The sequence below is a fragment of the Antennarius striatus genome, chromosome 16 (genome assembly GCF_040054535.1).
Source record: "Antennarius striatus isolate MH-2024 chromosome 16, ASM4005453v1, whole genome shotgun sequence".
Classification (NCBI taxonomy): Eukaryota; Metazoa; Chordata; class Actinopteri; order Lophiiformes; family Antennariidae; genus Antennarius; species Antennarius striatus.
This window is the reverse complement of record NC_090791.1, coordinates 16,679,867-16,824,045: the sequence shown is the minus strand read 5'-3', so window position 1 is coordinate 16,824,045 and position 144,179 is coordinate 16,679,867. Positions and strand designations below refer to the sequence as shown.

General features: G+C 40.9%; 6 protein-coding genes across 8 annotated transcripts; 3 read left to right on the top strand and 3 right to left on the bottom strand.

The window, feature by feature from the left end:
• Positions 1-37,730: 37,730 nt before the first annotated feature.
• Positions 37,731-54,242, top strand: LOC137609702 (homeobox protein Dlx4a-like). Its single transcript, XM_068336912.1, has 3 exons — positions 37,731-38,535; positions 41,185-41,381; positions 52,067-54,242. The coding sequence occupies exons 1-3, from the start codon at positions 38,208-38,210 to the stop codon at positions 52,307-52,309; spliced, it is 768 nt and encodes a 255-aa protein (XP_068193013.1). The 5' UTR covers positions 37,731-38,207; the 3' UTR covers positions 52,310-54,242.
• Positions 54,243-73,572: 19,330 nt separating this feature from the next.
• On the bottom strand, positions 73,573-81,483 carry LOC137610329 (homeobox protein Dlx3b-like). The gene is made up of 3 exons (XM_068337904.1): positions 80,835-81,483; positions 78,017-78,201; positions 73,573-76,298 (listed from the first exon to the last, which is right to left on the bottom strand). The coding sequence occupies exons 1-3, from the start codon at positions 81,160-81,162 to the stop codon at positions 75,867-75,869; spliced, it is 945 nt and encodes a 314-aa protein (XP_068194005.1). The 5' UTR covers positions 81,163-81,483; the 3' UTR covers positions 73,573-75,866.
• A 1,349-nt stretch (positions 81,484-82,832) lies between these two features.
• On the bottom strand, positions 82,833-89,532 carry LOC137609520 (26S proteasome non-ATPase regulatory subunit 11A). Its single transcript, XM_068336595.1, has 13 exons — positions 89,423-89,532; positions 88,699-88,800; positions 87,914-88,110; positions 86,897-86,954; positions 86,489-86,683; positions 86,082-86,226; positions 85,864-85,924; positions 85,215-85,277; positions 84,998-85,123; positions 84,806-84,841; positions 84,668-84,719; positions 84,307-84,450; positions 82,833-83,753 (listed from the first exon to the last, which is right to left on the bottom strand). Exons 1-12 carry the CDS (start codon positions 89,511-89,513, stop codon positions 84,308-84,310), a joined length of 1,269 nt encoding a protein of 422 aa, XP_068192696.1. The 5' UTR covers positions 89,514-89,532; the 3' UTR covers positions 82,833-83,753; position 84,307.
• Positions 89,533-90,343: 811 nt separating this feature from the next.
• rpain (RPA interacting protein) lies at positions 90,344-92,837 on the bottom strand. 2 transcript variants are annotated; one of them, XM_068337318.1, is made up of 7 exons: positions 92,647-92,835; positions 92,347-92,535; positions 91,744-91,816; positions 91,490-91,601; positions 91,312-91,375; positions 90,675-90,815; positions 90,344-90,440 (listed from the first exon to the last, which is right to left on the bottom strand). In XM_068337318.1, the coding sequence occupies exons 1-7, from the start codon at positions 92,716-92,718 to the stop codon at positions 90,411-90,413; spliced, it is 681 nt and encodes a 226-aa protein (XP_068193419.1). In that variant the 5' UTR covers positions 92,719-92,835; the 3' UTR covers positions 90,344-90,410. The 2 variants fall into 2 exon arrangements, with proteins under 2 accessions (XP_068193419.1, XP_068193418.1); XM_068337317.1 differs by lacking the exon at positions 90,344-90,440 and having other exon boundaries at positions 90,462-90,815; positions 92,647-92,837.
• A 4,922-nt stretch (positions 92,838-97,759) lies between these two features.
• LOC137610177 (cyclin-dependent kinase 5 activator 1-like) lies at positions 97,760-98,883 on the top strand. The gene is made up of 2 exons (XM_068337650.1): positions 97,760-98,275; positions 98,392-98,883. The coding sequence occupies exons 1-2, from the start codon at positions 97,760-97,762 to the stop codon at positions 98,881-98,883; spliced, it is 1,008 nt and encodes a 335-aa protein (XP_068193751.1).
• An 8,801-nt stretch (positions 98,884-107,684) lies between these two features.
• On the top strand, positions 107,685-143,904 carry LOC137609590 (vesicle-fusing ATPase). 2 transcript variants are annotated; one of them, XM_068336707.1, is made up of 21 exons: positions 107,685-107,862; positions 128,807-128,892; positions 130,608-130,707; positions 130,887-130,926; positions 131,968-132,134; positions 132,225-132,332; positions 133,669-133,744; positions 134,095-134,250; positions 134,880-135,079; positions 135,154-135,319; positions 136,074-136,148; positions 136,621-136,808; positions 137,721-137,816; positions 137,897-138,053; positions 138,569-138,702; positions 138,828-138,974; positions 140,631-140,765; positions 141,107-141,220; positions 141,310-141,365; positions 141,691-141,742; positions 142,867-143,904. In XM_068336707.1, the coding sequence occupies exons 1-20, from the start codon at positions 107,851-107,853 to the stop codon at positions 141,719-141,721; spliced, it is 2,244 nt and encodes a 747-aa protein (XP_068192808.1). In that variant the 5' UTR covers positions 107,685-107,850; the 3' UTR covers positions 141,722-141,742; positions 142,867-143,904. The 2 variants fall into 2 exon arrangements, with proteins under 2 accessions (XP_068192808.1, XP_068192809.1); XM_068336708.1 differs by lacking the exon at positions 141,691-141,742.
• The last annotated feature ends 275 nt before the right edge of the window (positions 143,905-144,179 follow it).

Sequence of the window (144,179 nt, the reverse complement as noted above, 5' to 3'; positions counted from 1 at the left end):
ACACCAGCTTGCTGCCTCTCCACGGGTAACACCAAATTATTGCAATTATTTTATTCTAGGTAATTGTGTATTTAATTTAGTGACCTGTTGCTGTTACAAATCAGAATCAGAGTGAGAAAGGACATCCATGAACTTAAGTAAACATAACACAAATAAAACTTGGAAACAACACTATCGAAAAAATTTATAAAAATTTTAAAAAATAAAAATGTAATATTTTCTTGTCAGTGGTGTTACCACCTGTTCGGAGTGATTTTAATTTTTTTTTAAATGAGCTGCTTCTACTATCTGCTAACTGCTACTCGCTGTTCATAACTACAATCTAATAACATAAATTATGCTTTTGATTTTCTTCAAGGATTAACTTTGGATCCTATCAGAGCTCTTAGAAACACCTGACAAACACACACACACGCACACGCACGCACACACACATTATAAACAGTCAATGAAAAACGCCCTACTTGAATTTCATCCAAATGTTTCTCCTCACACTCAAACACCCTTCTCTTTTGTTTTTTGCCTAAAATCTGGTGAAATTCCAACACGAGGCGAACGGGGCAGGAGAGGGACGAAGGAAAAACATGTTGGAATTTTCTTCTCCTCTCAGATCGTCAGGGTTTCTCAGCAGCAATTACACAGAAGTGTTACCAGATGCTTCTCGCCATTGTCGGACTAAAAACCACGTATCTGCACAAAGTCAGACTGTCCTTCAGGGTTGGGAAATGCTTTATTTCATTCTTTTTCTAAATTATGTTGGTGCTGTTTTTTAAAATTGCACAATGGATTTTGAACAAAATACCTCGAGGTTGATGAGGCTCACTTTGCACAGCGAAACAGCAACGCTGTGGAAGAAAAACATTAAAATTGCAGTTACATGGTTATTTGCCGACAGCAGCGTTTGGTTTCTGCAATCTTATCTTATCCTTGAGCCTTGACTGTTAGCTCTCTCCAATTACTTTCAGAAAAACCGCACTGACATGCACACACACTCACAGATGCTCTTCACACACTATTCTGCATGTGGTTGGACACATACACACACTGGTTCGTGGATAAGTGGTGCGGCACACACACATAAATCAATGTACAGTAAACAAAATCTGCCACTCACGCACCATCTTACAATGTGCAATTCATCATTTGCAATATGCTGTGTCATTCATGACACAGGAAAACAACAGTGACAGTAAACATTGTTTTCCTCCTTGCATGTAAAGCACAAACTAAATGAAAATGAAATTCCAAATACAACCTTATTTTAAATATACTTCATTGAAAATCCTGCATTCAAGTGTATTATCAGCCAATTGTACTTAAAATGTCAAAGAAAAAGTATTCATTATGCTTAATGGCCCTTTTCAGAGTGTCATAAATATTATAGGATCATTACCACTGATGCATGCTGGAGCTGGTTTAACCACTTTATAAAGTGGAGTTTTATCTGCAAAAAAGCTCCATTGTTAAAGACATTTCTGTCTATAATCAAGTCCTAAACACTCTTTAGTAGTGTCGTGAATATTTATGCCTGCTTTCAATTTATTTTTTGGTTTAATGCAGAAATAGAAAAAGGGGCATTTTGAAACATAAGCATTACCCAAGCAGGTCCCTCAGTTATTAATGTTTATATTTCATGGAAAAACCCTCACATGAATTAAAAACAGGTTTTGATGTGGCTTTCCTGCATGTATATTCATGACACAGCTGATCATAGCTGTTCATCTCCAAAACAATAGGAGCCAGATAAATTAAAAACAACATGTTTTTACTAATTTTTTTGTGTTGTACTTTAAAGGTGTGTGTGTGTGTGTGTGTGATGTACATACATCCATATATCAGAAGTTGATGTGGCCTGTAAGTAATTTCTAGAACACGTATATTGATAGATAGGTCAGTTGATTCACAGAGACCCATAATGAACTGAAGTTGAAGGTCTCCCCACCCTTGACCCAGTACAGTACAGGATACACACTTTTAAAATGGATGGACAAGCAATTGACGTTTCAATATTTCCAAACACCCTGGCTGTAACTCTACAATAGTTTCATCAATAATCATCCAAATCTTGCTAATGCAGTGCAATCTTATTTTCTGCACATTAGTACTTACATTGTACTGACAAGTTGTGTACATTTTGCTGATGACAAGCTTATATCATTAGTTAGATAACACCTAAGTGTACTTTTAATTGTAACTGAGTAGTGATATGGTTTTCTAGGCTGCTATTAATAATTTCACCCTTCTTTCATTATTTTTCAAAAATAATGTTTGTCTATATATGACCTTGTCAGTTTTATTTTACTGAATGTAAACTATGTAAATCTCATTTATCTTGAAAATACTTCACGTTCTTGCTTAGAGATGATGATCTGTTTGTTAAATAAATAGGAGGCCACCAGCTCGCTGGGCATTTGACCACTTAGAGCAGTGGTTCGCAAACTACGGCCAGCGGGCCAGATGTGGCCCGTCTCCACATTTGGCACGGCCCCTGAACAGTACCAGAAAAACACACTGGTTATTATATATTTCATAAATAGTGTTATTTATCTCATTATTTAGCTTCAGGTTAATAAGGCGCACTGGATTATAAGGCTTACTTGTCAGTTTTTGAGAAAATTAGACTTTTAGTGCGGAAAATACTGTAAATGCTGTCAGCTCCCTTGTAGAGTTGAAGTAAAAAAACAGAAACAAAGGTTTCGGTCAGATCCTTGTGGTGACAACTAACAAATTTACTTTTATTCAACTCATCAGTGGTTGGGTTGGTATATTCCAGACGTCCCTCTCCACAACAATGCTTTTCAGCTTATCCAGGCAGATCTCAAGCATTCCCAGGCAAGATATTTAATTCATTCAATGAGTTCTAACTTTCCCGTAGGGTCTCCTCCCAGTTGGGCATTTAAAGAAAAATCGAACCGCATCAACGAGAAGCTTTTTATGAAAGGAAGCAGTGGCTCAACTACGAAATCGCTCCAGACATCTGAAGCTGTTCCTCCTGCGTCTAATACTGAGGCCTGCCATCCCCCCCAGAAGAAGCTCTTCTTAAAAAATGTTATATTGATCCCCTGTGGGGAAATTCTTCACTGTATTGGAACCATTCCTGAGAAGCAGTAAGTAGTTCTGATGGCACACAGGGAGCAGGTTGGGCTTAAGTATTACTCAGGGACACACTAGCATGGAGACTGAAGGGACTGGGGCTCCAGTCATCCACCTTCCGCTGAGTGGATTACACTCTTACCACTTAAGCCACAACTAACCAGAATCTCAGCCACAGCCACCCATTTGTTAACTTGTTTCCACATGTTTGTCATGTCATTCCTCTATTCACACCATAGGAAACGATCAGAACGCAGATCAACAGGTAAAGGGAGATCTTTGTGGAAGGCGTACCATCCGGTTCCCTGGGGAAGCTCTGTGGGAGGTAGTGAAGGAAAATGGGGACTTGGCCCTTTACTTTGAGCCGTTCAGTCCCAATGTGACCAAAATGTCACACGTCGAGCATGCTTCAGTGGGTATGAAGTGAGTTGTTTTTGGTTTTTTTTAGCTCTGTTAAATCTCAAATCTTAATTAAATTAAATAAGCAAAATCATCTCTCGCATGGAAATCTTTAAAATGCTCTGTCCATGTTGGGTTGAGTTTCTCTATTAGAGTAAAAAGTGTTTGTAACATTGGGTATTTAAAGGATCATTTTCCTAAACCTAGTTGGTAGGAATAGTTTTGGCCCTCTAACCAAATCAAACTTTCCATTTCAAAATGGAAATCGCAATGCAAACGTGAAGTCTAATGAGATGCTACATATAATTAGTTTTAAACATGACCATAGAACATGTTCTAATCTAAACCAATGACATGGGGGTTAGTAAAGTGGTTAGTGTTGCAATTTAATTATCGTGCAATTTACAATTATTGGTTTTAAAATACAGTGTGCCCTCGTTCTTTGTGATTAATGCGTTCTAGGAACCAAAAGCGATTAATGAATTACGCAATAGAGCGACAGACTATTCAACTTGTTACTTACGGTAATTTAAATGTTTATGAACCTTCCCTATACTCATATTAAACCTCCTTCTATCTGTACAGTGGTACCTCTACTTACGAATGTCTCTACTTACGAAATTTTTCTACTTACGAAATTTCTCTGCGGGAAAATATTACCTCTACTTACGAAAGAAATTTTGACTTACGTATTGTAAAAACACAGTATTGGCTGATACTTGAATCTCCCACAGGTTCCTGAACACAACATTCTCATAGCTGCTCTGCCATTGGCTATTACCTATTACGTATCTTCCTGGCATCCCACTGGCTAAGAGGGATGCCACTCCATCTTTGTGTGGCGCTAGATCGGTCCTTATGGAGTGTTTTCGGCATTCAGCACTCGACCCGTGAGGTGTTCTGATAGTTTTGCGCAAATATAATAACGTTTTGAGTACGTATTCTCTATGGACCCCAAGAAAGTGACGGAGAAAAGAGGAAAAAAAAAGACGAAGAACAGAGTTTTTTTGTCCGTACAAACAAAGCAAGAGATCATAGAAAGGATGAAAAAGAGATGCGTTTGGTTGATCTCACCAAAGATTATGGCCGTAATGCATCTACAATCACCACGTTATTAAAACAAAAGGAAGATTAAGGAGTTTAAGGCATCGCGTGGGTGGTTGGAGAAGTTCAGAAGGAGGACTGGAATTCACTCTGTTGTTCGGCATCGTGAGATAGGAGCACATGAACCAAAGAGGGCAAAAAAAACAATGGGGACAGCAGTTAAAAGGTAAATGACCGTCATTATTATTCTTTACTCTATTCTTTGTTTTTACGTAATGCACAACTCTCATTTATTGTGTAATAATCTAATCGTAACATGTATTTGTTACATGTTTTGATGCATTTTTATGCTTTAAAAAAACATTTATGTCGGAATTTTTGTGGGCTTGGAATAGATTAAGGCATTTGCATGGAAAACGCGTCTCTACTTACGTAACTTTTTACTTACGTCATTTCTTCCAGAACCAATTAATTTCGTACGTAGAGGTACCACTGTATTACCTTTTCCCACACTCTTATTGACTGTTTAAAGCACTTTGTGTCTCACGTAAGTCAGAGACCCACGGAACTGAGCGCACTTCCGGACGCCATCAGCCAATAGAATGCGCACATGGTATCACGTGACTGCCTACCAAAAAACTGCGATGAGGTGAAATCGCGAGTGTTGATGCGTGAATGCGCGAGGGCGCACTGTACTTCAATTTTAACACAATTATTCAAATGATTTTGTGGGTAAATGGTTTTGTGTCCTTCAGTCAGAGCAAAGGTAGCTGCTGCTCCAGACTTTGTGCTAGGTTACACCACACTAGCATAATGCTGGCCTTTATTGTGGCATAGATTTTAATAATTTTCAACAAGGCAAATGAATTAAAACAAAGACAAAAAAAGCCAAATGTGAATGCAAAAAAAGGAACTTTTTTATTTTTAAGATCTAGAAATTCACTGAATAAAAACGGACCTGCATGATGCACAACGGCATGCATACTGAATGTGAGCCAATGACTGATCTCCCTGAGCAATTTAGCCATAATCCAGCCTGCCCGGCGTACAGGGATAATGTTACAATCATGACAAGTCAAATATTTCTGACAGTCCCACTGGATTAACCTCAGAGCTCATCAGCTCGCAGTTTTCAAATATCAGGAGCCGGGGGTCGTTTTTAACGGGGAAACTGAACACCTTATGTGTGCAAACGGAGGGATTATGGGTATTTTCAGTTGTGAGGGAAGGATCAGTTTTCTGACGTGGTCGCTTTGGTGGTTGGATTCAGAGCAGAAAACACACACGGACGCAAACGCATGCATAGAAATGCTGGAAGCACACACACATCTCATCCACACACACACACACACACACACACACACACACACACACACACACACACACACACACACACACACACAGAAGCTGACTACGCTCTCAGTTTCTTGGCGTCTCTGGGGAGAAGGTAATTGCTGCGGAAGTGGGGCTACTGAGTACCAGCCGTTTGTTTGGTCGATAGAGATCAGCGGTGAAGACGTGTGGAGCCGGCAGTCCAAAGCAGAACACTTCACAACATTTAAAACCTTTTCACCTTTTTCTACTCGGATTCCTTCTTTGTAACTTTATTACCTGCTGACTCGTGTTAGTCACTCATTACTGGACAGTTACTGCTGCTGGCCCGTAAAAGTCTCCAGATAGAGGATCATTCAATGATGTGTCGGGACAAAAATCAAGGTGAACTTTTCCGTGTTTGTCACAAACATCTAACTATTTACTGTGCAAGCTAACCAACTGTAATCACGGTCATTTCTGAAAATTGGTTTCCAGGGTTCCCCTTTTGAAATCCGACAAATAAGTTTATTAGCATTACGAGATAAAGTGTTGATAAGCTAATCCTGAATAAAGTAAATAATGAAATAATAATGTACATCAATTAATCATAAAATTGACAACAACAAAACAAATGATGATGGATGACAACTCACATGGATGGATGACGGGTCCATGTTGGAGATGTATAGTTACTGCAGATGAGAAACACCTTGACGATATGTAATTGTGGAATTTCTGCATGGATACAAACTAATGAATAAAGAAAATATTTTTAATATTATTTAAAGCTAGAGGAAATAATAATTTCAATGAATGTGTAACTTTAAGCAAGCATTGTTTGTTGATTTGAATGAGATTTCATAAATTTTTCTCTCTCCACATGTGGCCACAATATTGTTTCAGGCTAGAAAACTCCAAACTGAAACCCGATGACTGTTGTGATCACCCGACTGTTCAATTAGCAAACCAGTAGGTCGGGTCAGAGTTACCACACCCTGTGACACATCCCAGCATCCACAAGATGAATATACGCTCACACCAAATTTATGGCTCCCAGAGGAGGAAATCGTAATGGTTTGAGGAATCCTCCGGTGTCACCTCGACTCACATTTATCATTTGGAACAAATTGTTTCGTCACTGACTGAAAAAATAAGATGATTGTTGCAGGTAATGTTGACCCTGCAGTCAGCACTGGTTCTCTTGTTTGTTACCACCCAACGGTACCTGCACACATCGTTCTTCATGTGTCCCGCATGAAGGGAGCAGACAGACTGTAAGGGTGACACCGCTTCAAAGTCCAATTTCAGACTCTACAGCCTATACAAAAAACACGTCTTTCTGTTGACGTGAAAATATTTCAAAAATTACATTTTTATGGTTCACAAAAGACAATATTTTACTGAACTACATTAAAAACAAGAAACTTGTAGTTCCACCACATCTAAAACTAGCAGTCGACATTCATGGAGAGTTGAACCTTCTAGGAAAACCTGAAGTTGAATCTCAGACAACTTTACTATAGACTATTTTAACTAATTTGACAAGCTGTTACTAGCCTCAACTCCCATCAGTTACTAACAAAGCAAATGTAAATTTCATATTCACAAGTAAAAATGCCACAAAGAAGAGCTACAGTGGTGACAGTACAGCAAGAATGGTGACAACATGCTGAGACGGTGATTTGTTGCCATGTGATTATTATTACTAATGAATCATCTGATTGTTATTTCTGTATGCTTTTGTCCAGTTATCAATTCAAAATAAGTCTGACTGGTATAGAAAGTCAATGCTGCTTTACTGACATGTTCTTGGATTTTTTTTTTGCCAAAATGAACATTTTGAACTTCATGTATACCTGAGTGACTTCAAAAATGAACCCAACCAACCCCAATCTTTACACCATATACTATGAAAACTTCCGTCACACTGGAGCTCCATTTGTATTTGCTGCAGTAGCAAAGCGTCTCATCGTTGGTGCAGCGACTGGGTGGTTTGAGAGGGCGCAGCGTAAACAACGTTTCAGAGGGATTCCGTTTTCGATCTGATTCTCTCCCCGTTCGGAGGAAGGCTGGACGGAATGGAGGGTTTGCTGAAGCCACAGTGATAACAGAGCGACCGAGAGACACTAACATTTACGCAGAGAAACCACACGCGGACGCACACGCACTGGGGTTACAGCCACGCTCATAAGAACATTTACAACACAGGAAAGCAAAGATGCAAACATGGGGGGGGGGAGACATTAATGCACACACGCACACAGAAACAGATGGTGGCAGTGGGGCAGACCCCCTAGTTTGTCCACATATGGCTGCAATTGACCAGTAGGGTGGGTGGATAAATGGCCGCCGACCAACCAGTGGTATAATTATCTGACCAGCCTCTTTATGTAGCCTTAAATAGCAGCCTTGTTTGCACTAAAAATAAACTGTCATTTCAGCCCGCCACATTTGACCCCTGACACCTGACCTCGGGTCAGAAAGGACAAAAGGTCGGCCATGTTGGATTTGGTACTAAATATAGCTGCCATGTCACACTTGAACCTGATAAAAAAATAAAAATTAAAAAAAAAAGTTTTTTCCTGTTAAAAGATAACAAGTTGGTCATGACCTTAAAATATTAACACGTCATTAGATTTACTTCACTATTCATCCATTTTCATTTGAAACAGAGTGGAGAGAAAATAAGTTAAATCACGTGATGATCAGAGGCAGAGGGACATCCCAGTAGATTAGATGTCAAGATGAAAAGTTATCCCACGGAGGAGGAGGTGCGACGCAATGAGAATAAGATGCTGGTTGAAAGCTGCACTGCTTTTCCATCAAATTAAAATTCTGAAACCAAGAAAAAGGGGGGTGTCTGCAATGAATGACATCAAATGTGCCTCCTTCATACTGAGGGCATATGTTCTACTTTCTTTCTGGTCTGTCCAGTCTTTGAATGGTAGATCACCACCTGTTCACCCTTAAACACCCCCCTCCTCCTCCTCCTCTTCCTCCGACTCACGCTCACAGAAAAGAGTTAATGACCCTGACCTGTGATTATGACAGCCTGAGGCATTCACCTGCAGCTCCGCTCCACACATACGCTCGGCTGCACAGAACCCAGCAGACCCCTGGCCCCCTGCAACAACACACAGGGGCCAGATGTGGCGGCAAAAATCCTGCTCATGCTCACACGATGGAACGGAGGGACAGCCACTCAGACTTTAATTAGAAATAAGCTAACATGTGATTCAGGCTGTCTGTCAGCCATTCATCAACCCTCAAGTTTAATCAGACTCACAGAGGTGTAACAGCCAGCCACAGTTACCTGTGGTAAGCCCTTCCTCCTTAGATACTGTTACTATGAAGATGTAGCCCGGATGCATTTTATGGGAACAATGACAGATTTATTACAAATATTATTTTTTAACAATATTTCCTGATTTTTTTTTAGATATCAGCTTCACTGTGTCATCTGTATGGTTTTGCTGAAAAAAATAGGAAGCAGCAGCAGAGCATAAAAGTGAAACATGGCGACACAATGTAAAGATGAACCTGAATGTTAAACAGGTCAAGTTATGTAAAAAGAGGCTAAAGCATTAACAATTATTAATCAATTTTTAATTAATTCATGAATGAATCAATCAGTTAAATAATTATTCCTCTGGGGTTTGTTTTATGTGACCAGATGTCCTTCCCTTTTATTTTCCTGGTTCCCAGGCTGGTGGGCGGGACATCCTGTGCTATCTTGTACATGATTGGTAGCCAGAAAACGAGTGACAGCGAGTTCACCAGTGAGATTATCTCAAGGTAATCACATGCTGGCACAATCAATCTCACAAACAGCTTTTTTTTTTAAAAATCAGCTGGTTAAACATTTTAAATATTTAAATATAAACAGATGTACCAACATTTCAATAATCACATTTTTTCAATCTAGATTGGAAAAAGAAATTCCACAAATCCGATATGTTTACCAATGTTAAGGAATTGTCAGCGTCATCATTACTTTATTACTTTAAATTAACTATTGTCTCCTCAAATATTTATTTAGTTACAGAGAAATTCAAATAATATGAAATAAAATATAATTATGAAGCAAAACTTTTTCCAACCATTAAACTTACTATAACAAACGCAGCCAGTTAGTTCTTTTATTTTCAATATGCTTACAGTTGTGTTTGTGTCATTCAGTCGTGTGCAAATGTGATCTTTGGTCTCTTTCAGCTTTGTTTTGGTCATGTCATGGTGACCTTGTGTGCCTGCTGTTGGTCTGAGGTCAAGTAGTTTATTGTTTTTTCATTTTTATGTACTGAAAAAAAAAAAAGTTTTCTGTAAACACGTGTGGGCAGAGCGCAGGTTGTGGGATGAAAAATCAGAAGGAAGAAGGAAAACCCCAAGGAGAAAAACCTTTAGCAACACTCTGATGTGATTTAAAGTCTGCATACATAAGAAATGATCAGAGCAACTTTAAGTGGTCACAAATTGCCCAAATCAATATCAGTTAAACTGTGAAAAACTTTCTCGTAATTTCATTTTTGTCCGTATACAAGCTGAGTATTTCTGTTTAACGACAGAAAGGAATCACCACACTGTCTCACTGGATCTTCATCATGACCATCATCAGGTGGGAACATACAATCACATTACAATCAGTGCCTCATTACAGAAGGTTCTGGGTTTGATTCCAGAGTTTTCTTGTTCCCCCCCCCATGTTTACGTGGGTTTTCTCCAGGTTCTTCCTCCCACCTCCAAAAACATGAATCTTAGGTGAATTTTATCACTCCAAATTGTCCGTATGTGTGAGCATGAATGGTTGTTTGTCTTTCTTGTGGCCCCACGATGAACTGGAGTCTAATCCAAGTTGGATTAAGATGGGCTCCAGCACGGATAAGTAGCTAGACTGTCCTGGAGATATGTAGCTGAAAGATCTGTTTAAAAGTTGTTGTTTTTTAAGAAACAAAACTTGTTGCCTCTAGATGTCACCATGGAGCACTACGCTCACTCTCTTTAGAAAATTTGAGAAATAACCCAGAATATACACTTTAGCAGGATCCTCCTCAATATTGAATCTACACTTCCTTAATCGGAGATCAAACCTTAAGTTAAATATGTTCAAATATATGGATAACTCTGTGAGGAAACCTATTCATTTTCACTATTTTCACTTTTTTTCCCCACACCTAATTGTATCTAATGGAGCTCCATTACACTTCTACATACGTGGCCCCTGTAGGCTGAAACCTGCTGACCCATGAGGTCACACACTCTACCTACACATGTGAAATATCAGATTCAGTTATTTTAGGAACTGGGACCAAATTAATGACAATTTTAAAAAAATGTTCTTGAAACCTCTTGAATGACCAACCGATCACATTATCAATATCTGCTTCCATGAAACAATGAAAAATAAAATTACTTTTAGTATATAAATTTCACAATATCAAAATAAATAGATACTTTCATGATTAATCTGGCCGTGCAATCCAGTGTAACCCGCGAGCCGGATTCAGATATGTGGCATAAGACGACTGTCTCATCTTCAAAATGAATGAATGAATGAATGAATGAATGAATGAATGGTTAATTTGAAGTTTTGATGAAGCTAGAGGATAAAGAGAATAATGTCACAACGTAAAGTAATGTGACTACTACTCCAACAAGTTATTTCGTAACTCATTTTTCTTCCCATGCTTTTATCCTTCTCTCCTCTTTCTCTTTCTCCCAAAAGATATCATATCTGACCCCCCCCCCCACCAACACCACCACCCCCACCTACAACAAAACTCAGACGTCTAATGGACTTTTTTTTTTTTTTTAACTTTTTTTTATCACTATCATTTAGTGGGTCACCTCATGGGTGCAATTCCCTGCAGCAGGCAGACAATCAGGTCAACAGGCATCCAGTTTGGGGTCGCGGCTCTGCAAAAGTACAGGACAGATGTCAGCACACACACAGACACACACACACATACATACACACACATACATACACACACAGAGAGAGAGAAAGAGAGAGAGAGACAGACAGAGGAAGCTGGGAAACTAAAGGAAGCTATGGTGACAAACCATTTCCCCTGTTCAGCAATTACCAACCATTCAACTCTCCACTGAGGCTCATTACATCCATGCCTGGAATGACATTTGGAAACGGTTGAAGGGGGCCCGTTCAGCGCCGCGCTTTGTTGTTGTTATTATTATTGTCTGTGCTGAGAGCAGCCCATTAGCACACACTCCGGTCCTCCCTCTGCCTTTCACCACCTGCACTTGTTAAATAAGCCGATCAAACTCTCATCACATATCGGACGCTCGCTAATAATAGATTTGCTGTCCTTGCTAGAAATAATGCAGCCCTGCATAAAGTCATCATTTGTGATATATTGGTAATGGAAGCCCAGAGATGGCAGGTAACAATTCAGGAAAAATAAAGTAGGTGTTTTGATGCATTTGGAAGCCACCGAGCAGTAATATATTCAGTCTGGTTTTAAATCTGTGCTCGAATCTGGAAATAAATCTGTCAAATAATATTGTGTTATAACACCAACTTTAAGTTAGTTCTGTGGTTATCTTTCACAGGATTAAAATAGTTTTGACCCCCAAACCCAAATAATAATGACAACATATCTCTTTAAAAATAGTGTTTTATTCATGTTCTCTGTAATTCTTGAATAAATACATTCTATTCCATTTTTTTTACTATAAGAAATTACCTTTTAAAAAGATGTTACACTCTTCTAGATGTAAAAACTACAAAAAGAATCAACAGATTCAAAGAGCCGCTGATAATTTGATGCAAAGCCTTACAATGAACGCTCCACTGAAAACAGGGCTGAGTATTATGGGCTGCTTGAAGCTGAAACACTTTGTTCCTGACTGAAGTCCAGCTCATGTTTTATTATCCTTCACATTATGATTTAAGACACTGTTTAATTAAAGTGTTTTGTTCATGATGGGGTCTCCTGTGTGGGAAAACACTCCAGATGTGTTTTAGGAAAAAAGTTCCAAACATATTTAGTCAATTTTGCAACAGATGACGACAAATAATGTCAGATGTGAACTTGTTTTGCCTGTAAATGCATGACAATAAATACCATTGTAAAGAAATCATTTTCATTAACAAGAAAAAGAAAAAAAAAGAATTGCAATCCAATACATGTATCTATAGCTTTTCAATTATAGAATAATCATAAATTACATTTATGGTGCATCTTTTTGATCAGACTGCAATCATAGCAACTCACCCAGATGCTGCTGCTCTGAAATGTTCAAATTAGATAATTATATCCTAAATAATCACATGGAGGCTCAGAGGCGGGCTATTTTTCTCTTTTTATTCATTTTGAAGTTAATTAAAAACGATGAGATGATTTAATCTAATTCAACTATTTAATGAAGTTGGTGTAACTCAAACAACGGGCCTGACTACACACTGCTTTATATACAACCAGTTGAGGAGCTAGAGCTGTAACTATGTTCCCATCGAGGCCAAACACAGTATCTGTGTTGTTTAAAATCAACGTTTCCCCGATGAAGACATCATCATGTCCCCTTAAGTCTGTAACAATATGTAAATTTATGAGTTCTAATTTCATTTGTTACGTTTGAGAGAAAAACACACAAAAAAAAGTTCTCCTCAGTTTGACACTTTTACACTTATTTACCCTTAGCCTTTTTAAGTTGTCAAAATTTAAATTAGTAGTGAAAACAAAAATAAATTACTGAAATTAAAAGTATCAAATATTGTTTCAGTACCAAACCTCCCTCACACACATTTACACAGATGATGTCTGTGATTCCTGTATTGTTAATGCAAAAAAAACAGCGTTACTGTCCCACCATATACTGAACACTCAGTAGTATTTCATATCAGCAGTAATATGAGCTAATCATTGTAATTATTATTATATATCATGTTTTTCTTTCTACACCTTAACATTAAATAAAAACTTTGACTTTTTAAAATTGTTTCATGTATAAATTACTCATTCATTATCTACACATGTGTATATTTTATTATTTATTGACTGATTAATGCGTATTCATTTTTAGTGAAAAAAACTCAGTAGCTGTCGAATAAATGCATTTTCTTTTTGTAATGAAATGTGTGATAAAATCTTCAGTACAAATACCTTGTTCTGTATTGTGTGTTGTGTACTCCGGCTCAATGGCATACAGCTACCTACACACACAGCTGCAGTTTGGTGTGGTGACTGTACTGCTGAAATAACTTCTCCGTTGTTGATGATCTGGACGCCTTGCCTCTAATGTGCGTATAACATTGTGTTAATCCATACAACAATAGCGTACTTGAACGCATCACACGTGTAATCAATTCCAACAGCCTCAGCTTTTGCCCACACATTTAATTTCTAAAGACACATCCAGAAATGGGAGGAGGTGTTCACAAGCACTGATCTGTGCATGAGTGTTCATTATGGTTCAAATACTTGATGCATCTTTAACACACCACTGTTCCTGTTTCCTCCTTAGATTATGTCCTCAATGAGGACAGCTGGGTGAAAATAATAAAAGTAGCCACGAACCCCACCACCTGAAAAAAGAAGTTAGAAATAACTTTAGCTGTTTAACTCTTGTTTAGACATGTGAGGAAAGAATTTTTTTAAAATACAATTCTCAAACAGTCCTTAATAAATTGTTTAGTGCAAAAACTTAATATAATACAAACAGTAATAATAAAAAAATAAAAAAACATAATAATAATAATAATACAAATAATAATCATAAACCAGAGTATCTATATAGAAAGAGTTCAAGTTGTAAAAAAAATCAAAAATAGAAATTATATCACTAAATACCAGAAGGCACCACTTCAGTATTTGGTTATAATGATTTGTGAGGAAATATCAAACCGTTTTGGGATTATGGTCTGTAAACAAAGCGTGACAGGCAAGAGGAGCAGACAGACGGAAACCATTCCTACACCCCCTCCTCACTTCAACCGTGGTGGGGGTGATAATTGTGACAAAAATAGCTATACCATCACTTTTCTGTCCATCTGCATCTCAGTTTATCTCACATTCAGCTCATTCTGGATCTGACAAAAATTCGAAAAATATGTTGTGTTAGGAATAAAGTTTTATTGCCCAAGAACCCTAAGATCATCATTGCTCAAGAGTCTTAGAAATCAGATCATCAGCCACCATTTAAAGTTTAACATCTTCTAATGGGATAAAACTTTTTTTTATAGGCTCTTTGTGGTTCAATCCATTATTGTACTTTTTCATCTTGGAATTAAATATACAGTGTTGGTGTAATTTAATCTCCTATCATGAAACACTGGGTAAATAGCAACTGCATGTTTTAAGGTGCAGTTGGGGAAAAAGAATACCGCCATCATCTAACCAGAGTCAGATATGCATAGGCAAGAGGAGTCTATGAATTGACATCAATGAGAAATGGTATTTGGTGTTAACATTATAGTTGTCTCCAGTCACAATATATGGAAACAAGTCAAGCTTTACAAGAGATTCTCATACCTGAGTGAAAAGACTGATTTACAGTGATTCCTTAAACGACAGAGCGTCTAAGACTCTTTTGAAGAACTAGAGGGAGACCGGACCCTCTTTGTACTTGCAGGACCTTTGTTTTGCATTGCGGAGTCGCTGCAGTTTGGTTGCGTTCAAGAACAGCTTTTGGTCTGGGGTTAAAAACATGTGTTCATGAAATTTAATTTTGTTGTGTACTTTAAAACAAGTCAGAGTTCAATTTTCTTTTGCGTGAAAGTTTGACCTAACCAGCCACCATGATTGTACATCCACTAGAGGTCACTGTTAAGCAATAAACACAATTACAGTAACAATAGCAACGCCCAACAGTCATCTCTGATTCAATCACGATTGATCCAAAGTCAAATTCAGCCCCAAAATCAATATAAGCTGACTAGATGTTATCAACCTCCTACAAGTAAGTGATTTACCGGTAATTCATTAAGATGCATCCATGTTTGCAGGATAATTATAGAAACTGTATCTTGTAATTATCAAGAAAGTTAATCCAGATGTGCAGACAAATTTGAAAATGTCGACTCATGTTTTGTGGAAATTCATCCAGAATTTTTGTTTAATCCTGCTGAGAGAGGGGCTAAAAAAGAAATGGACACGTCAACATTTGATCCTAGCCTATATAATCTATACAGTGCGCCCTCGTTCCTTGTGGTTATTGCGTTACAGGAATCACACGCGATTGAGAAATCCGCGATCGTGATCGCAATCTATTTATCTTATTATTTACGGCAATTTAAGCTTTTATGAACCTCCCCGTACTGATATTAAACCACCTTCTATCTGTATTACCTTTCCCCACACTCTGATAGACTGTTTAAAGCACTTTTGTGTTTCACAAAAGTCTGAGACTCACGAAAAGGAGCGCACTTCTGGATGCCGTCAGCCAATAGAATGCGAGTACGGTATCATGTGACTGCCTACTAAAAGTCTGCGATGAGCTGGAGTCGCGAGCATTGATGCGGGAATGCGCGAGGGGGCACTGTACTGCCATTTCTCTTGTGATGGTGGACGATCCAATCAACACAATTTACAGGATGGGTAGGGGGGGGTCACAGGTCATCCAAACATCTAGAGGTGCATCCATCCGTCCGTCCATCTATCCATCCATCCGTCCATCCATCCAGTGTCTCAAACCACTTCTTCCTCTGTCGCGGATTGCGGGTTCCGGGGAGCTGGAGCCTATCCCAGCTGACTGGGGGCGTGAGGCAGGGTACACTCCGGGTGTGACGCTAGTGCACCGCTGAGCCACACGTAAACAAATACTTACACACACACCTACAGTCTCTTTGACATCATCAATCAGGAGAGAACCCACGCTGACACGGGTAGAACATACAAACTCCGCACAGAACGGGACTCAAAGAACCGAGTACCGAGAGCCGCCGGCGCTTCCCACTGGGCCAGACGGTGTTACCTGCAAACCCCTTTAACTGTCAGTCAGCAGCTGTTGAGGAATAAGTTACTCAATGATCTGAAGATGAAACATTCCACCAAATAGTTTAAGGTTTTTGTTTTTTTTACAGTAACGGCCGTCCTGCTGAAGCCTACATCCTGACGCAGAGAAGGGCGTCATTAAAATCAAAGAAAAAGGTATTGCGTGGATCATGATGAAATCCCACTGGTAATTAGAGAGACAATGTGTTTTTGTTAATTGTGTGAACCAACCTTTTACGGGACAGACAAACTCAGTGTAACCTCAGGAGGGAGATAGAGGCTTCCAGGTCTCACAGCCGCTTTTATGGGAGTAATAGTGTCAAAATCCCCCCCCAGCTTTTTCCACTGCCGACACGCTGTGCCAGTATGCGTGTGTGAGGGCAGTGGAACATGGAGACTAGTTTAAAAGCATCTCAGCTTGATTGTCCCCTGAATAATAATAATAATACAATATATTTTCATTTACGTTTGACCTTTGATTTATTTTCATTTACTAGAATGGATTTTTTTTACATCGACGTTCCAGGATATCTAGAGGTCGAGAGCTGCTATCAACGTAACGCAACCTGAGGTGTTTTCTGTCGAGGTAATCTCAGCTTAATATAATAAACAAGAGATGATTTCATTTTCTAAATCATGCTTTTCCTGACATTAAATAAAATGAATCAAAATTATCAATCATACCATCCATTTTCTTTAAGACAAGACGACTGTAATCAAACTGTCTTCTGCTGCTTTTCCACCTTTTGGATTAGACTGGTGCCTGTCCAAGCTGGCTATAATAATAATAATAATAATAATAATAATAATAATAATAATAATAATAATAATAATAATAATAATAATAATAATAATAACAATAATAATAATAATAATAATCTATACTTTATTTATCCCTCTTGGGAAATTGTTTTTACACTCACACTCACACATATATGTGTTAACTGCATACATGGGTTACAGTTTACTGGCCCCTGTACACAGCACACACTGGGGGCCTGTAGGCATGCAGGCCCCCAGTAGACAGAGAGTAGTAGTAGATAGAGAGGACATACAGTGGTACAAGGGAAGTGGAGTGACGGGTCGCGCACGAGGGACGCGCCCCAATGAGCATCTTGTAGGGGGGACGGGGCCTTGCTCAAGGGCGCCTCGGCAGTGGCTGGGAGGTGAGCCGACACCTCCCGTCGTCAGCTCACGCTCCAATGGATGTTCTGGCGGGAGCGGGATTCGAACCCTCGATGACTGGGCGATCCTGTCTTCAAGACGAGGGCTCTACCACTGAGCCACTGCCACAAATCTATTTTTAGCTTACAAGCCAATAAATTTTGCCTTTTTATATTGTACAGAAAAAGGTCTAAATTTACCAATATAATTAGACTTTGGCTATTTATGAATGAATGATAAAATAAAAGTCTTTTATAATTAGACAGGAAATATTGTTTTTTTTTGCAATAGTAAACAAACTAATTCAATTCACAAATGAATGAGATTAACTCTGTCACGAGTGACACTTAATGGTAGATATGGAACTATTTTATTTTAATATATGTTTTTATTCTTATTTATTCTTTATTTATAGTTAATTTCCCTGACGGAACCTCCTTAAGGGATCAATAAAGTTCTACTCTACTCTGTATTGCGCAGTAACATGACATTATGTTCTTTTAATGGTTATCGAGTGATTTTAAGAGTCCAATATTTATGGCAAGTAGATATTAAGTCAAGTCAAATGATGCAAACTTGATTTTTATTTTTCCCGTGTATTTTTTTTTGGAAAATCGACGTATAATTTAGAATGTCTTAACTCGAAAGTGACGTACAGTAAGTATATCTGTGTGGTTATCAAACAGCAGGGTTTGACGAACATTAAATATAAAGCAGATATTTTTGTTAAGCAACATTTTTACGAAGCAAGATTTCAAAAATGAAGTTTGATTAAGTCAAATGAACAAGAGTAAACTGTCCAGAATGCGTAAGTTTGGATTTACAAAACCTAGCGAAACTGCTGTTTTTTGTTTTGTTTTTTCAGAACCATTTGTTCTGACAAATTGCCACAAAAGCCCCATTCCTGCTGCACCAGGTCTGTTCTACGAGACTTTTTTGTGTTTCCATAATGGAAAAGATACCTGATATCTGGTGCTACTGTGTTAGCATCTGTTCAATTTTAGATTCAACCAAATTGAGCAGGTATTAAAAGTATTGTGAAACATTACAGACATTTTGAAGACTATACCATGGCGGCTTCATGCGGCATCCAACTATTCTGGTGGTTCCATCCTATGATGGGAAGTGACATTCAGAAGGTAACCCACACCAAGTAGGTACCACAGTCCTAATATTGCAGTATCCTAACAATAAAGAATTGAGTCACTGCTTGCAGAGGTTTTGTTTTTTTTGGTAAGGAAATGTAAGACAAAAAAAGCCCCTCAGTGACATCATCTACAATATTCAAATGGTGTCGCTTTAAAACAAACTGACATTTCCTCTGTCACTGGGCAGGTGTTGGTAGTAAGTGATATTAGCTAATTTGATGATGTAGATTAAAGGGATATCATATAGTCATAGTCAACTTTATTTTCAAATGTACAGTATATGCACCACATACAGCACAGATGAAATTACAGTCCTCCCTGTGACCCACAGGCAGTAAAAAACACGAAAGAACCGCTCTAGTAGGAGAGAGAGGAGTCACTGTGTGTGCAATGCTGCCATCCTATAATATCCCAATAGGCAACAGAACCCAACAGAGCCCAACAAAACCCAACAGAACCCAACAGAACCCAACAGGACCCTCCAGAGTAAGCATAAGCGACAGTGGCAGGGGAAAAACTCCCTCATTGAGGAAGAAACTCTGTGCAGGACCCAGACTCTTTGGATTTCCTGTCTTCCATAATTGTTCCCCACCTGTCGAGCAGAAGCACAAAGACAGGGGCAGTATCTTACGTGGAAAAAAACCTCCCACGCCCGAACAATACTTATTTCCTGTCTGATCTTCTCTCAATTAGCTTCCATAACAGGGACTGTACAAAAGTTATCAGAGTAGATATGGTGTCTGTTTCAATGCTTAGTCTCTTGTACAGGTCATTGTGAGCTCTCTGTCTGTGGATGTGTAGCAGAGGATTGCTTTGTCATCTGCATACAGAGTGTATCTCAAATATCAGCCTGATCATATAAGCCATGAAGACACCGTCTGCATCAATGACGGTGGCAATTTGCAAAACGTCGAAAAGATCGGCAATATAATTACTTACTGAGTTATGAAGAACCGCGATAAAGAAAACTACAGTGAGTGCAGGAGTGTTATAGACTTAAATAAGAGGTATGTCAGCAGGTGTAGCCATTGTTACTACAAAAACTGTTTTTTAATACTCTGGTGGTGAACGCTTTATGTTTCAATTGACTTAGTTTGATTGCCTGAAATCGCACGCTTCATCAATAAGCACTTTATTTTATGACCAGAGACAATAAACCCAGTTCCATGGTGTATATGCCAATAACCAGGTGTGTTTTGACACCGCTGCTGGAGTCTGATAAGACCCTGGTTTACCCCAGACAGCTGAGACCAGAGGACACACATACCATCAGAGAGTGGTTCAGGGCAGACAAAACAATAAGAGAAAGGACATTTTTATTAACTGCTAGAGGCATCATGCATAAGTTGAGTTGTTCCTAAGTTATTTTTTAAATTTCATTCTATAATCACCATTTGAAGTCATTTAAATGTCATTACTGCTCTAAATACAAAAGAGTTATTCCCTAAGACTGACCAGAAACAATTACAGGACATAAAAACAAAACATTAATCACATAAAAAAATGTAGTACCATAATGCAACTTTTACATCCCTACCTCTGCTGAATGAATTTTACACTTGGGGGGTGTAGAATTTTACACTTGGGGGGTGTAGAGGCTAATCCAAACTTTAATCCACTAAGATTTCAGTATTTGTACTTGATACTATGTACAACACACTGGTAAAGTACCATTTGTTTGTGTTCCACTGTTGAAAGACCAGTGGTTGTACCCTATATTTATTTCATGTGAGGGATGAAGGTGGTGATGGGGGAGGGCAGGAGGCACAAACCAGAAAGTCATATTTAAGGCAGCAGCAGATGGATGGTTGATGATGAAGGTGTGTTGCTATTGGATAGATACGTGCCATTGAAAGTGACTGAAAACAATTAATGGCTCCAGACGTTGATGCAGGAAAATAAGATGGAGCACATGTGAGAGGTGTGAGTAATAAAATGTGATGAGAGATAAAGTGTAGCCTGAGTGCAAAGGTTTAGACTTGCAATAAAATGCTGTTGGCAGCACAGCACACAATCAGACCACAGGAGACTGAACTGTACGCCACGCAGGCAAAAGTGTTTAGTCATGTCAGTAGCACATCCTCCCTTGAACAAAATAATTTTATTTCAATGTGCCGACTCAGCAATATTCAAGTCAGAACAAAACCACAGATTCAAGCTCTATTGTACCCGTCGAAGCCGCATGGCAGGACCTTCATGCCACTACGACGGAAACTTTAGTTTCCGTATTTAGGAAACGATTAGCAGAATCCCTTCCTTGAGTGGTCACCTTATCGTGGTGGAGGGGTTTGTGTGTCCCAATGATCCTAGGAGCTAAGTTGTCTGAGGTTTTCTGCTCCTGGTAGGGTCACCCATGGCAAACAGGTCCTAGGTGAGGGACTGCTCGGAGACCCCAAATGATGATTAAAAACATTGGAACACGTTTTCCCTTGCCCGGATGCGGGTCTCCGGGGCCCCCATCTGGAGCCAGGCCTGGAGGTGGGGCTGGAAGGCGAGCGCCTGGTGGCCGGGCCTGCACCCATTGGGCCCGGTCGGGCGCAGCCCGAAAGGACAACATGGGTCCCTCTTCCCATGGGCTCACCTGTGGGGGGGACCATAGGGGTCGGGTGCATTGTGAGCTGGGTGGTGGCTGAAGGCGGGGACCTTGGCGATCCGATCCTCGGCTACAGAAGCTGGCTCTTGGAACGTGGAATGTCACCTCTCTGGCAGGGAAGGAGCCTGAGCTGGTGTGTGAGGTCGAGAACTTCCGACTAGATATAGTCGGGCTCACCTCCACACACAGCTTGGGCTCTGGTACCGGTCCTCTCGAGAGGGGTTGGACTCTCTTCCACTCTGGAGTTGCCCATGGTGAGAGACGCCGAGCAGGTGTAGTTGAAAAGCTCCTCGGTGGGAGGGCCCCGGGGGTGGATGAGATCCGCCCGGAGTTCCTAAAGGCTCTGGATGTTGTGGGGCTGTCCTGACACGCCTCTGCAACATTGCGTGGACATCGGGGACAGTGCCTCTGGATTGGCAGACTGGGGTGGTGGTCCCCCTTTTTAAGAAGGGGGACAGGAGGGTGTGCTCCAACTATAGGGGGATCACACTCCTCAGCCTCCCTGGCAAGGTCTATTCAGGGGTTCTGGAGAGGAAGGTCCGTCGGGAAGTCGAATCTCGGATTCAGGAGGAGCAGTGTGGTTTTTGTCCTGGCCATGGAACAGTGGACCAGCTCTACACCCTCTGCAGGGTCCTTGAGGGGGCATGGGAGTTCGCCCAACCATTCTTGGTTGGAGAAGGCGTTCGACCGTGTTCCTTGCGGGGTTCTGTGGGGGGTGCTTCGGGTGTATGGGGTACCGGACCCCTTGATAAGGGCTGTTCGGTCCCTGCACGACCGATGTCAGAGTTTGGTCCGCATTGCCGGCAGTAAGTCGGATTAGTTTCCAGTGAGGGTTGGACGCCGCCAAGGCTGCCCTTTGTCACCAATTCTGTTCATAACTTTTATGGACAGAATTTCTAGTCGCAGCCAAGGCGTTGAGGGTGTCCGGTTTGGTGGCCTCAGTATTGCGTCTCTGCTTTTTGCAGATATTGGGTGCTGTTGGCTTCATCAAGCCGTGATCTCCAACTCTCACTGGAGCGGTTCGCAGCCGAGTGTGAAGCGGTTGAGATGAGAATCAGCACCTCCAAATCTGAGACTATGGTCCTCAGTCGGAAAAGGGTGGAGTGCCCTCTCCAGGTTGGGGATGAGATCCTGCCCCAAGTGGAGGAGTTCAAGTATCTTGGGGTCTCGTTCACGAGTGAGGGTACAATGGAACGGCAGATCGACAGGCGGATCAGTGCAGCGTCTGCAGTGATGCGGACTCTGTATCGGTCCGTCGTGGTGAAGAAGGAGCTTAGCCGAAAGGCAAAGCTCCCGATTTACCAGTCGATCTACGTTCCTGCCCTCACCTATGGTCACAAGCTGTGGGTCATGACCGATACAAGCAGATACAAGCGGCCGAAATGAGTTTCCTCCGCACGGTGTCCGGGCTCTCCCTTAGAGATAGGGTGAGGAGTTCGGTCATCCGGGAGGGACTGGGAGTCGAGCCGCTGCTCCTCCGCATCGAGAGGAGCCAGATGAGGTGGCTCGGGCATCTGGTCAGGATGCCTCCTGGACGCCTTCCTGGTGAGGTGTTCCGGGCACGTCCTACCGTGAGGAGGCTCCGGGGACGACCCAGGACACGCTGGAGAGACTATGTCTCCCGGCTGGCCTGGGAACGCCTTGGGATTCTCCCGGAGGAGCTGGACGAAGTGGCTAGGGAGAGGAAAGTCTGGGCTTCCCTGCTTAAGCTGCTGCCCCTGCGACCCGACCCCGGATAAGCGGAAGAAGATGGATGGATGGATTAGCAGAATCCAAATTACAATAAATTATGCGGATCAATGTCCAAAACCCATTTATTTATGTTTCTGTTCATTTGAATTAAACATCATATTTAAGGGAAATATTTCCTTAATATTTCCTTATATACATCTCCCCACCTATGTATTTGAATAAACTCACTTCAAAACCTCACGCTGTCACGCTTTTTAACTCCTCCCACTACCTGTCAATCATGTGCTGTCAGAAGGAATCACGTGAACAAGAGCTCCTGAGAGCATCGTGGAATGAAATAAACAACTGTCACCAAAAAATACTCTATTTTCTGTTTAATGTCCATTGACATGTAATGCAAACACACTGTATACAAGTAAAGTTTTCTTGTGTACGATTTTGGCCGGCGTCTACCCGGAAGTTCGGGCCGCTAGCCAGGTTAGCTCTGGTCTTCACACTTGTCCATGTCTCTCACTTACAGAGCCGTTTTGTCTTCATCAATATATGCTGTGTGTGTGTGTGTGTGTGTGTGTGTGTGTGTGTGTGTGTGTGTGTGTGTGTGTATATATATATATACTGTATGTATGTGTATATATATATATATATATATATATATATATATATACATATATACATATATACACATATATATATATATCCTGTTGGTGGATTTGATCCCGAGGAACACCTAAATGATCCACCTGAATTTTTGAAAGGATTTCAAGAAATTCATACTTTTATTCAATGTCTTTGAGTTCTCCTGTGATGACAGTGATGAGACAGAATTAAGACAGAAAAAGGAAAACAGAACTTTTAAGAAGTAAGAGGGGATGGCGACTGAGGAATATCTCCACCCTTCGCTCTTATTTACAACATAAATTTCTGAATGAACAGAATAGAGAGAAAGAGTCATGTTTACCAGAGGGTTATAGAATTCAAACATGACTGGGATTTTTCCAGGCATCATAAACATCTCGTATCTAGATAAGGACAACTCCACACTGGCAAAAGAAAAACTTAAATCTACTTCAATGGAACTGAAGTCTGGTTCTGTTTCTATCTGTAGGTTCACTCTTCTTGTTCTCTACACGTGTTTTGGAATTTGTTGGCATTGTTCCTCTCTTGTCTTCTATTTAGTTAATAAATATTATATGTGAACTGCATTCGACTGCACTTGGGTCTTCAGTAGTTTACTGAAACACACAGGATCCCCTTCAAAATTATGTTTCCATGGAAACCAAAAAATAAATATTTTAAATATTAGTACATAGCGGGTCAGGGGGACTAAACCTCACCATGTAAGATGGTAGCAACAACTAATTTCTACACGTTTATTCACAATGACTTTGACAGAAACCACCAATGCACACCAACTCTAGTCCTTTTATCCAATTTAACATAGATTTTTAATATATCTGACCTGATGACAAAAATTTTGGTACTTTGGCTTGTGAAAAGTTATCTAAACAGGTTTTTTATTTTTTATTTATTACATTAGATACGTACTGTATGTGCTGCACAAAAACAAAAATTATACAACATGGAAAATATTAACAGTCGCTCACTGGGTTTCCTGACAGTCTGGTTTGTATCTGATCTGTAGTTCTTGGAGTTCAACTGGAGACAGCCTGACAGATGACAGCAATTACAGCTTTCTCATTAATGTTGTTTTCAATTTAACCCATCCACATGGGGTATTCATCATCTCCCTCTGGTACTACTACACATGCATGTGCGTGTTTGTTTATGTGAGAGAGCAAATGTGTGTGGTGACAAAGGAGACAGAGGAGAGCGAAGGGAAGAGGTGATTGAGGGGAATGGAGGAGGCTGACACTCCTGCTCCTCGGTTTGTTTGTTCTGGCCGGACGCTGATGTTACACCAGTGGAGTTAGAGAGAGGAAATGAAGAGTGGACAAACGGCTCCATTTGAAGAAAAACATAGCCAACATGAAGACTACACACACACACACACACACCTTCTAATGTGCTGTGTGTTATGGTTGGAGGTTCGGCCTCAATCTTTGTTTTCTTCTTCATGTAGAGACGTTTCTCATTTATTATCACAAAACTTGACGGTAAGATTGAAGGATCTCCGAGGAATTTGTGTTTTCTCGTGATCGTTAACGTGAATAATCACAACACTGAGGAATAGGATGATGGTGAGGATGATAGTGATGATGATGGTGAGGATGATGGTGAGGATGATGGTGATGGTGATGATGATGATGATTATGGTGAGGATGGTGAGGATGATGATGATAATCGTGATCATTGTGATGCTGAAAAAAGCTCTAAAATATAGAGATATGTTGCCCCTGATGGAACTCATGTTGCATCACGAGACAGATCAGCGCCTCCACAGAGAGGCTGAGGTCCTCCTTTGTGCCTTCAGGGGGTACAATGACTCTCTCAGGTGGAGGGAGGGGTCAGCACACATTTGAATGGAGGGGAGGAGATGGGATCTAGACTATTGGGTGATGGATGACTGGATAGCACAACACACACACACACACACACACACACCACCTCAGTATCCACCTGGAGCCACCAGCTTGGAAGCTGATGTCATATCGTCACTTCCCAATACATCCATACAGATAAAACCTCCAGGTAGTGATGGGGTCAAAGCCTAGACAGCAAACACAAAACTTTTATATTGTTAAAAAAAAAAAAAAAAGATATAATAATGAGGGCCTGGAGAAAATATTTGGAGAAAAATAAAAAGAATAAAACTTTTCAAACACATTTAGTTTACGTTTATTAGCCAGTATATATATCCTACACATCCTACTGTATGTAAAGGTTTCCAGGGATTAGATCAGGAGACCGCATTCTGTTTTTAGTAGATTTGTGACCACATGCAAATTAGTATGATTGATGTTTGCAGAATCAGCAGAAAAGCAGACAATAGGTTCTGAGGAACAGGATGTCCTCATCACAGTGTGACTGATCACGTTATTTTATAATGTCTTAAACTTGAAAAAAAGGTGTGAAAATGTCACTGACTTTAGGACATGCACATACTGGAAAAGCCAGCTCACACATTCCTCCAAACTCGGCCGTCACATCAGAGAAACGTGACGATATGGCCGCGAGCCGTGTTTAAGGTGACATCAGGCTCTCTGAGAGCGTGTGAACCGTGGGAGAAGTTCTGCATATGGTGGCAAACGTGAATTCAGAAATACCTGCAGCCAATGTCACAAGCAGCTCACCGCAAGGTCCTCTGAGTCCAAAGGCCTGGTGTGACCTGCTGCCTTCTAGACATGCTGGTCTGCTTAAAACACCTCTTTAATTTTACCAGCTGTTTCCTCTGTGGGGCTGTTTACCACTGATGCTTTTTGAAATGCATGCAGGGAAATTGAGAGCAATGTGCAGACAGGTGGAGATGAAAAGGACTCTGAGAATCTGTGAGAAAAGGAGCGTGAAAAACAAGATGTCAAGGTGGAATTGTGTCAGTAGATGGAAAGAACACCAGCAGGGCCACATTTTTTAGGTGACTGATGCTCAGATCTGGTAAACAACTGTAATCCGAAACAAACAAGAATGACAAGGAGGGAACTTCTGCTTCCGCTGAACAGCATGGGATAAAGAATAGGACTGAGAACGTGGAGACGGCACTGGCATCACGCTCAGAGTGTCCCCTGCCTCTCATCGGTAAGTCACCTGAGATAAGCTCCAGAAACCCCATGAAGAAGATGGATAAATGAATATGGAGATGTAGATGGCAGCCAGATGGAGTTATAATATGTATTAAACATAGCTACTGCAGTTCATAAGGGATTTACTGACAGCAGCCATGAATACAAACCACAGAGCTGTAATATTTTTATTGGATTATAGAATTAAACACTGGCAACAGTTGAAATCCGACCTAATCTATTTGGTTTCTGCTCCAATTCAGAGGCTCGTGTTGAAACATGAGGCTGTCATTGGACACATGTTTATTCTTTGCATCCATTAAAATAATTTTATGTTGTCTGAACTTAATATCTGACTTCCTGTTACATCCACTGGGTATTCTTAGCTCTGTAAGCATAAAAAAAACCCCTCATCCTTACATCCGTATGGTACATGCTTTTAGTGAAAAACTAAACTGCTGAAGTGCCCTTGAGCAAAACTGCAACTGCTCCCTGAAGTACTTTCTCCAGGAGCCATTCTAAAGCTTTTGGCTCTAAAGTGAAAACAATTTGACCTAAGTGATAAATATGAGGTGTCTCATTGTTTTGAAGTGGTTCAGTGGAGCACAAAGGTAACTTCTACTAGTAATCCTAGGGATTGTTGAGGGATTACCAGATTGGTTTAGTACACACACCCTCACATGAATGGAAGCATGCACCGACATGCACACAGCACAAAACGTGGTCATCTTGAGTATTTTTTCAGGCATCAGCTAACATACTGACGCTTTCCAGGGGTTTCATTATGCAAACAGATCTCAAGCCTTTAAGCAAATGATTAAATAAACCCGAAGCAGCAAAGAGGAAGAATTACAGAGAGAACGTATCGCTACTCGTCTGCATTTCACTCACAATTTACTTGCAGCCTCTCTTCTGTTGTAATCAGATCAGTTGATTAAAACTCCAAATATAGATGTTATTCTTTAAGTTAGATGTTAAAATAACGTATGTTAATAATCCTATAACTGGATCGGATGATAACCTACGTCTGCAAGAAATAATACATTTTAGAATACGGACAGCCAAGTAGGTCAGAAATAAGTTGTGATTCGATTCTATGCAGATGTGATGTTCTACAGAGTACTATGGTCTGTTCGGGGGTTAAATAAGTATGAAAAAAAATTCACTCCTGATTCCTGCCCACAATGAGTGTTATTTCAATCCACAGCTTTTAAATGATTTTTTCTCAGCTGTGTCCAGCTGATAAACATCAGTTGAACATCTTGGATGTCCAACTTTCGTCTATGTGCTACCATGAACTCAAGCCTATGACCATACGGATGCTAATGTAGCCAATCAGATCATGACCGCTCACACAGCTGCTGGCTTTGAGCCCCTGAAGATCAAGTCCGTGGGCAGAGGAAGAACCTGTCTGTGATGATGAAGAACCAGCATTCCAGTACAGTGTTGCTCCATCTGGTCCCTTTGTCAGCTGTGTGAGAGGACAATTGAGACATGCTGAACTTTCCCAGAGACGTGCTCCCAGCGTTGGCAGACTGGGTTAAATAGGATGATAAATATTGTGGAGTTAAGTGGAGGGTTAATGGTGAGATCTGGGAGCACAGCTGCTCCAACTGCTATCATCAGCTCTTTCATCTGGTTTTCTCTTTGGCCGGTCGGTGAAGTTCATGCAGTGGTCACACAGTTGACTCCACCGGATTCTGAAAAACATTATTTTTAGTAGACAAATACAGGCAATTTTTTTGAGAATTTTGTTCAAGTATATAACCTAACGGAAGAGATCACGTAAGTCTTTAGTGATGGCATCAGATACAAGACTTTTGTGGGAATAAAAACGTTATTATCAGCTGATAAAGAGTCTTTTATTCACCATTTTTCACGGCAAGCCAAAAATAAGAATGATTTTTATGAAACACCTCGAGGAGATGAAGGCAAGTTTTAAAAGAAAAAAAAAAAGCGAAGACAAATCAATCATGAAACGACTCGTCACTGCTGGAACCCGAACAGATGAGAAAAGCTGTAAGACTTCATGTCACCTGTCGACTGAAAGCTTTAGAGCCTAAGGACGGTGTGTGAGCTCTATCACTTGTACTTGTACATGCGCTGCTAGACTCTCACGGTCTCTGCATACCTCAGTGTTTACCTGCTCGCTGCTGCGGAGCTTCGCTCACCCTCTGTCAGATCTTACGTTTCACAACTCACTCGTTCTCGTCTGTTGTACGAAAGATTTTTTCCTTCTCTGACTAAGAAGTTTTTATGAGTTTCTTCTAGCGTTCAGCTTTTCCACATAGTCTCCCCTCTCTGACATTTTACTTTCTTGTTTTCAGGGTGTATGCGACCGTTTCTGGGAGCGGCCTCCGCTAGCTGTACCTCTGACTGTACCGGCCTACTCACGTGTTCGTCATCCACTCTCCAGCGCTGCGTTTCTCCCACGACTCACATGCCGATCGTTTTCTATGGATGTTCTTTGCCTTTTGCTCTTGATGAGTCAGTAATTGTACCATTTTCTCCTGCCCCGGCCATCATCACCTGCCCACCTCTCATCCTCCTCTCAGCCGCCACTCCCAGTTACCGTATGGATGACAGTAAATACCTCACAGTAATACACACCTACTGTCACAGCAGAAGTTCAAACATGTGTCACATTCATCTGAATTATTCAAATTCAGAGTTGTCCTTAACTAGATGTCACTCGGTAGAGCTCATAACCTCCACCAGGGTCCGACAGTCCCTTTAATTCAAACAAGCCTGATCCAAAACGCTACTCATAGCCCCGAAATCAGATTTGTAATTGTATCTGTACACGTAGGAGACAAAACCCTTTAATACAGCGATCTGGATACAAACATCATTTCCTGAGACATTTTGAAAAATGTTAAAAACCAAACAAAAAAAAAATCAAGAACATCTTTCAAAATATAAAATAAAATAAAAGTTTTGTTTAAATCCCGTCTCTGCCCTTTTATTTTACAAAAATGTAATGGCGTCCAATCTTTGCCAAGACCCCATCGTCCCATCAAGTTTCATTTAAAATCTGTTCAGTGGTTTCTGTGTAATCCTGCTGGTAAACCAACCAACAAACAAACACGAGTGAGATGTTCAGTGAGGGCTTCACGCTGTGAGACCCACTGCTGACGCGTACACATGTAGAACCAGAGCAAATAGGTTCATGTAGCGCAGACGGTTTACCAGTTGTTCCCACCAACGGTAAACTTTTGTTGTGTTTTGGCCTTTATTACCAAGACAACGGACCCGATCCCAATACTTTGTCTTTTCTAGTTTCTTTTTGTTTGTTGGTTGTTGTTGTTGTTGTTGCTGTCCTGTCTTTTGTAATATATGTATCTCAAATAGGAAATAATAATATATAGATTAAAAAATGGATTCTAATCATATGAAGATGTTAGAAATGTGACACCACTGAAAAGTCGATGACACAGCTCCGCTTTGAATGTGTTAAGGTTAAAGATCTGGTTAAGGTTCTGGTTAAGGTTCCGGTCCAAACTGACTAAACAAATCATGTGGGACAGGTTTTGTTTGCAGCGTTGACTGTACTAGCTCTCCGGTAGAAATAGAACTTATTGGTTGGTGGTGATTTTAGGCTACGTCGCCAACTACTGACCTGACTTTCATACTGCAGCATTTTGGGACGTATTTGTGTGAATAAGATCCTCTGGAAAACTTTCTAAATCACAAAAAAATGTTTTTATTTTTTTTAAATAAGCAAAATGTCAGAATAAACTATCTTCATTCATTAAACTTTTGTTTAGTGAATGAAGAGTTGAATACAAATGAAAACAGGCCAGTCGTTAATCATACATGTTTGAGACATGCCCTCATTTCTGATCGCAGCCTCGTCAAACACAAACTCAGTAAATCATAGTTCCCATCAACACGTTCTACACGTATGCACTGTAAAACATGTGCTGCGGTCCATGTGCGCCAGAAGCTCTGCATCAGATCAATGCACATTTTAAAACACCAGAGGACTTGACTTCTGATGTACCTTAAATCATCCGTGTTGGTTCCAGTCAGACGTGGATCTCATGTTGGTTCACATACATGTGCAGCCTACCAACATACACACCCATCAAAGTCTTTCTGTCTTTGTCTCTCTCACACACACACACCTTCTCCCCTCCCGCCACACCGTCTACTGCACGCACACACACATAGACACACACACACACATAGACACACACACACACACACACACGTGGGAGGGTTGACGCCACAATGTCTGCAGCGCATTGAGGAGTATTGTTATTAACTGCGGTGTGAATAGAGGCAGCAGTACATCCCCTGCTCTCCGGCTGCTGCAGGGCTCGCCTTTGTTGTGCGCTCCATAATGGCACGCCATAATTACAGTCTTAGCAGAGGAGGCACACAAGCAGCGCTTACCTTACCCTTCGCCTCACCTCACCTCACGGGGGCTCTCACAGGCCGACACCTCCTTCCTTCATGTATGTGTGCTTGGATTAAACATGTCAGCCTGTGATGTGTGTCGCTGTCAAAGGAACCGGTTACCTTTCACTTGTTGTTCTTGGGTTATTCAAAATACGTGGTCGTCTTCTCTTCCTCCAGGCAGCTAGTCTTGGTTCATGAAGTTAATCTGCATAAACTAAACTGACTTAGTCTTCCAGAAAGAGACGGTTTTTTCCCTTCCAATTGGCCGTGACAGTGTTGTTAACAACATTACATGCATGAGACCAATAAACCCTGGTTTATTTGAGCAGGATATGGTTCCACTGGTGTCATTTTTTTTCTTTTCTTAGCAGGATTAAACATAACCTACCAGACAGAGATCTATGAATGAAAGGATGGGGCAGGAAGTAAAACTTTTGGTAAGTTAAGTTAAGTTAAGTTAAGTTAAGTTAAGTTAAGTTAAAATAATAAGTTAAGATAAGATACGATTAGTTTAGTTAAGTTAAGTTAAGTTAAGTTAAGTTAAGTTAAGTTAAGTTAAGTTAAGATAAGACAAGATAAGATAAGATAAGATAAGATAAGATAAGATAAGATAAGATAAGATAAGATAAGATAAGATAAGATAAGATAAGTTAAGTTAAGTTAAGTTAAGATGAGATAACCTTTATTTGTCCCACAGTGGGGAAATTTGGTGCAGGTTTAGATTAAAAAAAACATTTTACAAAATTATTTTCATTCTGAAGTGAGTCTTGTGTGTGTGAGAGTGTGTGTGTCATCATTTTCCTCCAGGACAGGATCTTAAACACTCAAGGTGGGGCTGTTGTGCATTTATTGCCTCTCATTGTCTGTTCGTGTCCTGATCCAGACAGGTTTCAAATAGTAATATAATAAATAAAAATGACAGTATGGATTAATAAGTGACATGGTTTGTAGGTGATGTGGTTTAACTTGAATATCATTTTATTTAATCTTGTTGTTCTTATCCTGACAGTCCAAACCTGCACCAATCAGAAAGGGTTTGTTTGAGTCAACAGACGATTTTTGAATCACCACTGTTTATTTCAAAACATGTGAAGATGTAAATGAAGCACAGAAAACCCAATAAAACGTACGTAATGGAAAGTTCACAAGAACTTTGTGGTTTGTCTTTGTGTGGCTGTACAAAAAGGGGAATGTGAGTAATGCCAGAATTAATTTTCATAATAAAAACAATATATTTTTAAAATATTTTTCTTTCATTGAACACTGACTTATTTTAATTCCCTTAAAGTTATCTGAGTTTACTTATGTCACCACTGAACTGAGGAGGTATAGAGTTGAATTTACATCACATTCACTAACGTCTTTCCGTCTTTCTGACTCTCCTGAAGTTAAAACAACAGGTGATCAAATTAAACGTAACACCACCTTGAATTAACGTAGGGTTCTTCAAGGTCTAAACATTATTAGATACATTTCGGATGAACTCTGTACACAGCTCAGCAAAATTTACTGTCAAACACATATAAAATCAATTTTTTAGACATTTAAATGAGAAAACCCTATAATGTTTGTTATATATTTGAATAGCGTGAAAAGACTAAAAAGCGTGACATGATAGACACTTCACTTGAAAGCACCGCGTTATTTATTTTCCATCCAATGAGAACAGAAGCGTACAGTATTTGCTTTTCATGAGCCTGAGGGTTTGTCAGGCTTCAGTTGTAGAGACTCGTGAGTAGTTTGATTTACTGTATCAGGTTCAATCAATAGCTGCAGAGGTGGCAAATATTATTCTATTTGTAAAATGCATATCAGATATTGGAATTATGCAAAAGTTCCATGGTTTAACCTCATTATATCAGTAATGGGATTCATGCTATCTGCCTTAAAAAGTGATGCACGCAGTGAAAAATGTACGGATTATCACCCAAATGCACGTTCTAGTCAGCTTCAGCAAGCATTTAGTGGTTTTCAACCTTAAATTCTGAAAGTCTCTACTATTATTGAGTCTCATTGATCTAATTCCACTGCCACCAAAAGGACCAAAATAAAATAATCCAGTTTATAATCTGAAACAAAACTGGATTACGACTCATATCACACCCATACCAGCTCAAAATCAGATTAATAATGAGACATGTGTCAATGTGTTCATTTGTTCTCTTGTAAAACGGAAACTCATAAAAGCTACACATTAAATGGATGAGTGGAAATGACAAAGGGGATGAGATCTTAAAGTATTATAGGATGTTCTTACCACCATCAAGATGTGTGTTTACTTTTTTTTTTTTAATGAAGAGGAGGATTATGTTCCAAAGAACAATCCACTGACTTTTGTTTGATCAACGTCTGGATCCAGAATTCTTTAAAGAATCTTGTTCCTTGTGGGATGGATGTGAGAACAATAAAGATTTTCTTCTAATTTGACGCATTTCAAGTATGAAATTTCAAATTTCAATTTCAATTTCAAATTTCAAGTTTGATTTGGCAAAATAACTCACTGACGTTTTTCTGATATCTACTACATATCAATGTCCGATCTGGATCCCCAATGATTAAAGTCCTTCAACCCATTTTCTTGGGATGCTGTGTAAAATAATGAAGGCATATCAAATGTTCAAAATGATCAATTTGATAGTTTTTTTGTTTTTGTTTTTTGTTGAATTTCATGGCCTTTTTGAATTTGATACCAGCAGAACATTTAGGAATTTGTTAAATGCTGAATTAAATCACTTGATGGGCGTCTCAAAATTGTTTGAGTAGACCATGAAGAGAAGATGGGTGTAACCCACAGTCTGTAATGGGTTACACTGGAAATTAGTTTAAGAATAATGTGTCTCGACGTAAGAATATATAGATATGCGGAATATTATTATATTATTCAGGGACAAAGGACAAGAACAAAAACCAGTGGCAATGATCTTAAGGCCATCAGATGGCACTTCATTAAAAGCAATAACGCTTCCTTCGATATCACTGCATTAAAAAAAAAAGTCACCCTAACCCTAACCCTAACCCTAAGATGACAGCGACAGGTCAGAGCTCCAAACACCTGAAGTGTTCCTGAGCACTAAAGTTGGAAGCAAACACATTTCAAGGAGTCAAACTTAAATGAGTTGTTATCTGTCTCCAACTGCAGATATATGTATTATCGTGTGTGCGTGTGTCTATGTGTGTTGCGTGTGTGTGTGTGTGTGTGTCATGCAATGTACATGACTCCTGTAGCATAGATCATTTTATTCATCAGACTTACGACAAACTTTGCACCTTTGTTTTCTATCTCCTATCCAAAGTCAATTCAGACAAATAATTTGCAGCTGAACGGCTTCTTCCTGAAGGAGTAAAGCGTCCTGCACATGTTGACACACGCTACTGTGTCTCAGCGCCGTCCCACTAATGTCGCACATACTGGCTCATCTCCTTTTGACAGTGCATGACAAATTGCCTCCCTGCAGGCCAACAAGTCAGAGTGGTTGTTTGAACACAGTCATTAGCTATTTGTTACCTGATGAATCAGCAAACTTATTCATGTAACTCACTCGCTAATTAGTCCAAAAACTAGCGACATGGCAGCCAAACAATGACTGAACAACCAGTACAAACGTAAGAAGACCATCGTACGCGTGACCAAAATGCCTTTCAGCCGCTTTAATTAGAAATTATTTAAAATTAACAATGGCTCAATCGTGGAAACCATCGGACACATGGAAGCCCAGGGCCTTCAATTTTTAGGATTTGCGCAACAGTCTGGTAAAAGAGCAAATAATTGTTCCCATGGTGCACCTCTCTCGCCATCTCCTCCGCTTTGCCTTTGCAGCGTGTGTGAAAAACAGAAAGAGAATGTGACGACGTAGCGAGATCGTGCCACTAAATAACAGCATTGACACAGTAGGAGGGTGTGTCCGCCACTCCGAGGTGAAGTCGAGGAGGAGAGGAATGTTTGGCGGCAGATGAAAGAAGAAGTGCATGCTGGGATGTGTGTTCACCTCTCCATACATCAGCCTGTTGGTATAATCAGCCTGATCCTGGAGGCAGGAGAGGAGAAATGAGGAGGAAACATGCCAAAACATCTCCGTTTCTTTGTTGTCTGATCAGTGTGTCTAATCTCTCCTCTTTTGTTCAATCGCTCAGGTTTTTTTTTTAGGGTGCAAAATGAACCCCCACCCCCCACCCGTCAAAGACAGGTATAGTTTTTCTGATTTCTCATACGTCACGTTCAGCATATCTGCCTTAATAAACTACATTTTGGAAGGTAAAATTGCAGGAGACTGTTTCCTTTCTGTTTGTTTACAGAAAGAAAACGAAGGCCCAGATTAGTGGGTTCTGTCAAATCCCACTAATCTGGGCCTTGACAGAGACTTCTGTCCTGTCAAGGCCCAGATTAGCGGTGAGAAGGCCTCAGGGCCGGTCTTGAACAGCAGGATCACCTCCTCCTTGCTGGAGCAGCGCTGACGAAGTCAGAGACCTTAAGTAATCGTGCAAAAATAAGACAGTTAAAGATGTAAAGGTGTGTGTGTGTGACTTATGACATCATTACTCATTGGGATGGAGCGATGTGCTGCTGGTGAAGCTCTAAATCCAGTCGTTCCCAATCTAAGGCCCAGGCCTCCTCTGACACCAGTAGAATAATCTGAGCAGTCAGAAACAACAAATTCTGATGCACACGTTTGAAAGCACCATTCTAGATTCAAATAATTCACAGATTATGGATTTTTCTCTCATATTTCTCTGCTCATAGACACACAGACACGGCTCCGAGCATCACGTGATCTCATTGTGTATTGTTGAGTAAAATCTTGTATACGGGTGATATCTGGGTGCGCTTCAGAACAATCAGCATCTACACCTGAGATAAAGCAAAGAAAAGTTTTTGAAAGGAATTAAGGAAAGTGACCAGGGGGGCGGCACAATACATGCGCTCATAACGCGTTATAGGGCTTGAAGGTTCTTGGAGACGTCATAAGACCAGTGTCCTGGAAATAATACATTCAAAAATACTCCTCAGTCACACTTTTTCTCTTCCTGCCTGATCTCGGCAGTTTCTGTCAAAATGACTTCATGTAGAACTTTATCTGGTAGCTGATGTGGAGGTTTTTTTTTTCACTTTAATTTGAAACTAGTCCGGGATTTCCACCGCAGATGCGCGTAATGAGGCCGAGCTGCGTAAAATTACAGCGTCCGAACCTCCGCTCTGCCAAAATCACAAGTTTGGAGTTTCTCTAGCAGGGCGATGTTTGTTGTAATTGTCTGCGTGGGACCACAGGTCCACCAGTGTGTATGTGTGTGTGTGTGTGTGCGTGTGTGTGTGTGCGCGCGTGTGCGCGCGCTCCCGCGCACTGTACGTTGTCGTAAAATAAAAGTTGCTTCAGCTTCATTTTCGGCCAAAAAGACGCAAAATTTTTACAAAGCGAATGAAAACAATGTGATGTTTTTGACAGAGCGCGTCTTGTGGATCAGTTCTGGCCGTAAATGTGTACGCTTAATACCAAATAATCTGGATAATGAGGTTTGCGGCCTTTCAGCAGAAGTTTATGAGGATAATTTAGTCTGATCTGCCTTATTTTGCTTTTGGCTGACAGGAACAATTTTATATTGGAAACTTTCATAAAGCAGCCTCCCATTATGGTGTTTTTAAAAAAAAATTTTTATATCCTGCACAGCAATATGTTACCTTTAAATATGTCCTGATATTCTCCTTCTATTTTTCAAACACGATGGCAAAACTGACTGAAAAACAACGATGCAATAAGTTTATTTCACTTATTTGCTAGTGAACATTTTAATCTAAAATTACATTTTTAGGATTACGTGCAATTAAATTGATCATTTTTGCTGTTTGCGAAAGGAAAACGTGAAAAAAATGCGAAAATCAGTCATTTAAGTCATATAAATGACCCAATTTACCTTAATAGCAAGCCTAATTTTCTAGTAGTTATGAAATTTATTGATTATTGAATCATCCAGTTAAAAGATTTAAGTAAACGTTCCGGTTCATATTCATTGAACAGATCACCTCGTGATTTGAGTTCTTTTTATTTCCTGGCTTTTCTACACGTGGTGTTCACAAACGGTTCTGCTCTCCAGACCTCTCTGGGGCACCGAGGCCCCTTACCGACCGCCAAAAAACCGGAGAGCCGCGGTCCACCGCCGGTGCTCAGAGTGATTTGTGTGACACAGTGAAGCGCTGCAGCCAATGAGCGCTCTGTGTGCCAAGTCGAGGCAGAGCGGTGCGCGCAGACGCGCAGTGCGCGCCGGAGAGGAGGAACTCACGCCACTGCTTTGTGCTGCTCTTCACAAACAGTGGAGGAAAACAAGCACCGGACCGCTGAATTCTTTGGAAAAAAAAGGGAGGAAAGTCTTCATCAGAGGATATTAAAACGATTTTTTTTTTGGCCATTGCGCCCTGAGGTTTAGCTGCTTTCACCGTCTTTGGCTGTGCGTCGGCCCGTCATGCGTCTTCTTTATCCATGGTGTTAAACTCTGCGCTTCACGTTTCCCCCCAGCTGGGATGTAGCGGAGGGTGAACCCGCTTTATATTTATATATTTGTCATTGAACTGCTGACATTTATCACGAACCGGCTGATGAGTGGAAACGCTTCTCTAAAAGTCCTCTGACTTTTTATTTTATTTTTTATTTTTATCGTTGATGGTGGGTTTTCTTATCATGACCCCCGACTGGAGGTCATAGCTGACCCTCCTTATTTCACACCGCATCATTGCCCCCCCACCCCAATGATGACTATGAGCTCTATATCGGACACTTTAGTCCCGCCTGATCCATCCAAATCGGCGTTTTTGGAGTTTGGCGGACACGGCTACCCCGGACACCAGCAGCACTCCCCCGGCCTGTCCCACAACCATTACTCGGTCCACGGGCTGCACGCCGTCGGACCTTCGCAGCACGACGGGCCCTTCTCCTCCGGAGCATCTTCTTACGGTCGTCCACTGGGATTCCCGTCCTATCACAGCCCCGTGAGCGCGCACCACCACGGCGCCTACCTGCCCTACCAGCACGGGAGTCACGGCGGCGCGCTTGGACACACCAGGCTGGAGGATGCGGGTAGGTTTACGCGGGAACAATATTCACATCCGCGCTGCTCTTTAGTCACCTGAGTGTCGCCAGCTCCTGTCACCTGGTGACATCTTGGCACGTGGAACCACAGATTTATTTCAGGCGCTGATGAGTTGAAACAGGATCCAAACAGCTAGAAGTTTCACTTTTACACAGTCGTGACTTATTTAATTTTTTTCTGGGCCCATCCGTGGTAAAAAAAAGAAAGAAAAATAAATATGTTTTTCATTAAAGATTGTGTGTTCCGTTTTAGATAAATACCAATGTGATGATCTAATCAAAAATGATGCTGATTGTAAACATCGGAGGATAATAAATGAAACAATACGGACAAAAGTAGAATATCTGGGGGGGGGATATAATTCTTCACAGATGGCATTTTTTCGGGGCCCATAAAAACAGATGAAGTTGTTCTATATCATTTTAAACATGGGCTTAAAATAAGCCAAAGTGCAGTTCAATAATTGGACGCACACACCGGGTCGGCCACAGCGTCATGTTCGTGTGCTTTGGGGTTGAATTGGCTTTGAGTTGAAGGCCTGTAGAGACGTTTAGACTCCGCAGGAAGCAGCCGGCACCGGCCCTGTGGTGTCCCGCAGCGGCCCGGGACCTGCGCTCCAAACCCACAGTCCGCCTGTTCCCTCTGCTCCACTGTGACGGGCCTGTGCTCCTCCTAATGATAAATAACATGATGATAATGACAATAATAATAATAATAATAATAATAATAATAATAATAATAATAACAATAATAATAATAATATTAAGAAGAAGAATTTCACAATTTTGCTGCTTGTTTTAGATATTAAAATGATATCAAAATAGCGTGAGTAATATTTGACATAAAATTAAAAAATATATAATTTACATATAAAAATTTGTTGTTTATATCATATTTAAAAAGCTTTTGCAAATGAGTCCCATACTGAAGAATATTCAGAAGTATGCAATACAAAACATCAGCTGTTATATTTGATACATGTGAATGTTACACAATAAACCAATAAAAATCCAATCCATATTACACCAAAAGAAACAAATATATGTGATAATAATATTTATAATAATTATAATAATGCAACTAAAGATCTCTTTGTATATTCCAAGGCAGTCATACGTGCAGACAAAAACACACGGACCTTCAATGAGTCCAAGTGCAATTCAGTCACTGATAAAAGCTGTTAAAAACATATTTCCACTATTAATAAAGACAAATATGGGATCACGATATAAAAACAAAAGAAACTACAGTCTGTTTGCATGTCAACAGATGTCTTATGTAACTTTTTCATTGAAGGTGCTGTAAATCACATGGTTTACAGACATAGCATCAGCACTTTTTAGCTGCTCTGTAGATATTTTATACACAAATATTAAATGTTACCAGCAACGACACATCATCAGCGTGCTCAGAGGAGCAGGCTTAAAACACTGGACATTGTCTCATCGCCATAAATGTCATGGATTTTACTGTGAATGTCATTTTGTCCTGATGCCTCATGAAAGGCCACACCAGACCTGATCCAGCGATTTGATCAGATCAATAGCCTGAATATCAGCACTGAATCGAGTCACAGATTGTGAATTGAAACCGTCTTGGTTTCCCCCTTCTAATCTGACCATCTCTCGTCTTTTCCTCTAAAGCAGCCTGAGCGTTCTCGTCTCCGGTGTGACGCACGGCGTCCTGAGCAGCAGCTCAGTTACCGATTCTGAACATCTTGTGGGGCCTCGGCTTGTCTGCAGCTGTTCCCTCCTGCCACTGCAGGCTATAAGCTCATGTCATAACAAAGATCAGCGTGGGCGAGCGAACACGGTCGTATAGCCTTCTTAAAAAACAAGAGACGAAGGAAAACGATGGGCTCAGCTGCACGTAAAACTGTTCCGGAGAGGACAAAGGATTCACCTTCTAGCTTGCATCCATTCTCAGAAAGTTGTTCCGCTCATTTTACAGCTTTCTCTTCATCCCAGATTTCATAATCCAGATCCCTGACCTGCTTTTTTTTTCAGCAACAACATTTGTTCCAACAGAGTGAATCATCATTTCACATCACACACAATTACAAAAAGAAAGGCCTTATGCTTATATACTTAAGTAAGACTTCTATGAATCATTTAATTATTACAAGTAGGATGTTTTGTGGTTAAATTGGACAGAGTTCAGGTTGCATTCAATCTGTAAAGTGAAAAAAAAAAAAAACATTTTATTTTTGAAAACATATGTACAACTTTTCAGTGTCATGAATGTGTTTCTGTTTAGTCCTGACAAATTCCATCACGCTCAGATAAAGGCCACATGGATGTGGTCTAAAAATAAACCTGCTCCTTTCTGACTTTACTTTTGTATCGACTCCTCTTTTTTTTTTTTTTGGTATTTGCATTTTAGCGGAATAAAATTGAAAAAAAGATCACTTACAAATTAAAAAAAAAAATGGAAAAATGTAATATCTCGATATTTGTAAAGCACCTTCAGATCAGGGCAGACATGACCTGTGGGTAAAACACAGGTTTATTCCAAGTTGATGGGGGATAAATCGATGTGACTAATCTTATCTTGACCAGCCTGAACGTCGGTCCCCCTCTGAAGTCGTTGTGTCTATATTTATCTTTGTTAAAAATTCTTCTCCCCCCCCCCTCTAGAGCATGAGAAGCCCACGGCGGTGATAGAGAACGGCGAGGTGAGGCTGAACGGGAAGGGGAAGAAGATCAGGAAGCCTCGGACCATTTACTCCAGCCTGCAGCTCCAGGCGCTCAACCAGCGCTTCCAGCAGACCCAGTACCTCGCTCTACCGGAGAGGGCCGACCTGGCAGCCAAACTGGGCCTGACGCAGACTCAGGTACTGTTGGACGCCACACAAAATCACTTTTTCTCAGACTTTTTCTATTAAAAAAATAAAAATAAATTATATATATATATATATATATATATATATATATATATATATATATATATATATATATATATATATATATATATATATATATATATATATTCCTCTCCACCAGGAGGGTGAGGAGTTCTCAGATTGGTTCAGGTCGACCGAACGTCACATTCAAACGTTTTACACACATCAGTCGTCGTGTGAGGTTGTAGCTTTAGCTATTTAAGATTTTTTTTTTTACGTTTCAATATTGTTAGTCTTCATGGTTACACGTTGAATTTATGCTCATTTTGTAAGTATGACTTCTCTCAGAGAAAAAGTTTCTGGGGTAAAACTTGACTTTTGAAGTAATTTGTTTACTCATCTCAATAATTTCCTAAATAATTATACTGCATTAGTAGAAATAACCAGGTGTCCCCACATCATCCCCACAACCAGAAGTTATCTTTCTACAATAGGAAGCAAAACACCTGCAGAAAAAGCCATCCTTAAGCTAAGAATATAAGAATAAGGTTGCTGAATTCAACTAAACACCTACGTTACTCACGAGACATCATCATCGCTATAGTAACAGGCTTTTAATGAAATGCACCAGTGGGGGTTTCTAGAGAGTCACTGTAATTCCATGGAGTATTCTGAAAAGAGTATTCCTCTTTAAACGGGGGTCATTTGTATCCGGTTAGAGGTTGTTGGCCCGACATCATGGATACGTTAATGGAGCCACATCGACCTGCTGATTGGTTCCCAGTAAAAGTGTAATGGGTCCAGTATAAAAGCCCAAACAGACACAGGAGCATTCTTAAAAACTGATGTCATTCTTAATAAGTGGCCATCATTACACGGACTCACGTTCTTAAATGTCATGAGAAGTTTAGTCACAGTTGCTCGTCATCAGCGTATGTGTTCACATGTCGGGTGTAACAGCGGGTGTACGTTTACACGTCTGCAGCCGGTGTCGAGACCGGTTGTCTGTCCCCTCCCAGAGCTGTTTGTTGTCTTTCCTTCAGACACACACGTGCAGTCGCAAGCAAATAAAAACCCAACGGCCGCCATTTTGTCTGTTGCATGAAGTCAGCGGATGATGTCAGGTTTGAACAAGTCCCGTTTGTAGCCGGCGAAACGTTCAGACGAACTTCTGGGATTTCCCTGCAAATACAGGTCCAATGTCTCACAGTATTTTACTGCTTTAGACACCAATATGAGATCTGTTTTTAAATATCTGGACTTTTCTCTTCTCCGTATGTGAAAGAAAAATCCATTTCAAACAGTTTAAACCTGAGATGAAATAGAAAGCAGAAGGCGAGCGGATACTTTTTAATTATTGGCTGTTTTTTTTTTAATGGCTACGGAGGTTCATGGTTGGTCCCTCTGATTGTTCTTTCACTTCCTGAACATCTTTAATTTATTAAAGAAATATTCAACTGGTGCCGTTAACATCCACCAGCAGAAAAACACATGGATTATCTCATTATGGACAATATGTTCTTCTGCTACAGCTCTTAATATCCAGAGCTGTCACAGTCCTGCTGAACATCATCCCTCTAGCCGCTGCTCCGTCCAGCTCAGAGCTGAGTTTGTCTCAAATATGTATTATTATTTATTTATTATGTTTGAATTAAATGTGACATATGTATCATTCTTATTTTTGCATGGTACTTTTGCATTTTCTCACAAAAGAGCGAGGTTTTTGAAACTTATCTTGTTTTTTCTTTGTCGAACAAATACTGGAACACCACAAATTAATGAAGTCTTTAAATGAGAGAAAATTATTTGTTTCTGTGACAGAAGGTGAATGGTGTCATCTTCTGTCAGTAGGAGAGAAACATGTTATAGATGAGTTTAAAAAAATGTTAAAAAAAAAACCTCACAAGGTTATTTTTAAAAGTCATTAAACTCTCAGTCAGAATTCACACGTTAAAAAAGAGAGGAGTGAGAGTTTTGAGGATTTAGCAGGTGTTCCACTGAAGTGTTGGGAATAGACCCAGTGTGGAATACAATACACGTGTGTGTGTGTGTGTGTGTGTGTGTGCGCGCGTCTGTGGACTGAGTATATATAAACAGCTGATGTCATCAGATGAGCGACCCTAATCCCACATGAATTAGCCGCTGCAGCTAAGTTTACACTGGGAGTAAGAGACAATCTGCTCATTTACTTTTGCCTTTCTCAGTGGCGAAGTGGTTTTGAATGTGGTCTCCTGTAAGTCACATCTATGATCACCACAGAAGCCCTGTTTTTAACATTCTCTTCCTCTCTGTATTCTCTAAGCTGCTCTGGATCAACAGAAATGGGCTCTGGCTGATTCTATTATATTCTCTTGCAGTTTTTCAATGTTCGCTTGATACCAGAGGGCAATTAAAGGATTAGTGGGTGTAATTGGAGGAATGCAGAAGCATTTTTGTGGGTTTGGAATAGAGAATATGGGTGCTTCTTTACCCTTACTTCTCCACTGTATAGTCTTTTATAGACAACTGTGTGTTTCATTTTTTCAACTTGATCGGGAAATCCCATTGAGCTCCAAATGTCAAGGACTTGTTCGCAGATAATTGTCAGGTGTTTCTATTAATTTCTGTTGCTGACCTTTATAGCCCAGTGACTCGATCGGGGGGGGTAGTATTTGGAGCTTATCCAAGCAAACTCTGGGGGGGAGGCGAGGCTCACCCCACACAAGTCATCAGTTCACCCTAGGGCCACATAAAGAACATAAAGAGCAATGACTAATCACTCATTCACACCTAGCACTAATTTAAAGTCGGTGGTTACCCTCTGCTGCAAGTTTCTGGTGGTGGTTCTTTAGGAACCTAAACATGCAAACTCCCCACAGAAACATCCCAGGTCCTCAGGTGAACCCGAACTCCAAACCTTCTTGCTGCAAGGCAAGAATTTCCTTAGTTTGAATTTGCCTAAGCTAAGCTAACAGGCTAATACTTTCCATCCAAACAACACAGTCGTGCCAATTTTATTATCGTTTGATGTCATCATCCACTGATCCAGTGAAACGACCCGTTTTCTAAAATAACCTGATCTTAACGTTACCTACCCTAGATTTACCGACCTATAGCTTTACATACCCCAAGATTTACCTATCGATATTTTTGCCTTCCTCTAGATTACCTACCCCTAAATTTACATAGCTGTACCTACCCCTAGATTCACCCACCCATAGCTGTACCTTCCTCTACCTGTAGCTTTTCTTGACCTTAGCTTTACCTACCCATAGCTGTACCTTCCTTCAGATTACCTACCCATAGCTGTACCTTCCTTTAGATTACCTACCCATAGCTGTACCTTCCTTTAGATTACCTACCCATAGCTGTACCTTCCTTTAGATTACCTACCCATAGCTGTACCTTCCTTTAGATTACCTACCCATAGCTGTACCTTCCTTTAGATTACCTACCCATAGCTGTACATTCCCTTAGATTACCTACCCATAGCTGTACCTTCCTTTAGACTACCTACCCATAGCTGTACCTTCCTTTAGATTACCTACCCATAGCTGTACATTCCCTAAGTTTACCTACCCATAGCTGTACCTTCCTTTAGACTACCTACCCATAGCTGTACCTTCCTTTAGATTACCTACCCATAACTTTACCTTCCTCTAGATTACCTACCCATAGCTTTTCCTAACCTTAGCTTCACCTACCCATAGCTGTGCCTACCCCTAGATTTACCTACCCATAGCTTTACCTAACCCTAGCTGTACCTACCTCATGGTTTACCTACCCATAGCTTTACCTTCCTCTAGATTACCTACCCATAGCTTTTCCTACCCCTAGCTTTTCCTACCCCTAGCTTTACCTACCCATAGCTGTACCTACCCATAGCTGTACCTACTGGAAGACTTACCAACCCTTAGCTTTACTTAGCGGCAGCTGAACTGTTGAGATCTCTAGGGCAACGTCTCTAGAAGCTGGGCGGAAAGCGATCAGAAAAGAGAGAACAAGTTATGAGTCATGATCTTAAACAGTGGTGTGTGTACCCAGTAACTTTCATAAGCATTATGGAACTTGGACAGTTAAACAGTTAAAGGAAAGGAAAAATTATGTTTGTATTTCTTGCTGGGTTAAACTGCCAAATTAAGCCTAATGGTGCGTTCACATCAAACGTGAATGCTCTCTTTCCTGACACGAATGTCATTTGAGTTTACTCAAGACACTCGCACGAGGAATACAAAAGACAAATCTTCAGAACTTTATCGTTGTTTTTGGTCACTGATGATGAGCGTGTCTGACATTCTGCATCATTGCCCTACTGACATCCACACATATGACGTCTGGAGACCGTCAGTGCCTACTGGTGTTAGCGACAAGAGTGTTACACACATTTTGTGCCCAAGTTTAAATTTCTCACGTCAACGTCAGTTTTTGTCATATTTTACATCTGGTTGTGTCTTTGCATTTCATTTTATTTAATTACATCATTCAAAACAAGTCGGGTGTTCTAGCTGTGAGCAATAGAAGCCTAATTGTGTTTTTTATTTACGTTTTTTGGCATAAAAAAATAAAGAAGACATGACAAAAAAACCCCCAATATTATCAGGATTTTCCATTTTTCATTTTCTGGGGATTTCTATAAAACTGTGGAATGAATGCAGGTTTATTAAGCCCCCGCCCGAACACACACACACACACACACATGCACCAAAAAAAAAAAAAATCACTTTTACTAATGTAACAATTTCCCTTTGTTTTCACAGAGCAGTTCTAACTTTATTTTTACATTTAAAGAAGAAAAGACGGGGCTAGCAGGTTATTTACTACTTCATCTACAATAAATATTTGAGTGTGCAATTTAATTGTTAAGTGGGAACAGCTATAGATGAGAAGGATCTTCTGAAAGTGGCCACATGAAATTACATTTTTTGAAATGTTGCAGTGTTGTGTTTCACAGATTTGTAGTGTCTTCGCTGGCAGATGAATGGAGGCACAGGCCAGTTTGTATTTAGAGCAGCAGCCATGCTGCTTTCTTTCAGTCTGCTGTAATTACTCTCATCTGTACTATAGAAACACATTCACAACGCTTCGTGCATGGATGTGTTCCTCATATGCGTGCACATACACAAATGCATGCCCTTCCTCCAACACATGTACACATGTGTGTTCTCACACACACAGAAACAGAAACACACACTTGGAGATAGGGATCATACACCATATCTCTGTACTGCCCTCATGCCATTAGGCTGGCAGCCAACCGCTGACCACTTTCCATCTGAATCGCTCATGTTCCCAGACGCAGCTGAGAAATGGCACGTAGCAAACTTCCAACATTTTTCCTTGAGACTCTCCCTCCCTCCACACCAGTAGGTCCACATAGCCTACACCCTCCCCCCTCCCCAACCCACCCCCCGCCCCCAACAAATGGTAACCATTTATTTCTGAAATTCTTAAAGAAGACTCCTGATTTTACCCAAGATTCAAGAATATACAGACAAACGCAAAAAAAAAAAAAAAGTGGTTGGATGTGTCGTTTTCATGCGCATAGTGTCCAACCACACTCCATGGCACCTGGCCTGCCTCTCTGCCACCCTCCTCCCCTAATGTCGGTGTCATTAGTCGCGCTGTCAGGGAAGCTGTCAGCTTGATGTTGTTGCTGGAATATGAAACCAATAATTACAGAAGAAATCCTCTCACTGAGGTTGCATTAACTTTACGTGCTGTTGAATGACTCCTGGGCTTGTATCCGGAGCTCCTATGGCCACCCCTATAAGGTTTATTCAGTGCTAGCAAGACGACGTACCAAGGAACGGCTTTTAGGACTAGTCACAATATTAGTTGGTATTTCAAATATTGGTTACTACTAATATTAGTTATTAGCAATTAATTTAAAATAACCACAATGCATTTGTCACACTTCAATATGCAATTGAATTGAAAGTGTTCTTTGCTGTCTGTAAAGTAAAAATGTCAGTTCAGCTTGTCCTATTTACCTCTGTGGAAAATCAGTCACAAATATAATTTCATTTTGGACAAATAATCATCTCCATAATTTAAATTTGATTAGTCATAATCCGTCAGAATTTTTTTTTTTTTTTTTAAATACAAGGTGCTCTGTAATTTCTGTGGTCTTTTTCGGAACGTATCTGGAACTTATTGTTCTAATGGAAATGCATTTTGAAACGTTGCATTTCTTTTTCATTTTTTCATTTCTCATATTCACGACTGTTATAAAAGGAGAAAAATAAATTAGCAATATACACCTTACAATTAAATGTGTATTGAAAATACAAATAACAGTTTTTTTTTAAAATATCTGAAATGAACATTTGAATAAGCAAAGATGAAAATTGCACTGCTGAAAACTAGAGCAATGCTACTCAGTCCAACGATTGGCTTTACCATAGCGCTCCACATATTGACTAGGTTTTATTTTGTGAAATAACATTGAGGTTGCCATTATGACTAGAAATAATTTAGAATTGCAGGCACCATGGTTTAATTGCTGTAATTTTTTTTTTTATATCAGTCTATAGACTTGTGAAGAGCAGCATATTTTTGGTCACGGCTGTTACGACTTCAAGTCTGATATGGCTGACTTTTATTATTTGTAGAATTTATTCATTATAGAAACTAGAGAAGATACAGCAAGACTTTAAAATGCAATTACATGTTAATTTCTGAATAACAATGTAATTACATGAGTGACAGCTTCATTTTATGAATTTGCCACCTCCATACTGACATCTAATGGGCTGTGACTGACGTCAGCAGATACACTAGAACAATAGAGATCAAATTAAATTTCGCTCTGCATTGCTCCTTTGAGTGAGAAATCTGGTTGTCTTTTTGATAATTGGGTAAAGGGATAATTTTTTCCACATATTCAATTAGAGCCATTCTTAAATTAGATTTTTTTTATATAGAATCAAAAATCGTCCATAAACCACTTCAACCATTTTCATAAATACCCATAAAATGGTAGGGTCATAATTCCCAGGACTCCCAGCATAAAACAGAAAACATTTTTATCACCATGAATGTTTTTTAGTCCTTTTCTTCTCTTTTATCTCTTTGTTGTGTAGCACCAGTCCTTTGGGCACTCGCATTTTCCTTTACTCTGCAGTTAAAACCTGTTTGACACAAAAGTGTACTTCACTGACTGCGTGTGATTACTTATGATTCATGTGTTCCCGCCAGGCTGACAGGATGCCCCAAAGGCATGTTCGTGTAATTTAATGCTCAATTTGAAAGCACGCTAGACACAGGCAACAAATGCCAGTTATACAAACACACACCTGAATCAACTAACCACAGAAATGATTGAAGATACATTTAAATCGTATTTTCTTATATTCTTATATCGTCTGTCATATTCTGTCACACACATTTGCTATAGCTGCTGTGTTTCGTGTCCCAAATAAAAACAACTGTGATTGTTACCTATTAATATAAAATAAAACCTTTAATAATGATAGTTTAACTGTACATCTCCAATTATATGTGACTTGTTAAAGTGTGGATTATGGGGCACTGGTAGCCCACAAGCACTTAAATGAAATACCCAATTAAATGCATAAATTCAGTTTGAATCTTTCTCTTTTAATCATTTAATTAAAATGACTGAAACAAAAGGCTGCGAATCAGGAATAAGTCAGGCTCAGAATGACAATTTGTAGTGGTTGTGGTTACATAGCTATTAGTGTCACATTGTGAGCATTGCTGGAATTAATTTCTGTGATCAAAGCAGTATCTCAATACCGAAGCATCAGATGGTGATGCTTTGCCATGTCCCTAAAAGCCTCATCGAGGCTCTTCTGCTTCTGGATGAGACGCTCCGTTTCTGCTTCAGCACGACACGATCAGAACAGTTTCAGTGCAGCGCACAATGCCCGCTCCTCTTCAGCCCAAATGTCACAGATTTTACTTTGTAGACCTCGCCAAGTCTAGTAGACTCGTGCCTCAGAGTGCTGTTGTTGTGTCAGACAGGCTTTATGGCTGAAATGTGTTGCACGTCACACACAGATGCTCCAACAGCGGCGCTTTGTTTTTCTGAAAGAAGCACAGAGGTGACATAGTAACAGGACATTACCATCAGGAAAAACAGTTTGTGATGCCGGTGCTGCGTTTCAGTGGATAACTCTAGAGGGGGAAGGGGTTAAATATGGATGAGGAGGGGAAAAAAATAGTCCCATACTTAATCTCTGTAGATTGGTATTAAGAAAACCTGCATTAAGGATGATACGATGATGTGTAATATCTAGCAAGACAGTCATGTTGTTTCAGTTATACTTGCTATCTAATGCTATTTCTGTCCTGTGCACTCAAAAAATGTTCGTCTGATTATTTACGAATGATTTATGATTATGATTGTGATTATTATTATTATTGTCATTATTATTATTATTATTATTACATGTAAGGTTATTTCTAAAAGGTGTGTTTGTGGTTGGGATAGAATTAATTTGATCTCATCATCATTGACTCGTCATAATAAGTCTTTTTCATATCCTCATAGTCCTGTGGTCTGTCGTTGTGCTTTAGCTATAATTTCGCTGCACCTTGTTTCATGGAAGCTGAATTGATTCTCCTCTGACATTTTGTTCATTCAATCTAACTTTAGAGGAGCAATTAAATACTGTAGTCCTAAAAAGACTATTTCGAGGATGATGAAAATGGATGAGAGTCAATATTTATGTCACACTAAAAATTTGTTGACAGAAGGTAAAAATATATAAATGAATGTAGTTCTTGATGTTATAGTTAAATTAGTGTGATATAAATATGTCTCCAGCAGTGGTTTTTTTTTTTTTAGTTTTCTTATTTCACAAAATCTCCGCCAGAAAAAAAGGTTTCTAGATGCAAAACCAAGACAACAAACAAATATGTAATGATGCCTTTTGCTATTCAGTAGCAATTATTATTTGCAGGATGGGGGTGGGGGTTTCCACGTGACAAACAAATTTCACAAATGTGACTAGTTTTTTATTATTTTTATTTGGAAATTTTAACTTTTTCGCAAATATGCAATAATAACTTTGACCATTTAAATATAATTTTTCCTTCTTTCTCAATGAAATTCACTTCTGGCAAATAACAGAGTATTTTAAGCCTGAATTTGTAATTTTGGATTTAAGCATTTAAGAACTTGTGTAGTTAGGTGAAGTTACTGGAAGAAACCTGAAAGCTGGTAATATTAGCTAACATTTCTAGCAATGATAAACCTGACAATATCAGCTAATATTTCCAATAATATTTTAAATTAGGAGAAAGGTGGCAACATTTCTACCAGAGATTTAATGGCTCGTAACACTACATGTCTTGTAGAGGATTAAAGACAGGGAATGCCAGCTAACGTTACTAGCACAGATGTTAGGACTGGAAATGTTAGTCAAAGTTTGTAGCAGGTGAAATGTCACAAAAACATTTTTCAGCAGTTCAAGTGAATGTCTCATGACAAGAGGCTTCGAGGAAGCTCATTTATCAGCCAGTAACCCATTACTCCTCATTGTGGATCAGTCTTGCTTTAGTTTTTTGTTTTCTTTAAAGTTCCTATTGACAGTACATCGTCCAGGGGGAAAAAAGTCTATATCAGACCACAATTAGCTTCTCAATAATATTAAACACGGTCAATGAGTTCAGCATCCATGCGTACTTACATACATACTGTATGTAAGTACCTAATCCTAACCCTAGCACACACAGACACACATACATACATACTTATATACGTAATTACATACGTATATACGTAATTACATACGTATATCAATCGATTGATCGATCATTGATTGATTTATTGATTGATTTATTGATTAATTGATTGATTGATTGATTGATTGATTGATTGATTGATTGATTGATTGATTGATTGATTGATTGATTGATTGATCGATTGATCGATTGATTGATCATATTACATCCCGCCTCAAAGCGGTGATGGATTGTAATTGTCAGTGTTCGTTAGTCCGTTAGTTTGTCCACCAAATATCTTCGCAACCGTTTCAGATAGAAAGATGAAACAAAAAGTACATGATTTGGGCAGCAAAGGGGATGACAATGAGAGGATGACCTTGACCTTGAGAAAACTAGGTCAAGGTCAAATTTAAACTTTTGTACACTCAGGAACCCCATAAGATAGAAAGACGAGGGAGGCCAGTGTGAGTTAGACCATAGACGACAGTAGGTCAGAGCACTAGCTTTGATCTTTGACCTATGCAAGTAAGTCAGGGTAAAATTTTTAATTCACGGGATGTTGCAGTTTGTGACTACATTGTTTCTTGTTTGTATAGCGCTTAATTACATCAGCAGGCATTTCAAAGTGCTTTAACAGATGGAGAAACCCAACAGAACCCTCCAGTGCAAATGTACGTGATAAAATCCCTCATTGAGGAAGAAACTTTGGGCAGAACTCAGACTCTTGAGGGTGGCCATGCGCCTAGACCGGTTGGGTGGGAAATGAAATACAACACATACATACGCACACACATGCATACATGCATACTCACATACTTACATACATACATACATACATACATACATACATACATACATACATACATACATACATACATACATACATACATACATACATACATACATACATACATACATACATACATACATACATTTACTATGTCTAGACTGGAGTTTTGTTCTGAGTATTTTTCTCATCGATCAACCTTTTCATTGTCCTTCAGGTGAAGATATGGTTCCAAAACAAACGATCCAAATACAAGAAGATCATGAAGAATGGACCATGTGGGCCTGAAGGAGACCACCTTGCACACCCGCCACCGTCTTCCTCCTCTCCATGCTCCCTGTGGGACATAAGCATGGCTGCCAAAGGCACACCAGTGCACTCTGGAGGTTACATGAACAATTTTGCTCACTGGTACCCTGGACACCAGCAGGACTCCATGCCAAGAACTCAGATGATGTGACTGTCAGGAAAACACAATGCTTCCAGGACAAACAATGGATTTATACCAGCAAGCTCACAGGATATGGATTTTTTAAAGTCTGAACTGCTATGGAAGCAAAGATAATAGAACTGACTGAGCTCAACTGTAGAGATATGCTACTAACTTAATTCTAAAAATTGGTACAACATTGCTTTGATCTACTTTATTTCAAGCAGTCGGAAAATATTGTCATCCGGACCATAGCCTTTCCATTAAAATGGAGTCATTCTGGCTACATGATAGCACTTTTGCAACTGTAGCTTTATAAATAAACCCAGCAAGACTGCTAATGAGCTTCCAACTGTCTGTCAGCTAATTCTGTTAGCTGAAAAACGTAACCTTGATTAGCTGTACATTTTTTTTGTGTGATTCTAGCGCATCTTAAGTCAAAATTGGGGCTCAGATCTCAATATCAGTGTGATTAAAAGGGTTAAATTGGTAGGGGGTTTGATTGTCAGGTCTGAAAACAGAGTTCTGATCTGAGATTGTGTTGTACTCTGCAACATAAAATTGTCCATCCACTACTCTTCCTCAGACTGTCTCTAATGCTGCGTTCACACAAAACACAATGCATATTTTTGCATGACTATCAATTTTATGTTACTTATGCAAAGCCACAATATACAATATATTAATTTCTCTTTAAATCATTCATTTACAATAGCTGCTTTGCGTTTGTTTGTAGAAGGGACAGATATGTTGGAAACCAAACGCTGCCCTGTCTGGACTCACAGCATTACCAGAGACACACTCATGAAGCCATTAGCTCCTCTTCCATTCCTTGCTGACTGAGAATCTTAACACTAGCAGGTTGTTACATAATACAGAAGTTTCTGAGTCCGAGATGAAATTATTGAATTTGAATGATGCAATAAGAACCTTTAATGCCATTTCTGTCACCTTATGCTTGTCTACTCTCATCCAGTCACAGCTTAATATCGACTTTGCATCTTGATGCAAAGAGCAAAAAAAAAAAAAAAGTGCATCGAGTTTGGTGTGAACATGGAATAAGACTTTGCATAGTTAGCGTAGCAGATTTTCCAGCTGCAAACAAGCCATGCTAGTTGATAGCAATGTCAGATTAGTTACGATTATTTTTCAATTTCTGAGTTCCACAAAAAAAAAAAAAGAAAACAAGGGTTATTATGCTTTCATTGTAGTCTTTTATTTGACTGTATTTCACTGGTTTCATTGTTTGTTATTCATTTTTACCAGTTCTTAATTGTGTATTTAACTCCGCCCAACAAGATTTAAAGACAGACTGTTACTTTTGATAAACAGCACCTTGGTCAAAAGTCATTCTTACTGGATATTGATGATCGCTGAAATGTAACCTCCCTTTACAGCAGCAGAAGATTACAGGTTATTCTACATCTGTTTTTTTAATGTTAACTAATGTAGTCACCGTAACCTACTTTTCACATGTTGAATGTGACAAAAACAAACCAAAAAACATTTTTTCCTTTAAATGCTTATGATTTCAACTTCTCATTTAGCAGAGAATTTGTTTAGAATTTCTTCTGTCAAAAGTTAATTTAGTGTCACCTAACGGTGTCAGTCAATTTCTTTGTCTTTCCGGAGGTTCTCTGCCTGCCTAAATATTTTTCATAAAGCTAGAAACTCAAAGCCAACGTCATTCTTTGTCTCATTTTCTTAGTATCATATTCTTTGGGGTTTATTGTGTCTTTTCAGTTACAGTGAGGAATGTACACGTAAACATGAAGGGTTTAATCGTAGTTATCCTTTACTGAGCCGTATTGGTTCAGTTGTTCTCTTTGTAGATTAAAAAAAAACCCACGTCAAATCAAAATCCATAGTTACGTAATTGAAGTTAGGTTAGGTTCTGTTCATAATTTGTATTTTATACATTCTGTGTGACACTATTATAGTTCGGGCGACACGGTGGCGCAGCAGGTAGCGCTGTCGCGGCAGAGGTTCGAGTCCCGCTCTGTGCAGAGTTTGCATGTTCTCCCGTGAACATGGGTTCTCTCCGGATTCTCATGTGCTTCAGGTCCCAAATTGACCGTAGGAGTGAGTGTGTTTGTGTGTGTTTGTGTGTGTGTGTGTGTGTGTGTGTAGATGTGTTCTGTCTCTGTGCAGCTCCGCCGTGCACTGGCGTCGCCACCGGAGTTTCTCCCGCCTCACACCTTTTGCCAGCTGGGATAGGCTCCAGCTCCCCGTGACCTGCGCTAGCAGATGAAGTGGTCAGGAAAAATTTAAAAAATGAAATTATTGTGGTTCTGTGTCAATATGAGACTAAACTATCAACAGGTTATTTAATGGTAGTCTATTTCTATCCAGAGTATAGTATGGGATGTACATTATATCAAAATCCAAATTAATAATGTAAAACAAAAAAAAACGATCAAGCCAAAATGGAAAATGTTCAAAATTTATTTTGAAATTTTGAAACATTCAATCAAAGATTATGCAAAGGTTTTGTTTGTCATTTCGTAAATAATTTAAACTCTAATATTTGGCCGCATCACTCCTGTTAGTTTTTCAGTTTGTCCCACACAATTCCTGTTGTTGAGACTCTCTGGAGGTCAGAATGAGCTTCCAAATCTCTCATTACCAACAATTTGTTTTTATTGTCTTTTAACTCTTAGATGGATTTTGGTGGCTGCTGTCAGGTTAAATGTTTCATCCTAATTTCCCGGTGCCTTCTTCAGACCCTCTGAAATGGAAACTCCTCATGACCTGTAGTTTAAAGTCATATCTGTAAGTGATGATCTGTGGAATTTTTCAACAGCTTCTGAAAATATTAAATTCATACTTTGCCTGTAATGCATTGGATACAGGTCGGGTTGCACTATGTCATTTGAAGTACTGTAAATCAAACCCAGTGATCACCGTCATTTATGCTCCAACAGTGGAAAGAATTTATTGTCACACCTTTAACTGATACCAATATAACATTTAGGTTTCAATTATGTGTAAAACAACATAATCCTTCTCAGGATAGGGTCTCTGTGTGCCCCAGTGTCCTGGAGCCATTTTCTCTCAGTCATAAATCAGAAGAATTGAGTCTTTTGCGCCAAGAAACATCTGGAAAAGGAAAAAGAGTCGTCAAACATCATCAATGATTTTATAAAATGACCATGTCAATTATAGGTAATTTAGGACACAGCTAGCTGTATAAAGCTTTCACTTTGACATCATAATTATCGGTAATTGTCAGTCAAGGGAATACCCTTCTGCTTAAGGGCCTAACGGTAAAAGGCTAGGAAGTAGTGGATTACATCAAAACAGGATTACTGAGGCCTAATCCTTTTAAATTGATCTGTTGAAGGATTATTACAAAAAATTCCTTTCCCACGTCAAATTTTCTTCCTGGGGATTCATTTCAATACCCTTTTTGATATTTTTTAAACAGCAGGAGTTTTAGTAAATTTCCTAGAATACATTACCATTTAAAGAGTAATCCAGCTGTTAGTTCAGTTTGGACTGGTTAGACTGAAAGGACACAAGAAAAGTTAGAAAATTATTTTCAGATGCAGATTTGTCTGAGAGAATTGTTGAACATTTGAATTTATTTGAAAAGGAGATAAAATTATTTTCAATTTTATTTATTATTTATTTGTAATTTCTTGTCACACCAAACCCTTGTTTCTCCGCCGAACAACAGAATTAAATATCTGTTGCCCAGAATACCACACCCAGAAGTCGTACTATACGTCGCAGCCCGGTGGAAACATTAGTATCCTTACATAATCATTTCAAGGTGCTTTGTGTTTTAGAGCAAAACCTTTTTTTTTTTTTTTTTTTGCAAATTCAATACACAATGATCCAATCTGTGCAGCTGGAAAAGGAAGACATAAAAAGCGGGGCTACTAAAAAATAATGGAGTGTGTTGGTGGTCTGCAGACGTGCTCATTGGCTCTGTCACAGTTAAACATGAATTAAAGTTCAGTTGTCTTGAAATTCAGGCTAAACCAAGGCCAGCATTACAGCAATACTTAAAATGACATCTAAACGCTTCCTGTAGTCCCTCATTGTCAGAAACCCTGTTCAGCTTGTTCTTCGTGTATTAAGTAGATCTCGTTCTGCATTACTATGGGCTGCAGTGCTTTTGGGTTACTGGTAATATTTCTGCTGTATTTTTCTGTTTTTGCTGTTTTAGGTTGTGCTCATTTCAACATCTTTCTGTACTATTGGGTGGTTGAAGGTTACATCATTACATAATACAGTATTATATGATGGAGGACTGCTATCCTGTGAGAAGTACAGAAGAGCAATTGCACCATAAGCAATGTATTTTATTCTGAGGGTCAGGTCAGAATTTTGAAATTAAAGTCAGAATGTTAATATTCAGTCAGTATTCACCATTTATATATATATATATATATATATATATATATATATATATATATATATATATATATATATATATATTTCACACAGTATATACGCAGGCCCTAGCACGCACACACACACACACACACACACAGACACACAGGGCCTGCAGGCATGCAAAGGGGAGGGTGATGGTAGAGTGTGGCTGGCAGCTCTTTTCTGGTGCACCCAATGAGCAACTCAACTCATACAGGTGCCTTGCTCAAGAGCTCCTCGGCAGTGCTCAGGATGTGAACTGGCACCTGGGTCTTGAGTCGGCCACCCTCCGGTCCTCAGCCCACAACTCAGTGGATTAAACTACTGATCTTGAGGTTTCATCTATTGTGAGAAGTCAGCTTCCAGGCAACAGAAGAGTGTCTTCAATCAGCTTCACCTTCAGATGTTTGAGAATTATAACATCACCACATCCAAGATACATGATTTTAATGAACAGGGAGTGTGTGGGAAAAAAATCTTTCTTAAATACTGTATATTGGAGTAAAAGTACAGATCAGTTAGACGTAATAGATTAAATGTAATGAATCTCATGAATGAGAAACACTCATGTAAAATACAAAGTGGAGTATTTCAATAAAGGTACTTCATTACAGTCATTCTTTAGCATCTGTATGCAGTGACATTGAAACCTCCTCCATGAGCACTGTTTAGTGTGTCTGAATACACACCTGAGAATTACGGCACAAGAACTCATGATATGAACTAGAACACTAGACGACCGTCAGGGAGAACAAACCTCACTGAAGTCACCTTTGTTCTCCCATTATGTCATTGTGTCTAAAGCAAGAGTCCAGTAACTGCCTGGCCCTCATAATAATTCATAACATGAACTCCTGGATCTTAAAACCTACACCTACAATTTGCACTGGTTTCATTATTGGTTTGATGGCTTTTCAAGAAAAGTTTTCTTCAGGATCTGCTGTAGATCAGAACTTTTGAAGATGTTACACAAAAGTGAATCAGAACAGGTTCAGCCACAATCTGATCTCAAGTCTGTTTTGTTATTTCACTGTGGTGAATATTCTATAGTCCTATAGATTTACAGAGAGCTGTGCAGTGTTTATCCGATATTTGTATGAATTATAAAGTTAAGGAGCTGGAATCTTGTAATTGTTACAAACCTCTAAAGAATCTTTTTCTTAGATTAAAAAAACAACAACATCTGGATCCGGATGATGATCCAGATCACCACCAAATCAAATGGATTGTTCCTCGGGTCATACCCATCCAATTAGAAACTGCTGATAACCTTTGTAGTAATACCGCAAAGAGACAAGCCAATAAAAATATAACCTGTTTGATTGAGGTAGGGATGTAGTCGTCACTTCTCTGACACGAGATGTTAACTGTCACCACAAGCAAGAAAACTGTCAAATGATTATAATAGGCTATAATAATTATCACTTAGGCGCACCAATGGAGTTAATACAGAACTGAACATTTACAGTCACCACTACCAATGAAATTAAGTTATTACTTTGTATTAAACTGAGCATATCTCAATATTATGTAGGAAATGTGATCAGGTTGATTTAAATTGAACGTATTTCTCAATCTCCGGTCTAACCAGGACAGATTTTATGAGCATTTTTATTACATTTTGTTGACAAAATCTCATGTTGAAGATTAACTAGGTACTACTCATTACAGTACTAATTAACTATTATAAGTACTATATAAACAGTAGTAAAATACAGGTAAAAGACCTTGTCAACATTTATCACAAAGGCATTCACCATCAAAGTCGTAGCAGTTTTTTGGAGGTAACAGTGGTGAAAATGCCCACCGATAATCACACTGGATGGACATAATAAACCAAACAATTAAATACCCTATTATTCATTGTGTTTTTGTGAATGTCAGACACCTGTGTTCCAGTCCCTAGCATCCGGTTAGGCATCTAAATAAACAGCCATAATCAGAGCTCATTATTAAATGACAAGTCCTATAAATTAAAAAAACAAAGATTTTAAAAGTAACAGTCAAAATTCCAGCTTCTTGTAAGTTTATTCATGGATGGACTCAAGATTTTATAAGTACCTTGTCACATTTAACAGATAATTCAAAGAACAATGAATTTACTGTAACTGTAAATATTTTAATGATTTAATTAATGCCCTGAACAGAGATCAGCCCCCATTTTTAAGACAATTTAATGATACCCTGTGTCCTTTAATACATACGTTAGATGTCACAACTCTTTCACACACTTAGCCGTCAGCTTCCTGCTCCAAATCACACAATGGAGTTTTATGTTACTGTTGCTTTGTTCAGTGTAAACAAAAAAGTTGTTGTATAGAAGGGCCTTTGTTGTCTTGCTGTTGTGCAATAAAGGGTTAATGATGGCGCGGTTACTTTGTGAACTCTGAGCAATGCCTGCCCTTTAGCATTGACGCTTCCAAAGGTCAAGTTTGTGCTGACGGCTGCCCAACAGAAGCCTGCAGAATGGGCAGGTCAGACACGGAAGGTCAGATTATTAAAATAATTTTTTAGTTGAAACTGTTAACTTTTTGAATCATTATGCAAATATAACTTTCATAAAATTTTAACACTAAACTAATGCATAATACAGTTGAATAACTGCTTAGCTACTTCCTTAGCTCGTGTAGTTAGTTAGCCAACCACGGGTGAGAAATCCTGCAGCTGGCAGATGCAGTTCAATATAAAGACATTGTTCCAAAATAAAAATACACACAAGCTCTGCGGATTATCTACTATAACTAAATAAATGTACATTATCACATTGTAATAATAATTACATTAATAATAATAGTTTGCATTGTTGCTGAGTCTCATTGATATGCCTGCATTTAATTTATATTTGAGAACAATATCATCAGTGTGTGTGCACGTGTGTGCACGTGTGTGTGTGCGTGCATGCATTTGTGTGTGTGTGTGTGTGTGTGTGTGTGTGTGTGTGTTTGTGTGTGTGTGTGTGTGTGCGTGTGTGTGTGTGTGTGTATCCTTCAGTTTCAAGAAAAGTGAGTTACTCATTTGAACGTTTCCTGCTTTTATACAAACTTTCTAGGTGTATCCAGATTTTATTTGTACAAACAGACAAAACATGTCTGTGCAGAATTGTATTGTGTATATGTATAAAAAGTAAAAGCTGACATCTTGAAAAAGGTCCTGACTCAACACAATTAATACAGTCCTGTTAACGACGTTGTTCACGATTTAGTCCACTGAAGAACAAAGTGTGCTCTTTGTGTTTCATTGAAGCGATGACAGACTGTTCAGTCATTCATCAGGATCATTTTATTGGACACTTTCTGGTTCTATAACATTAAAAATTCACTCGGATGGAAACATCCACTGATGCTAATGTGTTTGTCATTTTGGAATGTCCATTGAACAATCTTCATGATCTATGAAGACAAAGATCATAAATAAATAACTCCACTCAAACTGATTTGAAATACATAGAAATGCACAATTTCAAGGGTCAGATCAATGTATTTCTATCATGTTGAATCAAAATGAAATGTCTTATAGTGTTAATTTTGTCTGATTAAACTGCATATAAAGTTATGAGAAATTCGACAGGTATACACATATATCTAAATATGTAAGCATTTCTTTTATATATATATTTTTTACATAATAACAACAACAGCAACAACAACAACAACAATAATAATAATAGTAATAATAATAATAATAATAATTATTATTATTATTATTATTATTATTATTATCATTATTATTATTATCATTATTATTATTATTATTATTATTATTATTATTATTATTATTATTATTATTATTATTATTATTATAGTAACAATAGTAATAATATTAAAACATCACATATTTGGTATTCTATAATAAACTACGGTCAATTTTGTTTTGCTTCATATTGACCTACATATACTGTATATGACTGTTTATGCTGAGCTTAAAATAAAATTGTATGAAATATCTATACAATTTATTGCTTCAAAAGATTATTACTCAATTTAATGTTTTGGATGTACATATTTTTGGACTGTAGCTGAGAATGTTTATTGAAATTAAATGTCTTTAATATCAATAAACAATAAAGATATAACAATATAACAACACAGATTCTCACTGCAGTGGAAAAATAAATATTTTTAAAGGTTTTTTAAAAGTCAATGATATAAGCTGCTTATATTTGTATGTCATTTCTACATGGCAAAAAGTGTCAAGTACTTATGGAATCCTCACACACCAGTTCTGGATACTTCATTTGAGAAGTTAGAAGTGAAATTAATACAGGTTTAAAAATATTTGTTCACAGAGTGTTAACGTGGTTGAAGTGTTACCACATGCTCGTAAGTGTCAGGTGAAGGAGAAGTCATGCATACCAGAGCACATGGGTGTAACGCTGAAACACACCTTTGGTCTGACATGGGAAGCTTTCCTCTTCCTCTTAAAACCAGTGGAGACAGTTGAGTGGAGGCTTTTTAAAGAGAAGCACATGTCAGGAAATTTAAACACTGAGCAAATATCCATCAACCACCAAACACAAGTGACATCACCAACAGTTCTCTCAAACACATACTTTTAGGAAGAACATTGAAGGTTTTGGGTTAATATGAAATCTATCTGGCGTAAGAGTTGTGGAGGAAATCCAACGTTTGTGTTTTTGGACACAGTTTTTCTGTCCATCATAACTCTTTTTTACAATTTACCATCTTTTTCCTTCTTCTCTGAGGATCAAACGTCTCTTTCAAAAAGCCAGACTTTGGAATTTCCATAAGGTCCCGACTTATTTAATCCTCTGCTTGGAGCAGCATCCTGTTGCCTCTGGTGAAGTTCACACCATAGTTTAATGGAATACTTTGCTTCACAGGCTTCGTAAATGTATTGCCCTAATTAACTGAAGCCTGTCTGGGGCCGAGGGAACCTGGCAGCACAACACGATGAGCAGAGGGCCTCACACAGAGGTGCGCTGCATGCCTTCAGATGATGTGGTGCGGTTCTTGTTCTTTATCTCCTACAGTGAAGGCTGAAGGTCTGCTCACAGAGCCAGAATGAACAGGAGGAAAGACTGGCACATGAAATTGATACTGAAGATCCAGTTCACTGATGATGCCAAAATAAATGAAGTTAATATATATATAATTTGTTCTGTTTGCTTCATGATAACAAATGAATATATAATGGATGTATTCAGAACATTATTTGCCTCATTTTATTAGTAAAAGTCTTGTTTTAAAGCTAAACGTGAGATGTCTCCAACTTTGCCTAAAAACTCACAGGACGACAGAGGAATGATTCCCGTCTACTGACGGGGAAATCCGCATCATTTAGAGTCGGAGGACACTTTAAGCACCTTTATGAAGGCTAATCTAGCGGCTCTCCGCACTAAAGTTTTTTTTTCATATTTCAGTCTTGACTTTTGAAATATATTTTATTGTAATAATTTGTTGTAAGGAAATCTAATTTAGTTGGAAAATGTATTATTGTTTCTCATTATTTTAAGATGCTGTGTTATCATCATGAGATACTAAGTCATTATGTTCATACATTGTGTTATTTTTAGATTTTAAATAATTATTTTTGAGATATTGATTGTTTGTCTTTTTAGATATTTTTTCATTATCTTAAGATTTTAGGTAATTATTTTGTGATTTCCATAGCCCCGCCCCTTCTGCGTGACAACCCCCTCCTCTCACTGGATAAGGAGGTGTTCACCCTAATGTGGAGTTTGGTGTGTCCAGCAATAAGGGAGCTGTGTGTCTCAATGTTGTCGCTCAGAGCGAGACACACACGTTTCTCAGTCGTTGGTTGTAAAAACCCAACATAAGTGTTTCTATTCTGACCCGATCACTGAAGAACAGAAGAGACCGTGGCTGCGTTTCATTCTTGATGACCACTTCATGGCTACATTGCCTGTAGATACAGTTGTACAGACGCTCGCTTGATTCAGCAATGAGGGTCAGTACAAAAGTTGCTTTGCCTCAACAGTGACCCTAATAAAATGATCACCCCCACCCACACGGGACCCAGTAACTACACCTGGGACACAAGTTAGTGTAACTACGCTTTAATCTCATTTATATTTGCCTGTGATTACGGTAAAATCGGTGTATATTTGGATAACTAGTTAGCTCGGCTTCTGTCTGCTCTGCAACTGCATTTGAAGTGAGTTTCATGTTAATAATATTTCCAGGGAGCTTGGTTGTCCCACTGAAATATCTGCAAACATGTACAGATGAGTGGAGACACAGCATCTCAGCAAGCCGTAGCGATACATCCACTGTAAAAATTAGCCCTTGCTACTGTTAGCTACATCCTCTCTGTGTAACAGGCGATGACAGACCGTTTAACAGCGCAGGCTAGAAACAGCTTGTTCCCAATAAAGCACATCTAAGCAACTTTTAGACAGCTGAAATTCAGGACAGATCAGTTTGGGGCAATCCATTTCAAATGCAGTGCTGGACACGTGACAGCTATGTGACATTGACATATTGACATAAATCAACAACTACAACAATGGCATCCCCTCCAAAATGGTGGGAGATAAAAGTTGAATTCCTACTAAGAAAGAACCTCCAGTCACATGAAGTGTGGCAGTAATTTAGACAGAAACCAAACAATGTGTTGCTCTGCAATCTAAACTAGACATGTCTAATCATGGCAGTATAACCGATCTCCATCCAGCTATAATGTAAGGGAATTCTGTCTGCATGCAAGTAAGTAATGCCTACCTAGAAAACTATTCTTCTCATCTATTTCAAACTCAGCATGTGATTTGCTGGGGGCCAAAGGAAGTGCAGCATTAGATTTGGGACACAACACGCTGATTATTAATACATTTATACCAAACAGGTGAGCAGCACTCTGTGCAGAGGTGGGGTGTGTCTTTGGGGTTCTGAGGACTGAACCCAGCATGTTCTCACCCATCTCTGTGGTACAAGACTCCCAGCCCCAACACGCATGTTTCGAATAAGTACTACATAAATAACCGTCTCCAGTAAACTCTTTGAGTTTCCTGGACATTTTAACTGAATTTATTGATAATCCATAGCTATGATAATTAACTAGTGAGAACACAATAGAAAGAATAGAATGTTTTACATATGATAAGTGAGACTGAAATATGCTTTGATTCCCCAATGTTTTGTTTGTCTGGGGTTTTTTTTTTTATTAAGTAGTTTCTCACCATGTTTAACTTGTTTTGGTTTTGTTCTTGTCTTAAGTAGGTGACTGAAATTCAGTGAATACCAACTACATTTCGACAGGTCAAATCTTAACCCCTTTCTTTTCCCACCTATAGACACGCTTGCAACCACTTCCTGTTTGTGCAGAGTGCCCTGGTTAGACCATTAGCCACTCATTGCGTTTGTCTCTTAGGGGAATGGTTGTGCCAGCAGGTGCCCATGCAGACATAAAACCAAACACATGTGCTATAGTCAGGTTACTAAACATAAAAACATAACTAAGAAGAATCAACCCCGCTGGCCATGCCATATATTCACCTGGGACACCTTGTATGAACTTAGAATTTGTGGCAAATGAACTCATCTCACCCTCAAGCAGAGGCTATGATCTTAATCACTGCCTCTTATAAATGGAGGCCAGATGGCCACTTATCCTGGACAGTGTATGTCCCATATCCTAAATGAGGAACCACATCTCGCTTGGTTTATCAAAACCTGTCTAGCTACATAGCAAGATAAATGGAGTGTTTATTTGTACTAATACGAATGATATGTAAAAGCTACTATATAAAAGGTTTTGACCTTTGACAGGCAGGAAAGCATACACATACAAGGGTTATTGTAAAAATGATTTTACAACTTTATTTCTTTCATAACAGTAGATTTACGGACATACAGTTTCAATGGTAGCAGTGCTGCTGGTCTCCCATTTTTGCCAGTGTATAAAAGTCAAAGTTTGGCTGGCCGGATTATAAAGCTGTATATGGCCCATGGGCCGTAGTTTACCCATGCTTGGTCTATGCTCTATGGTATATTTTCATCTCTATGGTCCTAATCAGGGTGTGATTTATCCCCCCCAAAAAATGAAGGGATGATATTTTTTATCATTAAAAATTAAGAACTCAGTAGGCAATCAATAAGTTCTATGAGCCTTAATTGCTTCACATACTCGTCAAAATATCTCAGTAAATCTCAGAAGTGGGCGGCAGTGGCTCAGCGGCAGAGCAGATGTCTTGAAGATGGATCGCCCAGCCATCGGTAGTTTGAATCCCGCTCCCGCCAGGACATCCCTCGGAATATGAGCTGACGGTGGGAGGAGTCAGCTCACCTCCCCGCCACTGCCGAGGCGCCCCTTGAGCAAGGCGCCGTCCCACCCTACAAGCTGCTCGTTTGGGGCGCGACCCCCATGTGCAACCCATCACTCTGCCTCCCCCTACTGTTTCTTGTGTGATGTGTTACTAATTGCATGCCTACAGGCCCCTAGTGTGTTGTGTCCTGGGGCCTGTATTCAAAAAACTATGTGTCTATGACTAACCAAAAAAATGTAACCACATGCAAAGAAAGTGTGAAGAGTGTAAAGATAATTTCCCTACGTGTGGACAAATAAAGTGGATTTAATCTTTAATCTTTAAGTGAACAGTTTGCTCTGATGTCAGACTTCATGTGGTCTTTTCTTCTTTCTGCAGGGTTTTGTTCTTCTTTTCTCCACATCTCTGTGAACTTCTGAGTAGGAAACAAACCCACAATGTATTTATGTTTATGGAGGCGTTCACCAACATGGAGACTGAAGACAGTTCAGGTCAGGTTGAAAGTTAGAGCAACAATGTAGACTATAGACTACCTGTCGTCCTCTTGTAGAAACTAAATGATACACTGAGTCTCCTGAGGATAACTGGTGCTCAGGTATAAGTAGGAACCAATGTTGACCGGGTTATTTTCTACCAAGAAGCCTTAACAGGTTTGAATGAATAAAATTCCTTCAGAGATAGAGATTTAACAACCAGAAAGGTTTTTACATCTCTATCTCACAATTCGCACCCTGGTCTTTATCAGCACATCATTACTATGGATCTCAGGAAGTGTGCCACCATCAGTGTCATTATAATGAATGTAAAATCCTCCATGGCTTCATGTTCAAGCAACGTGTAACTACTTCCTGTTCATGGTTTGGTATATCAGACATTGTTTGTCTCATCATTAGTCATTTCTATTTCAAGACTTTCAACACATATTGCAGTCATCTCTGCTTCATACCAGTGACTGTCTTTGTACATCCACATATTGTGTAGTACATTAAACAGTATATTATATAATGTAGCCGCAAGAGGACACAAGCCAGTGTCTTATTGTACTGGTCCCAAGCCTGAATAAATACAGAGGGTAGTGTCAGACAGGGCATCCGACGTAAAACTTTTGCCAAATCAAAAATGCAAATCAAATCCATGACTTGATACCGGATCGGTCGAGGCCCAGGTTAACAACGACCACCATCACCTAGAGGGTGCCGGTGGAAATTGGACTCCTGTTGGTTGAAAAAGGAGAGGAGGAAAGTGTGTTCGTGGGAAGAGAAAGACGAGGAACACCAAGAGTATAGGACTGAGAGTAGGGACATTGAATGTTGGAACTATGACAGGAAAAGGTAGAGTGGGTTGACATGATGCAGAGGAGGAAGGTAGACATACTGTGTGTCCAGGAGACCAGGTGGAAAGGTAGCAATGCTAGAAGTTTAGGAGCAAGGTTCAATTAATCCTGTCATGGTGTAGATAGGCAGAGAAATGGAATAGGAGTTATGTTGAAGGAGGAGTTTGTTAGGAATGTCCTGGAGGTAAAAAGAGTGTCAGATAGAGTGATGAGTCTGAAGCTAAAAATTGAAGGTGTGATGTTCAATGTTGTTAGTGGGTATGCTCCACAGGTAGGATGTGAGCTGGAAGAGAAGGAGAAATTCTGGTTGGACTTTGACAAAGTGATGCATAGCATACCTACAAGTAAGAGAGTTGTCATTGGTGCAGACTTCAATGGACATGTTGGTGCAGGTAACAGAGGTGATGAGGATATGATGGGCAGGAGAGGAATGCAGAAGGCCAGATGGTGGTTGACTTTGCAAAAAGGATGGAAATGGCTGTAGTGAATACTTTCTTCCAGAGGAGGCAGGAGCATAGGGTGACCTATAAGAGTAGAGGTAAGAGCACACAGGTAGACTACATCTTGTGTAGATGGTGTAATCCGAAAGAGATCAGTGACTGCAAAGTAGTGGTAGGCGAGAGTGTAGCCAAACAGCATAGGATGGTGGTGTGTAGGATGACTCTGGTGGTGAGGAAGATGAAGAGGACAAAGACAGAGCAGAGGATGAAATGTCGGAAGCTGAAAAAGGAAGAGTGTTGCATGACTTTTAGGAAGGAGTCAAGACAGGCTCTGGTTGGTCAGGAGGTGCTTCCAGATGACTGGACAACTACAGCTAATGTTATCAGGGAGACAGGTAGGAGAGTACTTGGTGTGTCACCTGGAAGAAAAGTAGATAAGGAGACTTGGTGAGGAGGTACAGGAGTATATACAGAGAAAGAGGTTAGCCAAGAAGAAGTGGGCACTGAGAGGACTGCGGAGAATAGACAGGAGTACAGGGAGATGCAGCATAAGGTGAAGGTAGAGGTAGCAAAGGCCAAACAAGGGGCTTATGATGACTTGTATGCTAGGTTGGACAGTTAGGAGGAAGAGACTGAGCTATATAGGTTGGCAAGACAGAGAGACAGAGTTGGGAAGGACGTGCAGCAGGTTAGAGTGATTAAGGATAGAGATGGAAGTCTATTGACAGGTGCCAGTAGTGTGATGGGAAGATGGAAAGGTACTTTGAAGAGTTGATGAATGAGGACAATGAGAGAACAAAGACTAGAAGAGGTGACTGTTGTGGACCAGGAACTAATAAAGATTAGTCAGGATGAAGTGAGGAGAGCATTACAGAGGATGAAGAGTGGAAAGGCAGTCGGTCCTGATGATATACCTGTAGAGGTATGGAAGTGTCTAGGAGAGGTGGCAGTAGAGTTTCTGACTGGGTTGTTCAACAGGATCTTAGATAGTGAGAAGATGCCTGAGGAATGGAGGAGAAGTGTGCTGGTGCCCAATATTAAGAACAAGGGAGATGTGCAGAGTTGTGGCAACTACAGAGGAATAAAGCTGATGAGCAATACAATGAAGTTATGGGAAAAAGTATTTGAAGCTAGACTAAGGGCAGAAGTGAGCATTTGTGAGCAGCAGTATGGTTTCATGCCGAAAAAGAGTACTACAGATGCAGTATTTGCTTTGAGGATGTTGATAGAGAAGAAGTACAGAGAAGGCCAGACAGAGCTGCATTGTATTTTCATACATCTGGAGAAAGCTTATGACAGGGTGCCCAGACAGGAACTGTGGTATTGTATGAGGAAGTCTGGAGAGGCAGAAAAGTATGTAAGAGTGGTTCAGGACATGTATGAGGACTGTAAGACAGTGGTGAGGTGTGCTGTAGGTGTGACAGAGGAGTTCAAGGTGGAGGTGGGACTGCATCAGGGATCAGCTCTGAGCCCCTTCTTGTTCGCTATGGTGATGGACAGGCTGACAGACGAGGTTAGACAGGAATCTCCATGGACTATGATGTTTGCAGATGACATTGTGATCTGCAGTGAGAGCAGGGAACAGGTGGAGGAGAAGCTAGAGAGGTGGAGGTTTGTCCTGGAAAGGAGAGGATTGAAGGTTAGCCGCAGTAAGACAGAGTGCATGTGTGTGAATGAGAGGGACCCAAGTGGAAGAGTGAGGTTAGAGGGAGAAGAGATCAAGAAGGTGGAGGATTTTAAGTACTTAGGATCAACAGTCCAGAGCAATGGAGAGTGTGGAAAAGAGGTGAAGAAGTGTGTACAGGCAGGATGGAACGGGTGGAGAAAAGTGTCAGGTGTGATGTGTGATAGAAGAGTTTCAGCTAAAATGAAAGGAAAGGTGTACAAAACTGTGGTGAGACCAGCGATGTTGTTTGGTCTAGAGACAGTGTCACTGAGGAAAAGACAGGAGGCAGAGGTGGAGGTAGCAGAGATGAAGATGCTGAGGTTTTCTCTGGGAGTGACCAGGATTGACAGGATCAGGAATGAGTACATCAGAGGGACAGCACATGTTAGAGGTTTTGTAGATAAAGTCAGAGAGGCCAGACTGAGATGGTTTGAACATGTCCAGAGGAGAGATAGTGAATATATTGGTAGAAGGATGCTGAGTTTTGAACTGCCAGGCAGGAGGCCTAGAGGAAGACCAAAGAGGAGGTTTATGGATGTAGTGAAAGAGGACATGAAGGTAGTTGGTGTGAGAGAAAAGGATGCAGAAGACAGGGTTAGATGGAGGCAATTGATTTGCTGTGGCGACCCCTGAAGGGAAAAGCCAAAAGGAGAAGAAGATTGTGAATTATATAATATAGTGATAGTATATATTACAGTATAATAAATTACCTTATTTTCACAGCTTTTTGTTCATATCTAAATGTGGAGATTGGTTCTATTGCTCCATTAACGTAAAATTACATCTGTTATAAATACCACAGATGCTGTATGTAGTGACAAGCACATCTACAGTTCACTATTATAGTTAGAGCAGCTATGGTAGTTTACTGTACTATTGTTGTTGTTTCTTATTTCAATGTAATGAGTTTCCAAAACAGAGCAAGAAGGCATCATAGGGTATATGACTGAAATGACTTCACACATGTCTGTGAAATTTGTACTCAGACAACGTTCGAGAGATCTTCCGTGTTTATCTTTGTATACCTTTGGTGATATCTGATGAAATCTGAGAGGCTGGGGCCAAATGAAAGACAACCACTCACACTCACACCTATGAACAATTTGGTGTGACCAAGTCACTTCCAAAGCTACGTGTTTTTGGAGGTGAGAGGAAGCCGTAGAACCCGGAGAGTGTCCACACAGACACTGGGAGAACATACAAAGTCCACACCAACGGACTCAAACCCAGAACCTTCTTGCCGAGGCGACAGTGCTACCCACTGCTCCACCGTACTATTTTAAACATTCATTCATCGTCAACCGCTTCATCCGCTGTGGCGGGTCGCGGGGAGCTGGAGCCTATCCCAGCAGACTGAGGGGGTGAGGTGGGGGAAACTCCGGACGCGACACTAGTGCACCAAGGCCGTTTTAAACATACGTGACTTTCTGTAAAATTATATTAAACCAAATGGGCAATAGAAAACGGATGAATGAGTTAACAACTTAAAAAACGTATCTGGTCTTTCTAGGTCTGACGCTGCGTTGCTTCTGGTCTGATGGTGTCGACGACGACCAGGATGAAAGATACAAAAATACGGAATTTTAACATTACTACCTAGAGCAAGGAAGAGAAAGAATTCTATAAAGTACATCTAAGACTTTAAAAGCCTCTCATGACCTCTTTTAGGAAAAACATTTGCTAAGACATAAAATGTGATTATTAAGCCATAGATACCCTTTAATAGCAGAGACCTTGTTATAAGCAGGAAGAAAAGTACCAACTTTGTTTGCATGGGCAATCTGAGCTACCTCAAGATGTTTGTACATCACGTTTATTAAAAGCAGCTATCCAGCTAGCTTTGTTTTTAATATGGAAACTTTAGCTGATCAAGGTGAGAGGAAAACAATTCTCTCCCAAGCTTTTGGCTGGATAATTTTTTTACACAAGTTTAACATGTTCATGTAGAAAAACAAACGCCACGCATATAGAACAGAAAAAGAGAAGTGAATGACTGAAAGTCAAGAACTTGCGTGAGGACAAAAACGTAAAATCCATAAAACTGAAGATTTCACAACTTGCTACTGGGCAGATGACAGCATGTGACCCCCTAGAGAGTAGAAAGCAGAGAGAGAGAGAGATTCATAGAACGAGACATGGAGAAAAAAAACACATTAATTAAAACAGGCCGTAAACAGTGGGGGTCACTTTATATTTGCTTGTTAAAATTGACCCATGCTGTGGGAAAACACATACACACTTAGTTTCTAAGTGGAGCTGAGATGCTGCAGAGCTCAGTGAGAATGCTCGTACTGTTTGTGCGTCTGAGAAGTGGCGTATTCACCGGTTAGACCGATGTGGTTGATGTCGGACATGTTGCAGACTGTCAATATTTGTTTGTAGGAGTGTGTGTGAGAATGTGTTGGTGCTTCTCTACGTGTTAATGGATGAGACCATGTGACATCAGCTTGATAAGGTCAAGACAGTGAGGAAAAAAACCTCGGTTTTGCCGATCAGTTTGTTTCATGACAATAAATTTGGAATAAACAATAAAAACAAAGTCCACTACATGGTGAAAATAAACCCACAATTGGCTTTTAAAGATAAAAACTATCTTTTAATGCTGCTCTACAGCAAAGGATTCCACATCCAAATATTGTGCGCCCTAGAATAAACTAGTACACTTAGACAGCACATACCTCTACCAGCGCCATTGTCATTAAACCTTAACAATTAGAAAATACTTTCCAGATTATGTCAAAACACTGTAAAAAAAAACAAACCCAAAAAAACATGTTCATCATTGGGCCTTTGGGGGAAAAAACAGGGACCCTCCTGAGTGTGCATGGTGCTAGCATTCCAGGCTGAATCGCTGAGTCGATCGTCAACTGTTGCACCGTTGTACACAGAACATAGCACACAGACACACAGACACACACACACACAGGTCGAGTCACCTCGATGATATCCTACGAAAAGTAACACCATCTAACCCTTGACCCTGTAGGCCTTCTAGTATAGAATTCTTTTTATCATCACTAGTTGATGGTCTATTTTTTGTTTAGTTGCAGTTCTTATCATTCATATGTACATGAAGTCCGTTTGCATTATCTTAGCTAAATTCAAGGCAGTGTCACGTCTGCCTCTTTTGCCTTTAGTATCGCCTTTCAAAAGTCCACATCAGTCTTAAGTGCAGTGTGCAGATCGTAGCTGGAGGCAGGGAAAGTAACGTCAGCTCCAAATCTTTCATAGCGGTTATAAAAATCTCCTTCCGCTGTTGAGTTTTCCTCTTAGCTCAATTCACAGCAGGTGATGTCATCACCTTGTATCACCCTTTCCCAGCCTGCTCGTGAATGTCAGCGAGTGGAAATGTCACCTTAGCTCACCTTCCAAACACGCTGTGAAAGTTTTCATGATGGTTAAAAAAAAAATCAAGAGGTGTTCATTTCCTGTGAGGGTTGCGGCAGAAAGCTGCTAAACACTCTGCAGCATTCATACAATTCACAAGATCCTTGGCGAGGAGAAGTTAGTCTTTGGAATTCTATTTTCTGTTTGTTCCAAGAATATGAGGCATGAGGTTGTTTGTTAAAACCATAAACCCACAGACGTTGGTGAACATCTCTGTTCCTGTGCAGCCGCCACAGGTTGCTACAAGTCCCTGTTTGCCCCTGCTGTCTGTCTCCCGTGATGTTCACATGCATTCCTCTCTGACACCAGGAAGCTGAGAGTGCATCACGGGAACTTAAAGACTGATGCAAAATATGGAAGGTGTTCCGGTGAAAATGTGTTTTTTGGATCCACACCTGAGCCGTCATGCTAAGCTAACACGACGAAACGCGAGCCGGTCACATGAGTGGATATAGCAGACCATGTGAGGATGGCGGGGAAGCATTCTGAGTGGAAAAGAAAAGAATAAAGACATCCTGGTTTGGAAAATCTCTGTCGTAACCTCATTATATACGTATGAAGAGCAGAGAACGTGAACTGAAGGGTGTGTTTTAGGATGCATTTATTGGGTCACAGTAGTGAATGAGTTATAAATGTAAATATTTTTTTATTTAATTTTTTAAATTAAATAAAAAAATAGAGTATTATAATGTAAATATATATCAATATATATCAATATCTACGTATATATCTATATCAAAATCCAGTCATTAATTTTAGATGGATGATCAAAGTTAATGTGGAAAGACAGGGGATGACTGTGAGAGAGAAGAGTGAGGAAGAGGAGGAGGAGTTGTGTCTTGCTGTGTTTGTTACCTTATAGTTTACCTGAAGCAGCAGTCATAAGAACAAATACAGAAGTGTGTTATGTAGACATGTTGCCTGGTAACAAGAAGCCACAAAGTCCAGTGGGTCAGGCAGCAGATCTGTCAGCCCTACTATGGTGAAGCCCTGACCTCCACTCATGCAGTCACACTATTGGCTGCTCGTGGCTCTGAGACGTGTCTTAGGGGAGATCCAGTGTTATGTCGAGTCATGTCATTTTAAATAGTTTATTCTTTATTAGGCATGACATTCATTTACACATTACAGTAAGTTACACCAAATTTAGCAAATATTTTCCTAAATTTGAGTGGTGGGGTTGGCAAGACATGTCGCCATCATGGGAACACAAGATCAGTAAAGCCATAGTGAGGTGAGATGTTTCTTGCGTTTCCTGGCTAAATGCTAAGCAATGCTAACCAGCTGTAGTGTAAAATGTGCCCTGGAGCTCAAATGCCATATTAACCCTCACCGTCTTTTTTTCTTGTTTCGACTAACAAATCATCTGAAAGTTGACCCAGAGAAAAAAGACGGTCTGTCAGGTCACTGTGTTTTTGGGTGTTTCTTCAAAGCTCTTGTCTGGTTTTCCCTTCCTCGCCCTCTTTTTGTCGGCCAACCTGTGGGTTTGGTTGGTTGAGAGAGGAGAGAGCATTTTGTTTGTCTCACACACACAAACACAACTCTCCTCCCCTTTCCAACTTTGTGCCACATGAAAGCGGTGTACACCCATCTCCGTGTGTGCCAGTGGTGTGTTATTAGTATCCAGAGACTCCAGAGTGTCTGCTGCGCTGTCACCTCCCACAGCCTTCTTTACACGCACCCTGTGTGAGTGTGTGGATAATATATGGATGGGTGCAACCTGTATCTGCTGTCTGATTCACTCGCACCAGGAAAGCACCGTCAGCACACTCTCAATACCTTTGTGTGTGTGTGTGTGTGTGTGTGTGTGTGTGTAACATACAGTAACATTGCCACAACGAATCAAAATTAAATGAAGACATTTTATTATTTTTTTACACATCTTCTGACAATAAAAAGGCTCTCCAGGCACAAGCGGCCGTGCCATGTTTGATCTACAGTTGACACTATAAATAAAAACCTGAGTACAGTGTGTGTTAATAGAATATATACAACTTATTTCCAGATGCTTTAGCACCAACTTGGTCTCAGCGAGGCATTTGGAAGAAGGAGCCGAGGCTGGATCAGAGTTGCATAACACTGCTGATCTTATTGAAGCCAACTCAGCAACCACCAAATAACCCGTTGGTCGCCTACCCATGATTTTATTACCTAGTGAGTTGACAGATCTGTGGGTTTTATTTCATAGATAAGCCAAAGTGGGTGGCAGTTCACAAATAACAGGCTGGAACTGGTCAAACCAGAGACGGTCACAAAGACCACCAGCTGGTCCGGGGGACTCCACTGGTTCACGCCGGGTTCTTCACTTGGGGTGACTCTGAGACAGTTTTAACAATCTGCTGTCAATATTCAGGCCTAGCTTGACCCAAATGAAAGGCAAAAATCATCCTATAACTACAGGGAGGACGCCTCTCCGGCTGAGCCTTTGTTTGCAGCCTGTCCTGTTTGTTTTGATGTCAATGCTACATTTTGGGCTTTGGCCTTAACTTCTGTTTATCCAACAGGATAGAAATTTTGACAGGCGTGAATGTGACGGGTTCATTTGCAGGTAAATGTTATGATGTTGCAAACTGTTGAAATTTACGACAGAAACTTGCTCAGAATCTGCAGCGTTGGAGATATTTGCCTCTAAGTCGGCTGTTTCCTGTTCAAATCATAGTGTTATACTGGGTTAGGCAAGACAGCACTGTGCAGCAGCCACCCTTAAGTTTCCGTCTGTTATGTGACTGTTTTAAAGCGAATGTGAGTGTAATCCTAATCACAACCGAGACGCACCTCTCCATTAATCCCATTGGACAATAGGTTAAAATAATGTTGGGCACTTTTGCAAGGTGATGGTTTAACAGTTCAGGAAGTTCGGAGTATGGAAAACTGAAGAAAAAAGTGAAGAAAAAAAAAGACATCTTAAGTATGCAAAGCGTGTTTGGAGAGAGCATGTGGCTGTTTGATTGAATTAATCACATGGACACACCTCTACGTGACATCTACATGACAGTCGACTCACTTCTGAACTTTTTTTTTTTTTTTTGCAAAAGTTATTTGACTGTTTCACCCAAAGACCTGAGGATGTAACCCAACTCAGGGTTAACTCTGCTGTTTATTGCGTATCGGACTTCTCTGATTTAACTCATGCCCTCAGGTTTTTTTCCGCTTCAGAGAGAACAAGTTGAACCATTTACTTTCTTTTGATCGCGGCGCCATCTCCATCCGTGCCAAAACGTTCTCCACCAAACTGCCTTGGATGCCGATGTTGTGAAGACATATTGATATGTCAAGGCAATGTTGACAAGTGACTCACAAAGTCTTCGAATCCTTATCGGTTGTCTAGGTACACATCTCGAGATCCAGGTTTTCCACAGACACTCGTGTATGCTTTTTACACTGTGAACACCTTTGCACTGCTCTGACATGTGGACTCAACTTCCAAAAGCCTTTGAAGGAGAACTCATCCGGCTACCAAGGACAGACTCACAATGGGCCATTGTTAAAATGACAGCCGAGTTGTTTGGATGAACATTGTAAGGACTCACATATCGAGCGACTGACATTAATCGTCCACTGCGGAGTCCACGCTGATAATATCCATGATGTGATTGTCACAGCTTAATCTCTGTGGAAAAAGTGTGAATCAGTTTGAAATTTGATATAAATGTTCAGTCTTGGTTCAGTTTGTCTTTTGTCTTGTTTATATTTGGACTTTCAAACTTGTTCACCTCAACTAAATGCTTTACATTTCATGCCTTGTTTTGTCCACCATGCTGTTGTGTTGATCTTTATTATGCTGCGAAGCCTTCAAGAATGTCAGTAGTATTTAGTCCAAAAGTAAAAATTATGTCAGAGGCTCTTTACAAAAAAAACAAAACTTTAAAGGGGAAGAATCGATAAAAGTATAAATACGGTCAAACTTAAAACATTAGATTTACAAAACATTACATCTCGTCAGGGATTCCAGGCCAACTGACATCAGTCTCCATTATGACATCTATGTTATGGTGCTCATAAAATTGTAGAAAAGCCTGTTGTACAACATGCATCCATCATGACTACTGTCTCACTGGAGGGATATTTCTGATCCACGCTCAACCAATGCCTTTGCGTTTACAGCGACAGTCATATTTCTGGGCATGTTTCTACCCTCAGTAGACGGCGCCCATGCTCTGCGTCGCTGACGGGGTTGTCGGTGGTGCGTGGTGCGCCGGGAACAGTGGGGGCAGACCTAAATGTGTGCCTTGTTGGAGGTACCAGTTCTGGTGTGTGTAGTCAGCCATACAGGCAGTGGAAGAATTGAGTGGGTGCTGAAAGTTGCCCTGCCCCCTGCTGGTAGGATCCATCACTGCATTGTTGTTGCTGCTGCTATTTGTGGTGTCGCTGGTGCCGTTGTTGCTGATGTTGCTGCTTTTATTATTGTTGTTGTTGGTATCCCAAACAGCTGGAGATGGAGGCGAGTTGCAGGCCATGGAGTCACTGGCATCTGGACTGTGTTCCAGTGGAATATCCCCCAGTGGAAACTCTCCATTCTTGTAGAGCTTCTTAAACTTGGAACGACGGTTCTGGAACCAAATTTTCACCTGCAATGGAATAAAACAAACAAACATTTAATTAAGTTCCAATATGAGGCTCTGGTTTGGTTTCACAACTCCTTAAGGTACAACAGTTGGCCCTTAAAGAGAATTAAAAAAAAGAGATCTGGAAAGATTAGGTGAAAACAAAAGAAGGCAGTCAAGCTACATTCCATTAAACCAAAACAATGGATTGCATGCATCATATTCATTTGATCCAACATCATTATCAAAAATAAAATCTTTGAGCAGATTAAAAAATCGATTATTTTCTAAAAATAAAAACTCAATCTCGGGCAGCTTCTTAGCCAGCTGTTTGGATTCCCATAGCGACCAATGTTTTCCAGCATCAACATGTGAAGTACGCCAGCTGACCGGCCAGGGTGGTTAGCAACTAGCTAATGAACATAGTGGCACATTATGGAATAAAACTCCAAAAAGTGCTGCACAGTCAAAATCTTTATAACACAGTTAAATCCTGAATCAATTGGAGGGGAGGGGCAGTGGTCATGTGACACAAAAACAGGAAACGGCTCTTGGAGGGGTCCCGTTCCTGACCTAGCGTCCACTTTCAGCGTGACATTTCTTTTTGTCTGGCTTCTTTTTTTTTTTTTTATTACAGAAAATCACCTTGGTAACCAATCAAAAGGAGGTTCTTGCTTATTTTGATGAGCAGATCACCCAAATAATGTGTACTTGGGCACTTTGTGCGCTAACGTTTGAGGTCAAACATTACCGGTTAGTTTGGGATATTTTCACCAAATATCGTCAACTAGTCATCTACTTACAAGCACAAGAGTTATTTGGTTAGTTTCCCTAAGCTAAAGTATTTACTATTTCACTAAGATAAAATCATAAATATAATATTTAGTATAATTATTATGTCAGTGTTGTACGATGCAGAGCTGTTGTTAACATATATAACGCGGCGACAACACCAGGGGATGACAATGTTTTCAGTTGTGGTGTACGAGCTTCAGCCTTTTGTTGTGTTTAAAGTTTGCGTAAGTTTCCCAATCATAACAGAAGAATGATTTACAACGGCCCTGATAAGACAAGCCATGCCACAGGTGTTGTCTTTTATCACTCAGGCAAAGGTAAAAATAAAGTGTTATGAGAGCTGGAACCAGATTGACGCAACAACAACAACGCGGCACAGCGCTGTGAGGGATTACCCAGGCATTCGCTGTTTATTCAGTTTTCTTTCTTCGGCGTCTAATCGTTAAATATTACATTTACTGTGCGTTGATCAACTGTTTAAAACACACCTTGCAGGTTTTATTTTAGTGCAACCTGTTGCCTTCCTTAAGACATCTAGCCTTTTCCTCTTCCATCCCTTACGGGTGTTACAGAGGTCACCTTTCTGTAAGTCTTCTCCTTCTGCACAGGTTTCAGACACTCGTCCGCCGTTTCCACTGGTGTCAAACACACAACTGACACCTCAGCTGCTCGTAACCCCAGTAAACTACTACCGTGCCTGAACTCCAGCTGTCATCGCGGCCGAGTGGCCCAGATGACAGTTCAGGAGAGCGCTCATTACGCGGCGTTCAGCTGCTTTCAGTGCCGACTCTCAGACGGTCGACTCAGCGACGGACCAGGATCGAAGTGAAAACATCAGACGTTTTTAGGCGCTTCACATAACTCACACTCAAACGCATTGGATGACATTCCTACCGTTTCCTGCCTTTTCTACCCACACCAGACTGGGTTATATATTTCTGCCTCACCTGAGTCTGCGTCAGACCCAGCTGGGCGGCCAGCTCGGCCCGCTCCGGCAGGGCCAGGTACTGGGCCGACTGGAACCTCCTCTGCAGGACGGCCAGCTGGTAGCTGGAGTAGATGGTCCGCGGCTTGCGTACCTTCTTCGGCTTCCCGTTGACCATCCGAACCTCCATGTCTGGTTCCTCTTTCACTGCAGGAAACAGTAAAAGCCATTGGTCTCCCTGAGGGGACTGCTTGAGTGTTTTACAGTCAAAAAGCACACAAACCCTCAAAAAACATATAACACAGCCTCTTTTTGTCAAACAGTGAAGTGAGCTTGAGTCACAGTTTGAGCAGAGACGTTTGGAGCTCAAAAATAGAAGGAACACTACGAGTTTCAAAGGAATTCCACCAACGTTGTGAACTTGTAATTTTGGTCTGAGTGTCTCCCACAGCCGGGGAGGGAGACAGAGATTTATAGGTGCTTTTCATTTAGCCTGAGGCTCGCTTGTATACATCATACTCCTCTCAGTCTGCCATTCTTCTATCTCAATTATTTTATTGTCTCACTGTAGAGACACAACAACAGTATAAAAACATTTTCATCAGTTCCATATTGATTCTTGGATGGGAAGCTAAACATTTAAACATAAAAAGTGTCATAAAAGAAATGTAACTCAGAATTATATGTCATAAGAACGTATATGTTTTTACAAAACAACACGATATATTTTATTTACAAAGCAATGTTTCTTGTTGATATCTTTATATAATTAATAAAAAATAATTAGTCCAGTCGTGTGTGCGTATATATAATATATATATTACACACACACATATATAAACTAACTGAACACACTGTTTATATACTTTCTAGATCACAGAAACGTAAAGAGAACTTAAAGCTCTACTTTAAATCTGTAACACACAATGTGTGTGTGTGTGTGTGTGTGTGTGTGTGTGTGTGTGTGTGTGTGTGTGTGTGTGTGTGTGTGTGTGTGTGTGTGTGTGTGTGTGTGTGTTTTACAGGCTGGTTCTTGTGTTTAGGAGCAGCTTGTATTTTAGATTAAGAATAAATAAATGCATTTTGATTTTGGGGTCTTTCAAGCAGTATTTTACGTTTTCATGTTGGAGTCTAGAAAATATAATAACAGACAGATGATAATTCAGTATTTGAGAGACTTAAATTTATGACTTGACTTTTTATTTTTCCAGACTTTTGTTGTTGTCCCATCAACCGATTTGTTTATCTGTTTCTCCTTCTACGTCATTGGGTACTGAGTTCTGTCAAAGGATGTTCCATCACCTATTTATTTATTTATTACTTTGGGTGTGTCCTCTGGCGTGGCATGATAAGAAGCCGTCCTCATTGGATGACTCAAAGGCCAAAGCTGACTGACATGTCGTGACACCTGACGTTGCGTGGCTGCGGGCCAAAGTCCCCTGGGGCCATTTCCAGGAGTCATCTCCCAACTGGAATGTCAAAAACACGACACTTACACCAGTTTGTCCAGTTTGTTGTTGCCAGATAGTTTCCACAGTGACAGCTCAAAAAAGAGATTTTAACTGCAGTCATGCTGCATGAAAAAGAGAATTCAAGAGACAGAACGATGGTGGTAATCAGACTGCAGTAGAGGAGCTGCCCGTTTGGTCTCCAGGGAGATCTAACATGGTGACCTTCACTCACACACACACACATACACACACAAACACACAGGACTGGTTACTTAAACTGCTTAGGTTAGCTATACATAAACAAGTCCTCACTCCCAACACAGGTGAAGTGCAAAAGCCACTAAAACACAGTTGTGGCTTCGAGGCTCCTCGGTCCAGACAAGATTTAAACGGTCCAGCAGCAGCGTGATCAACAGGTTGACCTCACTTGACCGTTAATAACCATTAAAAGTCAAGTTCTCCTCGTCCAACGCCAGGATCAACCTTTATCTCTCTCAATGATCTCCTTTCCTGTCCTCCCCCCACAGACGCCTCCCTCGTCCTTTCCTCTCTGCTCACTTAGTTGTTGTGTGTGTTACAGTTGATGAATGCTTGCTCGCTCGCGTGCACACACACACACACACACACACACACACACACACAATCTCATCTGAATTTCTAAATATTCAGCAGCAATCACTGGCATCCCTGAAATCACAGGCTGACAGTAAAGCAACACTTTTGACTGGATGGAGAAAAGAGCCTGGAGAACTACATATAACGACGGTTTTTTTTTTTTTACCTAGAATTCCTCTTTTTCTCTGAGCTTTCCAGTTTTAAAAGAGGTCAAATTGGTATTCCTTAGTGTATGAACTTAAAAACAAATAAACACAAGTTAAAAAAAAAGAATTTCCCCATGTGTGGACAATAAAGTGTGATTTAATCTTTAAACGTCAGCTGTATTGTAACACGGTTGGATTATTCATTTAGACACATTAGGATGAAATAGTTTTGTATTTTTGTAGCTAGAAATCTGTCATTTATATATCTGTAGTATCCAAAATAAACTAGATATCAGAGTATCTCAGTCAAGTCCTATTTCTACATATTCATTTTCTCCTGATGTAGACTTAAAAGTTTAACATAGATTTCCAAATAAAAAAATAAAGTGAGAGTAAAACTCGGTGAGAAAGCGACTAGAACACATAACGTCATTTTTTACGCCGTGCGTAAAATTCGTGCGCAATTAGAGGATTTCTCTGGCTAGACATGAGAACATCAGGTGGTCGTTGCGGCTTTAGTCGCTCTTGGACAAAAGTAGAGGACATGATCTCCAACGTTTGATGAGTCTGACACCATACTGTTACTGAATTATATCGATTTCTGCTCCTAAATAAAATCAAAACTTACCCGCGTCCTGCAACGTGGACGACGGCGCGTCCCTGGTGAAAGCCGCGTGTTCTCTGTAACCCACATGGGGGTAGGAGTATTCTGCTTTACCCACGGGGTAAGATCCACCTGGACCCATCCCGTTCAGGTTGTAGTGGTGGTAGGCGTACGGGTTCATGTGCTGGGTGGCGTACGGCTGCTGGTAGAAATCCTGACCGCTGTAGAAGCCCATATCGGTGGACGTGGACTCTGGCATGGTCGGGGAATCCTTGGTGACCGAAATGGAGCTCCCAGCGGCGGGCAGGAGAGGTTTCTTGTCCTCGAACACAGGTGAGGTTTGCCCGTTCATTCTCTCAGGCTGTTCGCTCTAAACTGTGTAGAAGGGTTCTTCCTTACAGTCTGGACCTGGCGTCTCCCAAACTCCCTTGACGCACCAGCCGTGCTGTCCGCCGCCCAACCCATCTAGAGCTCATAATTACAGGGCGCGCCAAGCTGAGCCAAGCCGGGCAGGACGGAGCGCAGCCGAAGTCTCCTTCTCATTGGCTGTCCTGCTCGTTCCCTACCTCTACCCCTGAGGCCAAGACGGCTCTGACTGTCTCCTGTCTGGCTCCCTTCTTTCTCCCCACAGAAACCTCCAGTAAGACTCTCCTCGGGCCTTTACCAGTAAACTCCCGACATTTACTCCTACGCGCCCGAAGCCGAGCGGATCACCCAGTCACGCATAATGCTGTTTTGTGATAGGGAGTGTTTGCGGACCAGCTTTACGGCGCTGCCCACCCCCCACCCCCCACTATTCACATGCAGATTGGGGGTAGGCTGAGAGTTGCTTACAGTTAATCAAGGCGCATTTTAAAAGAGGCTTCACTTGTCTTTACATGTGTTGATCTCTCACACCCCAGGGAAGAGAATCACCTACAGTAGGTGTTAATCACAGGCCCATGGCAGACAGTAGGACAAACACTGTGGACATCCTAAATATATTAACGTGTGAAAAAGGAATTTAATTCTACTAAATCCAATCTGACCCTAAGGTTTCTTAAAATATGTTCCGAAAGTTTTGTTACAAACTAATCTTTCATATTTGAATTGCAAATACGTACAGTACTATAATTATTCGATGCGGTGACAGAATCTCTCCACCAGATGTCACTGTTCAGACACCCTCAAGGTTGTCTTGGTAAAATGAGATTTCAGGTGATCTAACAATCTTTAGAACTCATCTAGATGTGTTCTCCTTTACTTATTTTTTACCCTCCTGCCCGGATTTCATGTGATAAAACAAACTTTTACCTCATAAAACACTTTTCAACAATGCATTAAAAGAAGCGCCACACGATGAAACACTGACTCGGCGTTCTATCCCACTTGTAGCATTGTTCTTTGTTGGTTCTCTACTGCTAAATGAATTCAGTTCCCCAGTTCCCATGATGCTCATTGGGCTCAGATGTAGATCCAACATTTTACAAATGAGCATGAACTCCTCCAACGACACCAGAGTTTCCGACTGAACACAGCCTGTTACCCAACTGAAAGCCACAGTGAGGACTGGTAGTAACACGGTAACTGGTTGTAGTCGACTACTGCCTTTAGGAACAAAAGCCACTCCATAGTGAACATAATATACAAGAAATACTACTTAGGGAAGTTTTTGTTCAGGAGAAAACTACATTGAAAGACATGGTGACAAAGAATCAACTTGTTTTCACTGCAATTCTTTTAAAAGTTGTCGTAATTTGTACAGAAAACTGATTGGATTTGTTCGTAAACTACGACTCTAAACGATGTCTCCAGGATCAGCAATTTTGTTGGTGTTCCCGCATCAGCCAGATCTGGCTAAAGTGAGGTCACCATGGCAACATCGATTGAAGGTAAGAACACTGGCAGTGCTTTCTAGTGTTGTACCTCTACAACCTCAGGTGGACTGTCCCAGAAAGGAGACAACTCCACCCCCTTCAGGAGATTTAAAAAGAACAAACTGATGAGCTCAAGAAGAAACTCAGGATCCTGACATCCCACATCTGGAAGTTGAATTTTTTTTTTATTAGCATTTGCTTTCCCCTTTGTCATATCGGGTAACCCCTCAAGTCTTTGCAAAAGTAAGTTCCCATAAATGTACAGCTTCATTTTCTCCAGAGATAAACCCGAATCATCAGGAGGCAAAGTTCCGGCTGCAGCCACACGTCGAGTGACTACCGACGCTTCCGTTGAAGGTTCGCTCTGCTGCGACGTGTTATATATAAAAAAAAAAAAAAGGAACAGTGTGAATATATCAGCCCCTCCAACAGAGGCGCTCGCAATGTTATGTACAAACAAAACGCAGGAGTGCAGGGGGGAGGACAGGGGGCTGAGGGACACACCCGCCGCGGTGGTGAACGTCCTCTCCCTGTGGCACGGTCCCGCCTGGACAGAGGAGAAAACTCCCCGTTTGGTCCACCAATCCCAGAATGCCTTTTGAGTGTAGACCACCACATCTGGTGGAGACAGGTGAGGGGGCAAGAGTTCATAGATGAATGGTGTGAATCAACCGACCAATCCCTGATCACCCTCTGAGACGATGTTTAACTATTATACATGAACGTTTAGGATCTGTTTACGTTTTCATTGTTATATTACAAGATTCCCTGATGGCCAGTGCAGAGAGAAACGGAGGGAGGCGACCGGACACAGAGGAGAAAGCCAGGAGGAGGGCACAGTGTCTGGATGTGTTCGTAGGGAGGAGCCGCCGGGGCAGATCAACCCCCCCCGTCAGGCTGAAGGAAGAGACAGGAGGAAGGAGAACAGAGGGCTGAGGGAGGAGCAGCAGGAGTCCGTCCCTCCAGGCTGAACGTCTGGTCAGCTCCTCTAACTCGTCTGTGATCTCCTCGTCCTCCACCTCTCTTCCCTCCCCGGTTGAAGTGATCAGAGGAGGTGTGACCAGACAGACTGGTGGCTTCTCTCTCTCTGAAAGTAAGACAGAAACACATCCACCGATTTGTTGGCATCAAGCTAACATTCAAAGGAACGGTGCAACATCAGAGGAGCTCCTCCTGCTGTCAGCTTCCTACATAAAACCAGGAGCTTCTTCCTGTTTTCAGACTGTACTGTACTATTAAAATAAGCTAAACCAAGCTAAGCTACGCTCAGCTACAGGGTACGAGTGGACGTGAACCTGAGACACTCACAGAGCAGAAACTCAACCATTAACAACAGAAATGCATAAAAAATTTCCAAAAAACCCCCAAACAACTTTAAATAGCAAAAAGCATCAGTTCTGTACTGGGAGAATGTTGGAAGTTTTGTCGGGAAAAAAAAGATTGTTTCCTCATCCGCCTCCACAATAAAAACCGTCTTACAACAAACAACCAACAAAGTAATCGACCGTCACTCTCAATCTGAGCCCGTTGGGACCCCGAGTTAAATGTCAAACAAATCTGTCACCTCCTACTCAACAACTAGCGTGTCTTCTAGGAACCATTCACACACAGGCGCTAACGTCACAACTGTGGTGTCTGACCTTATGTGAGCTTCTTGGCTTTGTTGTAGAGGGAGTCCACCACTTTGCTCATGTTCTGTATGGTCTCCAGCGCCGCCTCGTACGTCTTGTCCACCGCTGGCTCGTCGAACACAATCAGTACGCCTTCGCCTTGGTCCAGAATACCTGTCAGACCGGGTGTGGTTAGACGATGAGGGAATCAGCAGTTTGTCATGTTGACAGGCTGTCAGGTTAGGAGCTCTTAGAAATGGATGAACTACAACTGAATCAGATTATAGCGAGCGTGGTATCGATCCATCTGCGGGAATCAATGCAACGCAATCCCTTTTCAGGGTGGACACACTTCTTTGTGGAGCACTAAATTAAAAAACTGAAAACATACCGTGAAACTTCTTGTCCAGGATCATCTGTGATAATTTCCTCTCCACATCTCCCTGCAAAACACACAAACCTATTGGAGGCATTTCACTGGGAAGAGGGTTAGGGAAGGACGTCTGAGGTAAATGGAGGTAAATCGTACCTTGGAGAGTTTAATGAGGGAGGAAATGTGTGCTATCTGTAGGAAAACAGAGGAACAACATGAACACACACCTAGACCAGTATGACACACATACATTAGTATCTACACTAGGTTGATGACCAAGTAGAGACAGACTTCATAACCTAATGCAAGTCTCACCATCAAGACACAATCAGATGTCAGACACACTACCTGGACTCTGGAGAAGGGTTCAATGACCCTGATGAGGTTCTGCTCCAGGAGGTTGTCATACAGTTTGGTCAGGTGGGTGCCAATGATGGGGTCGTCCCTCAGCTCTGCTTTGTACTCTGTTAGCGCCTTAGGGGGACATTAACATCACGAATGAGGGGTGAATCAAACTGAATGTTAAGGATTATAAAAGAAATCGCTTCAATCTCAAGACACAAACCTTCTCAAAGTCTGCCAGCGACCGGTTCTTGCTGGCTTGAGCCACGCATTTCAGCGAGTCTGTCTGTGGGGAAACGGGATGAATAAAGGCCAAAGGTCTGGAGCAGTTTTTACAACACAGGCTGAAGAACGCTAGAGGGCATACACCAAGATGTCCACAGAACTTTAAATTCCCAACAACCTGCAAAACGTGTCCAAGAAGGTGTTTAACAGCTTTTCATTTGCATCTCTGAAAACTTCCCAAGACAAATCAAATTTGTAGTAACCCAAACCTGAAGAAAATGAAACTAAAAAGGATTTCAATTACTAAGTAGTAAAATGCACCACGTTTTTACTGTCCAGGAAGCAACCCTTCCTTCAGTTTCTCACTTTGTTTATGGGAAGGAGGTGACAGATCTGACCCTCTGTCACCTCTAAGCTTGTTTAAGCTGTGAGCTAAATGATTTGGTTCCAAACAGCCTCTGGCTTCTGAACCTCCACCAGATCCCTGGAGAGCAGACAGACCTGCTGTGACTCTGAACTCTGCCTTCCCTCTGAATGATGAACAGATCTCCTTCAAAAACAACGCTCAAACTAAATAACTGAGATTTTCCCTCACAGAACCTCCTCCCACACCCAGATGGGAGCCTCGCCGGGCTGAGGAGTCGTACCTGTCTGCCGGCGTACCGCAGAGCTAGCTTCCCACTGATGAGGGCCTGGACGTCCTCTGGCCTGAAACATAAACAAGGATGAAAAAAGTTTACGTCCGGACATCCAACCAGACCCTAAAGTTAAGAAGTGTCACAGCCACACCTCTCTTGGTGATGCTTTCAGAAATTAGTAGAAATGAACTACGGGCCGTAACATGTCTGGTTTCTTCTCCACTTACGTGTTGAGCATGATCTTGCAGAGAAGCATGTATTTGAGGGCTGTGATGGCGCGGGGGCTGTCGATGGAGTCGTAGCCCTCAAAGGCCTCGTAGAAGTAGGAGTACGCCGTCTTCCAGTCTTTCTCCTCTGCTGCATGAATAATCCCTGGAAACACATCCAGAAAAACACACACGAGCCCCAGATTAACTACGACACACATGTAGAGGGACTCCACTACAGCCCAACAAACCCTAACCTAGTCATCCTACAACTTTAACATGCTGAAAAAAGAACTGCTGAATCTGTCCCTTTAGGCAAGATCTACTGACAACAGGTTTTATGAAAATGGTTCCATTACTTTCAGTGAATGTTTCCTTCACTCACACTTCTGGTTGATGTGCTCAGTGAGTTTGGTGAGCGTTCGTACCTGACTGCATATCTAAAGCTGCCTGGAGTTTGGGAGGGCAGTAGATGGCGTTGGCGGTCGTCCTGGCAGACGTGAGGGCGGCGCGGGCTTTGGGCAGGTTACTGAGGGCGTGGTACGTCTTACTTTCCAGCAGCTGCACCTCCACCAGGAGAGCTTTGTCGTCCATCTTTTTCAGCTCTTGCAGCAACTGGGAGCCTGGGGAGGGAAACCAGTTTTGTGCTGCATCACTTTCAGAATGCTCATTTCTGTCCGTCAATTTTACTCCTGGACTGAGGACGGGCTAAAGTGGGATGGTTGAAACAAAACTGGTGTTCTCTAGTTTGTGTTATGCAGACGGCGTCTTGTGTGTTCTTCAGATCCTGTGACTGTCAGGCTAATCCTGATCACCTTAGGAGACTCGGCACCTACCAAGTTGCAGCGCCTCCAGATAGCACTTAGTGTCGAAATACAGCGAGATAAGGCGAGCCTGAGGAGAGAGGAAAATGAGCCTGTCAGCGCCAGGGTTTGCTTAGAGGTACAGGAACAACAGATGTATGTGATGAAGGTCTTCATCAACCGCTGGGAGGAAAACACACTGAACACTGAGCTCCTATCCTCTCAGCAGTGGAAACCACAAGACTTTAAGGTCTTGTTTGGGTGATAAGGAATGTCCTTAATCAATTTTTTCAGTTGTCAACAATCAATAATGGACTAATAGTTTCAAATAAAGCCAAACACAAAGAGCACATTTTACAAAACTATCATTTGAGCTTTGGTTACTGTTCAATGATGATTAGCCAGAAAATCTTTAAAAATTAAAATAAATGAAATACTTATAAATGAAACACTTGTGATTTCAAGTTCAAGATCAAAACATTTAAAAACAACTAGAGGAAAAAGTTTAGTTTCCAGATGATCAGAAAGCAACTGAACAGTAAAAAAAAATCCAATAGTTTCTGAGTTGAGCCCCAGAAACTCTTATCTGAGGCAAATGCCACTCACAGAAGTGCAGTTTGTAAGCATGGAAATGGAAAAAATACAAATCATAAAAACTGCAAATTAGTTTTTATGTTTATTATGTGTAGAAAAAATACTGAAGGTTTTTAGAATTAAGTCCCCAAAATGAAACACGACCATCAGACTGAACCCACTCCCATCCCGTTGTCTGAGACAGAGGAAAAAAACCCAACACCCCTTCAACAGACAATTGGATTCAAATCCACAGAAGGTCACCAGTCAGTTTTGTTCAGCTACAGTTTTAGCTCTGTTCTCTGCTGATTTAATCAAATATTGCACAATTTGTAAAAGTAATAGCATTTAACAAGCCGGGTAGCAATAAAGACAAGCTGACAAACACACACTCCCATCCAGGTCTGTGCTCACTCGACACCCCAGAGCAACTCCAGAGTGTGGATGTTTTGATGTGAACAAGCCAGCAGGTCTCACCTCTAGAGCCTGTCTGAGGAAGGTCCTCTTCTCAGCCTTGGCCCACTCAATGCACTCCAGACAGAGCTCCACCTCCTGACCTGTGGCTGCCTCCATGTCCAGGAACAGGTCCAGCAGAGAGCGGACCAGCCGGGCAGCCTTGGCCTTGGAGATGGAGTTGAGGAAAGGACGCACATACTTCAGCAACCCCCCGAGCTCTGACAAGAGTCACAGGGAAAGAAAGCAAGACGGAACATTTAGTGATTGAAAAGATCTAGAAATAACTCAGTGACAGATCTGTCGGCTGCTGTTGGAGGCAAAGTTGTTATTTTTATATCATTTATTTTCATGGGTTGTGCTTCAAATGTAGAGTGGAAAAGAACTCAAACTGTGCATATGAGTCTTTTGCTGTCTTTTACATTTACACACTGTATATATGTGGCTCTTTTCACGATCTGGTCCGAGTGGCAGTCTGCAGAAATGTGGAAGGACATCAGAACTACCTTGTAAGAATTGTTAAGCTGTATCCACTAAAGGAAAGTAGTCCATTCAGTAATGAGGGAGACAGAATGACTAGTTAACATTTATGTTTACTAAACACTCTTACATGATTTCCTACTCGGACATAAATGTTCAGAACAAATATCAGATCAATCGATGTGATGTGTCTGAAACGTTATGAGAGGAAGGGTGGCAACTGAGTCAGGAGCCTGAAAACTCTTGTTTTGGTCTTTAAAACCTATCAAACTGTGTTATATAGTGTTGAAAGTGTGAATCAAAGTAACTTTAAGTATGAACATCATTACCTGCAGCCTGCCCCGTCTTGGCCAGCAGCCCCCCCAGCTCCAGGATGCTCTGCTCTTTAACACGCACCGCTTCTTCATCACTCTCCTGGATGTCCCTCTTCACTACACACAGACACAGTATATTCATAAGGATATAAACACTTAATAATATGATTCCTAAAGCAAATATAGTTTATTCAAGACTGAAAAAGCATCAAAACTCCTTTATATGCCAGAGACCAGCCTAAAGTGATATGGAGAAGCTGGGTTGGATGACAGATAGCGAGCTAATATGTCTGAAAAGAAACTACTGGCACAGCTACCTTCAATAATTATGAAGAAACACCAAACAGTGGAGAAGTGTGGGCTGATTAGGTAGATTATCTGGAGAGCTTCAGCTCAGTTCTACATGTATTTCACAAAATGAAGCTACGAACAGCTGGATGCATGCTAACGTGAACTAGCTCGCTGCTACCACCGCTCCTGTCATATGAATGAGTCGTGGTAGCTAACGTTAGCATGTGCGGTAAGCTAGCCGGCATAACCGCTAGTAGCTGCTGCTGACTCACTGTGCATGCTAACAGACAGGGGAAACGACAGTTACCGGGCTAGCTGAAGCTAGCCTGGCTCCTAACGTGCTAACAGCACAGAGGGCTAACTGGCGCTACGTTAGCGCCGTATAGCTTCAGTATCTGAGTGTAAGGTCATTTTTTATCTAGTGGCATAATGCGTGGGTTGTATTTACCTATTGAATGTAAGATATCGATGGAGGCATTCCGGTCTGTTCCAAGAAGAGACTGTGCTCTCTGAAACTCAACCACTGCCGCGGCTGCCATCTTTCCTCTGCCTGCCTCGGCTCCGCTCCTGCTGCCTGTTTTCCGGTCGGATTCGTTCACATGGTCGACGCGATGCTGCCCCCTGACGGTGATACTGATGAACTGCACCGGGCACAGACCATCGATTGAAACTTGAACTTAGGCACAGCCGGTCTAAACCTTTATGGGCTCCAAAGGAGTAACTGTAATTCAAGTCAATGCTTAATGATTTACACTAATTCTGACACTACCGTTATTAATGTTACTAGCTGTGTGTGTGTTGTTTATTCCAGTGCCGGCCTGCCATGATTTTACCTTCTTATGGATTTTATGTTATTGTGATCCGCTGTTACTTTGTACTGTTTTCAATATACTGTATTCAAAATTATATAGTGCTGCATAACGTATTGAACATGGTGCACTGGAAAGTATTATAAGCAATAGACAAAATTTTCAATTTAACTTACTTTTTAAGCTTTCACAAAATTGCAATTTGTAAAAGAACAACTATCAATTACAATTAGGTTTAAAAACATATTTTTGTATAAAAGGAATACATTAAAATGCTGTACCATATTATATAGTACATGATTCATAAACACTTAATTTTTTTAAATTATTAAAAAAAAACTGCAGCATTGTGGTGTATGAATATGACTGCATTTGAAGTAAAAATAAAACTTGAATGTGAGCAAACTGAAATTAATAATGTCTAATAATATAAAAACATTGGTCATGGAAGAAAAATCCAGTAAAGAATCCTTTGGGTCCTCTCTTTAGTAAAACAAAGATTGTTTAACATTAGTAGCTGGTTGGTAGCATGGACTACAACAAACATTGACACATCCAATAAAAAAATAGACTTTATTTCAGAGAGAAAAACAAAAACAAAAATAAAACTAACATAACTTTCTTCATTCACAGCACAATGGACAGGTAGTCACACACCTGAAAGCAGAGAAGAAAACAATAAATATCAGATCTGGTAGCACTGATAAGACCGTTGTCTGGTTCCACAGTGATTGTTTTTCCTTGAGGGACACTAGCAGGTCAGCTCTCACATGCAATGAAGAAACAACACTATGAAGTAATGAGGTCAAAGGATTCAAAGACATTTCTGGCAGAGAGTCGCTGTCAACCAGCATCCAGAGTGTGTGTGTTGAGGAACGGATGTCTTTCTACCTTGCAGCTCATCATCAGGTTGGATGGGCAGTCGAAGTTGGGAGCTACAAAAAAAGCTGGGTTGTGGAGGCAGCTCTCCGTGTGCTCTGATACCCTGGACTCCAGGAGATGGAGCAGGACGTCAGGAGTGATGTTCTTCTCCTAAAGACCAGATGTGGAAGCTTTTAGCAGAAGTCATTACAGACAGAAGTAGCTAGGAATTCAAATGCATTCACAATCTTCACGTAACCCTGCCAGCGGAAAATTGGGTGACTTTTCTTAGTCTGCAGAACATTTATGGAGTTTCACTTAAGAACAGACCTGCAGCTGAACATGAAGGAGATGGGGCCTTGTTTTGAAACAGGAAATGGCTCCATACAACTTAAACAGTGTAATCCAAGTGTAATGGTGTAATAGTTTCTATGTTGTAAATGAGAGGTGTCTGTGATCCACAAACAGAAGGATACTACCGATGTACTTTCATTAAAGTCACTAATCTTTGAGGTGCCTCATCTAAAAACACAAACTCCAGAAGGAAGGGGAGTGACGCTACACTTTGCTTCAAAATATACAAATTTCAAAACTTTGAATGAAATAAAGCACATCTTCAAAAAGTATCCAGTGTCTAGGTGTGTCTGCATTTTAAGGAGTAACAAACCTTAGTGTTAATGTACAGTCCACAGGGGCAGGAAATGAAATCACTGTCGATGTTCAGGTTTCTCCTGAGAGAAAAAAGTTGTGTTATAAACTATCAGTGCCAGATAGACAATTTAAGCCAAATAGAGTTTTGTCGGTCTGGTCAGTATCTGTCCTAGTGGTCCATTTCTTGGGCTTACGTGTGACAAATGGGGCAAATAATGTAAGTCTCGTCCATCTCTTCCACTACAGATGAAATGTACTGCTGCTCAAACCTCAGGTTCCTCTCGTACTCCTCAATGATACTCATCTCTGAGAAAAGAAGAGAATGTGATTAAACGGGGCCAGAAATCTGTTCTCAATGCATCTGGTACAACATTTATTCTACTGGACAGCCTGCTTTAGTATGGACATGCTGGAGGAAACAGTGTGGTTCCATCCATAGAGAGATTACCCTGAGACATTAGCTCCTGCTGGATCTCCTCCAGTACGGCCAGCTCGTCGTGCTCTTTCATGCCACTAAACATCTGAGAAGAAGAAAAGATTACGTACATACCAGGTAGTTACACAAGTTACACTCTAACATTCATTCTAACTCTGCAGGCTGCAGTTTTCACATAGTGATATTACAAAGACATGTCATATACTTACAAAATATTGAAAATTGTAAGGTAGAGTTAGATCTCTGGTACCAGTGCTGGATTGTACATTTACTCGAGTGCTTATAATTAAAGGACTTTTACAAGTTATGCAACTTAAATGTTGTGATCTGTACTTCACTACTTTTAGCTTTGGCTATTTGTCAGGTTCAACTTTTACCAACGCTCCCTTTAAAAATAAAACCCAGATATGTTGGTTTTAAACAGGATGAAGTGATTCTACTCCTTTTTAAACCAAATGAATTATTTTAAATCCCTCTTTGAGTAGCTGAAAACACGGATGTGTGTCTGAGCTCATGTAAACATGACATATTCAGTGGATAAAGTAGTTTTAAGGACGTGGATCTGTAGTTTAACTTCCACGCGTGTATCGAACAGCAGCCGAGGCGGACGCTGACCTCAGCCGTGCCCTCCGGCCCCCACAGAGGCGGCAGCCTCTGGTCCTCTGACCGCAAGGCCGTCCACTCGTCTTCCATCACCTCCTGGACGATGATGGAGGTCCCTGCCGGGAGGTTCTGGCTCTCTCCCATCTGTCGGTACCTCTCCAGCAGCCTGGAGCGGCTGTTTTTCAGCCTGTCCACGCATCGCTACAACACGGAGGGAGGAAAACACTCAGTGGAGTCACAGCAGTGATGGAGTCCGACATGCTAACATGCTAGCCGACTCTCTGCTCGCCGGCTCCCCGTCAGTTTCCTCACCCTGCGGTAGGTTTCTTTCCACGGCGGAGTGGTTCCTTTATAAAGGGACTGGTGTTTGTGTAAAGCGTCCATCCGCGGGGCTGCTTCCCTGGGACGCGACGCGCATTCAGAAACTTCCTCCAGCAAACCGACTGAGATTCTCCGAAGGTGCCAAAACCAAAACAATTTTTAACCTCAAGACCCGGATGTTATTGCGCGCTGGCGCCTATTGCATGATGGGGGATGTAGTGCCGCTGACTGATCATATCCGTAGAGTCTGAAAGAAAAAAAACTATTTAGAGACCGAAAAACAGCCTGGAATCTGTGAATATGGATTCAAAGCAAAGGACACCATAATCTAAATTAATCCACTGATGAAGCAATGACTTTAATCATCTTTTTTAAGAACAAATCGTATAAAAACACAATAAAAACAGACAATGCTCTACATCCACGTGAATTTCAGTGTATGATTACAGGTGAACTCACAATAAGTAAAATGGTGTTTTGTACTCAATAATGTTTTTGTCTTGCTTCCAGGGATGAAATATATGTGTGCAACTCTGTTCACATCCACAGCTTTAAGTTTAATTTTTGTTTGTGATCATTAATATCTGATGATTAAAAAAAAACCCAACCCCACCTCCAACACAACATTTATGTGTGGCTTATGTAGCATCATGAAGTCAAGAAGTTCATCACTGTGAACAAGTTCACTTCATGAAGTAACAGACAGACATGAGGCAGACATTCTGTCCCCTGATGTAATGCAATGAAAGGTTTTTATAAGCTGTGGAATAAAATGATTGGGTGCACTGATTGGGTACACACAGAGGCTGAGGACTGTGGTGAAGGCCTGTGGAGGCGGGGGTGGGTGGGCCTCTCCTCAACCTCGGTCAGGGATGGGGGATGATGGAGGCTACGGCCCTGGGGATAAGCTACTCCTCACTCTGAGTGATTTTATTGCCCTGAACTTTTCCCATACTGCCGAAGGTTCAGCAGTGTGTGGTCACAGTGGGTGGTGTCCTTGAAGATTCAGGCCACCCCTTCCCTCAAGAGTCTTATAAATTTTACTGATGTGTGGAGACCAATCCCGACGATGCAGGGAAGGCTGTGCAGTGGGTGTACCACACAGCCTTTGAAATAAAAGACTGCAAATGAAACTAAAGCAAAGATAGATAGATAGACAGACACATATTCTTATGGATAGGATTAAACTGTACAAGGACACGGAAGAACAGGGTTCATGGCTCCACCTCGTCCCCAACATCCCGTTTATCTAAATTAAATCCTAATCTAAATCCTAACATGACATAAAGAAAAAAAACAAGTATTCAACAAGTGTGTCTGTTGATGAGATGGAAAGCAGCTAATATTGGTCAGGCTAGCAAATGAATGCTTATTAAATTATTAGGATTCATACAGTAACATACACAGAAGTATGTTCTAAGAGCACAAAAGGAAAAGAGTGCTTTAGGGTTGTGTTGAGTTTTCACTTAAATGAATGCTTCTTTTATGTCCAGAGTAAATGTGTATAAATAATAATAATAATAATAATAATAACAACAATGATAATAATAATAACAATAATAATAATAATAATAATAATAATAATAATAATAATAATAATAATAATAATGATGATGAAAAAATTATGAAATCCTTTATTCGTCCCCTGTAGAGGAAATTAGCTTAGAATACACAGTAAAGAATAGACAGTTTAAAGCACTGTTTGACTTTTTTTTTTTTTACATGTAGACGTTCCCCTTATTTCTGTATTTTTACATGTATCATGAGTTATGTTAGTAATTTATTAAAAATGGTGATGTTTCAAACTTTAAAGCAAGACTTCTTTTTGGCAGTGGTGCTGGTGTCTCATTAGTTATGACTTTACATCAGGCTTCCTTTTAAATGTTAGCTACTCATAAATAAACAGTCTTAAGAAGGAGATACTCTGAAACATCAGGACGGACGTGAGATGACTCAATAACAGATACCCGGGATGCTGCTGATGGACACAACATGAAAATGAAACCAACCTGAGGCTTGAGAATGCAGGTATATATGGGGTCGCTATTTGGCAAGCTCCATATGACTGTTGACCTTTTCATCCAGTGACATACAGCAGAACAGACTGCAGTAATTCCCTGAATGCAGTTGAGCAGAAGCATAACAGAGAACTGTAAAACTCAGATAAAGTGTTAAGATTTCAGCACTAAACATAGAGCACAGTACCGGACTCCAGACGAGCTCTAAGCCTAAAAATCATCAAAATGAATAAACAAACTAAAATAAAATAACACAAAAAAATTAACAACAATGTGACTCAATGTAAAGTGTCCAAAAAATTCTGACCGATCTGTAATATACACTGCCCAAAAAAAGAAGCATATCTCAAAGATTCTCCGTTGGGTTCCGGTCTGGACTCTGGTGAACAATCCAGGTGTGAAAATGACGTCATACTTCTGAACCACTCTTTCACACTTTGAGCCTGATGAATCCTAGCATTGTCATCTGCGTTATTCAGTGCATTCAGTATACTTTCTGTTTCTGAAATGCACTAAATTATCCAACAGGAGGCTCATACCAATTCATTTATTAAACCCAGGTGGGGACATTCAAGACAGTGTATGTTACAACTAAAAGAAATCGAATGTGAAACAAAAACAAAATGGCCAAAGATCCATTTTGACATTACTTTTTCAAAGGGGATGAAAATGAGATGATGATCTTGACCTTGAGAAAACTAGGTCAAGGTCAAAATTTAACTTTTGTACATTTATTTGCACATACCTCAGGAACTGGATAAGACTTAAAGATGAAACAAATGGCGTTATATTCAGGGGAGGCAAGGGGATGAGAATTAGATTGCAACATTGACCTTGAAAAACCAGGTCAAGGTCAAATTTTCACTTTTAAACCTTTTTAGGTACACATCTCTGAAACCTCATGAGATATAATCACAAAACAAAAAGCAACATTTTCATAAAGCCAGAGGCACATAAATCTGTAGGTCAGGGTAAAAAAATTTAATTCAGGGGTGTCGCGGGATGTTGACTGCCTTGCTGGACTCGTGGTGTCTTATATGACGTCGCATGAGTTACTGTATGTTTTAATTTAATTCAAATCAAAATCGAACTTAAATTCCATCAGTGTGTAATTAAAACGAGGCGGTTCGGCCTCCCTCCTGTGGGAGAATCTGCCCCCACCACCTGGTGGGTGTGAGTTTCGGGCCAACGACCTGATTCATTAAATCTTCCCAGCAGTCATCCTCGTCGGACTCAGCAGCATCCTTCACACATCTGGCTCGGCTGCTTCAGCACCTCGGACAGAGGCTCCTCTGATTGGCTGGAGCCTGTCGGCGGCCAATGGCTTCAAGGAGCGCGGTAAGCAGCATCCGGATGGCAGCCAATGAGAAGCCGCCGTTTCTCTCCCACATCCAACCCCGAATAACTGCAGATGCCCGCATCTCTCTCGTCTCTCCTCCGAAGCTGCTGTCTATTTTTGGAATTGATAGAGGACATTTCCATTTCCTCCATCCCCTCTGCATCCCATCTCCTGTCCGGCTCGTCTTCACGGAGCGATGCGTTCAGTTCCGTCTCTGTGACCGGAGAGACTCTCACCTCTCAATGGAAGACATCTTCCTCCTCGCTTCGAGCGAAGGAGCGCAACATATCTCGGCTCTGTGTTCCCATCGACGACCGAGAGACGTTTTGTAAATGAAGGATTGGAGCAGATAGAAAAACATTTTCACGCCCTGGAAAGGAAGGCAGGAAGGAAGGAAGGCTCGTTCTGTGCGTAACGGCTGGAAAGCATTTTCACATTTTGACCGCATTTGCGCAAAAGCGAGAGGGTCAAGGTGTGATTTATGGATTCCTCAAGGAGAGTGGATTAATCATAAGGTAGGAAAACACGCAGGATTGCTTCTCTGCTTTTTACCAAAGCTGTGCTTCAGTCCTGAGAATGATCTCCAGGAGGAGCCAAATGCGCTTAAGCCATCATTACTGATATAATCCCTTGACGCGCGGGGCTGAGCGTTTTTCTTCATATTAGATGGCTTCTGCCGCTGAAACCAAGAGCATCATGAGGGTTTTATTGACTCTGGGGGAGAGACAGCAGGCCTGAAGCTGTCTGCTGTTTCAGAGGCTGCTTTGAGGGGCTTCCATTTTGAAGCTAAGATGGATGCTTGCGCACATTTCTGTGGCCTCGTCTTGCTTCTTATATAATCCTGATGAAGACGCATATGCTCTCCCGCCACATCAGCAACAATTTTTAATCTCAACACAGGCAGGATAGGATGGGAGAGAACCAGGGAGAATTCTTGATTGCAGTTATGAGACTCCAAGATTCAGGCTGGGTTCTCCAACAAGAACACAAACTGGCTCTGAGCGGTTATTACAGCTGCTGCTGTATTAAGTCATGTCATCACGTCATGCTATGTGCAGTTTTTAGCAGCATCAATAATTCAGAGAGCAAACTGAATGTCTAAGAAATGAAGTGCATCCGCGTTGATGGTAGAAGCCTCCACATGTTCATAAAATTCAAATAAATGGATCAATAGAGTCAACATGAAAATCTTTCATTTAAACTTGGAGTCATTTCCATTATATTCAAGGATTTAATGCTGATTACACCGAAAACCGAAGATAAACCCAGTTTTAACTTCGTCCTCACTAGCAGACCAGTATCTCATGGTAACCAGTAAGCTTTGTCGCTCAAAGCTGACAAATCTAATGATTGCACCCTAATAATGTGGTTGTTGGGTATTAAGGCTTATAACTGATGGCATAAGTTACACTTCATGTTGTGTTACCATGGAGAGCATCACCAGATTTTCCAAGCAATTGGAAAAAACAATTTCCAATTGGTCACTGCAGCAAATTCCAGTTTCCAAAGCAATTTCCCCTTCAGGGGGTTAAAAACGGGTTCTGATTCTGATTCTGATTCTGATTCTGATTCTGATTCTGATTCTGATTCTGACTCTGATTCACTTGCTTTGCCAACAGGTTGAACTCCAACAGTGAGAGACTTTGGTCCTCTCAGAGGTCTTTGTCTGCACCGATCAACCAGCGTTTAGCCCCCTGCTCCACACTCCTTCCCCTTCCTGTGGCCCGCTGTCCTCCTGCAAGGCATCATGGGTACGGTGCTGTCGCTGTCCCCCAGTTACCGCAAGGCGGTACTCTTTGAGGATGGCCCCGCTACGGTGGGCCACTACACCGCCGTCCAGAACAGCAAGAATGCAAAGGATGCGGCTTCGGCGGCCGCAAAGTCCCTCAAACGCCCCTCGATCATCAACGTGTTGCCATGGAAACGCATCGTGGCCGTATCCGCGAAGAGAAAGGGCTCCAAGAAGCTGCAGTCAGAGGCCGGGGAAGGCGGGAAAGGAAGCCCTCTGGATGGACACGCCACCGCCATGGCCAACTCAGCCTCCAACAGCCTGCGGCTGAAGAAGTCTCAGTCCTGCGCTAACCTGTCATCTTACTCGTCAAACCAGGACTCCCTGGCCACCGGAACCACTACCTCCTCCCAGCTGCCCACCTCCAAGACCCTGGCTAATGTAGTGACGGTCGCTGCTAAAAAGAATTCGCTGACAGGTTCTGGAATCCAGTCGTCCACTACAACTGGAACACCAAAACGTGTCATCGTTCAGGTAACCCCAGTCCTGCTTTGGATTCGGTCGTTTGCTTGATGACAAGAAAGTTAATTCCAACAAATCATTGCTGATTGTTTCACCAACTCTGTCTCCTTGTCCCCTTTCTAACTCAGGCCTCCACCAGCGAACTGATGCGCAGCCTGGGCGAGTTCCTGTGCCGCCGGTGTTACCGACTGAAGCGTCTGTCCCCGACAGATCCGGTCTTGTGGCTGCGCAGCGTGGACCGCTCCCTCCTTCTACAGGGCTGGCAGGATCAGGGCTTCATCACCCCGGCCAACGTGGTCTTCCTCTACATGCTGTGTCGTGACGTGGTCTCATCTGAGGTGGCCTCGGAGCGAGAGCTGCAGGCCTCGCTACTCACCTGTCTCTATCTATCCTACTCCTACATGGGCAACGAGATCTCCTACCCGCTGAAGCCCTTCCTGGTCGAGGCGGAGAAGGACGCCTTCTGGGACCGCTGCTTGGAGATCATCAACCGCATGAGCGGCAAGATGCTCCAGATCAACACCGACCCGCACTTCTTCACCCAGGTGTTTGCTGATCTGAAGAATGAGAGCAAGAAAGAGGAGGAGAAGACCAAACTCCTCATAGGTCTCGACCGATAAGATGGAGCTGGAGGGAGGAAGGAAGGAAGGAAGGAAGGAAGGAAGGAAGGAAGGAAGGAAGGAAGGAAGGAAGGAAGGATGGTTGGTTGGATGGATGGATGGATGGATGGATGGAAAAGTTGATGGAGTGAAGAGGTTGGCTGAACTAATGTATTGTAGAGTAGAGATACCTTGGAGCTGTGCTGTTGTCTGGCGTCTCTACTGGCTTATCATTAATCAAATTTCCTGTTTGCAGAACAAAGAGCCCGAGCGTAAAAAGAGAATACAAATGCATTTAGTTGGTAATGAGCCACAGAAACTCTGACAGAGGGAAAGAACTGCTTTGCCTCAACCGATGGCACAAAATTACCTCGAGGCCTTTTTTATTCCGAGTAAAATCTTGGTTAGAGTCTCATTATTTGACTCGGATTGGACCTGATTGACCGGCCACTCGTCGGGTAATGACTCCGATTGACCATTCATTCAAGTGAATGGGTTTAGAAACGCCAGACAACACAGATCATAAATAGAACGCTGGAGGGTGTGTGTGTGTGTGTGTGTGTGTGTGTGTGTGTGTGTGTGTGTGTGTGTGTGTGTGTGTGTGTGTGTGTGTGTGTGTGAGACGGCATCCTGAAAATGTCAGGGCGATGAAAGACTAGAACCACCTTGCATGAAGTCACTTCGTATGTCGCTGCGCCCGATCACCTGCTTATCGCCAACTCCTCTTTACCTCATTCCGATTGTTCCTGCTTAAGCTCATCGCACTCACCAATACTGGCTGCATTAAGTTTCACCACAACACATGAGCTGGAATCAACCATATTACAATTGGTCTGCAAGTGTGTCAGTCAGAATAATTGCACTGTAGTAGAAAGTTAGCACCCTACATAATGTACTGTATTTTTAAGTGAGCATTTGCTTTTAATTCAGTCTAACCTTTGATTTGAGAGATTGGTAGTATGGAGTGCTAATCCAATCGGGTGCAGATGAAGAAATTTTAGTCTAATACTCATGAAAAATGTTTACATATATACAAAAATATGGGAAAAATGCAATATTTACCCTTCGAGGTCGATTATCTTTCCTAACTTCTCCTAGACACTTTTTCCTGCAGTCCACAATGGTGCTTACCTGAATGAGAAAGAAAGAATGAAAGAGAGAATTAAACATTATACTGTATCAATGACTGATGGAGAGGCGTGTTCAGGCAGCACATCATGTGATCAGTCTCAACCAATGGCAGCACTCATCTGTTCAGAGCAAATTACAGTTCTGTCAAGATGGGGCGGAGGTTTCAAGTGGAAAGGAAACTTTTCTTGTCGTCCTCCCCTCCGCTCACCTTCACCATAGTAACAAACTAAAAACAACACAACTCTCTCTCTCTGTCCATCTCCTGCTGTCCAGTCTGGACCGGTCCGGTCTGTTCTGGTCCAGTTGGTCCTGATGAGACTGTCGGGTCCGCTGAGCCCTTGGTTTACTTCCTCATCAAGCTGTTTGACATGCATGTGTGCTTCTATAGGTTTGCGAGCATGCTGTTTTCTGTTGGGCACACCACGCCACATGTTAACAAAGAGACTGAATGGTTATCATGCCAACTGGTAAAGCTAGACTCAGTGATATGACATCAACACAAGGGATCTATCATTAAGGAAATCGGTTAAGGAGAGTTGTATACTCGCCCGTACTGCACATATCAACACAATGACAAGTCCAAGCGTGGACCATCACCCTGATATCTGCTGCTCCTGGTTCCATTACGCTCAAAGACCTTTGGGACTTAAAAAGACTAAATATTTACTCAAATTAAATATGTGTTCAGCACCGGTAACATGATGACACAAGTATCATGATAAACAGGTTATGATTGACATATATTGTTGGGAGGAAAGCAACATACTGTTTTGGGTTTCTTTGGGAAATGTGTATTTGCTTCCTCCAGTCTTATTTAATGTTATTTCTTGGGCCTTAAGATTACAAAAAACAACAACTTTGAAATTTGAATTTGTACAACTAAACGTCATCTGAAAAATCATCACACCTCAAAGATTGCGTTCTTTGATGATGTCACATCACTGAGTCTATGTATAGCCAACAAACTGTTCATGACTTTAAGAAAAGCTTTGCCTTCCATAGCAGGGGCAGAACGTTTGTGCCATATCGTTCAAAAAAGACTTGGAACACAAAGAAACACGAGCCAACTCAAAGCCTCTGAGTGCTTAACAAGAAAGACTATAAACGAATCATGAATGAGCTTTTTCAGGACGTTGTTGTCAGAGGTGTAGATCATAAAAAGGACTTTGGTCACTTTGGTTGAGGAATTCCAAATTGTGATTTTAATACACTGAACGTTTTTGTGTCACAATGGAGTTATCTAAAGCTAGATTGTTTAAAATTCTGTTAGTGAATTTGTAATTTATTAACAAAGTTGTTGGCCTGCTGTGCTACGTATGAATTATTAGACAACGGTTTCCTATTCACTCAGAAGTAGACATGGGGGAACAGGATTTTAATGAACAGAATATTATCTGTTTCCAGAGCTGGCATCTCCATGATTCTGTGTTTTCTGTTCAGAGGTAGCAGATTGGGCTGCAGCAGGTTCCGTGCTATAAAACTAATGTAGCCACGATGCAGACCTCATTAAACAAATATGCACATGAACAGTGAACCCAAGGCAGAAAAGCATCCTTCTTCCGAGCTGTTTCTAATGGGTTTAATCATACAAGTAGCATTTCTCTGAACGGCATCCCATAGGAAATTGCTGTATAATTTTTTTTCTTTATTTTTTTAATTAATTGTACCTAAAAACCCAAACTGTACGAAGCAGGGTAAGGAGGTAAATGAACCACAGAATGTATAGCTGACACTTCCTCCTTATAAGACAATGAAGTCATGGTGATAAACATGAATGAGTTGGACTATCATCCGGATTCAGGGTAGGAATGTTGGACCTTTATGATGAATTCTGCTGACAGATATGGATTCTTTGATTCTTTGACCGTTTGCTAAACCCTTCTATCTTTAGCCGACTCTAGCTACACCTGTCAGGCTCCCTTTGCAGAATCTAGTGATAAATGAAGTGATCGATCTGTCTCACACTCTTGTTAATTTTGACTGGCAATTGTCTCTTGCAGACTTTGATACATTGCAACTAGGTAGCTAAACTTTTTTTTTTTTTAATGCTGTCTCTGGTTGATGTATTACTGTTCCCAGCAGCTTCCTCATTTAAAAAGCACTTACTGTAAGTATGTCATGATTACATGTCCTCGGCAATTCATTAGTATCCTTATGAAGCGATGCATGTGGGACATGGACACAGTGTCGTTCTTGAATTGCAGCGTGGAGCGGGTCCATAGTGACACTGTGGCTGTGATGAGGAGCAATGTGAGATCATTTAACATCTGATCATTATTTGTTGAAAACAAACATCTCAATATCTGAGAAATAGCATCATTAAACCCGTGGAAACATGGACTGGTGGCACCACGGGGCACTTATACCGTCTTTTAGCTTTAAAGCTAAACAGTTAATCACTCTCATGATTCCCATTTTTCTTTAAAAATAATTGTACATTCTTTAATTTAAGTTCTGGAATCAGCATATATTGCTCAACATTACTATGAATGCTAGAAAGCTACACATAGCGTCAGTATATTTAAAGCCCTACAGGTCTGATGTGTTTGGCTACAGTTGTTAAGCTGATTAAATAAACATTTGGGTTTTAGCTCAATAGTCAATTCTGCTATTTCTGCTCAATTAAAATGCAGCATCCTGTGCTAAAAACAGATGCCCCATATACACTGAGTATTATAGACTGACCCCTCACTACCACATAGATGGTGGTTTTACACAGACATGAAGTGAAGTGACGGCAAACAAAGGAATGAATAAGTCTGTCTTTCTGCTCTGGACCATCCAGCTGTTCAGGGACGCTAACAACGAGAGGAAGAAGTCTGGATGGGAAGCTCATCCCCTAAACGAACCTTTTTATGGAGTTAGAGATTATGGACATGTTCTCATCAAAGGATCCACTCACGATTATTGTGCCATAATTTATCTTGCGACACAGACAAGACAAAAACTAACATGTAAAATATGGAGCTTATAATGATGATGAAGGTGTTATGGATTTTCTTCCTTTTCATTTGTGACTCATGTTGTGTAAAGAAGAATCTTTGTTGAACAAAAGTCGAGGCTACTAGTGTTACTAGAGTGCTGACGCTGCAGTCTGTTACTATGTGGATGTATGAACATGTATGTGAGAAATTACAATACTTTGATCTCTTACAGGTACTTTATATAAAAAAACTTTACAAGACTGGTGTTCATTGTTTCTTTCTCAGTCAGATGATATATTACATTCAGTACACACTGTTACCTTTACCGACGACTGCAGTCTCAGTATTAACCAACCCCCTGAATGTCATTCCTCATTTATGAATCAAATATTAAAACACTGAACCAACTTTCAACCTTTAACATTCCCAAACTTTGTTCTGTTAACCTCTACGTTTACATCAGTACTTCATGTCTGAACTCTAAAACCTTCACCACTATTGACCAAAGCACCCGAAAAAACGTATTAGGACCATCCATATCAGACAGAAGTTTAATGCTGCTGTTCTGAGGAAAAATGAATCAGATCTGTAATTTGGGGGGCCTTTTTATCTGTAGTACATGGAGGAGGAAGATGAAGCTGATGCTGTATAGAACACTCTACCTACAGTGAAACATGGCGGTGGTTCAGTGATGCTCTGGAGCTGCTTTGGAAACCAGCAGACTGTAGAAGGTCAGATGGATTCCATCAAGCATCAGGAAATCCTAGAAGAAACACCTCCATCTGTGAGGAAGATGAAGCTGGAGGTTCCCGAAGGATGACGATCCTAAACAGACCTCAAACAGACCTCAGACCTTGGTTCCAGAAGAAGTCCTGGATCATTCTACAGGCCGTCACAGTCACCTGATTGAATCCACAGAAAGTCTCTGGTGGGATTTGAAGAAGGTGTCTGCAGCAGGTAAACCAGGGATATTCAGGAACAGGAGATGTTCGTTCATAAGGAATGGGCTGAGATTCCTCAGAAGCTGGTGCCTGGATGTACATCATGTTAGCAGCTAAAGGATCTCTACTAAGACCAAGAGAGACTTTTAGGGGTTGAATCATTTATAAGCTGTGGTACTGAGGAAAAACAGGCTTTTGCATTACCGTATATTTTAAAAAAAAAAGCTGTTACATTGATCGTATTATTTGATGGGGTTTGAATCATTTTGCCCCATCTGTAGATGGCCCTCAAGAGACATTTCTATGTTTGACCACATCACGGCAGCACTGAGCTGGTAAAGAGACCTGCTGCAGCTGCAGAGGAGCGGATTACATTCAGAGATGAAATGGTATGTGAGGACTTCTACCATAATGAGCAGCTGGATCTGTAGAGCCTCAGGGAATGGAATGATGGCATGAGGAAACAGATAAGGGCATTTCTAGCAACTGCTGTAAGGGCAGTTTAAGAAAATGTGTTCAGCTAAGAGTTTTGGCAGCAAGATTTGGACAAATACAAATTTGTTTAGATTTAACCAATTTTAGGAATAAACTTACACAAAACATTCAAGAAATAATAAATGCTACTAAAATGTAATTTTGTGAAATGTGTTCATGTGCAATAATTTAAATAATCAAAAATAATTAATCAATTAATTAATCAAATAAATAATTTCTGAAGTGACATCAGTGTTAACCAACCAACAGGCATTATATTCTGGTACTAAAGTAACATTACTGAAATCAAAAAGTTCAATTTTCTTTATGTTGTTGATTAAACTTAATATAATGGGGTTTTTGAATATTTTCAAATCACCTGACTGTAAGTATTAAAGAATTGGTGTTTTTGAGCTAAATCCCTTCAACAGAAATATGCTATCCATGTACAACAAATCTTTGACATCTTCACACGTCTAAATTGGTGAAGGATTAGTGTTCCAAACATATACCGTATTTCCCACCTTCACTGATGATTCAAGTTCGACATTTACCTGAGCATCATGAGTAAATTTTATATGACATGTATGGAAGAAATTATACTGTATACTGCTGTCAATTATTTTACATCAACAATTTCTGTCTTTAAGTATGTATATATGACAAAATGCAGAAATGAGAGACTCTTTGCTACTGGTTAAAATCATGACAGACAACCTTTGGATGGTAAACTGCTGATCATTTTGGTATTTTTGTATTTTAAACACTGTCTGGGTCATGACAGTGACCCAGACAGATTACAAACTTTTCACCAACAGATCACTAACTTTTCAGAGACCACCAAGTCCCACTGAATTGTTTTTTGTTTTTTTTTTGTTTACGTGGGGTATCACAGGAGAGCGGACCTTTTGTTGAAGCTAAAAATATTTAACTTTTACAAGTTCTCTGATGGAGAGTGTAAAAAACCTGTAATAGACACATTAGAGAGAGTTAGATAGATCTATGTATCAACAAATGAAGATGTTTTCTTATAAAATTAGGACATTCTCAAAATCTTATTTTCTGTAATACTGCAGTAGTAACTACTGTAGTAACTACTGTAGTAACTACAGTAGAAACTACTGTATTAACTGCTGTATTAGCTGCTGTAGTAACTACTGTAGTAACTACTGTATTAACTATTGTAGTAACTACTGTAGTAACTGTTGTAGTAACTACTGTAGTAACTGTTGTAGTAACTGCTATATTAACTACTGTAGTAACTGCTGTATTAACTACTGTAGTAACTACTGTAGTAACTGTTGTGGTAACTGTTGTAGTAACTGCTGTATTAACTACCGTAGTAACTACTGTAGTAACTGTTGTAGTAACTGCTGTATTAACTACTGTAGTAACTACTGTAGTAACTGTTGTAGTAACTACTGTAGTAACTGTTGTAGTAACTGCTATATTAACTACTGTAGTAACTGTTGTAGTAACTACTGTAGTAACGGTTGTGGTAACTGTTGTAGTAACTACTATAACTACTGTAGTAACTACTGTAGTAACTACTGTAGTAAATACTGTAGTAACTGCAGTAGTAGCCACTGTAGTAACTGCTGTAGTAACTACTGTAGTAACTACTGTAGTAACTGCAGTAGTAACTGCTGTAGTAACTACTGTAGTAAATACTGTAGTAACTGCAGTAGTAGCCACTGTAGTAACTGCTGTAGTAACTACTGTAGTAACTACTGTAGTAACTGCAGTAGTAACTGCTGTAGTAAATACTGTAGTAAATACTGTAGTAACTGCAGTAGTAGCCACTGTAGTAACTGCTGTAGTAACTGCTGTAGTAACTACTGTAGTAACTACTGTAGTAACTGCAGTAGTAACTGCTGTAGTAACTACTGTAGTAAATACTGTAGTAACTGCAGTAGTAGCCACTGTAGTAACTGCTGTAGTAACTGCTGTAGTAACTACTGTAGTAACTACTGTAGTAACTGCAGTAGTAACTGCTGTAGTAACTACTGTAGTAAATACTGTAGTAACTGCAGTAGTAGCCACTGTAGTAACTGCTGTAGTAACTGCTGTAGTAACTACTGTAGTAACTACTGTAGTAACTGCAGTAGTAACTGCTGTAGTAACTACTGTAGTAAATACTGTAGTAACTGCAGTAGTAGCCACTGTAGTAACTGCTGTAGTAACTGCTGTAGTAACTACTGTAGTAACTACTGTAGTAACTGCAGTAGTAACTGCTGTAGTAACTACTGTAGTAAATACTGTAGTAACTGCAGTAGTAGCCACTGTAGTAACTGCTGTAGTAACTGCTGTAGTAACTACTGTAGTAACTACTGTAGTAACTGCAGTAGTAACTGCTGTAGTAACTACTGTAGTAAATACTGTAGTAACTGCAGTAGTAGCCACTGTAGTAACTGCTGTAGTAACTGCTGTAGTAACTACTGTAGTAACTACTGTAGTAACTGCAGTAGTAACTGCTGTAGTAACTACTGTAGTAAATACTGTAGTAACTGCAGTAGTAGCCACTGTAGTAACTGCTGTAGTAACTGCTGTAGTAACTACTGTAGTAACTACTGTAGTAACTGCAGTAGTAACTGCTGTAGTAACTACTGTAGTAAATACTGTAGTAACTGCAGTAGTAGCCACTGTAGTAACTGCTGTAGTAACTGCTGTAGTAACTACTGTAGTAACTACTGTAGTAACTGCAGTAGTAACTGCTGTAGTAACTACTGTAGTAAATACTGTAGTAACTGCAGTAGTAGCCACTGTAGTAACTGCTGTAGTAACTGCTGTAGTAACTACTGTAGTAACTGCTGTAGTAACTACTGTAGTAACTACTGTAGTAACTACTGTAGTAACTACTGTAGTAACTGCAGTAGTAGCCACTGTAGTAACTGCTGTAGTAACTACTCTAGTAACTACTGTAGTAACTGCTGTAGTAACTACTGTAGTAACTGCTGTAGTAACTACTGTAGTAACTGCAGTAGTAAAAGATCCACTTTCCATTCGTCTGGGGTGCTCGATTTGCTACTGGGACAGCCCGGGTGGGCGGGGCTGCGGTGCTGTTCGTCACTGCGGAGGAAACAGTTGGCTGGCTGGAGCGCTGTCCGTGGTGCTGAAGCAAAGAGAAATCTACAAACCAAAACTTACAATTTCCGAGCAGGACTTAAAGTAGCCTGAAGCTGCATCGGTATCGTCGTTCCAGCCGTCACGTGACCCGTTAACGTGTCGATAGCGGCCATCATCCGGGGCCGGCCCCTCAGATCGAGCCACATATCGTCTCTGTTACGCTCGCGCTAGTCCATCTGACACGTGACCGCTCTGGCACGGCAGACGTTCACGGAGATCCTCCTCGTTCTCACGCGAGCTAATCGCCACGCTTCCGCTTGAACCACCCAATCAGAGCGAGGCGCACCGCGGCTTATAACCGCATCAGCCGCCGAGCCTTCCGCTCACCGTCCCCCCGCCGTCCTATGCCTCACTGACCCGAGCAGCAGCCCTCATCCACCGCAAACGTGAAGATGGCGGCCCGGGTAAGAAACGCATCATTTAAATTCTATCGATGATAATAACCATGTCCGCGAAAAAATAAGAAAACACGATCATGGGGGGGCATAAAATGTCGAGCGGGTGGTGGGGGGTCTCCCCCAGCTGTACATGCACATAGATGAATGTCACCGCGGCAGCAGGGATTAGGGGTTTATTCCTCCTGCCCGTGACGTGGACCGTGGACCAGGGGGGAGTGTGTCCACCGTGGGTCGTGTTTTCGCTCCTGCATCGGAGCCGCTGATCGCTGCCTTCCCCGGGGCTGCGGTTAATCCGCGGCTCCGCTTGTCCTTGAGCCGACGCGGCTGCGTAAAGACGCGGTCACCCAGCAGCCTGTGGGCGCTGCGCGTCTGGAATAACGGAGGGGGTGTGGAGGGGTGGAAGGCACGGAAAGGTCACAAGTAGCGGACAGGATGAGGCAGCATGGAGCCCACCCCCACGGTGTGGTTTGGCTGTGGATCGCCTCCAGGAGCGCGGATGAGCGACCTATGGCTGCCGAGTGGACGAGGAGGATGTCTGCTCCGGTGGAACCTGCTGGTTCCTTGGGCAGGAGGAAAGGAGGTCAAGCAGGTTCTCTCTGAGGGGAGGTGCGGGAGACTAGAAATAATCCAAGGTTTGTTGAAGCTCACCTAGAATACCAGAATTTTTATTTCACACACTTTGAAAGTAGCATCCAGTGTTTCCAGAATAAAGCTGCTGAAGCAGGTTGTTTGATTTGGTACGTTTGAATTTGTCTCAGAGGCAGGTGTGCAGTAAATTTCACACCAATCTTAAACACAGGACGTCTTAGGAGGAGGAGGAGGAGGAGGAAAGAGGAGGAGAGAGGTTCAGGAAGCACAATGGACGCCTCTCTCTGTGGAGGTTTTCCAGCATGTCCAACTGGGAGGAGATCAGAGATGGATTACACGTCCCATCTCGTCAAGGCACAGCCGGAAAGCCTCAGGAGGACCTGGAGAGAGGGTTGAGTGTGGGTCACCCCCATTAGCCCTGTGATTAAAAACATATTTCTTCCTTCATATAAGAAAGAAGATTCCTGCTGTTGTTTAGTTCAACTTAGTCTAAAAAACTGGAAACGAGTTGAAATGGTTAGCCAGGCCCTTCTCTGAGGTCGTTTTCTAATAATATTCTGATGCCTACGTGCATTTGTTAAAATATTACGTAGTATTATACACAGAACAGTCATTAATTGTGTTCAAGCTGTGCAAAACTCAAGTGTTAGAACAGTTTTTGGTGGGTTTTATATGTACAGGTAAACCTTGGCTTATGTAGTTTTGAGTTACGTAATTCTCAATTATACATTAGTTTTAAAAAGAAAACACGGAAAAATAAAAATCAGGTTTAAGTCATTTCACTAAAATTTACATCTGCCACAAATTTTAGAATCATACAATGACTAGCAAACCATTAAAGGCACATAATATCATGTTACTGTACGATAAATCATAATAAGAACATATAATGCCATATTATTAACCCATAGCTACCCCCATTACCCACAATGTGAAGAAGCAGCTGAAGATGAGACGGCAATTTTTTTTTCTGTACGATATTAAAAAATGAAATGTAATTGTTTTTACTTATAAAGTAGATTAGCCAAATATTAACAAAATATTATTGAAAATACATTCATTAATAAAGTTCAGTACAGGATTGGGAATTCTTTCTCTTTAGTTTAGCCTAGAGACAAACTTATGTTGTTTTTTGACTTGCGTGTCCTGGTGACGACAATGTAGCCGCAAAAGGGCACAAGTCAGTGTCTTACTGTGCCGGTCCCAAGCCCGGATAAATACGGAGGGTTGTGTCAGGAAGGGCATCCGACGTAAACCTTTTGCCAAATCAAACATGCGAATCAAACCTATGACTTCCATACCGGATTGGTCGAGGCCCGGGTTAACAACGACCGTCTTTGGTGCTGTTCACCTACAGGGTGCCGGTGGAAATTGGATTACTGTTGGTCGAAGAAGGAGAGGAGAAAAGTATGTTTGTAGGAAGAGAGAGAAGAGGAACACCAAGCGTATAGGACTGAGTGTAGGGACGTTGGATGTTGGAACTATGACAGTGAAAGGTAGAGAGTTGGTTGACATGATGCAGAGGAGGAAGGTAGACATACTGTGTGTCCAGGAGACCAGGTGGAAAGGTAGCAAGGCTAGAAGTTTAGGAGCAGGGCTCAAGTTGTTCTATCATGGTGTAGATGGGAAGAGAAATGGAGTAGGAGTTATCTTGAAGGAGGAGTTTGTTAGGAATGTCCTGGAGGTAAAAAGAGTGTCGGATAGAGTGATGAGTCTGAAGGTAGAAATTGAAGATGTGATGTTCAATGTTGTTAGTGGGTATGCTCCACAGGTAGGATGTGAGCTGGAGGAGAAGGAGAAATTCTGGTTGGACTTTGACAAAGTGATGCACAGCATACCTAGAAGTGAGAGAGTTGTCATTGGTGCAGACTTCAATGGACATGTTGGTGCAGGAAACAGAGGTGATGAGGAGGTGATGGGCAGGTTTGGTATCCAGGAGAGGAACTCAGAAGGACAGATGGTAGTTGACGACATAAGCCGAGTTTTACCTGTATGTGTCAGATATTACATGTCAGTCTGCTTTTTGTGGACTACTGCGTGTCTTGGCTGGAAGTGGTAACCTCCTGAAGCCTCCACTCATCACTGGGTGGCTGGACATTACCTGCCCCACCCTTCAGGTAATGGATGTTAGTGTGAACGGTCACTCTGACTCCGTCACTCCGTCACTCTGACAGAGTCAGAGTGACCTAGTCAGTCATCTAGCCAGAATGTTAAGAACACCGTCTCATCTTCTCCTTGACAGTCTATCCTGATTTTGTTACTCCAGGTTTGAAATCAGCATTGCAGACAGAATCATTTCAAAAGGTGCTGACAGAGCCTCATGGCCTGATAGCAGATGCTAACATCATGCTAATAGAGATGCAGCTATACGGCATCATCTCACTCTCATCACGCTACAGACAGTGAACTTAAATCATGTAAATTTATGCTTGAACATATACCTTTGCACACACACACACACACACACACACACACACACACACACACACACACACACACACACACACACACACACACGCAGCTTATTCATGAGCTGTGGGAGCGGATGTGAAGTTCCTGATCAGCACATCCGCCGGTGACACCCACCCACTCAGGGGCCGCCGTGTGACGGCATGCGGAGGTGACGCCCGGGGGTCCGTGTGTGATGTTTAGGTGGGTGTTCTCCAAAGAGCCGTGGATCAGAGAGGAATCTGCTTTACGCCAAAGTGGAGCCGCTCGGTGTGTGTGTGTGTGTGTGTGTGTGTGTGTGTGTGTGTGAGAGAGATGCTAATGGCGCTAATGGTTTCTGCTGGGATTGTGTTCCATTGAGAAGCAAACAAAGAGCATGCAGATAGCTGAAGCGCTGCGGCGACCTGTCAGAGGAGTGCTGATGAACGGTCACACCGTTGCTGCGTCTGACCAGCCCTGACCGCTGGTTGGTTTGTGGATGAAGCAGAGCGCCCAAGGGACCCCACCCAACATCGCCTGCAGCGGCTGAGTGTTTGTGTTTCCGCATGATGAATGGTTTGTCGGTCAGCACTGTGCATAATTAGGAAAAAAAAAGAATCAATGCTACTCCACTTGTATTAAAAGAACGGCTTCAGGGCTACAAGGTGACACATCGTGTGTGGGAGTTCCTACCGTACGAGTCAGAGAGAGAAGAATGAATGGATACATTTACGACAACATTTCCTATTTAAAATATTATCAAGCAGCACAAGATCAGTTAAATCAGTTATCTCTAATCATCTTAATCCTTCTTATCTTGGTTAGTGTGATTCATTCTTTCCCCAGTGTGCGCTCCATTTTTCCTCACCCCTCTCGTGATTACGAACACGGACCAGAATGCATCTTGTTTTCAGACGCAGTTCAATGAAAGTATGTTTGTGGCAGAACAACATAGGTTTTCGTCTTGAAGTAAAAATGACACGTATTAAATGTGTGCTGGATGTGGTTGCTGCAATGTTAACTTCCCTGAACTGTGGACAGGGACAGAGCTGTTTACCTTTGACCTCTGACATCATCTAGGACAATCCAACAAACACACACAATACATGTTCTGGCTGCTTTGGCTGGAGCGTTTTAATGACAAAGCAGAATTTGTAAGATCACAAAGTCACTGATGTGACTCCTCTACACCTGAAACATGAAATACAATGTCATGAATCATGAGATATTGTAGGGACATTAAATCTTTATGATGCGGCATTAATATGACAATTTTGAAACTTTCTCGTTTCCCTTAGATGTTTTACTACATTCCTTCTCCACCACCTTTTCATACTTTTCATGCATCCCCTTTGCTGCCTGAGTAACGAACGGATGAGACAGTTCCACATGAAGTCACAGAATGAATGCAGTATGGACTTACAGTCCAGAGAGAAAGTTTTTGGTTCTATGCAGTATTACAATTAATTTTAGATGAAACACTTCAGATGCAGTTGAAGTGCAGAGTTTCAGCTTTAATTTAGTGGGTTCGAAAAAAAAATTACATAAAATGTGATGAGCTAAATCATTTTGAAACACAATCCCTTCATTTCAGGAAGTAATTGGATAAATTCTATAATTGAAAATAAAATATTCATTTCGTCTACTTGGTTGAAAACCCTAATGACTGCCTGAAGAGTTGAACTAATGAACATCAGCAGACGCTGGGCTTACTCCTCTTTAATGACCTTTACTGCAGCGGTTGTCAATTGCTGGTTTTTTTTGTGGTATTTCTGTCTGAAAGTGAGTCTGTAAAAGTGAAATCATGTGACTGACTTGGCCGTTCAGGAATATTCCACTGTTGTGCTGTCCTGAAGTCTGGGGTTTGGGGTTTTCCATTTTCCATTGGTATCATGAAACACTACCTAATCCGTTTGGCTGAACTTGAACCAACAGTATTTCTGAACACCTCAGAATTAATATATTAGTACATATAGGCAATGATATGTCTACTTCTTGGAGTGCTTTTAACTTGGCTGGCTCTTATGAAGGGGTTTCACTTCACCATGGAATGATTCTGTGATCATCCACAACTTTTTTCTTCTTTGAACACCCAGGTCTTTTTGCATTACTGTACCGAGTTCACCAGTGTTTTCTGTCTTTTTTTTTTGTGTTAGGATTAACCGAACTTTAGATTTTGCCACTCCTAAAACTGTGACAGTTTCATGTATGTTTTTTTCTGTTTTATCACAGCAAAATATCCATAAGTGCCATATCTCAAATCAACTCCAGGTCTTTTATGGTGATAATGAAAGGATGAAAAGAACCCACACCTATATATGAAATGGCCTTTGAGTCAAGGTCCAATTACCTTTGGTCCTTTTTAAAATAAAGTGGCATATGTTAAGGAGCAAAAAATCAGAGTCTGCACTTTCTGCCCATGTCCATTATAAAACTATAATTGGAATGGAGTTCATTAAACAGGTAATGAATGTCAGTGTCCAAATATATATGAATCTAACTGTACGTGTGGATGTGGACGTAAAGGAAGGTGCATCTCAAAATAACAAAATATCCACACGGATTCATTACATGATAGAGTGCAATTGGATAACTAACAAGGCAGAGAAATCCCGCAACTTACCCTGACCTATTTTAAGGGTAGGTTAGGGTCAAAGCTTCAGGGTAGGTCAAAGTTATGCGCTAGCTTTGACCATTGATCAAAAGGAGCGGACCATAAATCAAAGCTAGCGCATATGTAGATCAAAGCACTAGATTTGATCTATGGTCTTACTCACACTGGCCTTCTCCCTCGTCTTGCTATCTTATCTGGTTCCTGAGTGTACAAAAGTCGAAATTTAACCTTGACCTACTTTTCTCAAGGTAAAGGTCATCATCTCATTTTCATCCCCTTTGTCACCCAAGTAATGTGCGTTTTGTTTCATCTTTCTATCTACAACGGTTGTGAAGATATTTGGTGGACTAACTAACAAACGAACAAACGAACGGACGAACACACAAACACACAAACACTGACAATTACAATACATCACCGCTTCGAAGCGGGATGTAACAATTTAAAGGTTGAAATATTTGTTGTCTGTAGGCAAAGTCCTTTCAGCAGTCAAGTACGTTCATTAATTTTTCATGGTGTTCATAATTTTACAGCGAGGAAAGCTTTCAGAGGGGAGAGACGTGTAGCTGCAGAGTCTCTGGCATTGATTTACTGGATCTGACCCTGAGTGAGCTGATTTCCCTGAAGAGGAGGAAGACCAAAACAGAATCCATCTCTGGTACCAGAGCGGTTTGCTTGTTCTGACGCTGATAGCAGGCCGAGCTGCCTGCTGATTTACGTGTGAAGCTGTCACCAACGCTCCATCGGCGTGGGAGGATGCAAAGAGTTAGCTGCTAGCTTGTCCTCGAGCATCTCCCAAAATGTGACTGTAGAAAGAATTTCATTTTTAATTGTGCTTCTTTGTTGAAAACCTTAAAAAATGTGACCTACCAACATTTTTTTCAGAATTTTAATTATTGAAAGAAATATTCAAAGTTGATTTCTCAGCCTCAGTCTTTTAGCAATCCTTTATCTTAACCAGTTTCACAGGATCAGTCAGTGTAGCTGAAGCCTTCGTTATATAACGTACATATGCATGCAGAGGCAGCAGGTCTGTGCAATTTGGTGAGATATTTGATCTGTTATTCATTCATTCGTCCGTTCGTTCGTTCGTTCGTTCGTTCACTAAATCATTCATTTATTCATTCAAATCGAGAAGACAAAATAATGGACCTGCTTTAGGTTGGGTAAGATATTTCAGCTCTCATCCAAAAGGCGTCTTCAGTTCTCACAACTTCTGCTTCTTGACCTAAATGCATTTAATATTGCTGGGTTTGAAGTCTGGGGAGGCAAACAGCATCAGACAGCATCAGAGGGACACTGGTGGAAATAGAACTGATGACACCTCTGTTCAGTCTGCTGCGGTTTCAGCATCTGAAACAGCAGAATGACCCAGAGCTGAAGTTTTAGATTGACTTTGAGGGTATTTTGAACTCAAAGCTGATTTCAGCTCTAAACTCTGCTAGTTGCTGTTATTGCATCCCGCTTCAAAGCGGTGATGTATTGTAATTGTCCGCGCTTGTGTGTTGGTCCGTTAGTCTGTTCGTCCGTCTGTCCGTTAGTCCACCAAGTATCTTTGCAACCGTTCCAGATAGAAAGATGAAACAAAAAGCACATTACTCAGGCGGCAAAAGCGACGAAAATGAGATTTTAACTTTTGTACACTCTGGAACTGGATAAAATAGAAAGACCAGGGAGGAAGTCAGTTTGTGTAAGACTGTAGAACAAAGCTACTGCTTTGATCTATGAAAATAGGTCACAGCACTAGCTTTGATCTTTGACCTATGCAAGTAGGTCAGGGTCTTCTCTTCCTTTCTGCTTTTCCCTTCAGGGGTCGCAACGGCGAATCATTTGCCTCCATCTAACCCTTTTGTCTGCATCCTCTTCTCTCACACCAACTACCTTCATGTCCTCTTTCACTACATCCATAAACCTCCTCTTTGGTCTTCCTCTAGGCCTCCTGCCTGGCAGTTCAAAACTCAGCATCCTTCTACCAATATATTCACTATCTCTCCTCTGGACATGTCCAAACCATCTCAGTCTGGTCTCTCTGACTTTATCTCCAAGACCTCAGACATGTGCTGTCCCACTGATGTACTCATTCCTGATCCTATCCTTCCTGGTCACTCCCAAAGAGAACCTCAGCATCTTCATCTCTGCTACCTCCAGCTCTGTCTCCTGTCTTTTCCTCAGTGACACTGTCTCTAGACCAAACAACATCGCTGGTCTCACCACAGTTTTGTACACCTTTCCTTTCATTTTAGCTGAAACTCTTCTATCACACATCACACCTGACACTTTTCTCCACCCGTTCCATCCTGCCTGGACACGCTTCTTCACCTCATTTCCACACTCTCCATTGCTCTGGACTGATGCCCCTTAGTACTTAAAATCGTCCCCCCTTCTTGATCTCTTCTCCCTGTAACCTCACTCTTCCACTTGGGTCCCTCTCATTCACACACATGTACTCTGTCTTACTGCGGCTAACCTTCATTCCTCTCCTTTCCAGGACAAACCTCCACCTCTCTAGCTTCTCCTCCACCTGTTCCCTGCTCTCACTACAGATCACAATGTCTTCTGCAAACATCATAGTCCATGGAGATTCCTGTCTAACCTCGTCTGTCAGCCTGTCCATCACCATAGCGAACAAGAAGGGGCTCAGAGCTGATCCCTGATGCAGTCCCACCTCCACCTTGAACTCCTCTGTCACACCTACAGCACACCTCACCACTGTCTTACAGTCCTCATACATGTCCTTCTCCGCTCTAACATACTTCTCTGCCACTCCAGACTTCCTCATACAATACCACAGTTCCTCGCTGGACACCCTGTCATAAGCTTTCTCCAGATCTACAAAAACACAATGCAGCTCCCTCTGGCCTTCTCTGTACTTCTCTATCAGAATCCCCAAAGCAAATACTGCATCTGTAGTACTCTTTTTTGGCATGAAACCATACTGCTGCTCACAAATGTTCACTTCTGCACTTAGTCTCGCTTCAACTACTCTTTCCCATAACTTCATTGTATGGCTCATCAGCTTTATTCCTCTGTAGTTGCCACAACTCTGCACATCTCCCTTGTTCTTAAAAATGGGCATCAGCACACTTCTCCTCCATTCCTCAGGCATCTTCTCACTATCTAAGATCCTGTTGAACAACCCAGTCAGAAACTCTACTGCCACCTCTCCTAGACACTTCCATACCTCCACAGGTATATCATCAGGACCGACGGCCTTTCCACTCTTCATCCTCTTCAGTGCCCTCCTCACTTCATCCTGACTAATCTTTGCTACATCCTGGTCCACAACAGTCACCTCTTCTAGTCTTTGCTCTCTGTTATTTTCCACGTTCATCAACTCTTCAAAGTACTCTTTCCATCTTTCCATCACACTACTGGCACCTGTCAATAGACTTCCATCCCTATCCTTAATCATCCTAACCTGCTGCACGTCCTTCCCATCTCTTTTGCCAAATCAAACATGCCAATCAAGTAGGTCAGGATAAAACTTTGAATTCAGGGGTCTTGGGGGATGTTGCAGTCTCTGACTGCCTTGGTCCTAGCTTTTGATTTGTTGGTGTTTTTTCCAGTTCAGGGTCAACCTGATTAATCCAGTTATAGTAGTCCTGTAGATTGACTGAAGTGGACCAATGCAGCATCACACAGCAGGATCATAGTATGTGTCTTGGTTGTATTAAAATCTAAATACAAGTCTTGAATATAATCCACTTGAAACATTTTGTTATGTTGATGATTAAAAAAAAATTCACACTTAGACACATTAAACGTTCTGGGGTGATGGAAAAAGTGTGTGGGCTTTCAGAGATGGCTGTTCCTCTGGGAGGTCTCCTTCCCACCCCCACCCTAATGAAGTGAACATTTTATTTCCCTCCTGGTCTTCCTGTAGTTCCAACATGTTATTCTCAACAATTGTTCACCCGTATTCAGTGATGTGATCATCAGCTCCCCCCTCTCTTTCAGCATCCACACCCAATTTAGGCAGCAGGCTGAATCGTTGATGTCTGTGTCGCGCTGTTTTTAGCCATCCTGATCAATGAACCACGCCGCAGTCACCTGCATCTGCTGCTTCTCCCTGCAGCAGAAACATGCAGTCCCTTTTTATTCTACGCAACTGTTTTCTGTAAGGATCACACGTCATCTCAGAGAAATTCAGAACATCTCAAAATTTATCCAAATAATCTCCACCAAACCAAATGTATGCAGGTAAATGTAAAATGATTTAACAATGCCTCTCCGCAGGTTGCAGTTTCAGTGTGTGTGTGTGTGTGTGTGTCTGTGTCTGCATGTCTGTGTGTGTGTGAGACAGGTTTATTCCCTACCTGTGTGGCTGCAGGGCTTTCTTGTATGAGCTACAGCTATTTTTGGCTGAGCGGATGCAAACCTGCTAACAGCACATGGACGCACACGGATGTGTACACACACATACCAACACACTCTGTAGATGCGGTGCTGGGATTGTCTTTGTGTTCTATTGAAGGCAGGGGCCACCTGTCAAGTGGGTGTGGGCCTGGTTGTGTTCGCTGTTTGTAAAGCTGAAGACACACAGCTCCAGACCTCCTGCCTCAGGAATATAACAGCAATATCATTTGCCTCAGGACTTAAGTAACAGCAGTAGTAATAACGTGTTTCTAGTACAACTATGAAAATAAGAACATGTGTATGAGATCCAATGTCGTTGTTGTTGCGGTGAATTCACATGATGGAACGATAAAACCACTGCGTGGCGTGGAGGGGCGGGCACCATCCCAGGCGATGGGGTTGATGGTGTCTGAACTGAACTGAATTGTCCCCGTTGTGATCTCCAGGGTTGTTTACCTGACTGCTGGCTGGTGTGTGTTGACTTAAACAGCGGGACCTGCTTGCAGTGTGGTTCGTAATGGTGTGGAAACACACCGACGCTGAGCGAGGCTTTTAAATGTGCTGGCTGACGACCGGTATTGATTTGTAAATGATGCTACGGGGGTTTGACGACTTCGGTTAACACAGTTTTTTTGCAACAAGAGGTGGAGGTTAGATTGTCTGCAGTGGATGAATAATTGATTTCACGCTAAAAATATCTCCCGACACGGCTGCAGCAGCATGTCCGCATGTCAAAAACATGGTTGTGTGTCCCTTGTGAGTTTTGCTACACATCGGTGAAGGGTCACTTTAACCCTTGAAGCTTTGCATCGCCGTCACAAACGACAGCAGCTCTCCGGTTGATTCATCGCCGTCTCTGACAGACAACTGCCAAGAAATGACTCAGGTTTATTTAAATGGAGAAGTGACTCATCTCTCACTGGCAGCCTGTTAATATCATAAAGTACTCCACTGTTTAATGGCTGAATGGAAACATTAAATGTGTCTGTTGGCTTGAAGTGTGAAATAAAAACTACTTTATGGTTTTAAACTAGATTGTGACGGTTTCCTGAGATTAACTTTGTAATCTAACTTTTGATCATCTCTTTTCAACAGACACCAATGAAACTCAGAGTCACTCTCTGTGCTCAAAGTAGCTGCTTTTCTTTGAAAGCATATAATTTAATGAAGTGATCAATACTGGCACAGCTTTCATATTGCATATGAATATGATTAGAGGTTTGTTTAGTAAAATTCCATTAAAATAACCTCGTAATCTACTTATCCAAACATCTAATGCAGTCTCATCCCAGCCATAAAGTGAGGCCTGTCTCCAGTAAGGTGTGGATTCAGCAATAGGCTCATTTTGAGGCTGTTTTCTCACAATAAATTCTCATTAAATTGTTTATTATTTTAAAGAATGAATGTCTCTAGTATTAATTTTATATTGCAGCTCATCGGGGAACAACAGATAGCTTGTTGCCCTCGTATCGATGTGAGTGCAGATATCTAGATACAGCCTCAGAGGCTCCAGAGGATCCATCATTTAAAGAGAGGCTCAGAATCAGGAGCACTTAGAGCGACAGCCTCATTTATTACACAACGATACAGGTCAGCTCATGACGGGGAGACGAGGTGATAAAGTGATGATGCAAACTTTTGTTTGCTGTGTTCACTGATAAGAAGACACTAAATAAACACAAAGCAACAACTAAAGATGCTCTCGTACACAAACGTCAGGTGTTAACATTGGCAAGTGTAACAATTAGCTAAAGCTGCTGATCCATTTCCCAGATTGCACAGGGAACGATACCGGCTCTGCAAAACCAGGCTGAAGAGTGGAATCAGAAAGGAGCAAACAGACTGACAGAAACACAAACACACAGATTGTTAACACAGGATGAAATAGAAGACAATGAGACACAGGAGTAAACAATCAGAGAGGAGCAGAGCCACAGAAAAGTAAAAGAGGAGGACCTTCAAGTAAAGATAAAAAACCAAATCAAGAAACAAAATTGAAGAAAGTGAAACCAAAATCCATCATCACTAAATATTGATGGGGTCTATTCTGGACTAAGACGTGTCTTTCCTTCGAAACATGTATGGAAATCGGAGTAGTAGTTCTTGAGTGATCCTGCAAACCAACAAACTTTGGTGGAAACTTGACCTCCTTAGTGGAGACGGATGAAGATCAGCGAAATGATATTGTTTCGTAGCAAGACAGCGACTGATCCCAACGGACATCTGAGGAGCTTCAGCAAATCAAACAGCAGAGAGAGAAAAACTAGAAAGAGAAGTACCATAAAACAATAAAATGAGGACATAAACCAGCAGCTGAAAGGGAGATTCTCCCGTCAGCAGGCTAAACAGAAGATCAAATAAAGAGACGGTTAAAGCTTCTCTCCATCGCTGTGGGGGGAACTGATGATATCATAGTGTGGCTGTTTTTACAGGCTGGTTTTTGTTAAAAGCAACTGTGTGACATCCTACATGATAATTAGTGAGTTTACAAGATAAACTGATGCTCTTCATGAGAAGCTGAGCTGAAAGGCTTTTGTAATATACATATACATGACGCATGTATGAAAATAATTTGAATCTTATCTTGTAATGCTGAAATATTGAAGATGAGTCATCTAATAAGGCTTCCTAATGTGGTTTGTGAACCCCCGGAGCCGTGTTGTTTATTATGATGATGCCAGCACGATGGAGCATTCACGTGTGAGAAGCCGTTAGAAATTCAATCATGACGTGTTTCCATCCGTTTCTACTCCCAGGATGGTTCTCTGAAGGCGTTTAGGTGTTTAAAGAGATGTCAGAGGGAACAACGAGCTGCCCTCAAGCAAAGCAGAGCAAAACCAAAAAAGACATCAAACAGGGAATCGATGTAAGACAGCTGATGTTAACATGAGCGCTCTGAGCAAAGTTTGATTCTGGCCCACCACTGGTGACGTCCTGTGTGGAAACCATCTAATAAAGTCAGACAACAGGAACTCAGCCAGAAGCCCATAGGTGGGACTCACAGCACCTCCAAGTTCTAGAGGTTCCCAGAGTCCATTCATTCATTGATATCATAAAATGTCAAATCACAATAAGTGAATCACATTACATTAAAGGTTCACATTCCCAACATAGTCACTTTGATGATGTCACTATGGTTTCTCTCATCTCTCACTGTGTCGTCTCTAACATGGGTTAAACCTGAAGCTGACACCGATAAGGCTTTCCAGGTGAAGGAAAAAAGAATTACAAATAAAGCACATACACAAAACCACAAACAGCAAATACAAACATGAATCCTCACAAACATATTTATTTGCTCAGCCTCACTAGACTCCATCCTGATGGTCTACCCACATGTGAGTGAATCTGGCCTCATCATCTTCATCTGCCTCATCTTTACTCCTCATCCTCACCCTGCTGCTCTGATTCCTCCATCTCAGTCCCGTCCTGTCCTTCCTCTCTGACTGCCTACTCTGATTATTTTTATACCCCACATCAACGCGGTGATGTATTATAATTGTCAGTGTTCGTCTGGTTGTCCATTTATTTGTCCACCAAATATTTTCGCAACCGTTGCAGATAGAAAGATGAAACAAAAAGCATCTCGGGCAGCAAAGGGGATGAAAATGAGATACTGAACTTGAGGAAAGTATGCCAATGTAACATTTCAACTTTTGTACACTCAGGAACCGGATAAGAAAGAAACAAGGGAGAAGGCCATTGTGAGTAAGACCATAGATCAAAGCTAGTGCTTTGATCTACCTATGCATTAGCTTTGATCTATGGTCTTACTCACACTGGCCTTCTCCATATGCATTAGTCTATGCACTTGTCAGATACTACATTCAGGGTACCCTGACCTACCCTGAGAGTAGGTCAGGGTAAGTCTCACGATGTCGCAGTCTCTGACTGCCTTGTTTGACATTTGTTTGGATACACACCTGAAAATTCTTGAAATGAGCTACCGTTCTCCACGTCACATAAACCATATTTGCTAGTCTGTTAGCATGTTAGCTGGCTATGGCTACATCCCTGCTTGCTGAACTAGTTAGTCGGCTAGCACCTCAAGAGGAACCAGTAATAAAACATAGATTCTGCTGAAATCTGAAGTTACTCTCTGGTATTACAAAGTCATTAGCATCCATAGATGAACCCCACCCGTCATAGCGCTAGTAAGATTGTGTAGCCATAGCCTGTCATTTTGATTCAGGTGCAGTTTCATTGTAGATCAGTCTGGACTTTAGACATGAGACTACCGTATTTTCCGCACTATAAGGCGCACCTAAAAGCCTAAAATTTTCTCATAAACCCGTAGTGCGCTTTATAATCCGGTGCATCTTATATATGGATTAATATTCATATTAATATTGGTTAAAAACATGATCGCTGAAGAAAAGCCGGCAGTCTGGCCGCCAGTCATGCCGCACTCCGCCACCAGAGGCGCACTCTCACAAGTCACTCGGGCCCACGCCCCCTAACAACGGTAGTCAAGGGGCGTCACCGAAGTCCCGGCTCTGACTGAGCTGCTCTCAGATGGTAGAGCAGACTGTAGGAGCACCGGTGATTACGTAGAGAAACATAAGGAACTTTCAACAATTCTATTAATAAAGTTTGACTGACTGACTGATCTCAGTATTTCCTAACTATTTGGCGTCGGAAATAACCCACTTTAAACTGAATTGGTCTTAAAAATGCCATTTTGCTGGTATCTAGTGACGGTCCATTCTATTAGTCTGTGGAAACACACGGAGAAACTGGCATAAAGGTGAAACAAAGACCTTCAAAGCTAAATTTACAGCCTTTTCTGAAATTTTCAAGAGCAGAGTCACTGCTAGACAAAGGTGCCAATGGGTGTGCTGCACTAACTACCGATCGATCGAAACAATATTTAATTAATAAACGAAGACGAACGTTGGAGCTTAAATATCTCCTTCAAACTTCAGATCAGGAAATAATCCGCTTTGTTCGCACTGACTGCACTCGTAATGAATTTAACCAGTTTTTAATGTCAGGTTTTTTAATATGCGTGTTGACTTCTTTCTAAGATGGCAAAGTGATCAAGTGATCAGGTTTCCTTGATGAGGCTCAGAATGGCTTATTGACAATATTGACATAACAATAGAGGCCATTCAAAGGTAGTCAGGAAGTCATGCACGTAATCAAGACTGCCTGAGCAGCGCCGCTCTATCTAGTGGATGAATTGCGCAACTACAGCCGTTGCAGTTTATCAAATAAATGTTATTTATTTTTTATTGTGTGCGCCCTATAATCCGGTGCGCCTTATATCTGAAATAAATTTTAAAAAAACAGACAATTTATTGAGGGTGTGCCTTATAGTCCAGTGTGCCTTATAGTGCAGAAAATACTGTAATTATTTTGTTTAAAGCTATGCAGCAGTTTTTAATAATACAATTTTCATATTTTTAGATTGAGCCACCCTATCTCAGGATTTCTTGACACGTCAAATAATCTGGCACCACGAACCGGTAATTTCATTAATAATAATAATAATAATAATAATAATAATAATAGATTAGATTTATATAGCGCTTTTCTGGACACCCAAAAGTATTAATTCCAACTGAAACAGAGGACAATAAATTATTCTGTGGGTGTGAGGCCTGCTGAAACCTGTTGGCAACGACTGCAGCAGAAGCTGAGATGGCAAACTGCTAATGAAGACCCTGTGTCACGGTAGAAAGTTAATTGGACTTTGAGGTCATGATCACACAGAATGATTGGCCCCAACAACGGTGTTAAATTTAACATTACAGCTTTGATATCTGATGATTACACAGAGAAAATACGTGCCCTTATTACATCCTGCCTCAAAGCGGTGATGTAATTTTCAATATTCGTGTGTTCGTCCGTCCGTTCATCCGTTAGTTAGTCCACCAAATATCTCCGCAACCGTTGCTGATAGAAAGATGAAACAAAAGGCACATTATCCGAGTGGCAAAGGGGATTAAAATGAGATGATGAACTTGACCTTGAGAAAACTAGGTCAAGGTCAAATTTCAACTTTTGTACAGTCAGATAGAAAGACAAGGGAGAAGGCCAGTGTGAGTAAGGCCATAGATCAAAACTAGTGCTTTGATCAGTGACAGTAGGTCAGAGCACTAGCTTTGATGTTTGACCTATGCAAGTAGATCAGGGTAAAATTCAGGTGTGTCACGGGATGATGAAGTCTGCGAATGCCTTGGTTCTAGTTTAAATTGTGTTTTCCTTCGGGATCGAAGCCTCACCAGATAAGGATATTTTGAAGAGATCAGATTCTGTTGGTTTTAAATGAACCGTGATGAGATGTGACGCTGCACCGTCTGATCTGAGCCTCATCTGTTTGAATATTTCTGATGGTCCCCCCAGGTCTCAAAAGAAATTCTAGGGGAATTCATATTTGTGTCCTGCTGACATGCAGCTCATCATGATGAAGGCGTCCTGACCTTTCATATGTTCTGACTGCAGCTTCAGTTTGGTGATATTTGGGGACCTGACTACAAATCAATACAATTCAACCAGTCGTCTTAATACCCGCTGTCACTTTCTCAATACATGAGGAGGTTATTAAAAAGGAATGACGTGTCAGTATTAAGGTTTGCTTTTTTTTCAGCTTACCTATTATTAACCTCTGTTGTTTGCTGGTGTAGTTGTATATTTGTTATTTGCGGAACAACAAAATCCCCAAAGGTGTTTCCCTTTTAGGATTACACAGACTTTAAAGATAGACTCAACTCACTGATCTCATTATGCACGAGTCCTATTATTTCACAGCCCCAAAGCAACAAAACCTGGTACATTGTGGAGAAGAAAAAAACAGACTGCAGTCACTGGCAACCCGTCTGTGTTTGCTCGTGTTCCTGGGTTCTTGTAACATCCTCACAGAAATGACTCGGTCTATGTCTGAGCTGGATTTTGTTTTCTCCCTGTCGTTTGTTGATTTTTAAAAAAAATCTGTACCGTGGACGTGAAATTCAGACAAAGATTTAGAAAAGCTTTTAATGTGAATTGTTTTTGTTCTGTTTTTCATTTAGATGTCAGCAAGGATGACCAAAACACCTCATTGTTATTCTAGGGACCCATATCATGGAAGTGAAATGAGTATTCATTTCGTTGTTGTGTTACAGTCCTGCTGTGAGACTGTTTATGACACTGGAATCAAATACCCATCAGTCACCAGTCAGAAAAAGCTACGATTGTGATCCCATTGAAGTGAATGACTTTGTGTTTATGTTTCAACGACCCTTGAAGTTTTTTTTTTTTTTGGTGACACTGCTGTCTCACCTCTGTCTGGACCGACCAGACTGCCGGCTCCAGGGATGGGGTGATGTGGGCAGGATGCCAGCACTGCAGCGTTCCTCTCTAGCTCCGCTCTCATTTTTCTAAATACTAAAGTTTCCTCCTCAGGATGATCATTATCTCTCTGTCTTATTGCTAATGACTCCTTAGAACAACAAGTGACGCTCCGAGGAGCTGCTTTGAGACTGTTGTCTAGTTGGGCCCTTATCTCAGCTACAAATGCTGTATAATTATTTCTAATGGCTGTCAAAAGGAGACAATGTGAAATAGTACAACAATTAGTGTCTGTTTGCACTTACGGAAAAGAATCCTGATGAATTATATTAATGATCATTTATATGAATGATCAACTATTGATATAAACTTAGCCGGCATTTGGGATGTCGCTGAAGCGAACGCTGGTTAATCACTTGATTTTTTTCTGTGATCTATGTTTGTAATTTAGCACGTTAAAAAGCTCTTGTTTCTACCGTATAGACTCAGCTCAGTCAATGGTGGCTAAAAATAACTGCATCTACACCCTATTTTGGCAGAAGATCCGAAGAGATGCTGATGTCCAGCTGCTGCAGAGGGCGTGGCTTTTATCGGCTGCAGAGCTGGAAGGCTGAGTTGGATTTTTGGTTCTGTGCTGCTGTTTATGAAGCAACACACTGTTTCAGCTCCCTGTCAAACATCTACAGACAGGCATCAGCCATTGGCGGGTGAACATGTCAGGATTTAGATGCTAAACATCCTGGGATCTCCATGAACTGTAGCAGAGCAATAACTTTGAATATCTGATGCACTCTCTGCACTAAAGTTCTATTGTACCTGAGCACAAACCCATGATCTGTCAAAATAGGATTTTCTTCTTTTTAATTGTATTTAATCAACTTGATAGATATATACTTTATTAGTCAAGGGAAAAATATGAATATCCACTTCTTAGACAAAAATGCAAATAATAAATACTGGATAAATAAACATCCAAGAAAAAAATCCACTGACAACACAGGACATACCATGGGACATATACTACACTAGAAGTATAAAGTAACATAGCTGGTGAGAGGTGGGCTACAAGCACCTCTGAACACTCAGTATGGAACGATATGCTGAAGTGACAAAAAGTTCACACTAAATATTACAATTGATGTGTTTTTAAAAAAAATAAGGTTATTTTGTTTTTCAAGAGATAATCTTCCTGTTGTCGACATCCCAGAGGCGGGGAGTTTCTGGGTCTGCTGGTTCCGATGCTTCTCTGATGGCATCACCTTTCTTTCTGTTCTTTTTCTTCTTCCATTTACGAACTTCAGGCATCTGTCGGTTTTTTTGTTTCCATGGTTACAACCTGAAGTCTATCTCATTTTGTTGGTGTGATTTGCCTTAGATAACTTAAATACAGTTTTCTTCAGCTAAATCTGGGTATTGTATTCTCCAGTCTACACCAGCCTGCTGTTACTTTGTTCACTTTCACTGAAGCACCTCGGTTGAGTCGCTGCACTGATCAAACAGGGAAAAAAAAAAAGATGTGGAAACTGAAATTTTCCATAGTGAGGGAGGAAATGGCTTCAAACAATCGGAGGTGGAGGAAGCTCTGCTGCCTCTCAGGGGCACTGTCAGTCAAGACCCAGATAAATATGCAAGCAGTAAAGCCTAATTTATCGTCAGCCTCTGCCTGATTGCTTAATGCAGTTACCATGGTTACTTCATGCGCTCAGGCTGCAGTGATGTGCATTGGAATGTGCCTTTGGTTTGAGCCCGTGGCTGATTCTTCCTCCGTTTGCAATGTTGGTGTTCCCTCCATAGTCCTTCATTGATATTCCAGTCATCGTCTGCTTCCTCTGAGCATCATGGAGCTCATGGACCTTCATCCAGATCACACCCCGCTTTGAAGCGGAGAGGTTGCTGGCATCGATTGTTCTCCCTCTTTGACATTAAACACCTCACTCAGTGACCCCCTCTTCCTTCAGCCTGAAGATGTTTCCATTTCCCCTGAACCTCCTCCTCCTCTTCATCAGGCTGCAGATGCTTCCTGATTCACCATCGTTCTACTTTGCAGTGTTTTTCTGATGTAAAGAAATGATTCCTGGTGTGCCCCTCTTTTTTATGCTGACATCAAATCAATAAATATGGAAAAGTCCATCCTGTAACACACCAAAGGCCTCATAGCCCTATGAATAGACTCATGTCGAAAATTTTCTCCTTTGCTTGTTGGCCAGAGTCATCCTATAGATCTACAGCTTAAATATCGGGAAGAAATACGATACATCAAGTGAATGCAGTACAGAATAATGTTCAATATTTACCTTTCATCTTTGATGATCAGGATGCATTTGTTCCAGAGACTGAATAAAAGCAGGGTACACTCCATAAAGATTGGGGAGAAACCTGGTGGTCTTGATTGATGACAACAGGATGTTGGTACTCAACTATTAGAGGAGTGAAGTCATCAAAATTTAATGTCAGCTTTATTTTCAGTTCTGCTACATGGATACACATACCAAGAACTGAAATTGCATTTCTCTGAAACCCCATAAGCATAAAGCTAAGAACCAAAAAATATACAGTACATACTATCAAAGATGAGAGAAAAACAAAATACAACAACAGCCCTAATCTACATAAAGGAGACTATTGTTTCAGAACCTGAGTATTGTAGTGCAATTACAAACACAACGCCAACCCTAATGGACCCTAGAAATCCTCCACTTGGGTTTTTTTTTTTTAATTGACAATCACATGCAAACATTTGTGTTAGTGGATTCCTGGTTCAATTGGTGATGGTGGTGGTGGCGGCTGATGGACCTGTTGATGCTGTTGAATGATGTTGGACAATCTGTGAAGAGTGGTTGTTGATGGGGAGCGGAAAGGGGACCAAAATGGGTAGAGGAACGGAGAGAGTCACTTTTAAATTGACAAACAACAAAAATAATATAGTTTGATTTTTAAATTCAGTTTTCAAAAAATCTTGCAAGTGACTGCTTACAGTTTGCATTTTTATCAATATATTATACGCTTATACGAATCACCAACGCACAGTGCTAAGACTGGAGGATTTATGCAGTTTGGAATGACTCTGGAAGATAGGAAATCGTCCACAGGAGTGTCTCTAAGACTTCAGGTCAAACAGAAAAGCTCGATGCTTTCAGCATATTTGACATTCAGTCTCCACAGCTGGTTGTTATATATTACATATTTCAGCCTGTTCACATTTTCAGGGATCAGCAGACGACCTGGTTCAGACAACCTGAACCAGTTTTACACCAGATACAGCCTTCAGTGGAGTAGAAAAGAATCTCATTGACAGTCAGAGCATCAAGGGTTTTTGCACTTGAGAGAAGCTCAGCTCCATTCATTCTGGGTCGCAATTTTAAAAGCTTGATGAATGGAACAAATTTTGCTCCAAATTGACTGTGACTTTAATCGTTTATCCAACTCAAGGATTTGTTCAACTACAAATTGTTGAGTGTAAAGAGTAGGTGTCGCTATGGGTCTGAAGCCAGAATCAAACCTCATCCTGAAGGATGTGGATCTCAAACAGACAAAAAGAACACTTCTGTCAGCTGAACTGCGGAAGATTCATGTTTAGAATCAGACAAAGGCTAAAAAACATAAAGGAGACATTCTGCTCCTGAAATATTCATCCTTGCTCAGTGTCTTTAAACATTCCTCTTCTCTCCTCCTGATCCCTCGTTCTCTCTGCAGACCATGCAAGCGGCGCGATGCCCGACAGATGAGCTGTCGCTGACTAATTGTGCCGTGGTGAACGAGAAGGATCTGCAGTCTGGACAGTGAGTAGCCATTACTGCCTGTTCATCATGGAGTCATGTGACGACTAACTTGTGAAATGATTAGCTTGACTATTTATCTGGATAGTCAAGTAATGATACAGTACTTTCCACACTATACTGCGCACCCAAAAGCCTTGAATTTTCTCAAAAACTGACAGTGCGCCTTATAATCCAGTGCGCCTTATATATGAAAGACATTTTAAAATAGGCCATCCATTGAAGGCGCGCCTTATAATCAGATGTATTTTATTATCTAGTGCACCTTATAATCCAGTGCGCCTTATAAATGAAAACAGTTTTAAAATAGACCTTTCATTGAAGGTGCGCCTTATAGTCCAGTGCGCCTTATAGTGCAGAAAATACTGTAATTAAAGACTACGATATAAAGGCACGTCATGTTAGGATAAATATTGGTTTTTTTGGTGCCATAAGCACCAGTACAAGTCAAAACTACTTATAGCAACCATCACACTGTCAAAATAATTTTTAACCCTTTCATGAGTAGACACTGAGCAACATGGTGGTGCAGTAGGTAGCACCATCGCCTCACACCCAGAAGTTTCTGGGTTCAATGTCTTTCTTTGCAGAGTTTGCGTGTTCTCTAGGTGTCAAATCCTACCAGAAGTTTTTTTTAATGCATATATAACAATCCTGAACCTCTGAAGCCAATAATGCAGTTTTCTAGTACAGGGTGTGCACCGTTTTTGTCTCGTCAGGGTGTTTTTTTTCCAGTCACGGTGAAATAAAAGTCTGTCCGGTTGGTTTTGCGCTCTGCATCATGATGGGAATTCAGACACCTGAGATGTCGTTGCGTTCGCACACGTTCTGGGTCGAAGCAGCAAAACGCCACAGACACAATGTGACTGAGCTGCGTGTGTGAAGACGGGGGTCACTGGAGCATGAAACACAGTGTTGTGGTAGGAAATAACTGTGAAGTCCTGGACACGCTTCACAGTAACCTTTCAAGCTGAACGAGTATTTCCTAAAGCTACGCTGCCATGGCAACTACAAGTTTGTCATTGTCATTGAGTGCAATATGCAGTAGCGCTGCTGTTATAGATGACATCATTTTCTTCTGAATCAAGACAAGAGGAATAATATTTTTCAAATTCAGCATTGATTCTGATCCAACGCTGGTCTGTGCAGCACATCCTGGACATTCTGGAGGCTTTAAAAACGCATCACCTACAAGGGAACACGAATCTTAGACATGATTAAGTCTTTGGTTCCAGTATCCTAGTAACCACTGGACAACCAATCACCACTTGTCAATAATGACTCAATGAAAACGGGTTATGGTGGCTTGGCGGTGTATTCGAACTGACAAATCAAATTTACACGTCCCAATATTCTAATTAGCAATTACAAATAACTGTGTGTAATGTGAAAGGAGGGGAATAAACACGACAAAATTGCGATTCCCTCCCTTTACGAAGCGTTTTATTATGTTGTGGATAATTCCCTTTTTTTTTTAATTTTACAATATGTCAACTCCTGCTGATCATCAAGTCATCAATGAGCTTCTGAGGCTTCAGGCTCAGCGTCTCACCGTCTGACTGTTTGTCACATCGGACAGAAACAGGCCAGATCAGATGGAGTTAATGAAACGCCGCTCACATACATCAGCGGTGTTTAATGAAATGCGGTCGTTATATTAATGAGGGTCGTTGTGTCAGACGTAAATGAAATGATGACATCAGCGTCTCTGTCTGCAGACACGTGACCGTGAAGACCACGCCCAACCACAAGTATGTGTTCACGGTCAAGACCCACCACACCGTGGCAGCAGGAAGCATCGCTTTCAGCCTGCCACAGGTACTCACACACACACACGCACACACACACACACACACACACACACAAACACACACACACACACACACACACACACACATACACACTCACATACACACATACATGCACACGCACACACATTAATCAGTTCTGGCAGATTTGATGTTATTTGTTATTTATGTCTAACTTCTCTCTTGTAGAGGAAATGGGCCGGTCTTTCCATTGGTCAGGAGGTAGAAGGTATGACACTCTTTATTTGATTACTATTAATGACTATTTATTTGATTATTATTAATAACTGTTGATTGACAGGAACTTTTTGCTCAGATACACCCCCCTTACACACTGAATTAAGTTCTATATATATATGTCTTTATATATGTACATTTATCTATCTATCTATCTATCTATCTATCTATCTATCTATCTATCTATCTATCTATCTATCTATCTATCTATCTATCTATCTATCTATCTATCTATCTATCTATCTATCTATCTATCTATCTATCTATCTCTCTATATATATACATATATATATACACACATACATATATATATATATATATAAATATATATACATATATATATACACACACATATACATATACACATACATATACAATATGTGTACATATATATATACACACACACATATATATATATATACATACAGTACATATATATATATATACACTTATATATTCTTTTTTCATTTCAAATCAAAATTTATATATATATATACATATAACGTCTCAAAAACAAAATTTATATATAATTTTTTCTTTTAAAAAATAAATATATGCAGTAATCCTTCGTGCATTTGCGTGTCAACATGCGCGGTTCCACAACATCACTTATTTTTAGTAGGCAGTCACGTGATACCGTATGCGTATTCTATTGGCTGATGGCATCCGTAAGTGCGCCGCCTTCTGTGAGTCTCGGACTTCCGTGAGACATAAAAGTGCTTTAAACAGTCTATCAGAGTGTGGGAAAAGGTAATAGAGATAGAAGGTGGTTTAATATCAGCATAGGGAGGGTCATAAACGTTGAAATTACCGTGAAAAAATAAAATAAATAGTTTGTCACTACTGTATAGCTTTATATAAGAGCTTTTACGTGCTGCTAATGTTAGTTAGGTAACTATAGGTAACTACTTTAGGCAGTGAACTCGGTGAACACCTGGTGACTATCTAGTGAACACGTTACACTGACCAGCTGATACGTTCTGTCAATCAAAGCCAGAAAAGCCAGTTGATCCTCTCCCTCTCTGTCCCTCAGTATCCAACTACAACTTTGACAAGTCCAAGCAATGCATCGGTGCCATGACAATCGAAATCGACTTCCTGCAGAAGAAGAGTACTGACTCCTCTCCCTACGACTCAGACAAGATGGCTGCTGAGTTCATCCAACAGTTCAACAACCAGGCCTTCTCCGTCACCCAGCAGGTCCGTCGTCACACAGACGAATCCACAGACTCGGCTGAAACACATCCGCTCTGCTTCAGTTCTATAACGTCCCGTTTCTGCTTCTCTCAGTTGGTGTTTAGTTTCTGCGATAAGCTGTTTGGTTTGGTGGTGAAGGACATCGAGGCCATGGACGCCAGCATTCTGAAAGGAGAACCAGCCTCTGGAAAGAAACAGAAGGTACCTGAACGGACTCAGACAAATAGTGTTTTGTGTTTATTTCTGTTGTATTTTACACATTATTAAACCAGTTCTAAAGAGAATGATGGTACCGATATCTCAAACAAGACTTATTACCAGTCAGAGTTCAGTTATTCTCAGTAACATGCTGATACTTGAAATCTTGATTCCATATAATTAGGTTTAGATACTGAATTTTTACACATTGAGGTCAAATGAAGCCTGACTGGTGACAGGTGTCTGAACATCATCTGACCATAGAATGTGAAAGCTGATGTGGTTTAAATGTAGGGATCAAAGTTCTTCATGCATCAGGTTGCGTTTAAATTCACTGTTAAGCTGAGCATTTCAATCTGAAGGTCTGCTTTAAGTAGCCGAATGAAGAATTGCAGGTTTTTCGGCGGGCGTCTTCTTTTTCACAGCTTTTCACTTGGCTGCTTGTTTTTTTGCTTCTGATCATTCAGGATGTGATTTCTTTGCGTGAGTCAGTCATCACACTTTGATTTCAAATGCTGTTGATCTGTAGTTTTGTTTTACTTCTGCTCTGTTTCATCCAGTTTGAAAGCCCTACATTTTTTAGACAATTATAAACCGGAATATCATCCATAATTAAATTCTAATTAATAACTAATTACTAGTAATCAGTTTGAAATGGAGTAGCTTTCCAGAAATGTTGCGGTCCAGATACCTGAGGCATATCTGGTGCACTCAAGACATTTCTCATTATGAATCGAGCTGATGGAGGGATTCCAGTGATATATAATGAAAATGTATTCCATGTCTTTACTCCGCTAAATGGATTCTCCTCAATAATTAATCTGCTTTGGAACATCCTCATATGAGTTCTTCCATCTACCAGTGTGCTCCTGTAAAGCTAATGAGTGACACACACCCCAACTAATAATACTACTGCTTAGTATTATTAGCATTTTCTTATGTATTCATGTACTTATAATACGGTGTCCCATCAGGACAAAATACATTCAGCGCTGAAAGGAAATGCAGCTCAGATGCACATGCAAATGTAAAAATGCATAAGGAATGGTTTAATTCCATTGTTTAAACAGAAAAATAATCAAAGATAAATATTTGTATATAACCTACAACACTCCAACAAACAGATAGAAACGTCAGTAAATTATTGATTACCTCATTACTTCTTCAGAAGCCTCTTAGATGAGAGGTGAAACGTCTTCAAGAAAACTTTCTAAAAACCCAGCGGATTGACTTAACTGACTTTGGATAGAAATATAAATATTCATGAAATGTAATATCAATTTTAAAAGCATTAAGACAAATCTGGTAACACTTCATTCAAACCTTCATTCTCTGACAGATCGACTGCGGCCTGATGGTTGGCAACAGCCAGGTGATTTTTGAGAAGGCCGAGAGTTCGTCCCTCACACTCGTTGGTATGATCCTTTATTCTCTCCACACAAAAGCTGACGAATGTACTTTACACAAAAAAAAAAAAAATGCACCGTTTATGTCGATCCTCCACAGGATGGCAGTAACAACACGTACTTTGACTTCTTAGTTGTGTGCAAATCACATCATAACACAACCGTCTTCTCAGGAAAAAAAAAACAAAAAAACAAAGAAACAGCTTTTATTTTAAGATTTTTATGCCTTTATTGATCTGCGCTGAAATATAGAAAAACATCAGCTTAATTTCCTAACCTTTGCAAAGACATCTCCCTGCATTCTCATGCATTTTTTCTGTGACATTTGGTTGAACAAATTATATATTATATTTTTACAGGTAAGGCCAAGACCAAGGAGGCACGGCAGACAATCATCAACCCTGACTGGAACTTTGAGAAGATGGGAATCGGAGGTCTGGACAGAGAATTCTCTGACATTTTCCGCAGAGCCTTTGCTTCCCGAGTCTTCCCTCCTGACATTGTGGAGCAGATGGGTGAGAAGGAAAAAATCTTTTCTTTTCTTTTTTTCTTTTAATTTCTGCTTTCATTTTTCAAAAAAGGAACAATATTGTGCTTGGTCTTTTTTTTATTTTTTTTATTGCTCCACTCTCATTTCATTTTTATGGGATGTTACTGACATGTATGTGTAGGATCATTGTAAAAAAAAAAAAAAAAAAAAAAAATCACTGATCAAACATTTGTTCTGATAACCTGACCCTGCTAGTAATTTACTTTACTGTGTATCCCTAAGGTATAAAAATGTAATATACAGTAATACAAAGAAAGGAAACATGGGTAGTCCCAGAAACACACACACGCGCACACACACACACAGATGCACACACAGACAACAACATACAGTCTATTCATTATTTTTATGATTCATTTTATTAACTTGGTTTCCTCTCCCTCCGGCTTTGAGCCGTCAACTTATTTTACATCACGTGTACGTCTCTTCTCCTCTAAAACCCTTCCCCCATCCCCTGCCACCACCCATCGGCTTCCTTCCTCGCTCCTTCATATATTTTATTACACATTTCCTCCCTCCTACTCCTTCGTTTTGTTGGTTCTTCTCCTCTATCTCCTTTTTTTTTTTTTTTTCAACTTCCCCTCTTCGTTCCAGGGTGTAAGCACGTGAAGGGCATCTTGCTGTTTGGACCTCCCGGTTGTGGTAAAACCCTGATGGCCAGGCAGATCGGCAAAATGCTAAACGCTCGCGAGCCAAAGGTCGTCAACGGCCCAGAGATTCTCAACAAGTACGTCGGAGAGTCTGAGGCCAACATCCGCAAACTGTTCGCCGACGCAGAGGAGGAGCAGAAGAGGGTGAGGAAAGCTCCATCTGCTTCTCCACACCCGAGAAACAAAGACTGAACGCTCTTAACTCCACCTTTCTCCAGCTCGGTGCCAACAGCGGCTTACATATCATCATCTTTGATGAGCTGGATGCCATCTGCAAGCAAAGAGGCACAGGCGCCAGCAGCACCGGCGTACACGACACCGTGGTCAACCAGCTCCTGTCTAAGATCGACGGGGTGGAGCAGCTCAACAACATCCTGGTTATCGGTCAGTAGCGTCACAGTCCGTTAACCCCCCCCGCCCCCCCAACCCCAGCTTCGTGATACACGAAACTGAAACTGATTGAAGAACAAAGCCACGTCTTGATACTCAATCCTGCTCTGTGCTGCTTCCTCTTGTCTTCCACAAGTCGTTTTGTAGAACAGGCTCCAGATTGTTGCCGTGGGACTTATTTCATCTTAAGGTTTTATGATCCGCGGTGATTGAAATCCTGTGTTGCTGAAGCAGCCATTAGAATGGAAAAAAAAAAAAAAAAAGAAGCCATCCCAGCAGTAAATGTCAGATATTACAGAATCTACCCAGCAGCTTTTGTTGCTGTGCTGTGGATGCTCTGGGTTTTTTTTGTTTTCTTTGTCTTTGTCTACATTTATACCATTAACATGTCCTACTTTATACTTAGATGCTTATTTTTAAGAGTATCAATTTGAAAAGAAAAAACCCCCCCATAAAAGCCCATCATCTATTTTTCAAAACAGGAACACCATTAACCTGTTGGTGGAAAACGGAATCGACATTTTACATCCTTGTGTAACATCTGATGATATCCACTGCAGTACGCTCTCAGGTGTAACATGTTGTTGGGGCTCAATCATGGAAGGTTTTTCTAAAAAAACCCTTACAAATAACAGATATCATTATATCTAAGAGTTCCCCATTGGCTCTTTTGTCTTTCTAATTGTCCTGTTATTTTATGAACTGGCTCTCTGACGGTCTTCCTGCCTTGTTTCCTCCTCTACCTCAGGTATGACCAACAGACCTGACCTGATAGACGATGCCCTCATGAGGCCTGGAAGGTTTGAGGTCAAGATGGAAATCAGTGAGTGTTCGGCTTCCTGTTTTCTTCCTTTAAAAACATTCCTCTTTTAAACTTAGGGTCCTTTTTTTTTCTCTCTCATCGTGATGTCATTTTTGGTGAAATGGGGCCTTTTAGTAAGGATGAAGCCTCCTGGAAGTTTGTTGAAAGTTTTCAATATCATTTTAAGTAATTCTGAAGGAAGGCGTTATTTTTCCACAACAGAAAATTCCCATTTCTTATTTCTATAAGTTCAAGCAGTGGGTGTGTTGTGTTAAATACAAATGTACATGAATGCTGTTTTGAACACACTGGCTTCTTTATTGTCATAATAGCAGCAGATAATGTGACTTTTGGTCCTTTCTTGTGCTTCAGTGACATCAAGTGTGTTTGATCGCTGTTACGGGGTGAATAATGTGTGTGTGTGACACTTGACTTTCTTCTAAACGTCCAAGCGTTCACTCCGGTTCCTCTTCCCTCGCCGTCTAACCTCCAGGTCTGCCTGATGAGAAGGGCCGCGTCCAGATCCTGACCATCCACACCAACAAGATGCGAAGCTTCAACCTACTCGCTGCAGACGTCAACATCAAGGAACTGGCGTCCGAGACGAAGAACTATAGCGGCGCGGAGCTGGAGGGGCTGGTCAGGGCCGCCCAGTCCACCGCCATGAACCGCCACATCAAGGTCACTCTGCGTTTTTTATTGTAGAAAGTCTGCATGTAGAAGAAGAATAGTTTTACACTGAAAATGTTTTCCATTCTATCACATGTCACAGATACAGATGTGTTGGGATCCAAATGATCAAACCATCAAAACTAGCAAACGGTTGTCTCTACACCATTTAATGATGTTTAAAACATTCAATGTTAACAAGTATGTCAGCCAACTTATGTGGTATGTTTAACATTAACGTCCAGTCCAGTTCTACGAGCAGCTGTTTTATGACATGGCCGTTTTTATTTATAGTAAAACATAGTAGAAATGTATTTGTGGTTCTAAGCCAGAGGTCTACGTAGAGCAGTGTGAAAAAAAAAAAAACCCCTTCACCTTTAATTTTGTTGTTTGTCACGCAGAAACATGGTGCAACTTTTTTTTAATTTGATTTTTAATTATTTAAAACCTTTTTTTTTTTTTTTTTTTTTCAAATCATTTCAGTACATGTAGTACTTTAATTACTTCTGTAATTTTCACCCACATCTCTCAGCCCTCATCAGTAAAGAGGAACTGGCTCAGAGTGTCCCGTTAGCGTTGTTCTGTTCTGATAATGTGTTGACATGTAGGCAGTAAAACACTGAAGCTGCTCCAAATTATCTTTTGTCATAAATATGGAAAAGAACATAACCTTTAGTAGTACAGGCCTGTTAAGGGAAGGCATCTATCAGATATGCAGTAGTTACGACATGCAGTGACAACACAGGAAGCTTGTACATAAAAATAACTTTTTACTTAAATTAAATTGCAGAGTCAGTTTCAAAGGATAAATACCAGATTACATTTCTTTTGTATTTAGTACTTTGGTACAAATCCGACGTGAAAAAGCAGTGAAGTGCCTCACAAACCTGATTATGTTGTTCCATGTTATTTCCTTATTTCCAGGCTACTTCCACAGTAGAGGTGGACATGGAGCGGGCAGAGAAGCTGCAGGTCACCAGAGACGACTTCATGGGATCCCTGGACAACGACATCAAACCGGTACGACTCCTCTGCGGGTCCCACCTTTGCAGCATCCAATGGAAACAAAGACAGTAACGCTTCTTCCCGTTCTCACCCAGGCCTTCGGTACAAACCAGGAGGATTACGCCAGCTACATCATGAATGGCATCATTAAGTGGGGCGACCCAGTCACTCATGTCCTGGACGACGGGGAGCTGCTGGTGCAGCAGACCAAGAACAGTGATCGCACCCCGCTGGTGGCTGTGTTACTGGAGGGTAAGGGGTTATTAACTGGGGGTATTGTCTTAGTTATCTTTTTATATTGTATTTATTAGCATTTACTAGGCCAGGCATTGGGAAACTACGGCCCGTAATCTGGCCAACCACACTTGTTAAACAGTATAATTAATTTTATGACAAATGCATTTGTAAAATAATATATACAAAGGATAATGTATGCTTTGCGGCCCGTTAAAGCCCCCAAACCTCTTATATAATTTCATTTGCAATAGTACAAATAAACACTCCCTCCATCTGCTCCCCAGCTGGCCCACCTGTCAAACTTTAGAACTCTGTGTGGCCCACCAGTTAGAAAGTTAGTCTAGTCACTCAGTTCCTGCAGCTTTGAAGAATATAATTTAGTTTATTACTATTTCTTTATCACAAAACCTGTTCATTGGTTTTGGAATGAACTGGGCTCCAGTGCACACACTAGATTTGAATCCACTTTACACATATTAAATGAATATAAACAACTAATATTAAATAAACACCTCTGAACACACCCCCAGGTCCACCCCACAGTGGAAAGACAGCGCTGGCTGCTAAGATTGCAGAGGACTCACAGTTCCCCTTCATTAAGATCTGCTCTCCAGACAAGATGATTGGACACTCAGAGATCTCCAAGTGCCAGGCCATCAAGAAGGTAACGAAAAGAAAACGGGTCACGATGTGTTTTAACCCTCATGGTGTGTCGGCTTACAATGGAACACGTGTCTGACCGTCCTCTCCTCCATCCGCCCCCCCCCTACCCCCACTCCTGTTAATCAGGTCTTTGACGACGCTTACAAGTCGCAGCTCAGCTGCGTGGTGGTGGATGACATCGAGCGTCTGCTGGACTACGTCCCCATCGGGCCTCGGTTCTCCAACCTGGTGCTACAGGCTCTGCTGGTTCTGCTGAAGAAACCTCCACCTAAGGTCAGAGGTCATCTGTTTATCCATTTACATTGTGTGACAACTGGCTGTAAGAAGGCAGAGAAATATTCTAAGGAGGAACTCATTTTACAAATTAGATTCTATTCCCAGGTCCGGGGCTGATTCAGCAAAAACTGCTGCATGAACGTGTGTGCGCTGCAGGGGGAGCTCTGCTCAGTGTGGTCTGAGGCTTTATGCTCCTGTTAGTAGTGAAAGGTGACGGCGTTACAGAGGAGCGAAGCTCCCGGTTACAGATCTACAGCGTCTGTACCAACAAATGGAGGCTCAATTCAGGCAAAAATGGTTTAAATACTGTATGAATAGCACCACTGTCATAGGATCATAGGACTAATAACAACACAGCAGCCTTGTCATGGGAAAAAGTTGGTCTTCCTCCATCCTGACATGATTACAGTATTTTCTGCACTATAAGGTGCAACCTTCAATGAATGGTCTATTTTTAAAACTTTTTTTTCAGATACGTATAAAGTGCTGGATTATAAGGAGCATCTGATTTACAAGAACATCACAGAAACATGATTTTACAATATTCTTAATAATTAATGACTTTTTGCCATCAAAAATTTACTTCCTGTTTATATTTTCTTTCTGAAGTTATTTACAGTGAGGGATATTTGAATGTAATGCACTGCTCATTGCATCTACTCCGAATTAGATTGAGATGGAATCCTGCATATGTCTGCATTTTAGAATTTAGTTTGTAAATATTAGGTTCCTGAGAATCTCAACATGACTTTTTTGACAAGTCTGCAAAAGAAGTGGAATTCTTTAGTTTGTCACTTATTATCAGTGTCAATACTGGCAGGTATTTGAAAACTATACCGCAAACGGTTGTACTCGGTTGTGTAAAATAAAAACACCACAGTGATCCGTTGGATCTTCTCTGTCTAATACTCCATAGCACCACAAACTATGCTGAACTGGTTGAATCACACAGTGCATTTAAATGAAGATCCATGCAACCAGTGTGTGTGTGGTAGTGTTTTTTATTAAAGACCTGACTGGATTAAAGCAGTTGTATCGGTTGATACCATAGATAAGAGGTGTCAAACTCACACATCAGCATAACGGCTGTCCTGAAAGCCCCAGAAGTAACTAATAAATGTAAGTAAATGTAACATAAAATAAATGTTAAATAATAATCCTTAGTGCTAAATAACTCTTAATTTATTACTAATTCAAGTTACAAACATTACAGTTACACAGAAAAAATATGTTGTTTCTCTGATTATAACATACAGTATTTTATTTTAAAGGTGCACCTCATAGTGCGGAAAATACTGTAAATCCTTTTCATTTGTAGGGTTATTAAACCCACCAAAATTCCATCAATCAAGGATCAAACTATCCAATGAAAAAAACAACAACACACCAAACACAAGTTAGGACATTAACTTTGTTCAAAACGTTATTTAAATGTTAATTACTGCATTGTGGGAAATGTAGTTTTGCTCAAAGCACACTTTTGACGATTTTATTTTCAGACAATCTGACCTTTTGTGCTCTCGCAAGCCACATCAAATTATGCGGGCCACACTTGGCCCCCGGGCCTTTTTAGTTTGACACATGTGCCTTAGAGGTCCCAGCGCCTCGGGGGTACTTTACAAAGGTCAAAACCGTGAATTTCTTCCTCTGCAGGGTCGAAAGCTGCTCATCATCGGTACCACCAGCAGGAAGGATGTCCTGCAGGAGATGGAGATGTTGGACGCTTTCAGCACCACCATCCACATCCCCAACATCTCCACCGGAGAGCAGCTGGTTGACGCATTAGAGGTATCAGCAGGCTGACACACACACACACACACACACACACACACACACACACACACACACACACACACAGTCACACAAAGTCGTCTCTTCACTGATGCTTGAAGCTAAAGATGCTCTCCACTCTCCCATAAGGACACCCAGTAGAATAAACGTTTCCATCCCCCACCCTCATGAGCGTACGTTCATGGTTCATGCACACGACTTTGAGCCTCCAACTGTATTTCATGAGGAGAGCAGTGACGTTAACGCACCGAGTGCCTCCATTGAGTGGGAAGGTGGAGATGGACAGAAACTGTTTCCACTTTATTTGGCGTTGAAACGTGTCTTCGCCTCCGTTTCAGCTGCTGGGGAGCTTCACGGATAAAGAACGAGCCAAAATCTCGCAGCAGCTCAAAGGGAAGCGAGTCTGGATCGGCATCAAGAAGCTGCTGGTACTCATCGAGATGTCGCTGCAGGTACAGGAGACTCAGGGGCGGCCGTAACGACTTCTTTTTGTTCTCGCGGTCGATAAACTGATCGATCTCTGTTGTCTTTTACTGCTCAGATGGATCAAGATTACAGAGTCACCAAGTTCCTGTCTCTTCTCAGAGACGAGGGGGCGTGAGTACAGCCAATCACGTCCGGCGTTACCGCGTGCTGACAGCCTCCATCCACTTTACCTCCATTATTTTTTTTTGTCATGTTTGCTTTTCCACTCTTCCCATTTTCTTTCCTTCCATGTTTCAGTATGTTGATAATCCCATGAGCTACAATGACCCAGAAACGTCAAAAGAAAACGTATTGATTTTTGAAAATCAATGTGTTTGTTTTCCACACTGGACACACACACACACACACACACACTCATACACAGAGCGGATTCCCATTATTCTAACAGTGTAGTTAGGGTCTAACACTCTTATAACTGCTTTATTTTAATCACCAGGTTGAATGAAGGAGATCAAATCCGAATGTAAGCAGTCGGTCCCCCCCCCCTGGTAAGACCTACAACAGAGGAGGAAGTAGAATTTGTGAAAAGAATGTTTTAGCAAAGGTTTAGCGCGTGCTAGTTTGTAGCTTATAGCGGCGTGTCACCCTCGTCTAACCCTCCCTAATAGATAAAAACTCGATAAGGTCGTTTCTTGAGCTAAAATCTGAATGGTCCATTCTGGGCTGCTGTAGAATAACGATATTGATTTGAAAATGCAAACTCATACGATCGATTTTCAGCCACTGATTTTACTTTTATGTTCAGAACAAACCCGATTCCGAACAAAAGGTGGGTCATTAAAGAAGATGTGAATTACAAAAAAAAAAAAAGATTTTTAAATAAATTTAACTTAAATACACTTATTTATTATAGAACATCGCTGCCATAAAATAGACATTTTCCTCTTTCATATAATTCCTAAAAAGGATTCATTAATCGTCACATTGTCTTTTATTAGTGAATTCCTAACTTTTGTGGAATCGGGTTTGTGATCTCACGACTCCATCTTCACCTTCCTTTTATGAGATTTTTTTGTCTTTCTTGCCTGCCTACACCTAACATTCTGTTATATATTTTGCTGATAATTTATCTAACATGTTATTCCAAATTCCATGCAAGCGTTGTGAACCTCTACTCTTTATTCTCCTTTCACAAGAGTAAAGCGAGGCTGTGGTTCTAGTGAGTTTTAGATTCTTTCTATTTTCACCACAGCGCTCAGGCTCGGCCCAGACTTCAGGAGGAGCTCCGTTAATAAGTCTCCGTTACGTAGAGAGGATACAGACTATTTCTGCTGAGACAAGCTCTCTCTTGTTAAAAGTCAAGTGGGCTCAGCCGGCGCTCTCTCTGCTTCCATCCACAAATTGGTCCACTGCAGAAAAATACTGCTCTTTTTTCAATTGTGCACAATTTTGAGCATTTGCCACTTGTAATAGATGTTGCAGATAAATTATAATATTTTTGTACGACGTTAGAACAGGTAATATAATATATATGACGTCAGTAAGTTATATTTAGTAAAGTCTGGATGGAAACTGAAGAAAGGCAGAGAGTTGTGACGTCAAACCGTTCAGTCTAAATTAGGTTGTACAAATAAAGGTTCTAAAGTTCGTTTTCTTTTCTATCTTCTTCTAGCGACCGTAGCTTCTATGAGTAGAAGGCCTGGAGGGATGCTGAGGCTGTCTGACCATCAACAAGCCATCCACAGGATTAAAACATTAGGAAGAAGAGGACCCAGTGACCCATCCACCCGTCTGCCTGTCTAAACACACACCTCGGTCAAAGAGAGGAACACACACCTCCTCTCTGTAGGAAAATATCAAATGTCATCCCCAAACCGCTGGAGGTCGTACTGTTACTAATCTGTTAACAAATTGCAATATAATGTATGGCTGTAAAAAGTGTTTGTGCATCGTGTGTAAAAAAATAGCCCAAAAAAAACCCACGAAGTTTGTTATTTGCTGTAGTATTTGTTGTATTTGTTGCATATCTCTCGTTCCTGCTGAGTATAGTTATCGTTAGCGTGAAGCGTATCCTCACTATCCCGGACACGCGAGCCTTTCTAGTGAAAACGTAGTGGCTGTAAAGAAACGAGCTGTTCAGTGTGTACAATGTTAACCCTTTAAATATACAGTATGTAACTTCATGTTCTGTAAATAGTATATATAGAAAGAAAGCAGTATATCATGAGAATTATCGATCGGTCTATTTGGTACTATATCCGTAAGAGTCTATTGATGGGAGACGTGTCATAGGAAAAGTGAATGTTCCTTTGTTGGCCTGTCTGTCTGTGTTTTGTGCAGTACAGTTCAGTTCAGCTAGATAGTTTAAGTATGGCTTCATCAGTGTTAAAAAAAACAGAACTCTGCACTTTTAACATCCATGTAAAACCTTTACTACTTATCTCAACTCGTGTGGGGGGGAATTAAACTGCATGTGTCCAGTGTGTGTAAGAGTGTACACGAGTGTGTGCTGGTTTGAATGTGAGCATGCTTGTGTATCAGTGTGTGTGTGAGTGTATGTGTGTGTGTGTGTGTGTGTGAATTCAGGTTTACATAGTTGGTGTTTTTTTTGTGTGTTTTTTTTCTCATGTCATTTGTTCAGTGATTGTTCTCGTTTCGTTTCCACCATTGACGATTTTTAGTGCGTGTGTGAGCGTGTATCTGTGTGTGTATATATCATCATGCAGATGTATCGCTGCAATAAAAAGCACAGATGCACAGGAAAATTAAAAAAAAACAAGAAAAGACGCTTGTTTGGCCTCATTTATGACGTCCGCTGACAAGGACGCGTTCTCACCCCTTGCTGTCGTCAAAAGTACAATTTCCTCCTCAGTTCCTCTTCCTGTTCCTTCTTCCTTCTCATTTTATCCATCTTCATACTAAGTTTCATGGCGAGCCTTCAATAACCTTTTGTGTAATGCTGTCAATCGGATCAACTAATGGATA

Bases quoted from the DNA above. Each gene is read 5' to 3' on its own strand.
- LOC137609702 (XM_068336912.1), top strand. From the start codon at position 38,208: ATGATGACTATGAGCTCTATATCGGACACTTTAGTCCCGCCTGATCCA. The intron at 38,536-41,184 runs GTAGGTTTACGC...CCCCCCCTCTAG, and splicing joins CACCAGGCTGGAGGATGCGG to AGCATGAGAAGCCCACGGCG. The intron at 41,382-52,066 runs GTACTGTTGGAC...ATTGTCCTTCAG, and splicing joins TGGGCCTGACGCAGACTCAG to GTGAAGATATGGTTCCAAAA.
- LOC137610329 (XM_068337904.1), bottom strand. From the start codon at position 81,162: ATGAACGGGCAAACCTCACCTGTGTTCGAGGACAAGAAACCTCTCCTG. The intron at 78,202-80,834 runs GTAAGTTTTGAT...TGTTTCCTGCAG, and splicing joins GTCCACGTTGCAGGACGCGG to TGAAAGAGGAACCAGACATG. The intron at 76,299-78,016 runs GTGAGGCAGAAA...ATTCCATTGCAG, and splicing joins TGGGTCTGACGCAGACTCAG to GTGAAAATTTGGTTCCAGAA.
- LOC137609520 (XM_068336595.1), bottom strand. From the start codon at position 89,513: ATGGCAGCCGCGGCAGTGGTTGAGTTTCAGAGAGCACAGTCTCTTCTT. The intron at 85,925-86,081 runs GTAAGTGGAGAA...TTTATGTTTCAG, and splicing joins TGCAAGATCATGCTCAACAC to GCCAGAGGACGTCCAGGCCC. The intron at 84,720-84,805 runs GTACGATTTACC...TGTGTTTTGCAG, and splicing joins CCCTCATTAAACTCTCCAAG to GGAGATGTGGAGAGGAAATT.
- rpain (XM_068337317.1), bottom strand. From the start codon at position 92,718: ATGGACGCTTTACACAAACACCAGTCCCTTTATAAAGGAACCACTCCG. The intron at 91,376-91,489 runs GTAAGCCCAAGA...TTTTTCTCTCAG, and splicing joins ATTTGCCCCATTTGTCACAC to GAGAAACCTGAACATCGACA. The intron at 90,816-91,311 runs GTTTGTTACTCC...TCTGGTCTTTAG, and splicing joins GACTGTACATTAACACTAAG to GAGAAGAACATCACTCCTGA.
- LOC137610177 (XM_068337650.1), top strand. From the start codon at position 97,760: ATGGGTACGGTGCTGTCGCTGTCCCCCAGTTACCGCAAGGCGGTACTC. The intron at 98,276-98,391 runs GTAACCCCAGTC...TTTCTAACTCAG, and splicing joins CAAAACGTGTCATCGTTCAG to GCCTCCACCAGCGAACTGAT.
- LOC137609590 (XM_068336707.1), top strand. The intron at 132,135-132,224 runs GTCCGTCGTCAC...TGCTTCTCTCAG, and splicing joins CCTTCTCCGTCACCCAGCAG to TTGGTGTTTAGTTTCTGCGA. The intron at 138,975-140,630 runs GTCAGAGGTCAT...CTTCCTCTGCAG, and splicing joins TGAAGAAACCTCCACCTAAG to GGTCGAAAGCTGCTCATCAT.